The 102,427-nt window shown below is 41.5% G+C and overlaps 1 protein-coding gene and 1 long non-coding RNA gene across 5 annotated transcripts; both read right to left on the reverse strand.

Annotated features, from left to right (window-relative positions):
- Positions 1–7,380: 7,380 nt before the first annotated feature.
- Positions 7,381–90,493, reverse strand: LOC110260955 (uncharacterized). Of its 4 annotated transcripts, none has more exons than XR_014805909.1 (4): positions 90,232–90,493; positions 84,847–86,405; positions 75,392–75,475; positions 42,807–44,533 (listed from the first exon to the last, which is right to left on the reverse strand). It is a non-coding gene; the product is annotated as an uncharacterized LOC110260955 (long non-coding RNA). The 4 variants fall into 4 exon arrangements; XR_014805908.1 differs by lacking the exon at positions 90,232–90,493 and adding an exon at positions 88,218–88,907; XR_014805910.1 differs by lacking the exons at positions 42,807–44,533; positions 90,232–90,493 and adding an exon at positions 7,381–10,264 and having other exon boundaries at positions 84,847–85,910.
- Positions 35,505–35,679, reverse strand: LOC146402294 (large ribosomal subunit protein eL39-like). Its single transcript, XM_084960299.1, has one exon. The coding sequence runs from the start codon at positions 35,658–35,660 to the stop codon at positions 35,505–35,507; it is 156 nt and encodes a 51-aa protein (XP_084816425.1). The 5' UTR covers positions 35,661–35,679.
- Positions 90,494–102,427: the final 11,934 nt, after the last annotated feature.

Below are 102,427 nucleotides of genomic sequence, written 5' to 3' on the forward strand. Positions count from 1 at the left end.
ACATTATCATATGAAAAAGCCACATAAAGAGCCCTGTCTTCCAACTGCAGGGTGAACCCTGCTCCAAGTGATTCTAAATGAAGCGACAAAGTGCAGAAATGGCGAGAGCACTTATTTGACCACAGACCCATTGAAATATCACTTTGATGAATGCAAACACATTTATCATCCGCTCTAGGAGATGTTTCATATCGCTATCCCAGTGAAGGCTGTTTTAGCACTAAGGACTAGAAACCCACATCAAGCTAGCTTAAACAAGAAAGGGAATTTATTGTAAGAATACAGGAATATGTGACAGAAGCCACAGGGGGGCTGGGATTAGGATTGAGAAAACCAACCCAAACCAAGGCACTGATTATTTTGGTTTTCCTCTGGGGTCGTGTGCTCTGTCATCAGCGCTGTTCTCTTTGTCATCCCCTCACTCCCTTGCAGAAGACGGGCTTTCTCTGCTTCTCTCTTCATGTGCCTGCCCAGCAGCCCCCACTTTGGACCCCCTCAGTTGTGGCCACGGCAGAGCTTCCAAATAATATTCCATTTCCAAATTCTGGGAGAGGCAATCTGATCAGTCTAGCTACCCTCGTGTCCTCTCCTGGTCTCCATAGCAGAGGCCATGGGAGAGCATTCATGTTCTTCAAACCTGGCTGCCAGGCTCAAGACTGTAGGCAGGTGTACATAGTTCTCTGAGAAAAGGGGTAGTTGCAGATTCCAGAGGTGCCTACTACAATTTTCTTCAAATTATAAGCCATGTATTTATTTATTCATTCATTCTACAAATATTTATTGAATGCTGACTATGTGCCAGGCACTGGGGATTCAGAAAAGAACAAAGATTCACTGAGACAACAAAACAGACACAGTCCCTGACCTCATGGAATGTTCTAGAATGACCTAAGACGGTCTAAGAAGACAGAAGAAAATAAATAAGTACATAGAGTAAGGAGATTAGAAGGTGATAAGAACTATGAGAGGCTGGGGAAGTATCATTTGAAAGAGTTTGGTCAGGAATGCATCGCTAAGCTGGTACTATTTTTTATGATTTTAATTTTTTCCATTATAGTTGATTTACTGCATTTTTTTCACTTTCTACTGTCCAGCAAAGTGACCTAGTCATATATATATATATATATATGTAGTCATAAGTATATATATATATGTGTAGTCATAAGTATATATATATATGTAGTCATAAGTATATATATATATAGTCATAAGTATATATATATATATATATATATATATATACTTTTTCTCTTATTATCCTCCATCATGTTCTCTCACAAGTGACTAGATATTGTTCCCTGTGCTATACAGCAGGATCTCATTGCTTATCCACTCCAAATGCAAGAGTTTGCATCTACTAACCCCAAACTCCCCACCCATTCCACTCCCTCCCCCTCCCCCTTGGCAACCACAAGTTTGTTCTCCAAGTCCATGAGTTGAGTTTCTTTTCTGTGGAAAGGTTCATTTGTGCCATATATTAGATTCCAAATATAAGTGATGTCATATGGTATTTGTCTTTATCTTTCTGACTTACTCCACTCAGTATGAGAGTCTCTAGTTCTATCCATGTTGCTGCAAATGGCATTATTTTGTTCTTTTTTTATGGCCGAGTAGTATTCCATTGTGTATATATACCACATCTTCTTAATCCATTCATCTGCTGATGGACATTTAGGTTGTTTCCATGTCTTGGCTATTGCAGATAGTGCTGCAATGAATATATGGGTGCATGTGTCTTTTTCAAGGAAAGTTTTGTCCAAATATATGCCCAGGCGTGGGATTGCTGGGTCATATTGGTGGTTCTATATTTAGTTTTCTGAGGAACCTCCATACTGTTTTCCATAGTGGTTGTATCAATTTACATTCCCACCAACAGTGCAGGAGGGTTCCCTTTTCTCCACACCTGCTCCAGCATTTGTTATTTGTGGACTTATTAATGATGGCCATTCTGACAGGTGTGAGGTGGTCTCTCATAGTAGTTTTGATTTGCATTTCTCTAATAATCAGTGATGTTGAAGATTTTTTTTCCTGCGTTTGTTGGTCATCTGTATATCTTCTTTGAAGAAATGTCTATTTGGGTCTTTTGTCCATTTTTTTCCAGTTGGGTTGTTGGATTTTTTTGCTGTTGAGTTGTATAAGTTGTTTTTATATTTTAGAGATTAAGCCCTTGTCAATTGCATTGTTTGAAACTATTTTCTCCCATTCCATAGGTTGTCTTTTTTTTTTTTTTAATGGTTTCTTTTACTGTGCATAAGCTTGTCAGGTTGATTAGGTCCCATTGATTTATTTTTGCTTTTATTTCTATTGCCTTGGGAGACTGACCTAAGAAAACATTTGTAAGGTTGATGTCAGAGAATGTTTTGCCTATGTTCTCTCCTAGGAGCTTGAGGGTGTCTTTTCTTACATTTAAGTCTTTAAGCCATTTTGAGTTTATTTTTTGTGCATGGTGTGAGGTGTGTTCCAGTTTCACTAATTTACATGTGGCTGTCCAGTTTTCCCAGCACCACTTACTGAAAAGATTGTCTTTTTCCCATTCTATATTCTTGCCTCTTTTTTTTTGAAGATTAATTGACCATAAGTGTTTGTGTTTATTTCTGGGTTCTCTATTCTGTTCCATTGGCCCATATGTCTGTTTTGGTACCTGTACCACATTCTTGATTACTGTAGCTTTGTAATATTGCATGAAGACTGGGAGAGTTATACCTCCTGCTTGATTTTTGTTCCTGGGATTGTTTTGGCAATTCTGGGTCTTTTATGTTTCCATATAAATTTTTGGATTTTTTGGTTGTATTTCTGTGAAAAATGTTACGGGTAATTTGATAGGGATTGCAGTGAATCTGTAGATCATTTTGGGTAGTATGGCCATTTTTATGATATTAATTCTTCCAACCCAGGAGCACGGAATATCTTTCCATTTCTTTGAATCCTCTTTAGTTTCATTGATTGATATTTTATAGTTCTCAGTGCTTCACCTCCTTGATCAGCTTTATTCCTATGTATTTAATTTTTTTAGATGTGATTTTCAAAGGTATTGTATTTTTATATTCCTTTTCTAATATTTCATTGTTAGTATACAGAAATACAACCGATTTCTGAATGTTAATCTTGTATCCTGCTGCTTTGCTGAATTCGTTGATCAGTTCAAGTAGTTTTTGTAAGCTGGTGCTATTTGAGCTAAGTCCTGAAGAGAGCAACTGAGGGAATCATGTGACTATTGGATGCTTAATTCTAAGGTTTTTTGTTTTTCATTTGGGGTTTTTTTTTGGTCTCTCAGCATGTGGAAGTTCCAGTGCCATGGATCAAAACTGTGCCAGAACATTGACCATAGCTAAAGCAGAGACAACACTGGGTTCTTAATCCTCAGAGCCACCAGGGAACTCCACTGAGTTTATTTTTTATTAGCCCCTAGCAACTCATAAAATGAAGATTTTTTTTTTTTTTTTTTCTTTTCAGGGCCACACCTACTGCGCATGGAAGTTCCTGGGTTAGGAAGTTGAATCAGAGCTGCAGTTGAGGCCTATGTCACAGCTCATGGCTATGCTGGATCGTTAACCCACCGAGTGAGGCCAGGGATCGAATTCATGGATACTAACAGGGTTCTTAACTCACTGAGCCACAACAGGAACCCCAATTTTTTTTCCTTCAAAGTTTCTTACTGAAGTTTCTTTTTCTAGGAAGTAGGGACTTACCTATTAATTCAACATTATATTTGCCAAATATCACAAGGGTCTGTAATTAGGGATCTTAGTTACAAATCATCAGCTTGTTGTTTGTGTGTGTGTGTGTGTGTGTGTGTGTGTGTGTATTTCAAAAATAAATAATGCAGAATGAAGAACCGGTTGGAGAAAACAAACAAACCAACAAACCAGTGAGCTCCAAGTTTCATCCTCAAAAAAGGGAGCAGTGAAGTTATACAAATCCAGCCAGCCTGGACCTTGAGCTGCGTAGGAATGGCAACGGAGATGGTCAGCCGAGGATCTTGCCCAGTGCGGGGGTAGAAGGGTAGGAAAAGGTGGGTTGGACAGGTTACTCTCTGAGACATTTCCAGCCAAATGTGTCTGGGTAAAAGCCAGTTGTATGTTTTAATAAGTTCTGCTCACTTATTATTCTTTAACAAACCTTGGTGACCTATGGAAGTTCCCAGGCTAGGGGTGAGCCACAATGGGAACTCCCCACCCCCCTTTATCCTTTTGTTCTCAGAAGTTTTAGCCAATCTAGACCAGAAGCCTAGTGCAGCCCAGTCTCCAGACTCAACTGGTTTTTTTTTTTTTTTTTTTTTTTTTCAATTTCTTGGGCCGCTCTTGCAGCATATGGAGGTTCCCAGGCTAGGGGTCTAATCAGAGCTGTAGCCGCCGGCCTATGCCACAGCCACAGCAATGCGAGATCCGAGCCAAGTCTGCAACCTACACCACAGCTCACGGCAACGCCGGATCCTTAACCCACTGAGCAAGGACAGGGATTGAACCACAACCTCATAGTTCCTAGTCGGATTCGTTAACCACTGCGCCACGACGGGAACTCCTCCAGACTCAACTTCTATGTTATTTTTCCCAGCAGACTTTCTTGATACCAGTGTTTGGGACAATGTTCCCATTCTGGGTGCTCATATTTTCTATAGCCCTTCACTCTTCCTGTCCTGTATTGGAACTCAGGCAATACATCTTCTCTATATTCTCTCCCCAGTTACACTGTCAGTTCCTCGAAGTCATGAGAACTGATTTTAAAATTTCTGTACCTTCCAGGAGCTCCTTCCTTTCATGGCTCAGTGGTTAATGAACCTGACTAGGAGCCATGAGGATGCAGGTTCAATCCCTGGCCTTGCTCAGTGGGTTAAGGATCTGGTGTTGCCGTGAGCTGCAGTGTAGGTCACACACATGACTGGGATCCTGCGTTACTGTGGCTGTGGCACAGGCTGACAGCTGCAGCTCTGATTTGACCCCTAGCCTGGGAACCTCCATATGTCACAGGGGCAGCCCTAAAAAGCAATAAAATAAAATAAAAACAAAAATAAAATAAAATAAAATAAAATTACTGTACCTGCTGTAGCACCATCTCAGTGCCAGGCACATAGCAAGTGCTTGAAATGCAAACAAACAAACCAAAAACATGGTCAGAGCTTTCAATCATGGCTGAAGTAGAAACAGATGAGCTTCTTAATAATACTGAATCTATTGATTTCATTGTTTTATTTTCAAGTGTGGATATACGGCATGTTGATATGAATCAAATAGAAGTCTCTGGGGTCATGTTAGGCATGGAATTCTGTGAAGTCAAGTGAATCAATTGCTTGGTTATTCTTAATCATTAGCTGGTTCAGACAAATAACAGAATTGATCATTTTTCCATAAGGCATTTCCACCACATAGACCAGAAATTTCTAATTTTTTACACTCTGCAAAACCCCTATTTCTTAATGCTAATTTTATGATAGTAGTACTTTTGTGTCTAGGGATGGAGAAAATGCACAATAATAGAGCTATGACAAATTCAGTGATGCTTTAAAAATCTTTCATATCTTGTTAGTCATAGCATGATCTACAGTATTTGAAAACCAGCAGAATTTGATTGTGGGAGGCGTAATGTTTATTCTGACAACAGGTAATGCATGTAGTACAAATAGTTTTTCAGTGCTTTTTCCAGTGGCACCACTGATGTAAATATCAATGACTAGCAAATGTCTATCAAGGTTTTGTGCAGCAAAACCAGGAAGGACTAGATTCTATTCTAACACCCTTCAGCTAAATGCATTACCTTTCTTCTCTGTCTTCTCTGGGGAGATTGTGAGATCTTGCCCTCGCAATATTCATGGGACCCCTTCGCTCATGGTTGGACTTACTTTATACAATGAAACAGCTTATGAAGAGTCAGTGTCAAGAAACACATGTCCAGCCAACTACAAATCACTTTATGACAGCTGCGGTGGGGTCTAGTGTTAGTGGCTAACTCCTTAATTGGGTCTTGCTAAAATTCTTGCTCTGACTTGCCTGCCTTTTGTGGATATTATCTGACGTCTATTTTGTCACACAGACCCTCCTCTGTGTATATCATACCAGTCTGCTCCCTTTAGTCTCATTTTAAAGGGCACTTCCTCTTGGAGGCCTTGCCTATTTCCTCTTAGCCTAGTAGATTTCTATTTTTGTAAATCTTTTTTTTTTTTTTTGGTCTTTTTGCCTTTTCTAAGGCTGCTCCCTCAGCATACGGAGGTTCCCAGGCTAGGGGTCGAATTGGAGCTGTAGCTGCTGGCCTATGCCAGAGCCACAGCAACGCTGGTTTGGAGCCGTGTCTGCAACCTACACCACAACTCATGGCAATGCTGGATCCTCAACCCACTGAGCGAGGCCAGGGACCGAACCCGCAACCTCACGGTTCCTAGTCAGATTCGTTAACCACTGCGCCATGACGGGAATGTCTACTTTTGTAAATCTTGACTGTGCTCATATATCCACCATGGGGATGGCATGCCCCAGAGAGTGGAGACTTAATCTCATACATGCTAGTGTCCTTGGTCTAAAAATTGCCCAAAATAGGACTTAAAACATGGGTTTCATCAATGGCATCATTTTGCCTGACACATTTATGTCTGTTCTTATTTGTGGCTGTCCGCATTTGTGCAAATGTTGAAATTTATTCACATCTTCTCTTACGTGTGATCTGAAAAGTGTCCTTTCTCTCTACACTGCTATGCTATTATTTTTCAAGAATGCTTGATATCTGTCCTCTAGAATGTAAGTCCCATGAGGGAACTTACATTTCTGGCTTCTGTGATATTCTTAGCACCTATAACAGTACATAGCAGGCCCCTGATAAATTATTTCTTGCATGAATGAATGACTGACTAATTTAATTGTCTGGAAGAGTGCTGTGATGTGGGTATGATTGGGGAGAAGTAAACTAGGTACCACCAACCACTACCTTTAGTATGTTCCAAGATAAAAATAACAAGACCTACATTCTATTCATGCGTTAGCCTTGCTTTCCAAACTGCCTCCCTTTTCTAAGGGAATCTCTAACTCCTTACATCTGAATCTCCTTAATAACCAATATATTATTTCCCGGACACTGGACTTTCTGTCTTGCTTCAACTTCAGGTTCAGTAGGAGAAACAAATTGAGGCTTGCAGGGACCTGGACAGCAAAAATGGGTATTTACTGCTTCTCGTGTTACCCTCATCAGCCATGTGGATTGTTGAGGAGGATAAATGAAGACATTATAGTTCAGGTTTGATCTCAAACCCCATTTGCATTCCCAAACAAAGAACAAGTCTGTGTTTCACTGTGATTGTATAATAGGAAGTAAAGGACTGTGGCTTATGTTACTTGGAGTTGATTTAAATTTTTATGAACCTGATACCTCTGAAAGGCAATAATCAAAATGAAACCATGGTAATTATTTTCATTTGAAAACATCAGAATGGGACCTCATTACATTCTAGTGAGCGGCTCAAGGGGAAGTATGGGAAGGCAAAGCGTAAACTCCATCTTGAAAATAAATTTCTGAAAATATTCAGCAAAGTCATGGAAGGAAGTGCAAAGCCAGAGGTGACAATTTTCAATCAATATTCCAAATTCTTTTAATTAAGGATGTCTTGGGATTGCAGCCTGTGCTGGGACATACATATGTATCTATAATAAACAAGATGTATTTTGCAGAAATGGATTTGGGTTTTGGCATCGACTTGATAGGGAGATCAAAGCACTTGCTGGCATTATAAGGATTTAGATACATTTGTCATAGGCAGCTGTTATGCTAATCTCATTTATGCAGTTGTCAGCTGATAGGCTCTGATGAGCCAGCTGAGTGGGAAAATCATTCTTCCATCCCTATTGTGATAAGTGTTATTTATTACTGTCAAATGGTATTAATGTTTGATTCAAAGATGGGGAGTGGGCACCATCTACATGAAGTTCATCCATTCATGGTCAACTGCAACAAAAGGAATCGCTGAATTCCAGCCAAACGAACTTCATTTCTGGGTGAAAAAAGAATAATGGATTTAATTTGCATATGTTTTAAAAGGGTAATGAAGTAATATGATGTTTATCTTGGTTGAAGAGTGGTAATTTTCACTGGCGGCACTCCAGCTTCGTTGGAGCCATTGTGAGGCGTTTACTGTTGGGTTGGTGTGGAAGGACTTTTCAAAGCAGCAGGTGCATTGGGGGTGGGGGTGGGGGCAAGATGATTTATTCATTAGGCCAAAAATGAGCAATCTGGACATCTATTTTTTCCTTCATCTTCCTCAGAAACGTATTTATAGCTAAACCCCCTCGCTTCCCCTCTGATGGTGATATCCCCTGATTTTCACATTCCTTTTGTGGCCTTTGACAATTTAATTATGTGAAATCTCTAACCCGTCACTCACATCATTTCTGTTCCCCTTTTGTTATGATCAGATTTGCTGTTTCCACTCCATCTAAACTGCTATCTGCACAGGCCTGGTGTTTTGGAATGGAGCGCTGGTTGCTAGTTAGGGTAAAGCTAGGAGACAGTCGGGAATGGCGACCAACGGCTGAGAGTTTGTTCTTAAGCATTTTGTTAAATTAACTGCTCAGCTGAGCTCTGAGTTGTTAAAAACGATTCCCCTCTGTTTGGAGATTTGCAGAGAGCTGTCCCCCTTCCAATACAGCTGCATTGGTTAATGCCGCTTCGGATTATTTTTCTTGTGTTAAAAATACAGATAACCTAATTATAGCACCTCCCCAGTTCCCAAACGCCTCACTTAATGGCTCATTAGTGCAGTGAGAACACTTTCCAGCGCTTGCTAAATAATATTCTGTTTCTGAGGACTTCGTCTTCTTTTTTCGTATTTGCTCTGAAAAAAAAAAATTGACTCAACATATTTCAGAGCCTTTGAGATTTTGCTGATTGGCTACTTTTCTGCAACAAGCTGGTCACTTTTCAGGATCCAGCCTTTCTCCTCTTTGAGGAGTTGGGAAAAACGGGGCCAGATGCTTTTGTTCAGTGGGAGAGGGTCGGAAGTGTTTCTATAAATCCTTGAACTCAAAGAAAACAGTCTTCCTTCTCACCCAGAAATTAATGTAGCTTTATGGGAATTTAAAATCTTCCATTGTGTGACTCAATCCACCATGTTTCTGAAGAAGCCAACATAATGCCCCGGCACCAAGGCCCTCAAGGAATATTCACTGAATGAATGGACCCTAGGAAGCTTATAGTCTAGCTCAAGGATTGGCCAACTTTTTCTGTATGACATCGGATAGTAAATATCTTAGGCTTTGTGAATCATATGGTCTTTATCACAATTACTCAACGACTGTTGTAGGATGAAAGTAATCTCCGATCATATGTAAGTGAATGGGCATGGTTATGCCCCGAAAAGTCTCTGTTTATGAATACGGAAATTTGAATTTTATATAATTTTCACATGTCATGAATTATTTTGATTTTTTCCCTCCAGCTAATCAAAAATGTGAAATATTGTTCTTAGCTCATGGTCATACAAAAACAGATGGTGGACTGGATTTGATCCATGGGCCACAGCTTGCTGACCCTGGTCTGGTCAGTCTATAGCAGCGCCAAAGCGCTCATTTCTCTGGCCTTATCTTGTATTTCTCTCTCCCTCATTCACTGCCCTCCAATCACTTTGACCTTTTTTCTGTTCTGCAGACTCCCCAAGCTTGTTCTTGCTTCTGTGCCATTTCTTTTTCTGTCTTTCTGCCTGGAACACCCTTTGCCCTTGGATGTTCTCACACCTGATTTCCTTCTCCGTAATATTTCAGCTCAAATATCAAGTCTTCACACAGGCCTTCTCCAATACCCTCATGTCCAGGTGGGCATCCCTCCCCCAGCCGTTGTCTTTTATTTCACTGCATTTTGCATCCTTATACCATCTGAAAGGATTTTATGTGTTTATAAATAAACATATCACTCTTAGAGAATGGAAATTCCTTTAGATAAGGAGCATTTTCTTCATCTTTTAGGATGTGGTTCTTTAGTACCTAGAACAGTGTCCGGCATATGGTAGATGGTCAGTCATGGTTTGTGGACCAAGTGGGGTTGGTGATACAAGTGTACAGGCTGCAGAAGAACATCAAACAGAAGACACGTGCTCTCTTTCTGGTATTTTTCATATTCCTCCCCACAAAATCTCAACAATCAAATAAGGGGGGATATATGCATAGATCACTGTGATATAAAGATACCAAGTCCTGAGGGCCACAGCGGATTCAGTGCAGAGAGAGATCACCTCCAGGTGGATCCAAAGCCGATGGCTCCATGTAGGAGGCAATCTTTGCACTGAGCCTTGAATCTGCAGAAAGGGGTGGGAAAGATCCGTCAGAGGGAGGGTTTCCAGATACAGAGGAAATACTCAGAGGACACTGATTCCTAGGGATTATTTATGCTGATTACATTCAAGTAAGGACTCCATCCTGCTGCAGCAGAGAGATCTGGATGAAAGTCTTTGAAGTCTAATGTTCTTCCGGAACCTCTCACAGAGGAGCTTGTTACTAAGTTGAGTCTCTTCATTAAAGATCTACAACCAACTAGCTGGTTATCTCTGTTAACATTTGGGATAGCTACAGTTGATTGACAGAAAGGTGAAGGGGAGATGGAGTTAAAAAAAAATATCTACAACCATTGCAACAAAAAGACCTTGAGACCTTCTCTTAGCAAGTGGAGTCAATGGATCATGTGAGCAAGGAACAGGTATGACCAATTTTATTCTGCCTGTAATACGTACTGTCTTGAATATCATCTGGCTTTTGCCAGCTACCCTAGCCTCTTCTCCACTGTGCCTATGGGCAGCTTTCATTCCACTTTCCCCAAGGTGCCATACTGTTTGGTACCTTTGCATGGGCCGATCCCTTTCCTTCCCTTATTCCTTCAATGTTTGTGGGGCTAAGGAAGGTAACCTCATGTGTGAGGCAGACTGGGTGGGGTTGGGGACAAACTAGAAGATGCTCACTCTCTCCAAAGATAAAGCTGCTGCCGAATATCAGCCAATTTTTTGTCACACAGGAATATGGACTCTGGGCTGACAAATCTTTTTTTTTTTTTTGAGAAATGGGAAATCTGAATTCTTAAATATTAGCAACTAGTTGAAAATTTTACAATATAGCTGCCCGTGAGGTGTGTGCCTCACTGGTTTGCTTCTTCTAGTCTGAGCGAACGCCTCCTTTTCCTTTGTAATTTTGCTCAAGGGTCACCTCTTTGTGCTTTCATAGTTTGTACTGGCAACAACCAGAGTACTTATCATGTGGACTATAATACTGATTGGACTCCTCAGAGAACCCAACTAGATAATGAGCTCCTAGGAGACGAGGATTAGAAAGCAGCAAGCTTGGTCCACGTTCTTTTGGCTTCTTGTTAGCATTCTGCCATCAGCTATGTTATATCAAACTCACAGTGTCATCCGATATAGATATACGATGTGGTCAAGGAAACATTACAGAATCCCTTTATATGTTCCATGAAAGCATCACTTGAGTTTTAGTTCCAGAAAAGCTTGATGTTTTGAAAGCAACTGGGGTGTGTGTGTGTGTGTGTGTGTGTGTGTGTGTGTACGCTCTTTGCTGTGGCCTACAGGGAGCTCTGCCTCATTTACAATCCACCTCTCTCAATGGAATGTTCACCTGACATATGTTTTCTTTTATCCTAATTTATTCTTTGTTTTATACACTTATATTTCAGGGTTTTTTTTTTTAAGGCAACTCAAAGCCTTTTAAAAAAGTCTCTTGAAGTGTAGTTGATTTACAATGTTGTGATAATTTCTGATGTATAAAACTGATTCAGTTACATATACACACACACATCCATTTTCTTTCCAATTCTTTTCCCACATAGGTTACCACAGAATATTGGGTAGGGTTCTCTGTGCTGTTGTACAGCAGGTCCCTATTAACCAACCATTTCCATATACTACAGTGTGCCTATGCCAATCCCAAATTCCCAGTCCATCACTCCCCCACTCCCATTTATCTCCTTTGGTAACTATAAATTTCTCAAAGTCTGTGAGTCTGTTTCTGTTCTGCGAGTAAGTTCTTTTGTATCTTTTTTTTTTTTTAGATTTCACATATATGCGACATCATATGATGTTTGTCTTTCACTGACTAATTTCATGTAGTACGATACTCTCTAGTTCCATTCATGTTGCTGCAAATGGCATTATTTCATTATTTTTATGGCTGAGAAATAGTCCATTGTGTATATGTACCACATCTTCTTTATCCATTCATTTGCCAATGGACATTTAGGTTGCTTCCATGTCTTGGCTATTGTGAATAGTGCTTCTATGAAAGTTAGGGTGCATATATTTTTGGAGTTATAGTTTCCTCCTGATAGATGCCCAGGAGTGGGATTGCTGGATCATATAGTAGTTCTATTTTTAGTTTTTTGAGGAAACTCCATACTGTCAAAAACTTTTTTCTTAACGTGAAACAGGATATGAGTAAAAACAAATCACACTTAATTTTGTATTTCTCCAGGTTATCCTCTGAGTTACTTACAGAAAATGGGGGAAGGTGAGTATGCAGTGCCTTTTACCTTTTTTATGAGTTCACAGGGACCTGCCAATAACGTTCTATGTATAAATATTTGATGAATATACACTGAATGATGAATAGACAATGAGATATTTGATCATGTCAATCACTTTTCTTTAGATAATCTGTTTAAAGTGCCAAATAAATTAAGGTGGCAAACCACAGTTTTCATTACTGAGAATGAAGATGGGTATTTGAGATCTTAGCTTCTTTGCCATATTCATAATTTCACTGCTAGAACTCCATACCAGAGCAGCTAATGAGAATAAGTTTAAGAAGACTGAAATTGAATCACATTATAACTGACACTTCGAGGATTAATTTTACAACTTGTGATTTTAATTTTGGTGAAAATGTATTTAAAATTATCTCTTGTCACCATCTCTTATTAAACATAATGAAACTTGATGATATTCCAATAACATTAAACTGTTTTGGTAGTCACTGAGGTTAGTCTGAAAAGACTATTCAAGCTAAGAAAATAGTGGGTCGGTTTTGAAAGAAAGTATTTGGGGAGACTTGAGTTGCCTGCTCTTTCATTCAGCTCACACACTACACTTTTGCTCACACTAGTGGGTAATTTAGAAGTTATTCTGTAAGTTAGGAGAACTGGTGTGCCATTAATGGGGGGAAATCAAGGACATTAGCAAAGAAGGAAACAAGAAGAGAGGAGAGATCATGTCACTGTAATTTGGTTTCTATGTTCTGGGCTGATTTTTATCATTAGCAGGCCAAGAGATACTGGATCCCCAAAACCTGGAAAATAAAATTACTATGCAATGAGGTCACTGCATTTCTCTTTTTATTCTTTTTTTGGTCACTTTGTCTTTTCTAGGGCCGCTCCCGTGGCACATGGAGGTTCCCAGCCTAGGGGTCTAATTGGAGCTATAGCTGCCGGCCTACATCACAGCCACCTACACCACAGCTGTGTCTGCCACCTACACCACAGCTCATGGCAATGCTGGATCCTTAACCCACTGAGCAAGGCCAGGGATCAAACCTGCAACCTCATGGTTCCTAGTCAGATTCATTAACCACTGAGCTATGGCGGGAGCTCCGCTTTTCTCTTTTTAGATCATCCTTCTTCCCTCCTTCACTTCCTTCTTTCCTTTTCTTCCTTTTTTTCTTTCTAACTCAGGTCTCACATCCATGGTGTGATCTTCATCTTGAATCAACTTTTTCCTTTGGCCAGAACCAGGAAAAAATTTATTTTGGGATAGAATGAGAGTACACAGTAAAGGTGGAATGATGGCTAGTTTCTCATTTTTCCTAATGGTGGAGTTACAGTTGGCCTGAAAGCTTGCTACATTCCCAACATTTGCTAATTTAGGGACTTGATAGGCTCACTTCATAGATCTTCCTTTATTATTTTTTTTTTTCAAAAAACTGGCAGATTTTTCGTAGCATTCTTTTGACTCTATCATCATTCCATTCTCTGTCCTTAACCTCATTCCCAAGTGTGAATTATGGTAATACAACAAACATGTCTTGAATATCTACTATATATCCGGTGCCTGCTGGGCATGGGAAATTCTGACCAGCATAAGAATCAATATTTGCCATTTGGAGCTCATTGTTTAGTGGGAAAAACAGACAAGTCAACCACTAATTCTAGGATAATCAGAGACGTGTTATAAAAGCCTATGACCTAAATGCCAGAAGAAAGAAGGATTGGAAGGCTTTTCAGAGGTGACATCAAAAAGGGCCTGGAAGGATCTGCAAGGTTCTAGCTGGAGAAAAAGAGACTTCTGATAGAAGAAAAGCCTGTACAAGACCACAGAGACACCCCCCACAGGCAAAGCTAGATATCATGGAAGTAGAGGGAACCAGTGTGGGTGAGTAGAGGAGTCCTGGAAAGTGGAGCCAGGGCTCAGGCTATAGGAAACCTTTGCTATGCTAGGGATCTTCGATTGTATCCTTTGAGTTACGGAGAGCCATGGACATTGTAAATAAGATAAGAGGCATCACCTGTGGTTAAAGAGGATCATAATGGAACAAGAAAAGGTTTAAGGGAAGACTAGTTCAGAAACTATTCACACAATCTAGGTGGGAGATGCTATGGGTCTAAGTAGATAATGGAAGGTATATACATACATATATATATATATATATATATATATATTTTTTTTTTTTTTAGGACAGCACCTACGGCTGTGGCATGAGGAGGTTCCCAGCCGAAGGGGTCAAACTGGAGCTGTAGCTTCCAGCCTATACCACAGCCACAGCTACGCGGGTTCTGAGCTGCATCTGCGACCTACATCACAGTTCACCTCAACGCCGCATCCTTAACCCACTGAGCGAGGCCGGGGATCAAACCTGCGTCCTCGTGGATCCTATTTGAATTTGTTAACCGCTGAATCACCAAGGGAACGTCAGAAGATACGTATTTGAGAGAGGTTTAGGAGGTGGCATAGACACTGGGGACTGATTGGACAAGAAGGGCAAGGTACATAGTTGACTTGAGTGTGACCCTGAAGCCACCTGTTGCCTGATGTGTTCATTTCAAGATGAAATGGACCCGGACGCGGTCTCACAACTCATGTGCCCAGATGTCTCGTGGAAATGAGGTCATGCAGGGAGTGTTCCATGCTCCCCTCATTTATTCTCCTACATTCACTTACTCATTCTTCTAGTCAGCTAACAGATACCAATTGAGAAATAATGTCTAGATGCCAGGTATTCTGCCAGTCATAAGAAATATGCTAAAAATTCAAAAAAATCAATAGCAAAATACTTACAAGCTTTAAATAGTTCAGCTGCACTTCTGTCACTTTCTCCCTGAACCTACTGAGGTAGAAGCTAGAGGTGGATGTCATCTGTCCCCAGCCCTGCTCTAAGAACCCCTTAAAGTATGCAGAGGAAGTATTAAAAATGTAGGTCATGCTTTAAAAAAGTAAATATACAGTTGCCATAAGATCCAACAATCCCGCTCTTGGGCCTATATCTAAAGCAAACTCTAATTTGAAAAGATACATGCACTCCAACATTCAAAGCAGTACTATTTGCAATAGCCAAGACATGGAAGCAACCTCAATGTCCACCCACAGATGACTGGACAAAGAAGATGTGGTGTATAGGCACAGTGCAGTACCACTCGGCCATTAAAAATAGTGAAATAATGCCATTTGTAGCAACATGGGTAGACCCAGAGATTATCATACTAAGTGAAGTACGTCAGACAAAGACAAACATCATATGATATCACTTACACGTGGAATCTAAAAAAGACTACAAATGAACTTATTTACAAAACAGCCACAGACTCACAGACGTAGAAAACAAAGTTATGGTTCCCTAAGGGGAAAGGGGGGGAGGGATAAATTAGGAGCTTAAATTAGGTTAACAGATACACCCTACTATGTATACAATAGATAAACAACAAGGACTTACTGTATAGCACAGGGAAGTAGATTCAGTATTTGTAGTAACGTATAATGGAAAAGAATCTCAAAAAGAATATATATGTGTGTGTGCATGAGTGCACGTGTGTGTGTAACTGAATCACTTTGCTATACACCAGAAACAACATTGTAAACCAACTATACTTTAAAAAAAAAAAAAAAAGGAAATGCAGGTCCCAAAAGGGGCAAGATGATTGGCATGGGTGAGATGAATGCTATCCTAGAAAGAAAATAAATTTTTGGATTTTTTTTTTTTTTTTTTTTTTTTTTTTTTTGTCTTTTCTAGGGCCGCCCTCCTGCATATGGAGGTTGCCAGGCTAGGGGTCCAATCGGAGCTACAGCGGCTGGCCTACACCACAGCAATGTGGGATCCGAACCACGTCTGTGACCTACACCAGAGCTCACAGCAACGCCAGATCCTTAACCCACTGAGCGAGGCCAGAGATCGGGAACCACAACCTCATGGTTCCTAGTTGGATTCGTTAACCACTGAGCTACTATGGGAACTCCCAAATTTTTGGAACTTTCCGAGGTGCCCCTTTTGGCTTCATAAATCTTCCATTCACACATGGGAATTTATATTCCCTTTCTTTTATTTCATCCACCTTCTCATGAGAATTTTGATTTAAATACTTTCTGTAATTTTGGTCCCAGTTATGTGCATCTCTTCTGCCTACACATTTTTCTTAGTACTCTTTCATTTCAGATATCTAGGGTTCTTTAATAAAAATCGTCTGTCTTTTCTTGAAATTGAAAAACGTATTATCTATCAAAACACATCTGCATCATTTTCCGTCTGGTTTTCTTTTCCCTCAGCTTTATTAAGATATAATTGATATATGACACCATATGAGCTTCAGGTGTACAGGGAGATGATTTGATACACAGATATATTGCAAAATATTTCTAATAGTTAACGCATCCTTGACTTCACACAGATACCATTTTGTTGCTATTGTTGTTATGTTGAGTTCACCCTGGTTTTCTTCCAAATATGCCATATACAAGCTTATTCCTTTCTCTGGATAATTTTCTTCCTTCCTCTCTTTTTTATGGTCCATATATTCCTTTCACAGTACCTAATTTGTCTTTGATTTCCTTTTTATTCCTTAAAATTAGTATATTTCTTTCTAAAAGTCAAATATATATACACACATGTGTATATGTATGTATATGTATGTGTATATATATGTGTATATATGTATATATATGTATGTGTATATGTATGTATATGTATGTGTATATGTATGTATATGTGTATACATTACCTTTTTAACATGAAAATTTCACACCAATGTAAAAATAGCCAATTCCATGTATCGGTCATATCATATTAATAATAATCAGTTCATGGCCAATCATACTGCAAAAGACTTCTTTCTTCTCTCCATATTCCTCTTTTTCCTTCTTTCTCACTGCTTTCTGCACTTGAAGAAAGATGAGTCTGCTGGCATCTGCCCATTTTACCATTTATTGATGCTGGACAGCATTGACTTCTTCAGATTTTCAGCTTTGTCACTTCAGTCTCAATAACTGTACCAAGGAGCGTCTGTGCCGCTCCATCCTCGATTGCTTAAACTCGACTCTTTTTCTACATTCTATAATTACGGGATGTTTCCATTTGAACAATGATGTGCTAAATTTATGAGCATTTCCATAAATGAGTTGACTTTAAGACGCCCCCAACTCTACATTATGATTCTAATCAAACATTAATGAATGGGTACAGAAATGAGCTTCTTTGCAAATTGCCAGATTAGATTCGTCCTTGTTTAACTAAAAGCTTTAACTACAAGAAGGGCTTAAAATTCTGAAGATGATAAAGCCTCCTCCATGCCTGACCATGTCTTGGTCAAATTGTGCTTTTGAAAGAGTTTAAGAAATTCTCACTATTTATTGACAGATTAGGTTTCAACAATGGAATAAAGCTTAAATGATTACATAAATCAGTCATGTAAAATAACATTGTTATTAACATCATGTAAAATAATATTGTCACTAACAGTGTTTTAAACTTACTTTCTCCAGTTACAGAAATATACTGACTTGAAAATAAAAATGGTGAGCTGTGATTGATGTATTTTTTATGTGTCTACTCAGGTCCTGCCTTCTTAATTGCGCTCAGTCAATTTCAGTGTGGTTCCTACGACATTTCCATCCTACAGCTGTCAAGCCAAAGAAAGAATTAATATCAATAATCCGGCGATCGGATTTAATCTGTAAGATTCGTCATCATTTAAGCTACAAAGACATAGCCTGAAAAGAAAACCCTCATCAATTTTATTTTCTCACGCGATAGTGGAAGGTGAGTATTCATATATATGTGAAAATCGCACATTCGCATGTATTTTATTGCATGCTTTGTGTTTCTGAAAACAATGTAAACCACTGTGTTAAAAGAAACTCTCTTCTCCCAAATGGCAGATAGTCTACTCTTATTTCATTTCTCACATATCTAGAAGCAGCCTTAGCAGCTACTGATTTTTGTCCTTAGAGGTTTTTGGTTTTGTACTTTTGTTTTAACAAGCATTGATTGATATGCCATTTTCTCAATTACTAAGGCATTGCTAACTTTACTGTATAGCTTGAGAAATAAAAACAGAAAGGGGGAAAGCTGGAACATAGAGATAATAACACACCACAACAATAAAATCTCTATGTCCCATCCTTGTAAATTATTTTTCCTTCTGCTGATTCAGTCATAGCCTGTGTCATTACCATAGTTTAACAGACTGGGAGGCAAGAGAACAGAGAGCTTCAGCACATTCTTGCTGTGACACAGCCACTGCTGCAAAGCCCTGTTGTATCACTTATTTTCTGGTAAGTCACATGGACCAGTAGAGTCAAACTCTTAGGCAGAACATCTGGTTGACTAATGTTTGCCAAAAGATGCTCTTCAAAACATTAATCTGTCAAGATGCCTTTGGAACAAATGGGGCTATTGGTCAAATATGTTTTGGAAAATTGTGTACAGTCTCATTTTGGAGGGCTTCAGTGCAAGTCAGCCTATTACAGGTTTTGAGAAATCCTGGAGTTAGAGAAAACAACTCTGTATAATTTGTCTTTAACTCAATGTATTTCATGGTGGAGCTTTTTTGCACATAACACAATCCACTGAAAATGTGTGGGGGAACTTCTGCTTTAAGCAAATATCCATTTTCAATGATGGGTTAATAAAGTATACATCATAATCCAAAGTGCTCAGGATACAGAATAATGTTCAGGTATAATCTCTGCTTTTAACACTCAGACTTAAAAGCCCAAGAAAGCCAGGTTAAGGGAGACAGAAATCCATCCGTCAATCCATTCACTCATATTTTAAAATAAGCATTTATCGAATACCTACTTTAGCCCAGGTGATGCACAAAATATTGGTCATGTTATGACGAAAAGCCAAGGCTGAGTGAGGTAGGGAAGGCTTTCCAGAGGAAGCAGTGGTTGGGCTGAATCTTAAAGCGTGAAGAGATGAAGGGAGTTGGTTGAGGAAGGAAATTCCAGATAAAAGCAACTGCAATATGCAAAGACATCCACGATTAAGAGCCTGGCAAATTCAGGAGATTCTAGGTGAATACACCCACTGTTTTTCACCATCTCTTGTTTATTTATAATTTTTTTTGGCCACGCCCACAGCAGGCAGACGTTCTCAGGCCAGGGATCGAACGCATACCACAGCAGCAACTTGAGCCACAGCAGTGACCACACTGGATCCTTAACTCCCTGAGCCACCATGGAATTTCTTGTTTATTTATATATTATCTTTCCTAGTGGAACATAAGTTCCATGAGGTAGGAACTTTGTGGTTTTTTGCCATTACATTCCTGGTGCTTAGCAGAGTGTACACCTTATAATAGGGGTCTATTAAATTTTTGTGACATGAACGAGAAGTAGCCTGGTATTGCAGGAACCTACTGTATGCAACTTTTAAAATTTTTATTTAAAAAAATTTTGTTGAAATACAGTTGATTTACAGTGTTGTGTTAATCTCAGGTGTACAGCAAAATGATTCAGCTACATACACATGTAAATATATATTCTTTTTATATTCGTTTCCATTGTAGGTTATTACTAGATGTTGAGTACAGTTCCCCATGCCACACAACGGGTTCTTGTTGGTTATATATTTGATATACAACAGTGAGTATATTTTAACCCCCAAATCCTAATTTATCTCTCCCCCTCTTTTCCCTTTGGTAACTGTAGTTTGTTTTCTATGTCTGTGAGTCTGTTTCTCTTTTGTAAATAAATTCATTTGTATCATTTTTTTTAGGTGCCATATATAAGCAATATCATATGATGTTTGTCTTTCTTTGCCTGGCTTACTTCACTTAGTATGATAATCTCTAAGTCCATCCATGTTGCTGCAAATGGCATTATTTCATTCTTTTTTATGGCTTAGTAATATTCCATTGTACAAATATATCACATATTTTTAATCTATTCATCTGTCAATGGACATTTAGGTTTCTCCACGTCTTGGCTATTATACATAGTGCTGCTATGAATACTGGGGTGCATATATGGTTTTAGGGTTTTTTTGCTGTTTTTAAGGGCTGCACCCATGGCATATGGAAGTTCCCAGGCTAGGGGTCAAATCAGCTACAGCTGCCAGCCAAAGCCACAGCCACAGCAACACCATATCTGAGCCACGTCTGCAAACTATACCACAGCTCATTGCAATGCCAGATCCTTAACCCACTGAGCGAGGCCAGGGATGGAACCCATATCCTTATGGATTCTAGTTGGGTTCGTTACTGCTGAGCCACAACAAGAACTCCCACATATATGTTTTTGAATTAGGTTTTTCTCCAGATACATGGCTAGAAGTGGGGTTGCAGGATCATATGGTAGTTATATTTTTAGTTTTTAAAGGAACCTCCATAACTGTTCTCAGTAGTGGCTGCACCCATTTCCATTCCCAACAGCGGCGTAGGAGAAGAACCTACTGTATTTAATAGCAAGATGGGAAGATGAGGCTAGGATGGTTGGCAAGAGATGGATCATAAGGGGCCTTGTGGGTTACTGTTGGGGCCTTCCTGGTAGGTGAAGATGAACCACTGAAGAGTCATAAGTAGGGAGTGCCTGGATCAGATTTGCATTTTGGAAAGATTACTCTGGTAGGAAAGAGGATGAGGGCTCAGGTTTGACACTGGGGACAGTTAGGAGGCTGTCACAATAATGCAGAAAAGAAGAAATGGGGGTTTGATTAAGGTGGGTGCTGTTGGGCCAAAAGGGACAGTTTGTAATATGAAGAAGGGACTTGGTGACTGAATGGGATGGGGAAGAAGGAAGGGGGAAGGGTCCGAGAGGGTTCCTGTGTTGCTGATTCCGAAAGTTGAAAAGACTGTTCCTATGGACGTCTTCAAACACATTCAAGGTCTAGAGAGACTAGTGCAATAAACCCTCCTATGCTCATCATCTGACACCCATCAACACAGAGCCCTTTGGGTTTCATCAACCCTGACTTCTCTGTCTTACACCCCTCACCTCTACCTGGAGTGTTTTAAAGCAAATACCATATATCCCATCATTTCATCCACAAATACTTCAGCATGTATTTCTAAGAGATGGGAAGTGTCTAAAAACATAAGTATAATATCTTTTGGGGGAGGGTAAGAAAAGATTTACTAACATAGGACACTTGTGAAGGAGACTGGGGGGCAGGCAAGACGGTGCTGCCAGCAAGAAATAAGTGGGCTGCATTTTTTTTTTTTTTCGTCTTTTGTCTTTTTAGGGCCACACCCACAGCACATGGAGGTTCCCAGGCCACAGGTCTAATCGGAGCTATAGCTGCCGGCCTATGCCACAGCCACAGCAACGCCAGATCCGAGGCATGTCTTTGACCTACACCACAGCTCACGGCAACACTGGATCCTTAACCCACTGAGCAAGGCCAGGGATTGAACCCCCAACCTCGTGGTTCCTAGTTGGACTCATTTCCGCTGTGCCACGACGGGAACTCAATGCATTTTTATCATCAAAGGAAAGGTGGGGAGGGGGAGAGGACCGCCTCCTTCCTATTCTTTTATAAAGTTGTTGCAGGACCACGAGAGGATGGTCCCACCCCAGGTCTCTGGCCACCAAGCGAGGGTCCTTGGCTTCTCTTAGGAAAGAATTCAAAAATAAACCAGTAAAGGGAATGCTGGGTTATTGAGAGAGATACACACTCTACAGGCAGAATGCGGTCTGTCTCAAAAGGCTGCAGATATAATAACTGTAACACACCTAAGAAGTTAATGTTCATTTCCTAGTATGATCAAATATTCAGTGTTCAAAATGATCTCGAAATGACCTTCTATAATTGGTTTGCTCAAATTAGGATCTAAACCAAAATCTACACCTTGCGTTGGGTTGAAATGGTTCAAAGCTCTCTTTTGTCTACAACAGTTCCCTTCTTTTGTATTCACTGAAGAAACCAGGTCATTTCTCCTATAGAATTTCCAAGTGTTGCTGTCTGCATCCTGGTGGTACCATTCATCACGCACCTCTAGCCCCTGATCCTGTAAACCGGGAGTTAGATCTTATACTTTTCCACACAGAAGAGGTAATCCCTGAAGACAAAGACTTGTTGGAGGACATGATAAATCCAGTGTTGAGAGTGATTGACTAAATACATATACGTGCAGGTGAGGGTTTTGAGAGATGCTATCAAAACGATGCAGCAGCTGTCCTTGGGGGTGTGTTTGGGTCACCCAGCTTGTATTGCTGCCAATGCTGGTAACCAGATGCTTTTGGAAAGGAAAGAAGAAGACAACGAGAACCCTCTGGATATCTTTTGAAAGTGACTCATTTGGCATACAGTAACCTCGCCCGCGTCTCTATCTTGATCCGATTTTTCAAAAGCTTTCGCCTTTTAACAGGAACGTTTACTTCTTATTTGGAGGGATGTGAGGGAGAGCCATGCCTGTGGGGCCTTGTTTGGGGTTCGTTAACCAAGTGGAATTGTGTTACCCATAATTGAGGGAAGGCTGCTTAAGTCATGAGTTTATCACTGTATAAAACCCCCTGTTTTCTTTCCATCATGTGTCCTCCGAGGGGCACTAACAGCCACCATTGAAGAACCTGCTTAGAAAAATGGAAGCAGTGATTTACCTGTTATGACTGTGGTCTCCATAGAGGCCGTTTAACTGGAAACTTGGGGTGCAGAGTGCAAGCATGCAAGGAAAACTAGGTCTGGTGTTTGTCTATATTTAGTCCTGATATATTGGTTTCGCACTATTTCTCTCTTGAAAGTCAGGAAAACTCTCACCTCACTTAAAGAAACTTTGCATTTACTAAATTATTCTAGAGAACTTATGAAGTGCCAGACGTAGTTCTAAGTATTTCATACATATTAACTCATTTAATTCTCATAATAACACTTTAAAGCAGATTACCATAATTTCCCCCATTTCATAGGTGAAGAAACAGAGGCACAGAGACGTTAAGGAACTTGCCTGAAGTTATACAGCTGATAAATAGCAGAGTAGTATGTGAACTTGGTCTGGCTCTAGTGTTTATCTTCTTAGCCCCTATGATATGTTGCCCACTGGCACTAATAGTCTAAATTAAATGAGCCTAGGACCTAAAAGAAGTCATAGAAGTTTAAGTGTAGTAGTTTAGGGTGTAAGTTTTGGCATCACACACAACAGGGTGAAATCCTGGCTTTGTCATTTAGTGGTGAGTGTATATATATATATATTCATTGTTGTTGTTGTTAACTTCTCTAAACCTCAATTTTCTCACCTGTGAATTTGGGGTTGTATTTCTGATGTTGCAAAGCTGTTGTGAGGATAAAATGGAATGACACATTTAAGGCATGTGATGCAGTTCTTAGACGATAGGAAGCCCTTTAAAATCGTGGCTGTTATTATCATGGCATCCTTCTAAGGAAACTTGAGCACCCTGGGCCCCGTGGACAGAGCCTTACAGGGGACCTCCTTCATTCCGTGGTGCTCCGCTAGACTCGGTAAGAGTACTGGGCTTGTCTGTAGGCTTATTTAGAAGCTGACCTCACGTCTTTACCATTCTGTTAAACACAATAGGGACCACAAACTGAAAAAGGATTATCAGAGCAAACCTAAGCATCTGAAGTTTAGGACATGCTTTCACATACATCATCTCATCAGATATAAATCAGTGGAAAGCTGGCTCATGGAACATACTGGACCTATTTCTTCCCATATCTCTGTTCAGTGATTTCACATTGGTGGGGATTGGTGGCAGGAGAATTTACACCACAGAAATCAGTAAATGGGACAAAATCAATGATCTTGTTTTTGTCTTTGTTTTTTACCACCAGAGGGCTGATTTTTATCAGCATCGCCAGGTACTGCTCCAAGGACTGAGCATGCATTAACTCAATCCTCTCAAGAACCCTATGACATGGCTACTATTATTATGTTCGTTTTCAGGATGGGAAGCTGAGGCACAGAAAAGTGAAGTACACTGCTCCAAATTGTGCCACTAGCAGGTGGAAAAGCCAAGACTCAAACCCAGGAACTCTGCCTGTTGACCCAACCTCTTACAGGTTACTATCTCTCTGAGTCTCTCTCCTATGCTGTCAGAACATGGTTCTATCCCTGGGGAGACGAGAAATAGATACACAATGCAATTACAGAAGAAGGCAACATTAGTTAATGCATTCATTGACGCATGCATTCATTCAACAAATCTTTTTGACTACCTAGTATATGGCAAATTGTCTGGAAGAGACAAAGGATGGTAGGATGAGTCAGTGAGATGGAAAACCTGCGTCCTTGCCCTTTCCCACCCAACTCGGCTGTGAACTTCTTGGAAACACAGACCACGACATAGTTCTCCTCAGGAAGCAACAGAACTTGACACATGATAATTGCTAAACAAATGAATGAAAGAGGCTAATGGGACAAGACCACCTGGCGGGTGTATAAGCCATTTTACATACAATATTCTTCCTTTTAGAACGAAAGAGCCTATTGCACCACGTAGACAAGGCGGTCTCCTTTGAAGTGAGTCTGGTCTTTCTTTGCATGGTGTTTGGTGATTTACTGAAGAGTTGGCTTCTGTGCTACGAGGCCAAAGGCCAGTCTCTATCTCCTGAGATCTCTTTTATCATCTTAGATCATAAGTTGATCCATGAGCGGATATGGACTCTGAGATATTAGGGTCAATGTTCTCTCTGATGAAGATAGATGTCAGGGAGGAAACCCAGGTCAAGCTGTATCACAGGTAAAATGTTTTCAGGCAGAGAGAGGGCTAAGGGGTGAGTGACATGACCGTAAAACTTACCATCTAATTCAAGACATTTTTGAGAGCAAAAGGGATGCTATTAATAACTGCACTGGGACAACGGCCGTGCAACTAGACTCTCTTGGACAAATTGCAATGAACAGTTACCCTATGGAGGGGTCAAATAGGGAAACATGACAAATTAAAGAGGGCACATCATTTGGTAGAAGAAGCTCTAGACAGGCCTAAGACATCAAAGATCTAATCCCAGCTCTGCCTGCTTCCAGCTTGTCACCCTTAGGCCACTTATTTCTTATCTAAGGCATTAAAATAGATCAGAGGTTCTCAACCATTTTCTCCCTAGTGGAATATTTCTTTTCAAATATCTCTTATACAGGAACATTTTGGAAGATCTCCAAGCACTCTTATAACTTGAGTATTGCTGAGTGGTAGGAATAAGATTTATTTTGCCTCCTTATCCTTCTGCTTCTTGATTCTTATTTTATCTTTAGGATGAAACAGATATTTGTAGATGACTCACTATCTGAGCCCTTGAAGAGACCTCAGAATCAACTTTTTCACTTACAAATTAGGAAGTCCAAGAGGGCCTAGCCAGACACACATGGATGGCTTCTCTTGGCCATATTAACATAGGAAATCAGTACATACTTTTAAAAAACCCAGTATTTAAAATATTTGTAATTGTAATGCATGGTCATTGTAGAAAATGTAGAAAAGACAAATAAGCAAAAAATATATATAAATCTACCTTCAAAATTCATGTATAGACTCTAATGATTCTGAGCTATGTATATATATTTCAGGTGTATAAATATATATATATACATATATATATTTGTATTTATGTATATATTTAGACTTTTTTTTTTCCCTATTTCCAGTGATCTTCTCAACCTGCCAACAAGTTTTTACTTTTTCCACCTGGCTACTTGTTCCAGCCTTCCATGTCATCCTTCCACCCTCTCATGGTTTTCTTGAAATTACAGCTGAAGGACATAGTTCATAAGTTGACAATTCTATGAACAGTTGCACTTGAATTCCATCAGAAAAGAATATTTTGGTATAGAGCAGAGCAGAAGGAACTGGGACAGGGATGCTGAGCAAAGTCCAGGTTTCTGACCATCAGCTACAAACCCAGTGAGGGATAAGCTGAGACCAGACATCAAGCAATCAAATGTGGAGAACAGGACCCTGAAGCAGGTAGAGTCTGTTCCACCAAATGCCTTTGCTCAGGAAGAGGAGGGAAGATTATGCGGCGTAGAGAGAGACCAGGCTAGTGTGAAGACAAGACAAAGATGACTTTCAATGTTCCAGGAAGGTCTGGGCCTCAAGGTCCTGAATCTGATTGTTGATGGTCGCATCCACTGTTTCTTCCTAGATCTCCCCACGTCTCAATTTATACCTCTTCCTAAAGCTTTGCTGGAATTGACTAACTGTACCTCGTTAGAGCCTTTGATTTTTTTTTTAAGTGAAAAATACAGCCTCCTAAATTAAATCACAGATATGCTCCTGAAAGCTGCTTTATGTGAGAAGCTTGTGATGGAGAAGAAAATTTACAAAGGGAAAGCAAAAAAGAAAACATGTGTTTCTCAGGGACCATTGCTTTCCAAAGACATTAAAAATCTCATTTCACAAAGGTTCTCTGATCAAAACAATTTCTTGATTAAAAACTCTCCCCCACTTTTTTGTTCATGCTTGAGACATGAGGAAGTTCTGCGGCTAGGGATTGAACCTGCACCACAGGATTGACAATGCTGGTTCCTTAACCCACTGAGCCGCCAGGGAACTCTAATAGAAAACTCTCTTAATTTGCCCTATGGTGTCCACTCTCTGCAGAAATATGCCCCTGGCCCTTTGTGACCCACCAGGGGCTGCCTTTTATTATGCAGATGGGACAGAGCCAGCCTCCACCAGCCAATTCTGGGCACCGTATTTGCATAATGACTCTCCTCCTTAAAAATGGGCAGTTAAACCAAATAGTTCTTGAATTTCTTTTGTGGAATGGTTGCCTCTTTATTTAATGTTGAAAACTGAAGGGAGTTAAGGAAGGATACAGACTAAACAGGCTTTTTAAATACTGCCTCCATAATTATCTGTGGAATTAAACCCACAGAACCCACATTAACTCTCATCAGAAAATGGAATTATGAGAATTCTTATTAACAGCAGCTCCAGACTCAACTCAGAGTATTCACTTGAGTAATTATTATTGGTAAAGGCTGGGATTAATTTTTTTTTAAGCTGGAGAAAATAAATTCTTAGCAATTGCCTGCCTTGGACCCACAGGGAGGAGACCAAGAAATGTGAACTTTTTTTTAGGGAGAAAAAAAATAATTTTGAAATGTAATTTTGCTCTGATTTCTGAGGGAATTCTTATGCAAGGCATTTTGTATGTAAAGGATTATATGTCACCAATGCAAAATGAAATACAAAATAAACCAAAGAGCTATGAATGTCCTAAGTGCAGAAAATAATATATAATTTATGATACTTTAAATCTCATTAAAAACACTAGCTTTTGTAGCTTCCTAGCAACCAATCCTCAGGAGTCTCTCTGTAAAGAGGTTGGCTCTCCCCAAGCTCGGGGTCCAAAGCTTTAATAAATGAAGCCCATATGGTGAGTCTACGAAGGTTCCCTGTATGCAGGCCATTTGTCTGGGTGTTCTCGAAAGCCTCATATGATAGCTTATAATTTGCTAATCCAATATAATAAACATGAAAGCACTTTGTTAAACTAATGTTCAGTGTCTAAATTAAACCAGCCAAGGCAGGAGAGTTAGAGAAAAAGTTGGGAGATCCATATTTGCAGCCTTGATTCTGCCTGGAACATATAAAGGATTTTAAAAGAAGGGACCTTACTTAATCTATTCTTTTTTTAGAGCCCTACTATAACCATTTTTTCATTTCCCATTTATAATGATCATGGTATGTGGAGGCAGTTTCATTGTGCCCCTTTGTTGGATGGAGATACTGAGGCTCAGAAAGTTGTCAAGGAACTAAAGATCTGCAACGTCAGGGCGGGGAGGGTCCCTGCAGGTGCACAAACATGCATCTGAAACTTGTGCTGATCTATGATGAAGCTTTCACCAGGCTGGAGCAAGATGGAAAGAAGGACAAGCTATGAGTTTTTCTAATAAAGCAAAAGAAACAAGCTTTTAGAACAGAGATTATTTGGGAATATTTTCTTTTTCCTTTTCTTAAAACATTAAAGTACAGCCAATTTACCATGTTGTACTAGTTTTAAGTATATAGCAAAGTGATTCAGTTATACACACACACACACACACACACACACACACACACACACATATGTATATTCTCTTTCAAATTCTTTTCCATTATAGGTTATTATAAGATATTGAGTATTGTTCCCTGTGCTACATAGTTAGTTCTTGTGGTTTACTATTTTATATATAGTAGTGTGTATATGATAATCTCAAACTCTTAATTTATCTTTCTCCTTTTTTTTTTAAGGTAAAATGACCTTTATATTATAAAATGATGGAAATAGTAAGTGGCAGTTGCTCTTGGCTTGTCTTTGGTGAAATTAAACCTTGGCAAGCATAGGCTGATCTCCAAAGCATTAAAAAATTTACTGGTTGGCAAAATCTCAGAGTTTATCCCCAAAGCCAAGACAAGAAGGTCTAGGGAACAAGAAAAGAATCCCTGGATATAAAGTGGAGACAGAGCTAGAAAACTAGGAAGAGTTACTTGAGGCAAAGTTTTGGGATGATAGTGTGAAGCTTCCTTTTTTTTTTTTTTTCACTCTTTAAGGCTGTACCTATGGCATATAGATGTCCCCAGGCTAGGGGTCGACTTAGTGCTGCAGCTACCAGCCCACGCCACAGCCACGGCAACTCTGGATCTGAGGCTGCATCTGCAACCTATGCCATGGCTTGCAGCAACACCCGATCCTTAACCCACTGAGCAAGGCCAGGGATCCAACCCTCATCCTCATGGATACTAGTTGAGTTCTTAACCTGCTGAGCAACAGCGGGAACTCCAGCATGAAACTTCTTAAACCACCTGTGCCTGAAGTCAGGCCTGTGGCCAGCGGAGCCCAGAGACGTAGGTCAACTGACTCCAGGTGTGAAGAAGAGATAGGTACCAGGGAGCCTGGACCCAGGTAACACAATCGTAGGGGACATATGTTATTTTTGCCGGCCTAAAAGTCACTCCTTTCAGTAACAGTTCTGATTTTGAGGGGGAAGCCACTCTGCCCACCTCAATCCAGCTCCCCTCCCCCACAATGATTTAGGATGAACATTTGACCCAAATGTGTCCCCTGGTATTTGAGTTGTGTGCTTTTGTTGAACCATTGGAGGAGAAGAGAACTCTCTTTCTGCCAGGTTCGGAGCTCTGAGGATGCTCACTTGAGCAGGTCTGGAATCACCGCATGAAGAACATCTGAGTATTGGTAAAGTCAGCGCAGAGAAAAGCAGAGCGCCGAGAGGGAGAGAGGAAGGGACCACATCCTAGAGCCATCTGCTGGAGCTGGGGAGGGAGTGGGAGTGGGTGGGTGTCAAGCTGTCTACACTTTAGTGCAGCTGAGTCCCCGCCTCCCAGATTTCCAGTTCCTAGAGCTCCTTTCCTCCCCGCTTTGGCTGAAGACCATTTGAGTTTTGTTTTTCAATCAGTTGCAACGGGAAAAGTACTATAGTACTCATCCTTTCATTAGTGTTATACGTCCACTTGATTTTCATGGGAAAATGGGTAAGAGGCCCGAAACGCCAAGGTTCCTCCAAATGTCCAGTGTTTTCTTGGATGCTTTAAAATTGCCTTGAACTTCTCCTGGGTTTTGGTAGACACGATCCCAGATGAAAGGGACATGTTGGCTGACACCCTTAGGTACTAGAGAGAGTCCACGACAAGTGTTTCCTTTCTGTGCTTTGAACCAACGAGGGAAACAGAAGAACAGCTCCCAGAAGGCAGAGCTCTCTCCCCTTTTATCCTATGAAGTTTTGGATGTGTTGTAACTCAGGCAAATCTCTGTTTCACCAACATAGTTTTGAAGCTACTCAACAAGGTCTGTTCAATGAACCAACTGGGCAACTTCTCTCTCTTTTTTTTTAAAGTTTATTGACAGGTTGTTTGCTGAATTGATCAAATGAATCAATGATTTTGGCATCCTGTGGAAACGTCTAAAAGGCAGAAATCAAGGCCTTGTTTAGATTTGCGTTTGGTGGAATCCAGCACTCTTATCTGCGGAGCAACTATGAAGACACTCCCTGGAGGAGAAACATGTCCTAGAACATGCAAAATTTAGGCTGGTAGAGATCAGAAAGTTGTGAATTATTACTAGCACTGTTGTATTAGCTAAGACAGTCTTTATTCATATAGAACCTGGCATTCTCTTATGGCTCAGGGGGTTAAGGATCTGGCATTGTTGCTGCAGTGGCTTGGATTGCTGCTGTGGTGCAGCTTTGATCCTTGGCCAGTGAATTTCCATGTGTTGTGGGCGCAGCCGAAAAATAAAATAAATAAAATAAAATAAAATAAAATAAAATAAAATAAAATAAAATAAAATAAAATAAAAGAGTTCCCATTGTGGCGCAGCAGAAACAAATCCGACTAGGAACCATGAGGTTGTGGGTTTGATCCCTGGCCTCACTCAGTGGGTTAAGGATCTGGTGTTGCCATGAGCTGTGGTGTAGGTTGCAGACATGACTCAGATCTGGCATTGCTGTGGCTCTGGCATAGGCTGGCAGCTGCAGCTCCAGTTAGACCCCTAGCCTGGGAACCTCTATATGCTGCGGGTGTGGCCCTAAAAGGACAAAAGACAAAAATAAATAAAATAAAATAAAATAAAATAAAGCGCTAAACTAAAATAGTAAAATAAAAATAAAATAAAATAGACCTCAATTTGATTTGGCTCAAGTGAAAAAGGAAATTGTTGTAAAAGATACTTGAGTGACTCTCAGAACCTAAAGACAAGTTGTATTTGGGCCTAAGAAACAGTAGAAACCAGCAGCTCAAATATGGGTACAATCTTTCTTTCAAATTGGAGGCAGAGTTGACACAAAACATGACATTAGTTTCAGGTGTACAAAGTAATGATTGGCTATTTGTATACAGTCAACCCTGGTATCCAGTATCTATGGGTTCTACGTCCTCGGATTCAACAAACTGCAAATTAAAATATTCAGGAAAAAAAGTCCAGAAAGTTCCAAAGCACAAAATTTGAATTTGCCACATGCCAGTAACTATTTACATAGCATTTACATGGTATTTACAACTCTTTACATAGCATTTACATTGTATTAGGTATTATAAGTCATCTAGAGTTGATTTTAAATGTACAGGAGGATGTGCGTAGGGTATATGCAAATACTATGCCATTTTATATAAGGGACTTAAGCATCCATGGATTTTGGTATCTGGAACCAATCCCCCACAGATATATAGGGATGACTGTATATTTCAAACTTATCACCCCAGTAAGTCTAGTTAACATCCATCACCATACATAATTATAGAACTTTTTTTTGTCTTGTGATGAGAACTTTTAAGAGTAACTCTCTTAAGAACGTTCAGATTTACAATGCAGTATTATTAACTACAGTCACGATGCTATACGTCATACCCACAGGACTTATTTATTTTTAGCTGGAAGTTTGTACCTTTTGATTCCCTTCACCTGTATTGCCTCTCCACCCACCACCCTGCCTCTGGCAATCCCCACTCTGTTCTCTGTATCTACGAGCTTGGTGTTTTGTTTTGTTTTAGATTCCACCTGTGAGTGAGACCATACAATATTTGTCTTTCTCTATCTGACTTATTCACTTAGCATAATGCCCTCAGGGTTTACCCATGTTGTCACAAATAGCAGGATTTCATTCTTTTTCTTCTTAAATGGTAGTATAGTTGATTTACAATGTTGTGAGGATTTCATTTCTTTTTATGACTGTATAATACTTATTATTCATTCATCCATTGACGGACACTTAGGCTATTTCTATAGCTTGGCTATTGTAAATAATGCTGCACTGAACATAGGAGGGCATCTATCTTTTTGAGATAGTGTTTTTATTTCCTTTAGATAAATACCTAGAAGTGGAATTGCTGGAACATATCATAGTTCTATTTTTAATTTTTTTGAGGAATCTCCATACTGTTTTCCACATTGCTGCACCAATTTATGTTCCCACCAACAATGAATTAGGGTTCCCTTTTTCCCATATCTTTGCCAACACATATTTCCTGTCTTTTTAATAAGAGCCATTCTAATAAACTCAGGTGATATCTCATCATGGTTTTGGCTTGCATGTCCCCGATGATTAGTGACCTTGAGCATCTTTTCATGTACCTGTTGCCCATCTCTGTGTCTTCTTTAGAAAAATGTCTATTCACATCCTCTGCCCACTTTTAAATCATTTTTTTGGTTTGTTTTTTTGCTATTAAGTTGCCTGGGTTCTTCATATACTTTGGATACAAGCCCTTATCGGATATAAGATTTGCAAATATTTTCTTCCATTCAAGAGGTTATTTTCTTCTTCTTCGTTTTCTAGGGCTGCACTCACGGCATATGGAGGTTCCCAGGCTAGGGTCTAATCGGAGCTGTAGCCGCCAGCCTGCACCACAGCCACAGCAATGCAGGATGCAAGCAGTATTTGCGACCTACACCATAGCTCACAGCACTGCCAGGTCCTTAACCCACTGAGCGAGGTCAAGGATTGAACCTGCAACCTCATGGCTCCTAGTCAGATTCATTAACCACTGCGCCACGACGGGGACTCCCAGAAGCTTTTTAGTTTGATGTAGTCCCACTTTGTTTATTTTTGCCTTTGTTGCCTTTGCTTTTGGTGTCAAATAGCTGCGATATTTCTTGTCTCTACTTCTCTCTTTGTGTTGAGTTCCTTCTTTTTCTCTCACAGCAGAGTTTCTCCCACATAAGAGAAAATACACTCACTATTAATTATTGATATGTGCATATTAATAGTTCCAGCCACCCTCCAGGTCTCAAGTCTAAAAGTTAGGTATGGAGATGCCTCAAAAAACTAAAAACAGAAATACCATATGATCTAGTAATTCCAACCCTGGGCATCTATAACTCAAAAAGACACATGCACTCCAATGACCATTGCAACACTATTTACAACAGCCAAGACAGAAGCACCTAAATGTCCATCAACTGATGAATGGATAAAGAAGATGTGGTACGTATACACAATGGAATATTACTCAGCCATAAAAAGAATGAACTAATACCATTTGCAGCAACATGGATGGAACCAGAGCTTATCATACGAAGGGAAGTTAGGCAGATAGTGAAAGACAAACATCATATGATGTCACTTATATATGTGAAATCTAAAAAAAGGATACGTATGAACTTATTTGCAGAATAGAAATAGATTCACAGACTTGGAAAAACTTACAGTTACCAGTTGGTGGGAATGTAAACTGGTACAACCACTATGGAAAACAGTATGGAGCTACCTTAGAAAACTATACATAGAACTACCATATGACCCAGCAATCCCACTCTTGGGCATATATCCAGACAAAACTTTCCTTGAAAATGACACATGCAACCCGCATATTCATTGCAGCTCTATTCACAATAGCCAAGACATGGAAACAACCCAAATGTCCATTGACAGATGATTGGATTAAGAAGATGTGGTATATATACACAATGGAATACTACTCGGCCATAAAAGAAAAACAAAATAATGGCATTTGCAGCAACATAGATGAATCTAGAGACTCTCATACTAAGTGAAGCAAGTCAGAAGAGAAAGAAAAATACCGTATGATATCACTTATATCTGGAATCTAATATATGGCACAAATGAAACTTTCCACAGAAAAGAAAATCATGGACCTGGAGAACAGACTGGTGGTTATCAAGGGGGAAGGGGAGGGAGTGGGATGGATTGGGATGGATTGGGAATTTGGGGTTAATAAATGCAAACTATTGCTTTTGGAATGAATAAGCAATGAGATCCTGCTGTATAGCACTGGGAACTATATCTAGTCACTTATGATGGAGCAGGATAATGTGAGAAAAAAGAATATATACATGTATGTGTAACTGGGTCACCTGCTGTACAGTAGAAAATTGACAGAACACAGTAAACCAGCTATAATGGAAAAATTAAAATCATTTTAAATGAAAAAAAGGCATTGTTATACGACAGTATTTAGGGAAATATAAATAAAAGCATCAAACATCATGGGAAAAAAAAAAAGACTGCTTTGTCTCACCATATTTCTACCCCTGAGATGTGTTATATGGTATTTTTTGGAAGTAAGAACTGGAAGCAGAGACAAAAGCAGTCCTATAAGGAAGACTGTATGAAAGGTGCCAGAGTTATTAAAAACTACAATTTTTCATCCAATAAATACATCTTTGAAATATCTATAAATATGTTTTTCAATGGAATATTTTCATAATTGGATAGTTTTATAAAGTTATTAAAGAGCTTACAAGATGATTGGATTCCTTTTGTGAATTCCCTTAGAAGTGAATAATCAACTATTAATTTACTACATATGTGTTGAGTTTCCCTTAAGAGAAGAAATTCATATGTATTCGAACATCTTCTGTGGCAGGTGACACATACCCACCAAGAGACAATATATATCAAAATTGAAATATTGGGTGAAAGCCAGTCTCAGATTGTTTAACAATGAGGAAATAATTCTGCTTGTATTAAAAAAAAAAAAAAAAACTTAGAAAAGGAAAAAAAAAAAAAGAAAGAAAAGAAAAGCTAACAGTTACCAAAGGGGACAGGTGGGGCAGGGGACGGGTGGACTCGGGGTTTGGGACTGGCACATGCCCACTGAAGTATATGGAATAATTGGCCAACAGGGACCCGCTGTATAGCACAGAGAACTCCACCCAATATTCTGTGATTATGTGGGAAAAGAATCGGAAAGAGAATGGATGTGTGTACACATCTACCTGAATCACTTTGTGGTACAGCAGAAATGATCCCGACCTTGTAAATCAACGCCACGTCAATAAAACTTTAACTAATGAAATAAAAAATAAATTATGATAAAAATAAATAAAGTTTTGGGGGAAGAGCATAGTGAGATGGCAAAAGACTGTATTTTTTTTCCGTTTCAATTTATTTTCCTGCCATGCAAGACATGATTTTTAGGTCTTAGGGGAAGTTTGGGAAACCTAGGGGAGGTCGGTAAACTCCATCAATTTCTTGGGAACCAAGAGAATTTGCAGTATTTGCAAGACTCTGCAAAACTGGATGACACACCAAAGGAAGAGTCCAGAATTTTTTTTTTTTAAGGCCTTCACATATTTATTACTGAGGCAAAGTGCTGCACAGAAACAGCAACATAAAGAGAACCCATTTCCTGATATAGCCAAGAGTGGCTGTGCTGTTTTCAGTGTGATATGGGAGTGACCGCACACCGCATGTGCGGAGGCTCCTTATAGACCCAGCCTGGTTCTTATCCAATGTCTTCTCTTCGTGTTGTATCTGATTTTATTACCAGTTTTTATTTGAATCCATTGGGGGAGGGGACAATTCTGCTTTTGCTTCTTGGCCAGGCATCGCTTGATCCTGAAAGTCTTGTGAGAAGACATGGCGAGGAACTAATTGAACCGCACATGGATAGTGGAGAAGAGAAGAGTTTTTTTCCTTTCTTTCTTTCTTTTTCTTCCCTCCTTCCTTCCTTCCTTCCTTCCTCCCTCCCTCCCTCCCTCCTCCCTTCCTTCCTTTTTTTCCCCCCAGAATTGTTAATCGCTGTCTAGTACCCCCACATCAAACTGCTTAGCACAGGGACAGGAGGCATTTCTGTATCTTCTTGAGCTTGTAAACTCTTGCCACCTCTCACAGGATCCCAGGAATGGTTGTGATTTCATCAGGGCAGATAATCAGGATTATAGGTAAAAGCATTAGGAAGAGCCATCGCCTTGTATCTACAATCACAGCGGGTCATTTAGATGTTTCCATTTTCTTCCTTTTTTTTTTCCCAAGGAAAAAAGCAGAGCCCTCATCCACATCGTGTTGGATTCACATGTGTCAGTGCTCTTAATTCCCTTCAGCTTTCCTACCCGTCTCTCCCAAATTGTGTCTTTTCCACCTATGTTCACATCTGTTTTCAGAAGTGGCTAACCCAAGACGAATAGTATTCTTTTCAAATGAAAGATGAAAGCCAAGTGTAAAACCTCCTACACCCAAGAGGTGGAAACCACATCATGACCTTACATGTGTCTCCTGGGAACCAAGGCAGTGTCACCACCTCCCCCTGGGGCACCCGGTCTGTCACCATGTCTTCCAGGACACTGGAAACTGTTGATTTTTTTTTTTTTTTCCATGTGAACACAGTGGGCGCTTCTGATACAGAAACTGCAGCCGCCTGATCAGGACCGACCAGGTTTTTCTCAAGTCTTGTGTGCCCTTCCTTGTCTCCATGTCTGGCGATTCTAGAAAGTTCCTCTCAGTCTCTCTCCTTTGTTTGTTTCCAAGTCTATTTACCATTTTTTACTGAGGGGTGTTTGCTCTCTGTGCTGTTATGGGGTCCAGAGTGTCTAATTGACAAATTATGTTGCGCTTTTGGTGGCTTTAAGTAATCATTTAAAATAAATAAGATCATAATTATCAGTTTTCATTTACCCATTTATTAAGTAACAATGTTCACACTGAGCAGTTTGATTTTGTGTTATAATAAGGCAATCTCTACATGATGACAGATGGTGTTTCATTTTGCCGACACTGTGCTAAAGTGCTTTGAGTTGTGATGTGTTTGATTTTATTAGAGATCAGATTTAACACATGCATGCTACATAACTGCAATCGCATTCCCATTTCTCATCTGTAGGAGAAAATGAAACTGTGATGAAATGTAATATACTCACCCTCAGGCAGAACTAGTGGGACTGGGAATTGCAACATAATAAATCTAATGGATATTACACTATAGGACCCTAGAAATTTACTGTTATTATGTTCAGGGAAGGAACTCGGTTTTGTAAAACTCACTTTTATTTCACTGGCATCAGTGCAATTTCACATTATTTAACTGTTGGGTCCCAATAGCAGAGATGGTATTTGTGGTGTTGAAAAGGAAACTTGCCCCTCGAGGAACACAGGGGTCCAGGAACCCAGAAGAGGAAGCTTGGGGAGAACAAACAGCCAAAAAGTCGCATTTACTAAATGCAAATTACAACAATGGCCTGTCATTAACAATAGTGTGTTGGGATTGTCAAATTAAGCCTCCTTTAGCCAAGCTGTCAGTGGGGCACCCACTGGAGGAGGACACACCCGTAAAAGCTTTGACTGTGACAATGACCTTTGATATGCTCAGCCCTCCCATGGCCGCCCCCCCCCCCCCCCCGTGTGTGTTTGGGGGGCAGGAATCTGAGTTAATTACACATCTCATTATTGATGTGACTGACGATAGAGCTTTTCCTGATGAGGCCAGTGTCAAGTGAAATTCCAAAGGTGGAGGCAGCTCTCAGTACTCAGATGGCAACAAGGTGAAGCCTGGTGACTCTTCCTTGCTTGCTGAAGTTTGATGAAATGGAATCCAATTTGCTCCTCTTACAACAGCCTCCCAGGCAGTCTCTCTGCCTCTAGCCCCTACCTCCAGTTACTCATGAGAGAATCTTACTCTCCCTCCCCATATTACTCATCCTAAGTGACAGCTTTCACCGTGTTGCTCCATGATCTAAAGCTCAGTGACTCCCTGTTGGTGGCAGTCACACTTCTCCAAGTTCAGCTCTGATATCCCAATTTCTTAAAATTCACCTCTTCTTCCAGTGACGTTTGTCTCTTCATTGTTCTTTAGACACAAGAAGGTCATGAACTTCTTCATTCTGGTGTCGGGTTCTTTGAGGTGCACGTGACAGAAGCCCAACTCAAATTTACTTAGGCAGAAAGGGAACGTTTCTTGACTCATCATACAAGGAAGGCAGGGCTGGTTGGATCCCTGGCACAGGTGGAACTTGGAACCAAAATATTTCTCAGATGGTCCCTCTCAGTCTTGTTGCAGCTCTACCTGGGAAGAGTCACACCTTCTCTTACTGTGGAACTACCTCCTCTTTAGGGTCGGGGATGACAGAGGAAAGGAAGTGAAACTCAGCCAGTCTCCCTGGTTCCAGCTCAAAAATCCCAGGGAAGAATTCTCATTGGCCTGGTTTGTGTCACATGCTTATCTTTGCTATGATGATGGTAGCCAAGCAGTTGAGCCCTGTCACTGGACCTACTTGGTTTAGGATAAGGTCTTCTCACAATAATTCTGGCCATAAGGCCAGTAAGGCCAGAATTATTAGGATAGGGACATGGAGCAGAGCCAGGAAATGAGGGGAACTGCTCTTCTGGGCAGCCTAAATAATCGATGTCCATCACACATACCTGTTTACAAAGCCATCACCTCTTGCTATTCCTATTTCCTTCCTCCACCTGAACTATCTGCCTTATAGAATAAAAGCTCAAGTTTGGAGAAAGAAAGCTAATATTTGAGTGCCTGTAAAATATGGATGCTAGCTAAACGAATCCCCACAATTGCCCTGAAAATCAATACTCTTACCCATATTTCACAGATGAGCTTAGAAAAGTCATTTACCTTGATCAGGTCATTCAACCAGGAAGTGGGTTGACGCAGGTTTGGAAACCAGCTCTTTTGGACTCTGATCATTGTTCTGAGCATGTAGAAGGGATTTAGTTCTTATGAACTATGCTGAAAAAAAAACATTTAAAAGTACTTGTTTTGGGGAGTCTCCTGGTGGTCTGGTGGTTAGGACTTGGTGCCTCCACCCCTGCAGCCCTGGTTCAAGTCCTGCTGCATGCTCTGGCCAAAAATTAAAATTAAAACTAAAAAATGAGGAGTCCTGTTTCCATGTGGCACAACAGGATCAGCAGCATCTCTGCAGCGCTGGGATGCAGGTTCAATCCTCAGCACAGCACAGTGGGTTAAGGATCTGCCATGCTGCCGCTGGGGTGTAGTTGCAACTATGGCCGGGATCTGATCCCTGGCCTAGGAACTTCATGCGCTATTGGGTGGTCCCTCCCCCAAAAAATGTAAAAAAAAAAAAAAGAAAGAACTTGTTTATATGATTCAAAGCACATGGTTGGTTGAAAACATGTGACTTTTCAGTTTCCTCAGTATTATACTTGGTGTTAAGAGGAGGCACATAGGCTGTAAGGCTAATTACTCAATGATATTCTCTGGGGAAAGGACTAGTTCTTGCCCATGTCTCATTCCTTTGTTCAACAAATATTTATGGAACTGCCATATTATTCAGTTAATTACCTTCACATATCATTTTCTTTGTAAGTTGGATTTTATCTTTTTACACCATTTACCTTCATGCACACAGCATCAGCTTCATTTAAACTACTCATCTCACTATTTTCTCACCATGTCTGCCTCCTCACTTTTGCAAGAACAGGTCCTTCTTCTTACATTACCCTCTCCTCCCTTCTGCTGTTTAAAATTTGATTACTCTTCAAGCCTGGATTCAAACTTCATATCCCCTTAAATGCCCCTCCCTACCTTACTCTGCTTATCTTGGAAATGTCCTCACTTCTCTATTACACAGATGACTTGCTCCTATTAAGCCTCTCAAGACAATGTACAATGGTGAGCTTCATAATGTCATGCTTTTCAGGATCCCCATAGCCACTAGCAGAGTGCTGGGTTCATAGCAGGTATTCAATAAATGTTGTTAAGATAAGAAAAACTCATGTTAATATAAAATTACATAGAAAATGTAATGGATTATTGTAAGACTGCATATGATGACTCTGTAAACATTGAAAGAGGTAATATATTGGGCTATTAAGATTATAAACTTTTTTTTTTTTTTTTTTTTTTTAGGGTTGTACCCACGGCATATGGAAATTCCCAGGCTGTGTTGAATCAGGGCTGCAGTTGTGGGCCATGGCCACAGCCACAACCACACCAGATCCAAGCCACTTCTGCAACCTACACTGGGGCTCATGGCAATGCTGGACCCTTAACCCACTGAGTGGGGCCAGGGATCGAACCCAAGTCCTTATCGATATGAGTTGGGTTTGTTACTGCTAAGCCACAACGGGAACTCCAACACTGCAGACTTTTTAGTTAAAGCAGGATTTGAATTCTGGCTCATATAATTGGTGTAGAGTCCCATGCATACCAAGAGACACTCCTACCCCCACCTGCCAAGAAGGGTTAGATTCTTACGGATTGAGGGTTTAGAGCTTGCTTCTGGATGTCTTCCTTGGTTCCAAGAGTTGTTTATCTTTGGGGGGTTATTTGCTTGTTAGAGGTTCTTGTGTAAAGCACAGAAAGACATCAGAGAGGGGAAGGTTACTCACCAAGAGGCAAGGTACCCTTCAACGTACCCTACCAAGAGGCACCTCCTCAGGAGGTGACAAGTTGCCTTTAGACTTGAATGACAAGGAACTAGCCATGTGAAAACCTGGAAGAAGAATGTTTCAGCCAGAGGTAACTGCACGCGAAAAGGTCCTGAGGCAGGTATATGGTTGAGGGACAGAAAGTCACAGCAGCTGGATCCACGTGGGTAAGGGAGAGGCCAGTGGAGGTCAGATCATGCAGGGCTGGTCAAACCATAATAGCAAGTTGGGATTTCATTCTAATGTCAGTAGGAAGCCATTGGAGGGTTTGAAGCAAGGGAGTCATCTGAGAGCCAGTGTCCAAGCTGGCACTCAGTGATCCATGTCCCCTGGTGTTCACATCCTCCCACATGGAATAAAACTGATCTGTAACAGTGTGGAAGGGACAGGTGTGACTTTTGAGGCTAGGCTGTAAAAGACATTGCAGCTTCTGCCTTTCTCTTTCTCTGTCTCTCTTCGCCCACTCTGGAGGAAGCCAGATAACATGCCATGAGGACATTTCAGGAGAGGTCCATGTGGTGAGGACCTGAGGCCTCCAGTCCATAGCCACGGATGTGAGTCACCTCAGAAGTGGATCCTCCAGCCCCAGTCCAGCCTTCAGATGACAGCTGCCCCAGCCAGCCTCCTGACTGCAACTTCACGAGGGACTCAATCAGAACCACTTAGCTAAGCTGCTTTCAAATTCCTGAGCCTCAGAAACTGTGAGACTGTAAATATTTATTTTTCTTTATTTGAAAATGCTACATCCTGGAGTCATTTGTTCTGCAGCTATTGATAATGAATTCAAGTGGTATTATTTGCTTTAAATTTTCCACACTTGGGCAGCTGGCTGGACAAAGAACTTGGGAGGTTCAAGAGTGGAAACAGGACAACACCGAGGTTTTGTAGGTATTCAGGTGAGTGTTGGTGGTGGCTTGAATCAGGAAGGTTCTCACCAGGGATGGTGAGAAATGACCAGCTTCAGGGGAGAGGATAGGACTTGCTGATGGGCTTCTAGTTGAGGCTACCAAGTTCAAGGAGTCATGGGTCACTCCTTTCTTTTCCATCTGGGCAGCTGGGCGGATGGTGGTGCTATTTATTGGAAGGGGAAGAAGCGGTTGCAGAGGATAATCTAGACTCCACTAGACACAAAATAGAGATTGCATTGAATGAGAGAGAGTGAGCAAGACCACTTAACCAGAAGCAGTTTTTTTTTTTTTTTCTTTTTTTTGTCCTGTCACCCACAGGCTACAAATGAGAACTGTCTCTGTTTCAATAAAAACACCTTCAGTCAGTACCCTGGAACAGGCTTCCTTCTCCTCAATTAAGTAGAAGACAATTAAATTAGAGTCCAGCTTCGAGGAGTTCATTATGCCTCATCGAAAATGATAAATGACTCTTGGTGACCTTGTCACCTCGCCAACTTGGTCCCACCTCGTTTTTCAAAGAGCTAATGAAACCGATGGATTTCTCCCTCTTCAGGAGCAGGGCCAACAAAAACAGCACACGCCCAGAAAGGCGAGGAAGATGAGAAGGATGCCGAGAGAAAGAAAGGAGTGAAAACTCACACTTGACATTTTGACAATTGGCCAAATGACTTTGAAGTGCAAAATAAAAATTAAAAAACCCTACTTATTTACATATTGATTTCCTATCTGTTCTATTGCTTTAATCCAACCCTGCTTGGCCCATAATACATAGGGTGTGTGTGTGTGTGTGTGTGTGTGTGTGTGTGTGTGTGTGTGTGTGTCTGCCTGTTGGGGTGGGGGCAGGTCTGCCCTTTTTTCTTTGAAAAGAGAAGGAGAGTGAAGTAAAGGGAAGGGCAAATGATAAGAGGGGATATTCTGGAGTTGACAAAGACATCCATTACCCGAGCCAGCGGCTGCAAAGGGACAAAGCCAGCTCTGAAACCTGGAAGAGGCAGGAGGAAAGGGTTAGGAGACGGCAGAGCTTTGCATGTGTTCTTGAGATCTGGCTCCCCCGAGTTCCAGCTGTGTGGCCTTAAGCTAGTTACTTAACCTCTCTGAGCCTCCGTTTCTTCATTTGTAACACGGGAAGGATCATATTGCACAGACTTGTTAAGATTAAGTGAGGTTAAGCACATCAGACACTTAGCTACTGCCAGGCATGGGGCGAGCGCTCAGGAGGGGTCCAGTGTTTGCTTTTGTTTTATTCCGATTCCCAAGTCAATAGTTTTTCCACTTCATTTTGTCTTATGGTGATGAGCGAACAAATTTTCTAACTATTGAGAAACTCTATTTAAAACACATGATTTAGGCCAGGATTTGGCAAATTTTTTTTTTTAAATATATAAACGGCTGAATAGTATATATTTAAGGCTTGGCAGGCCATGTAGTCTCTGTCAGAACCATTCACTTCTGCTACAGACAATAATAAATAGACATGGCTATGTTTCAATAAAACTTTATTTATAAAAACAGACAGCAGCAAGCTGGATTCCATCTGCTCACCCCAGAGGTAGGAGGTGCAGCTGGGTAACTATAATTTCAGGCTCCCTTGGTATAAGAATACCATTTACATTGCTGACTTCTATTTTTATTGTATCTGCAATTTCCCAAGTATTTGAAGTTACATGTTTCATTCATCTTCACAGACACCCCATAAAGGAGTAATGACAGCTCATGTTTATTGAGTACTTTTTATGTGCTGGGCACTGTGCTAAGCGCTTTGCGGGCATCCTGGGAGGCACTGGATCTGGATGGTTGGGAGTTGAATCCTAGCTGGGTGATTTTGGGCCAGTCACCTAACCTCTCTGTGCCTCTGCTTTCTCATCTGTGAAAGCCTTTCAACTTGTGAGGCTGGCAGAAAAGCATCTGGCAGGAAACACATGCTCCAGAAATGTTATCTAACTCAATGAATCTTCACATTCAACCGTGAGAGAGTCACCATCACCCCCATTTTGGTAAGGAAACGGAGGCGGGGGAAAGGGGAAGGACCTTTCCTGCGATCATCAGGGCATCAGGGAGTTGTTCAGCCAAGGCTGGAACAAGATCCATGTGACTCTAAAGCCTTCGTTCGGTCAGGACTGCACATCTGCCCCTGCCCCAGAGGTGGGTGGGATGGTCATTACCAGCTTTCTCTAGAGGAGGAAACTGAGGACCAGAGAGAAAAAGTGTGTACCTCAGTGTGGGTGCCTGGTAAGCAGGAAGCAAGCCTTGAATTCGAATCTTGGACTCTTGGCCCAGGACTGGTTCGGTGACCAAAACCCTGTGTCCTCTTTCAAGAATCACAGAATGTTCCAGGTCTAAAAATAACCAGGAGCCTGAGCTCTGCGTGAAAGCCAGAGTCTCTCCGTGAATTCAGGGGGAGGCGGAGGGGTGATAGAGGGGGAGGCAGGAGGAGGGGGCATTTAGTATCTGGGGTTGAGAACTGACTTGCTTCAGCGGCTGACACTACCTCCATCGACCTGAGGTTGATGAAGGGAGGTGGCATTCCGATAACAGTCATTGACAATAATCAACACCAAGAAGCATCTCTTGGGTGTTTTGTGTTCCAGGCACTGTGATTGTCATAGTCACTTTATTTAATTCTCCCAGCAAATCTACAAGAAAGGTCCTACATTGTCCTCAGCCTAGGTGTGGGAAAGCTGAAGCCCTGAGAGATACTTTGTCACCCAAAGTGTCACACAGTGAGTACCTGGCAGAGCCAGGATTTGAACCTGCATCAGTCTGACTTCAAAGCTTATGATCTGAAAACTTTTACAAATACTCTTTAGTCCTGTGTCATCCCCCAGGGGCCACAGTCCCACAGAGGTCAGGGGAGCCTGAGCAGCTGTGCTCCTTCTGCTCCCCCTCCCCTCTTCCCCACTCACCCTCCCCCATCCTCTTACAGGTGGGAACCTACCCTGAGTTTGGGTTGTGCATAAGCCTGGACACTCCCTCTGCAGAGGACTCGTGAGTGTCCTCAGGAACCAGGAGCTTAATTTTCTCCCACCTCTGTCCTTGCCTTCCTCAGTTCTTGGTGGATGTCCTTTCTTTCCCAGCTCTTTCTTCCTTTGGAGAAGTCTAGATTCTGCTTTATCTTCTCCTTGGAGAAATTTCTTTCTGAGCTGATGTGCATTTGCACAGCAAGGACCCGTGGAACAAGCCGTGATGGCAACACAGAGGGAGGTCCTCTTTGTGAGCAAACAGAGAAGATACATTAGCTTCTTTGATTTCTTTCCCTTCTCTGTCACACCACACACACGTGCACACACACACACACACACTTTCTTCCTCTTTCGTTTTTTTTTTTTTTTCTTGTCTTTTTGCTATTTCTTTGGGCTGCTCCCGCAGCATGTGGAGGTTCCCAGGCTAGGGGTCTAATCGGAGCTGTAGCCACCAGCCTACGCCAGAGCCACAGCAACGCAGGATCCGAGCCGCGTCTGCAACCTACACCACAGCTCACGGCAACACTGGATCGTCAACCCACTGAGCAAGGGCAGGGACCGAACCCGCAACCTCATGGTTCCTAGTCGGATTCGTTAACCACTGCGCCACGACGGGAACTCCCCCTCTTTCGTTTTTATCGTAGAAGAAACTAAACTCTTAATTTCATTCTTCTCATGGCAACTTCCACCTTAGTAGTCAAATTTTTCTCCAAGTTCCAATTTGGGGCTATCACCTCTGGGTCCTTCCAGGGGCTCCATCTCCATTCTCCCCCATTGATCAGCTTTGGGGTCCTGTCAAAAATCACCAGCACTGCATTCACAGCGTCTGTCACCTAGTTACCTCGATGAGTTCCCTTCAAGCACAATGTGCTTTCAAGGCGGATTTTCATTGCTTTTTGCATCTGTCTTCCTTAGACCACACTGGTGTGGAGTAAAACATAAGCTTTCCAAACAACATTTCTTTGGCTCTAATTATATCTGCCTTATGGGATATCCAACGCCATCATATCATATAGCACATATCATATCATCATATCATAGAAGAAGTGAGATCTAAGAATTTGTTCTCATAGGCATCCTTTCTTACCAGCCTTCTCTTTTTCTGCTATATTTTATTGGTACATTATTGTCTATTCCCATATAAGACCAAATGGCGGCCATGGTGGCAACACCTTCCAGAGTGACCCATGGCTCCTACATCTCTCCACTGGTTGCTCTTCCTGGTGGGAATTGCTGGTACCAAAGCTTTGGATGCTGTTCCTTGATAGTGTACGCCAGAAATTTTTAGAAAATCCTTCGTACTGGCCTTCTCAGTCAAACTTCTTCCCTCCCCTCAAGGTTCCCGATGACCCAAGTGTCCAAAAGAAGTCAGTTTTACAACATCTTCGCCTGTCCCACAGGGGTGGCTTGGCATCAATTTGATTATCTTTGACTTTAAGGGTTTCCTTGGCACAGAGGAACCTGATTCAGTGTATCTCATTTAATGCTCATAACAATGTTAAGAAGAACATCCTGTGATTCCTACCATTAACAGATGAGGAAACTGAGGCTTAGCAAAGAAGAAGGGCTGGCTCGTGGTCATAGAATTGGTGTGTTTGCAATTCAAACCCAATTGTAAACTCCAGGACGGAGATATTATTCTGCGTCCTCTACATGTTCTGTGATGCTCCTCATTTGACTATTTTTCCCCTTAAGAACTATTAAGTGTCTTAGATCACTTGCCCTGATTTTTGGTCCAGAAGTGTGACCACCGAACTGATACTCATTGTTAGTAATTCACAAGGGCTGCCGTGTGCTTCTTCCTGAGGTCCCTGGCCCAGTTTTGAGAACTTTCTTCCCTGATGAGAACTTTCCTGTAATCAAGCTGGTAATTAGGAATGGAGAGTAATTTTCTAGCTGTTTTGGGGTCTATGTCTACAGAAAAGCCCTAGTGTAGAATATCTATTTTTATAGCCAGATTCTAGAAAGAGGTGGTGCTAGCCTGATCTAAAACTCATGCTAGCCTGATCTAAAACTCATGCAGTTTATTTTCTGTCTAAACATCAAAATCATAACCTCTGGCCTTGAGATGCAAAAAAAAAAAAAAAAAAAAATCCTCAGATCCTTTGATTAGTAAAAGAAGTACATTGCTTTCAAATTATATCATTGAGGCAGTTGGTGCTCACCTATAAATTAATACAGTAAAATGTTTATATCTGCAGTAGTCACTAGGGATCCACTGCCCCAAAAGATGTCGTTGCCTAGCTGTTTTAAATACCTTTGCAGTGACTTCCTTTTTAACTCGAAGATAATCAATTTTTCCTGTGACAGGAAGGCAAAATTAAATGCCTAAATTAACCCACATCCCTGGCACTGATGTCTATTTTTAGTGAGATTTCGTTCTTAGGGGGAAAATGTACTGGTTGAGGCTCCCTTGAAGCTGGAAAAGGAGGGGATTGGCTTGGGTTGCTTGAACAACCTTTCTCAAAAATATTCTCGACACCTGCCTGGTGGAATGGGGCTGCTAGCAGAAAGAGGGGGTCATCCTGGGGGAAGATTCAGTACAAAGAAGCTCTTCCGATTCAGAGGTGTCTGGGAGAGGGTTTGGAAAGTCGTGGAAAGCAGATCAGGAAAGGGGTCAGAGCCCAGCCTGTTTCCTTTGGGACTTCATTTCCAGGACATGGACTGGTGGCCCAGGAAACATCCTGCAGGACGGATCCAGCCTGAGCAGAAGGGAGTTCATACATCCAAGGAGAAGATGAAAGCTGTGTTTGATTCTCAAGCATGCCTGTGCTGTTGGCCCAGGTGGCATTATTCATTTAGTGCCTTTCCATACTTCGCAGGAAAAGCACAGCAGGCTTATAATGCTTGAGTTTTTAAACATTCAGAAGGCTGTGATGCTATAAATAAGCTTCCTGTGTCAGAGATTAAATCAACCAAGATGCCTGCCATGCCAACTTTATTTCTGAAACAACGTGTTTTCAACAGAAATCAAAATACTTGTTAATCCTTTCCTTCTGACAGGCTAATACGAGACTTGAAAACCGCAGTGAGAGCTACTGAGAGGACAGTAAGTGGCAGAAGCTGCGTCTGTGTGGCTTATCTGTTGGAGAAGACCGCAGCCATCTCTTGTTTTGGAAGTCTTTTGCTGTAGAATCAGGACTGGGTTAAGCTGTTTTCATCAGCAAAGACTTGCTTGGCTGCTGAAACCAAGCTGTGTCTCTGAGATGACTGATAACAGGGTAGCAAACAATTAGTGAAGCCAACATCCATCCCTCTTTCTTTTGGTAACAACACCCCTAATTTTTCTGAGAAACCATTCTTCTCCCACTCTTAATCCCTGGGGTTCTAGGTGGGTGATGCCATCCTCTAGCTCCGGAGGTGGGACCCGGGCTAACCAATCAGAGCTATTCATCTCCTCGGCCACAGCAGTTCCTTCAGAGGTGGACCGGTGATCGAGGTGGGCCAACTGGAGTAAGTCAAGGAGCTTGGCTGGAATTGGTAGGGAAGAGAAATTCTCTTTTTCCGCTGGAGTTACGACCTTGGAGCGTCATTGCTGCTACCGCATCGCCTGAAATGGGCGCCAACCCAGAAAGAAAGATGGAGAACGATTTCCAATGACCTTGTTTGAGCACCTGCATACAGTCCCACTTGGAATGAGACACACTTCTAGACCTGTTTATGTGAATAAGTTCTATTCTTTTTTGTCATCACTTGGAATTGAAATAGTCCTGATTAATTCAGGGGTGCAGCTGGGTAACTCAGCCAAACTGGTCAATTCAGCCACGAGACGTATTTATGGGTGTAGGACCCTGTTGTTAGACTAGATTTATTTTAACTAAGTGAGAAGGACTGGTTTGGCAGCCAGGGCAGACTCAGCCATAGAACCCCAGTAGGGATAAAGGATGGTTCTGAGAAGCTGGGCATGGAGACGAGTGCTGAGGACTGTGCCATCTGGTGGGAGATTGTTTAGAAGCCCCGCCCCTAGGAAGAAGGAGCCTTCGACCAGGGATCCTAAGACTTCTGGAGTAACTTTAAGGACCTGTTAAGTCTCTATGCCCTTTCCCTAGAGATATTCACCTGTGCTCTTTCCCACGAAGGTTTTTATGTAATTGGGGGTGGCTCTCAGACTCCAGAAACCCAATTAGAGGTCCTGGGGATCCCAGATCACACTTTAAGAACCTGGGCAGATGACTCATCTTCTGTATTTTGTAAGATCTCTTGCAAGTGATAGATATTTGCTCATCAAGGTATTTGAGGACATGTCCCAGGCGCTGGACTTAACATATAGGATTTATATAAATAAATGACAATGACCTGTGGGATAGATGCTATTATTACCCTATTGTACCAATAAGTAATCTGAAATGCCAAAGAGTTAGGTACCTTGCTCAAGGTCATAAAGCTTGTAAGTGAGTGAAATCCAGACACAATCTAGAAGACACAAGGGGCCACATTCTAAATCCCTTCACTGACTTTATAAATTACCCTACTAATGGGTCACAACAATTGACCTAATGCATATCCATTCATAATGATTTGAATTTTTATGTCTAACTCAAATGCATCATCATGCAGTTTAAGCCCATTGCTTCATGGAGGTGATTGGGGTTTCTATTGGTTCAAACCCAAATTAGACAAGTGACTTGTAGTAAATTACTTAGTGTCTGAGACAATTTTTTTTAAATAGAGTTGATGTACAATGTTGTGTTAGTTTCAGGGGTGGAGCAAAGTGATCACAAGATACTGAATATGGTTCCCTGTGCTATACAGTAGGTTCTTGCTGCCTCTTTTGTGTACAGCAGTGTGTGTCTGTGCATCCCAAACTCCTAATTTATTCCCTCTTTCCCCTTGGGTAACCATAAATTAGTTTTCTAGGACTGTGACTGAGACAGTTTCTTTACACAGAGAGTATGGAGAGTATATTTTCATATTTTTTCCATTTTCCTTATTTTTTTAAAAAACATTGGAGAATTACAAAAGGGAAATATGCTTATGAAAAGTGAACTCAGAAATAGAAGGCAGCGAGTAGGTACAGCGTGAAAATTCCCCTCAGTGGCTCCCACCACTGCCATCTGACTCCCCAAAGGTAAGCTGCTTTAAAAGTTAGGTATCTATTTCTCAATCCTTTTCTGTGGATTTAACGTCTTCCTTCAAGAGACGTACAGAGTTTATTTTAAAACAAAACCAGAATCATACACCTTGGCACTTTTCCTTGTCAGTGGTACATACAGACTATACATTTGTTCATACATACATACAGTGTTTTTGATGTGCTATATTTTCATCCACTGATCCGGTCTTTGATCATTCCCTGATGGTGGATACTTCAGGTGCTTCCATTTTCTAAATTATCATTTTAACTCTGCTGCAGAGAATACCTGTGTCTATATATCTTAGCGCACATGCCTGTGTATTTCTATAAAACAAATCCCTGGAAGTAGGGTTGCAGAGTCAAGCGTGTTTCTGTATTTTAAAGTAAATATAAGAAGAAATCATTGGGGGGCATTATTAAAGGGATTCCAGGGATATATCCTAGGGCTTGCCAAGTTTAACTCTTTTCCCTGTGCTTAGGAACATTCGGGCATGGGGACAACGTGCCAGCTTGATTGCTCTGGTTGTCACACTCCCATTGGAGCCTCCTTTATATTCAAGAGCTCATTTGAGTCCCGTCTTCCCTTGAGCAGTCCAGGGCTTATGTGTACTATGGCACATGTGGAGTCAGCTTCCCAAGCTGTGCACATCTCCCCTCTGAACACATGCTGCCCACCTGCAGGCTCAGCTGGAGCTCGGGAGCTGCTGCCCAACCAGGCAGTGACTGGCAGTACCCTCCATGATGCCCACGGCCACAATGTGAAACTTTCTGCAGCCGCGGTCCGCTGAGTGCAAGGTGGGTCCTTAAGAAGCTGCTGAAGACACCAATGCTGGTGGCGTACAGCCTTTGACAAAACTTCATTTATGGGTTCATTCCCTTAACAACTATTTTTTGAGTATTGACTATGAGCCAAGCACGGTGACAGGAGTCAGGGATACAACAGATCACCAGACCCACGTACAGCCCCCTACTCATGATGACTGGTGACATGACCGTGAGTTATGCCCTCTTCTCTCACAGTTTTGGACTTCTGCCTTGGAAACACCTTGAACGAAAGGTGCATTTGAAGAGGCGTTTTAGAAAGCAGATCTAATCAACCTAAGGTGGAGTGAAGATAAACTGTCCTCCAAAAAAAGCAGATTACATTCCACCCTGGGATGGTAAGTCAGAATTAATTCCAGTAATGTTATTTGCTGTGCCTCCATCTCCCGCTTCCTCTCTCCCACTGAGCTGTTTCTTACACCCCTGCCGAGGGTACCACTTGGCCCAGTCTACTCCCAGAACAGCTCATTGGACCAGGATTGAATCCTTGACTCAAGCTCAGCCAATGAGATTCTCTCCCGAGGTGTTGGAGTTGTAGCATCAAGGTTCAGAGCAAGCTTTTGAGGGGCAGCTTAATTGGGAAGAATTTAAAAGGTGAAATCATGCCCCAGCCCGTGTGCAAATGGAACAGAGGAGGTTACAGAGAAAGAGAGAAAGAAACAGGTAGAAGGAGAGAAGCAGTGATGAGAAATGAAATGAAAGAGAGAGAGACCTGGGGAAGGTAACTCTTCTTAGGTCAGAACTCACTCCTGAGATCAAGAACACCTCCTGTTCTTGAACTCCCTGAATCTTCTCCGAATCATTCCAATAAATCTCTGGGTTTTTTTTTTTTAAATCTTCACTTAACCAGATGGTTCCTTCCTCTGATGACCATTTCCCACTCCTGCCCCCCGCGAAGACAATATTTACTCCCTCCTTTGTACTACTGAGAAAAAGGATGATACAGAAGCTTCTTTTTTGTTCTGTTCCTGAAGGCTATACATTCTTAAGATGTATATTCCGTTTGGCTCTATCTGCCATTTCTCTGATGGCCTGATTATTTTGGAAGTGTGCTGAATTCCAGCCTCCGAGACTCCCTAAGGAAGGCTCAGCTTGGAGCATTCGTGAATCCATTTGTTCATCAATTAGGGAGCCCTGGAAGCAGACGCTCAGTGGGTGGGACACTGCGCTTCTCGCTACTGGGGGGCTGGGGGGCGGTGGAGATGGGAGAGGAGAGATGGCCCTGGAGAAGCCTCCCCAGGAAGGTGGCCTCTCCCTGGAGGCTAATGAAGACACAACTTGGACGTGCCAGTTGACACCAGAATTATAATTTTAATCCAAGCCTAGAAGCTCAAAATCACTGAGAGAGCTTCTGGTCACTGGGTAGTGGTGAAGCATGAGGGACAATGACGGGTCTGTCCAGAAAAAATACCTCCTTTCAAGGACTAGGAAAACCCAGAGTGATGAAAGCAAAGTCATATGCTTGCTTCCATGACACATACATAGGCATACACAAGCACACATTAAAACATTATTGTTGGCTCCCTGTGGTATGAATCACGCGCGCGCGCGCGCACGCGCACACACACACACACACACACACACACACACACGCATGCACATCCATTACAGGAAAACCGGATGAACCTGTCCAGAGTGGCTTTTGTGGCTGGGTGAGTTCACAGTGCAGTTCAGTTTCCCCAGGAGAATCTCTGCTAAGATGAATCTCTCTTTTTCCCAGAAGCTTTGAAAGCAATGGAACTTAATAATCTTGATAGAGACATTTGTTGTGAAAGATACGTTATGAGTCATCTTCTCTCCTCTCCCAGCCCCCACTGCCTTGGTCCCTAGGACCCGTCCATTGCTGTTCATACCGGTTGACAAAAACCCCATCCGCTCTCCATGAGGACCCAGCGCAGATGCCTACGCCCCCCGAGTTCCCATCACCTCCAGGTCTCCTTTGTGGGTTTTCTCACTCAAGTGGGCATTTTGCATGCAGTACCGAGGAGCAAGGAACGCAGCCTGGCATTGGGAGCAAATCTGGTTTCTTTCTTTGTCTTCCCTCCCCCACCCCTACCCCCCTTCCTTTAGATAGCTGCTTTCAGCTGTGTATAAATTAAGCACATTCTTGTGCTTTTGCAGGTCACATCTGGGATATTCTGGACATCGCTGGTATAAACTCCGAATTTATGAAACCAGTAATTTGCTGCTCCCAGCTTATAATGCCTGACATTGTCACTGTTTGCTTAGAGTTGTGGTATCTGATGGTCTTAATGTTAAGGTCAATTCTATTGATACTGGACTCGGTGCCCTCATTTCTTTCCCAGTTGCATTTTTTTCCAGGCACACGCAGCGAGGGTAACTAATCTTAATATCTTGTGTTCACAATTCTATTTAGCATGAAATCAGTAACTGACATATTAATTATAATAATCTGTTAAATATACTTTACCTCCATGTTAATTATGGGAGACCATTCTCATTTATTTCTCTGGGTAGCCTATTAATTCAACCCAGATGGTACAGCTTTGTGAGACGGTAACACTGAGCATTTGCAGAATAAATCATGTTGCCAAGATACAGCAGCAAAAACGTTATCACATCTGAATAAGCTTTAGTATGATATAACCAGGAAAGAAAACTTACCTATTACTCACAGACTAGAGCTTACTTAAAAACAGGATCAGTACACCAAATGTTTTTTAAAAAGTTGGGGGTGGGGCATAGAATGTTTTTCTGCAAAAGGGTAGAATCTTTATTTCAGCTCAGTGCCCCATAAATAATTCCAAAACGGGGACATGGAATCCTGACGCAGGGAGTTGATCATAATTTGGGGGAGGGGGGGAAAGGCAGCTGTGCTTTTATTGGACATTCTGATGTCAAGGCTGCCTTCATTTGGGGAAGTGCCGAAACGCCTCTTCCCCCTTCCCTCCATTTCCTTGCTTCCCTTTAATTTCTTCCTGGATAAGAGTAGGCAGAGCTCTGGTTTTTGTCTTTTGGGGGTGGGGGACTCTCTAGTTTGGGGCAGATTTACATTTGTGCAGCTGGTGCATCTCTGAACAGGGATGATCCCTGTTCAGAGGAAGCTTGGGATGGGTCAATGGGACATCAATAGCATCTTTATGGAGAAGATCTAGCCTCACTGGCCAGAGAGTCTTTCCGTTCAGCAATGTGGTTCAATGATCTAATCGGCACGCACTCATTACTTATTTCCAAGAAGAACTGCGCCAGTTCTTGGGAGCCAGTGGAGAACAGGACTCAAGTGGGCTGTCCCTTCACAGAACATAGAATGTGGGGGTTGGGGGGATTAAACAGCCACAATATAGTTGACAAGGGTCATGCTATGGAGACAGTGGCTGTCAGAGCACATAGCAAAGGCCGCCAACTCAGATGTGGGGGTGACTTAGGGAAGGCTTCCCAGGGTAGGGATTTCATCACTTGCCTCTGAAGGGCAAGCCAGCGGTGGTGGGCTGGAGGCCTAAAGAGTGATCCAGGGGAAAGGGAGAGCTTCTACAGATAGTACATCATATAATACATGCACCTGAAGGATCTTGGTGCAAGTGGAACAGAAATTTAGGGAGTAAAGGGGGGTTTATGTAGACTTTTAAGAATTGGAACTAGAGAGGGGCCAGATGAGGGGTCTCTGTACCATACGAAAAAGCTCAGCCCAGAGAACAGAGAGCCATCCAAGGTTTTGAGCCCTAAGCTGCCAGGGTCAGATTTGCATTTTAGGATTTCATTGTGGAATTTGACATTTCATTTCCATTCACCAAGGAGAGTAGTTAGTAGGCTGGAGCTGTTGTTAAAGCAAGAGCGGATGGTGTCCTGGAGCCAAAGAGAGACAGAGCCTTTTTTTTTTTTTTCCCACCCGCTTATCCCTTTCAGCCCTGCCTAAGTCCCCTCTCTTTCTCAGAGCTTTTCCTGGCATCTCCAGCTTTCACCAAGCTCTCCTGCCTTTAAGCTTTAATAGCAACATTTTGCAATTGTTTCATATTTAAGAACAAGCAAAGGCTTTGAGTCTCCACTCCCGGTAACCAGGGACAGATGGATCCTTCCCTACCGCCTTCTAACTTCTCTCTCTCCTGTCTCTCCTCCACGAACATGTGGATCATGGTAATGTTTACATTTGACCACCTCCTAACTTATGATGCCCTTGGCTACTCTGGCTCCATATGTGTTGTGATAAGTGTATTTTGGAATTGCGCCTTGATCATACAGGGTAAAAACAGCAGCCGCATAGCTCCCAGCTCCTCTTCTTCATAATGCTGGCCACAATGTTCTATTGGAGGTTAATTTGATTTGCTTGCTTATTTGTCCTTTTTTCTGCCTCCCCTACTAGACTTTCAGTGCTGTCAGGTTGGGAGACCATGCCTGTTTTCCTCATTGCATTATGAGAATGTAACACAGTGTCTGGTGTAGAATAGTTGTGAAATGGGTAAACATTTCTCTCTTTTTTAACTATTAGAAAGTCATTTATTTATTTATTTGGCCATGGTGTGCATCAGCTTGATGTGGGATCTCAGTTCCCAGACCAAGGGATTGAACCTGGGCCACAGTGGTGAATTCATTGAGTCCTAACCACGAAGCTACCAGGGAACGCCCAAGATAAACATTTCTTGAAGGACTGTATTTTATTTTCCTAAATTGAAGGCCCTTTGACTCTTGGGGGGTGTGCTCGGGTCTCAGAACATATTTCAGCTGTGTGATCCTAAGCTTAGAGGCAGAGATGAAATGGAGGATACAGAAGCGGGAATTATGAGCCAAAAAATGTTATAGTGACCAGAAAATAGCCTCCTGTAGCGATGATTAGAATTTACGTAAATGATCTGGGCACGGAACAAACTTGTCAAGCCCCCTGGAGGGAGATTTACCCAAAGAGTGGGGACCGTGAATTCGGGGAGAAAATTTTCGGCATCCAAATAAAAGCTCTAATAGGCAGATATATTTCAGAAGGATGTAATTTTAGAGTTGGCTTTCCATCTTAGATCTTGTCTTCTTTTGTTTTCTGAGAAACAATCAATCTTTGTTCCCTTCTTCCTTCCCCCCCACCAACCTCCTTTGGTTCATGCCTTCATCCAACAGATGCTTTCTGACTGCGGGGAGCCTTCTAGGCTCTGGATTGTGCTAGAATGTGCCTATTGGAAAAGTGGGCAGGTTGGCCTCGGGATGCTAAGAGAAAAGTACACCTCTGCACGGAGGGCCAGGGGAGAGCTACGGAGGAACGACTTCCAACTGAGAGATGGTGTGTATCCAGGTCTGACCCTCCTCAGCCCCACCCCCCATCCCCACCACCCGCTTCTCTTTCAAAGAGGATATTGAGGGTGGATCGGGGGCTGCCACATCTGCTGAACCCTCTGAAATCACAGCTGAGCCCCACTTGCTGGACTGAACATCAACCAGAATTCCACATCCACGACGTGGTTAAGCGGAACTTCTAGCTGGGGAATATAAAATGGTAAATGGCACAGATAACGTCAGTCTGAGTTACTGTTTTCAGAATGACACAGATGTTAGGATAAGGGAGCATAAATGGAAATTAAAGAGAAACAAATTCAGAACAGATGTCAGGAAGCATTTTTTTTTTTTTCATGCGGAGAATCACAAATGTGTGGAATGGCCTACCAGGCTCGATTGTTAAGGCAAAGACACAGGGGACATTCGAGAACTGATCAGATGGCATCACAGGGGAATTAAGCAGTAAAAGAGGAAATGAGCGTGCATACGGCGGCTGGCTTTCAGCTAATCCCCAGCAATGTCCGTGCTCTTATGTTCCTGGTGCTTACACACTTACCTTGGATAAACACACATAATTCCTCTGCTTTCCGTGCTCACAGATTGCACCGATCTCAAAATAGTGATTTTCACATCATAAAGATGACATTGGCAGAGTGTGGAGGAGAGAGCGAGAGAGGGAGGGAGATCCTTTCTTGCAGTTATGTTTTTGGAAGGAGGGTGTTGCCGTTCATGAATTGTCCATGGAAAATGAATGTTGACAATGTATGATCAATCTAACACCAAAGAACATGGGTAGACCATACCCCAGCCAGCCCTCTGTAATGTCTCCCGGAGCTGGAGTGCGAATTCTCACTAAGTACAGAACCACCAAGGAGTCCACGGGAGAAGCTCTCAAAGGCTTTTGCTGTTTCTGTCCTCTCCCTGTCACCTTGTGCCCCAGCTCATGGCTTCGTGGTGCCGAGGTCCTGTTTACCTATCTATTTAATCTTTTTAAGGGTTGCACCTGCGGCGTATGGAGCTTTCCAGGCTTGGGGTCAAATTGGAACTGTAGCCGCTGGTCACATTGGAGCGACGTCACAGCCACAGCAACGTGAGATCTGAGCCGAGTCTGCGATCTACATCACAGCTTGTGTCAGTGCTGGATCCTCAACCCACTGAGCGAGGCCAGGCATCAAACCTGCGTCCTCATGGATGCTAGTCAGATTTGTTTCCACTGAACCATGATGGGAACTCCCCTAGGTTCTTTTTTAAATGGACATATAATTGATTGACGATGTTGTCTCAGGTTCACCCTAGTCCTTTTAAACATATTATATGTGGGAGAAGAGGAAGTTAAGATGTTGGCAGTTCCGTACTGTAGAGAGTTTGAACTAAGGACGGGGCGAGAGGAAATCTGCAGCTCCGTGGCCACTTGTCTTCCTTTCATTGTGCCTTCAGAGCAGCCCTAGAGAGGCTGTAACCAGGTGCCCCTTTAAAGGAGTATCACTAGGGGGATATAGCTTATGATAATAGGGAAGGAGAAAGAGAAGAGCAATGATTCTATGCCCCAAGGGAAGGTAGTTGAGGATAAAAAGTGGAGTAAAACCTCATTAATCTGGACCCTGCTAATTTAGAATGTATGAATAATTCAGACCCTCTGGCTGGGCTGAAGTTTACCTTTGTACTAGATATGGAAAGAAGGGTTTGCTAAGCAAATTAATAGAGTAAACAAAATTGAGGGTAGGGAATATATAACCTATTTAAGAGAACAAATGTTTTCACATACTTAGTAGAACCATCTGCATAGGAACAATGAAGAGGTCAATTATAAGCAGTGCTGGTCTATTTATTAATCTTGGTCTGCTGGGCACCCACACTTAGCAGAATGTTGTCAGCTTTAGCGGGATGGAATGGAATACACGGAGAGTCCTTAAAAGTTCATATTTATGTTGCCTTTCCTCTCATCGTTTATTTCATTTTGTAAGACTTCAAAGACCTCTTGACAAACCATTCTTGAATCCTGTCTGTACTTTTCATCTTTAAGCCTTTAAATTTAAGCTTTTAACTTTGGGATGAGAAAAGATTAATTTGTAGAACACAGACCCCGGTAGTGTTGGCACCAGGGTAAATACAGGAAGCTTGTTTTGGCAGCTTCGCAGCTGCGTAGCAGGAATGGGGGGCTGTGGGTCTGAAAGTATGGGTTCTTGTCTGCTCTCTGCTAATACCCACTGGACTTGGGCAAACTCTTTATTCTCTTTGGGCCCCAGTTTCCACATGTATAAAATGGGATGAGATGAAAGACATCTAAAGACTCTTCGAAGACAAATATCAAGTGAAATCACTAATATGTGGAATCTAACAGAAATGATACACTAGAGTTTACAAAACAGAAACAGACTCAAAGATGTTGAAATCAAACTTATGTTTTCCAAAGGGGAAATGTGGGAGGGAGGAAGGGATGAGTTAGGGGGTTGGGATGGGTATAGACACACTATTATACACAAAATAGATGCATATCAAGGACCTACTGTATGGCACAGGGAAATCTACCTAATACTGTGTAATAATCTGCATGGGCAAAGAATCTGAAAAGGAACAGATATATGTGTATATATAACAGATTTACTTTGCTGTATGCCTGAAATTAACACAACTTTGTAAGTCAGCGATATTCTATAAAAATTTTTTTAAAAAGGATATCTAAAGACTCTTCCAACTCAACAATTCCATGATCATCCTTTATCTTCTCTAAGACAACTTCTCATCGGTAAAAAAAAAATCTAGTAATTCTCATGTTGTTCTGATAATCCAATGATAGAGCGAATGAAGTGCAGTGTATAGTATAAGCTATGAATAAGAAAAGAGCTAGTCAATTAGGAGAAACTGTTACCATGTCTCTGCTGCTGTCATATCCTAAGAATGAATTCCTCAGGACATCCTGACTTTCTTTTTTCCTTCCTGATCCATGGACTTCTTAATAACATTTTCTCACCAGGTAATATGGGAGTTTTCATCAGCCCTGCCCTGCACTTCTGCCACCCCACCCCCCCAAGCCTGTTTAGCCTGTGGGGCACTGCATCAGATGCAAGGTGCAGGACAAAAAGCATCCTCTTGTTCAGCAGACCGATGAGCCGTGAATTGGAACAATGGAGGAAGGGGGATGTGGTTTCCCTCAGCCAGAGATCTTGTTGCCACTCTCCCTGCCACCCTCGACACCCCCTCACAAGATGTGCCAATTTTAATTCTAATACTGAAGGTAGACACGGAGCAGGCAACTGGCATCGGTTTGACTCTAGACTTCATATCTCTGGTCCCACCTGTCACTAGCTTGTGAAGCAAATGGATCAATTAAATGTTGATGTTATGAACCGTTTCCATGTAAGTGATTCTCAAATAATGCTTCATCAATGAATGTTTAAAGCCGTTGCTGCCTAAACAAACCACCCCCTCACCCTTTTCAGATACAGACTCAGGGACCAAAAGCATATTGGGCTTCCATCTCTGTGTTTGGCTAAAGACAGTTCTCTCCTTACATGTGACTTTGACACATGAAACTCAGCAACAGAATAGTTTCAGAGATTTGCTAAAATCATATGCAAATCCCACTGGTATGTACTATGTACAGATAAAGGGCTCTCTATAGAAAACGGGAAAAGTCTGGGAGAAAAATGGGGTGGGGGTGCCGTGAGTAGCTTTTGTGGGGCAAGGGGTTTTCATCAGAGCCTATGTAGTCCCTACGTCATCTTCTAAAGAGATGGACCCTTCATCGCAGGGGCTGTTTATGAGATCTTTATTTAAATTAACTCATCAGGTTTGGAAAGGCAGCGTCTACGGAATCACGAACTTTGGTTTAAAAAAATGTTTTGGTGAGGTCATTTGACATCCTTGAAAACAAATCCGAATGGATACAGTGTCCTGTGCAATTGCTGTTGTCACATTTGCTGTGTTTCTAACATTTGCCAGCAAGCCTTATTTTATTTCTCTTTTTTTATTGACTGCTTGCTGTGAGCTCCATCCTGTGACAAACGCCCTAAGTTTTGCAGAAAAATACTTAGTCCTCCTACCTTCCCAGCAAGGTGAGGGACAAGGTATAGAGACCAAATGTTGTGAAGTGGTAGATGTGGCCTGCAGATATAACTTCTTGGTACCTAGTATCTTGCCACAAATAAGTAAATATATACAAGAAAAACTAAAATTTGATTTTGTTGCCAAAGTTTAGAAATTGGGATCTTCCACTTGAAAATTAAGAGTTCAGGCTTCTCTTGGAAAATTGCAGAAGACTTAGAAACACAGATCCCACATTCTTTAACGGCAACAACTCGCTGGACCTGAGTGATGGCTGCTTCCTTTCATTGAGAAATGTACTCTTCAGTTCCTCACAGTTCCCACCACTCTTAATCTAGCCTAACTTGCCTTGCTTTGAAGGTCATTGTGCCTTTAAAATCCTTGGAGTAGTAACATAAGACAAACACATAAATGAAAATGTAAGCCAGAATATGATTCCATGATCAAATGAATGGTACAGATAAAGACCATGGGTGGAACGACAAGATAATTAAGGACTCTGTGACCTGGTTACCTGGGAATCCTGGTTTGTCATTAGTTTGGTAGATAGCTTACAAAATGACTAATAATTATAAACTGAAATTTTCAAATGCCTTGAAAAATAAGTGAGAGAAGAATCAATGGTATGCCTATAATAATGAAATTGGACCCTTATGTTACTCCTTATACAAAAATGAACTCAAAATGGATGAAACACTTAAATGAAAGATCTGAAACTATAAAACTATTAGAAGAAAAAATGGGGAAATCTTCTTGACATTGGTCTGGGCAATGATTTTTTTTTTTTGGATATGACCCCAGAAGCAGAGGTGACAAAAAAAAATATATAGACAAATGGAATTACAACAAAGTAAAAATGCTTATGCACAGCAAAGGAAACAGCAGAATGAAGATACAACCTGTAAAGAGGGAGGAAATATTTGTAAATCGTATGTCTGAGATGGGGTTAATATCCAAAGCGTTTAAGGAACTCAAACAACTATATCGTAAAAAACAAATAATCCAGTTAAAAATAGGCAAAAGACATGAATCAGATTTCACAAAGAAAGACATAACAAATGGCCAACAAGTATATGAAAAGTGGTTCAATATCACTAATCAACAGGGAAATGCCAATCAAAACCATGATGAGACATCACTCAGAATGGCTCTTAGAATGGCTCTTCATACCTGTTAGAATGGCTATTAGCAAAAAGACAAAAGTAACAAGCATTGCTGAAGATGTGGAAAAAAGGGAAACCTTGGTATATTGCTGGTGGATAAGTACATTGTTGCAGCCACTGTAGAAAACAGTATGGAGCCCGTCTGAAAAAATTAAAAATAGAACGACCATATGGTCCAGCAATCCCACTTCTGGGTATATATCCAAAGGAAATAAAAAACAGGATATTAAAGAGTTATCTGTACACCCACATTCATTGCACCGTTATTCACAATAATCAAGAGGTGGAGACAACTTAAATATCCATCAATGGATGAATGGATAAGGAAAATGTGGTATATGCATACAACAAATATTATTTCAGTTTTAAAAAGAAGGAAAATTTGCTACGTCTGACAACATGGATGAACCTGGAGGACATTACGCTAAATGAAATAAGCCAGGCACAGAAAGTCAAATACCGCATGTTCTCACTTACATGTGGAATCTGAAAAAGTTGAGCTAACAGAAACAGGGAGTAGAATGGTGGTCACCAGGGGACCACCCTCACAGGGGGTGGAGTGGGGTGGGGAGGAGGGGGATGGGAGATGTTTGTCAAAGGGTACAAAGTTGCAGTTAGGTAGGATGGATACATCTAGAGAGCTAATGCACACAGTGAGAGCTCTGGTTAACAATACTTTACTCAGTACTGGAAATATTCACATTTCAGGAGCTCTCATTACAAAAAATTGCTAACTGTGTTAATTAGCTTGATTGTAGTGTATATATATGTATGTATAGGTACACACATATATACGTATGTATATTAAATCATCATGTTATATACTTTACACACAACTTAAAAAAGGAATGAAGTTCTGATTCGTGCTACAATATGAATGAACCTGGAAAATGTTATGCTAAGTAAAAGAAACCAGACACAAGAGGGCATATATTTTATGATTTTGTTGATATGAAATGTCCAGAATTGGCAAATATACAGAAACAAAAGCCGATTGGTAGTTTTGCCTTGAGTTGGAGGGACTGGGAGGGTCATAGCTAAAGAGTACAGAGTTTTTTGGGAGGGGAGGGTGATGAAAATGTTCTAAAATTTATTATGGTAATAGTTGCACAACTCTATAAATATACTAACTACCATCAAATTGTGCACTTTCAATGGGTGAATTGTATGGTATGTACATTATATCTCCATAAAACTGTTACCAAAAAAAAGAAAGGAAGGAAGGAAGGAAGGAAAAAAGATAGAAAGATAGGGAAAGAAAGAAAGGGAAAGAAAAAGAAATAAAAGATTTTTGGAGAGAAGCATTTATCACAGGCGTTGTTAGAATTGCTGGCACATGGTGATATTTACCAATAAACAAGGTTTGGCCAGTTTTATTGTTGTTTTAAAATCTCTACAATAGTCATGTATTTCTCTAGTGCCTGGCATGTAATGGGTACACAATAAACATTTATTGACTTAATTAATAAAAGATGCAAGTGCCTTGATCAGGGAAATACCTGCTTCCAGGAAAGGAACCTAACCTAGTCTAAGAGAGTAATTGTCCTTTGGCTAGTGACAATTAAGATGTATAAGAGTTTGTTAGGCAAAAGAATAAGGAAAAGTACTTTGATTTGAGGCCAAAAGAGAGAGGATTATTGTTTGCCCAGAAAACATCAGGGGGAGGAAGGACAAAGAAACGAGAAGAGAGGAGGGAGAGAGAGAAGAAGAGATGGAGAAGGAAAGAAGGAAGGAAAGCAGAGGCGAAGAAGAAAGAAGGGGAGGAGAAGAAGGAAGGGGAGGAGAAGAAGGAAGGGGAGGAGAAGGACCAGGAGGAGGAAGCAGCAGTCAGGGCCAGTTTAAAATGTGCTTTGTGGAAGACTTGTTACAAAATTTGGACATTTCCATTAGGAAATTCAGAACAAGGTTTAGGTACATAGAGATTACTGTGGGGTGAGAAGTCAGATTCCCTTTTCGTAGGATCATTTGATTGCAAATTGGAAGATCAGTCAAAGAGAGACAATGCAGGTCATTTGGTAAGTAGTTAAGAGGCCACTGGAGTGATCCAAACAGAGATAACGCTATCCTGGGCACGTCTATCGGCAGTGACCTGACCATGAGATGGTGGCGTCTTTTTCTCAGGATGTAGAATTGATGTGGGGAGAGGGACTGGTAGGAATCAAGGATCGCTCCTAGCTGTCTGGCTCTGGCAACTGGTGGACCGTGGTACCATGGACTAACAAGGAACACAGGAAGAGTTGGTTTGCGGTGTGTTTGAGATTTCTGGGAGACATCAGGTAGGGGCAGCTGGAAGGGTTAGGTGTATACATCTGAACCTGAAGAGCGTGATCTCGGCTGGAGAGTTAGATTTGGGAGTTCTTGTTCACAGGCCTTAAACAGATGGAAGCTGGGATATCAGGTGGAACCAAGCAGGGAGAGTGTGTAGAGTGAGGAGAGAGGGCCAAGACAGGACGGCACAGAACCAAGCCCCATTGGGATGGGTATTCTGCCCTGGGAGGAGTGGGAACACAGAAGGCAAATTTCCTCCCAATTGTTTCTACAGGGAGCCATCCCTAGCATGGACAAGCACTTGGGATTCTTTTTATAATGCGACTTAGATTCACTACCCTATCTGGAGGGATGTGAGAAGTCTCTTCCTGAAGGCTGGCTGTAGTTACATAATCATGTACTCCTTGGAGAAATTACTGTGGGATTCCTTTTGGCCTGGCAAAGACTGCCCGTCCCAAAGAACTCATAGTGAGGGTGGAAGTGGGGGCTTAACATCGGGCCATGGAATTTCCTGGGAGAAAGAGTCATAGTCTAGAAAACCTCATAGACACAAATTCCTTTAAGATGCAATATTACCAGAACCTGCCTGATAGGATAATCCAACATAAGCCAGCACAAAATCACCATGAGGCCAGATCACTTATGGTCTTGGTGTTCTGCTCACAGATATATCCTGCACAAACTGGCTGCAAGATTGGTATGTGATTGTGCAGGACGGGTGTTCAATGTGACACTGTCTCCATGTGGCAAAGATATTGAGGACAGCACTGGGAGACTTATCTGACTCTCCAACACTTCCAAGCCCCTGGATTTTGTGGAGAACAAATAGAAGCCTTTAGAGGAAAATTGGACTGCCTACTAATATAGGCAGATGGTGGATTAAGCAATTATTGGCAAAGGAAAGAAGTTGTTACTGTATTCAAACCCCAAACAGATAAAAGATCACTGAACCTGAACACCCTCAGAAAGACCTGTTTCAGGATCACTTTCTTTCACACTCTACCTCCATCCCAAAATCCCAGTTTTCCTTGCTCTGAAATGGAAATCTGGGAAAGATTTGACTTGGCCAGTGTACACTTGCATATAGCTGGAGATGTGCGATAAACTTTCTTTGCTCTTAAATGCATCTGACAGCATTTTAGAGTATTTTTCTCCCTTGTAGTATGCGATCCTTGAAAATTTTTTAAGTATCATCAGGCTGCATAGGTCTCTATATAGACTACGTTTCTATACACTTTATAGAGGCATAAAACAGTGGGTGGAAAGAGGCTTCTGAGAGACGTGGGTTGCACAGTTTTAGGCAGTGTTTCTCCTCATTATAAATTTCCTTAATCAATTGACAGAACTTTCTAATCTGATTTTTCCCCATTTATCCATGCAATGAAACATAGTCATACAATTCTGAAGTCATTATTATGGGACTACATAGTGGCAAAAGGATGCATAATTAGAAACACACAAGAAGCAATATTAATTCATATTTGTTGAAAAAGTCAGGGATTATTCTTTATAGTATTTTTTTAAAATTGTAAATTTTTTTTTGATTTAGGGGTAATAATTAAGAGAAATGCAATAGTTAAATTTAACATATTTCCTTCTTTCCTTTGGGTACTTGTCATTTGAACATTCTCATTTATTTCTATTAAAATTTGTTAAAGTGGTCCTTAATTGCCTTTGTCAGTAGTTATTATATTCAAGATTCCTATTAGTTTTTAAATGTCCCACTTTATTTCCTTCATTTTTCTCATTAAAGAGACTGGCTCAGAAAAATGAATTCAATTCAGTAGCCCATCCATTGTCGATTCTACTAATAAATTGTATTTTGGTTCTTTAGCACTCTTGAGACACCAATGAGGATCTTGAAAAACCAAGTTTGATTGGAAAAAAGTTATCTTCTATTGCAGTTTCTTAGAGAAGATTGAAAACCTTTAAAAACACAGTTTGTGGTACAAGTAATATAGTAACCTTAGATTAACCTTTATTTATCTACATACTTAGTCCCTGTCTGTTTGGAGTAAAAAATATTTGAAGCAACTTAAAGGAATATAAGAAATAAAATAAAATAGAAAAGAAATTAGAGACTTGAAATATAGATAGACTAGGGGGTAAGGACTGAAGGAAAATTAAAATGAATAAACCATTTTAACATAATACAGTTATTGAAAGTGGACTGGATCAAGGAATTATTTTTCTCTGTCCATAGGACTTTTGGTGAGTACTGGCACAGCAGGAGAACCTGGGGACGGGGTTGGGAAAGGAAAGCAAAAGTACCCACAATCTCACAGTACCTAGAATTAAAAGTTCTAGTAAAGGAAGGGGTCAGTGATGACTATACAATAGTTTCCTATCTTCAAGACAATTGAAATCAGAGGTAGACTAAAACTAACTTAGCTACAATCCAGTCACCACCCATCTTATTCTTGTCTGAGTCAAGGTGATTAGCCTCAACCAATTTCTCTGACAATGGAAAGGTAATATGGACTTACAGTCTCTAATTTATTTTATACGAGTCTCTGTCTTATAATAAAAATATGGCACATGAGAAGGAGCAGGAAAATGTGATCCATAATCAAGAGAAAAAATATCCAATAGAAACAGACCCACTCATATAACTCTTGTACCTTGCAAGTGGGAATGTAAATGGCAATTCTGAAAAACCCCTTGGTACGTTCTTATATAACTAAATATACACTTATTTATCATAAAATCTAGCAATTCCACACCCAGGTTTTTTTTATGGTTTTTTTTTTTTTTTTTGTATCTTTTTGTCTTATAGGGATGCATTGGCAGCATAGGGAGGTTCCCAGGCTAGGGGTCTAATCGGAGCTGTAGCTGCCAGCCTACGCCACAGCCACAGCAATGCCAGATCCTTAACCCACTCACCGAGGTCAGGGATTGAACCTGCATCCTCATGGATACTAGTCAGTTTCGTTAACCACTGAGCCATGATGGGAACTCCAACCCCCAGGTATTTATTCAAGAAAAAAAAATATATGTCTCAAGAGAGATAACAAACATTCATAGAAGCAAAATCTAGAAATAATCCCCATATTCAAATGGTGAAAGGATAAATTCTCCAGGTTAAGGGAAATATTTCCAGCTGGAAGAACAGAACAAGAAGGAAAAAAGCGCTCTTAGAAAGGTACATGTATAAATACATGTGAAAGATTTTTGACTGCTTAGAGAACAACACTGTATTATAGTGTTTATTACATATGAAGTAAAATATAAAACCACAAAACATAAGTGTAGGAGGTGACTCAATGATAAGCTTATCATTTTAAGGTTAAAAACTTGGTGTTGAGCCTCCTGGAAGTCAGAGGAAAAGGGAAATATTAACTGTTTTCTAAATAATTTTTATCCACTGAAAAATCCATTCTTATTTCTTAGGAGAAACAAAATTTCTTGTGAAGCCGAAAATAAAATTTTAATTTGCCATTTATAGAGGGGTCAACTAAATCAAATGGGTAAGACACTCAAAAACATCCCTATGATAAATGAAGTAGTGGGTTTATTTAGCAATTTCTTAAAGCATTTCACAATATAACCCAAGAGTGTACTATCAGGTAGGGAAAGCTCTTCTATTGGTGGGCAGTAAAAAAGTGATTTATCACTCAACTTGAAATGATCATCTAAGTAATCAGAAGATTATTTCTTCCAACCCTTAGTCCCACTTTAGTATCTTGAAAAGACATTCATGAGCATATTTAGAACACATGTAAGTCCTTATATAGAAATAATTACCTTAAATATAAATGATTTAAACATAGCAATTAAAAGGCAGAGATCGACGAAGTGGATTTAAAAAGCCATCTAATAAATGCTGCCTATAAGAAATTCATTTCAAATACTTAATACTAATAAAAATTTGAAACAACCAAAATAAGCAAAACTTGTTCAAGTCAGTAAAAATGGTCCAATGTATTTGCAGAGTAATTTAGGAAGTTACTTATTAAAGGCTAAATTCCAAACAAAACTAAAACTTAAGGACTGGCTAGCATTGAAGTTACTCTTCCTTTCTCAGCAGTTTATAGGTGGTATATGTTTACTAAGTGAATATTTTGGATTAAATTGTGATCTTTTCCAACCTATGTAACTTACAAATTTCAGTAAGTTAGTTCATATGAGCTCTGCAATTGGTCCAGTTCAATAATTAAGACAGGTTTGAAAAGGTTGCATTTTGAACAGAAAGCGAACTTCTTTATTCTCAGGAACATGGTTATCATCAAAATAAGATATAATCTAGAGAAAGAGAAATTATATATTTTTGAGAAGTTATATTTTTGAATAAAAGGAGAGAAAAGCTAAACTTAACCAGAGTTCAGGTCTACTGGTATTGAGTGAAATACTTTCATCCATTTATCACTACTCTACTATAGAAAAAAGGTTTGCATTAATAACTTTTAATGTTTTTACTTCCATTATCTTTTGATGCTGAACACAAATGTTTTAGGCATTGTTTTTCCTATCCCTCTTCCAGAAGTTTTTTTTTGAGCAGTAGCAGAATTTGTTTTATAAAGACATCAGAGAATATTCAATCAATACATTACTTAAGAATAGAAATAGAAGTTTCCATAATTAAGAAGGTGGCCTAATTTTAATACTAAAAACTGATAAAATAGCACAAAATAAGAAAATAAGTCTTGGCTTGGAGTATAGAGACCATAATCCTGAATAATATATTAGCAAATATAATATCTCAGGCCCAAATCAGGGGTAAAGAAAAATCTCTTAGCATGAATTGCTATGTGTATATAATCACTTATGACCTCACGCATGTTGATGAAAAGAATCCTATGAGTTGGGTCGCCAAAACCTTTTTTTTTTTTCATTATAAAAAAATTAAAAAGCCAAAGGCACTTTGGAGATAGATAGTTAGATATTCTGAGTAACAGAATATAATCCTGTCTGCTTATTGCTTTTCTGGTTTTATATTACTGCAGTAAATTATGGGAAAGTTTATGACGGGGTTCTTGATTTACAATTTAAAAAGACATTAGCTTTATTATTTATTAATTCTAACAGATTTCTTCTATAAGCACTCCATAAATATTAACATATCTGATGGATTATAAAGTTCTGATGAAAGTGAAAAAAACATTATGTCTGATGTATGAGGACGATTTGACAACGTTCTTCTTTTATGTTGTTTGTTCTTTACTGTTTTCGATAGTGAAAAGTACAATTAATTAACAGCTCATGTCAGTGGAAGAGAAAGATGTAGTATTTATGCAGTGAGTTTTAGATTCTTCTACCAGGAATAAATAATCACTATTTCTAGAAGTTTATGGTCCTATTTTTTTAAGTTTTCCTAAGTTCTTATTTACTAAAAAGTTTCCTTTAATTTGCTACTAGGGATTACTTCAGCAGAATCAAAGTTTTCATTATTAAACTAGAGAAATGAATAGTGCCACACAGATATAAGGCCTTTTGAAAATGAGGTAGACCTGGGGCTTTATATCTTCAAGAAACTTCCATAATATACAAGTATTAAGTTTATTAATACAATGTGGTTGTGGGCTCTGTGTAGTGTGTGTGTGACAGACACACACACACACACACACGAGTAAAGTGTTTCTGATGCAGAAACTCATGTGACAGGGAATTCTAGTTTCAATACCTTTTAGTAATGAATCTTATTTCTATATTTATTTCAGAAGTCTTAAAATTAAAAAGTCTGCTAGTAGGTTATAATTCTAGACCATGGTGAGTTCCTCTTCAGAGGAGACCACTTCATCTTCAATTTCAACATGCAAATGGAAGATGTAAATAAAAAGAAGTCCATCTGTGTTTTCTCCATGAGCAAGAAGAATGTGGGTAATAAAAGTGTACCGAATATTTTAAAGTATGGCTAATAATTCTCTCGCCATTTATGTGCCTGGCCCTGTGCTAAGAGACTTCAATATATTATTTTGCCTACCATTTACCCCAAACCTGTGGGGTAAATTATTATTATTTCCATTTTTTTTAATATGTGGGGGAATAAAAGCCTGGGAGTAGATCATGAGGAAAACTGAATTGCACATTGAGAAAGTTATTCCTTTTTAAGTCGTTTCATGCCTTGTGATTTCAACAAAGAGACTTCTCAGGAGTTAGTATGTATTTAATACCTAGGTAACATCTGCTGATCAGTTTCTCTCTCAGACTCTATCACTTTCTCACTCTTCAACAAAGACAGAGCAAACCTCTAGAAATCAGTAATTTGTAGCTAAATTGTAACAATGTTGTTTTGCTTTAATTTCATTTTTAATGCATATTTTCTATTTAGGGTCAGAGATACTATTATATATAGTAGTGCCCTAAGTGACCTTTTGGAATTAATTTAAAGATATCAAGTAAATAATTGCAACATTTATGAAGGTAAAAAGCAGAAGACTGAAATTTGGAAATAGCATAGAATGTGCCACTGCTTATTTGTTGACAAAATGTCATGCATACTTAGCATCTGAGGTGCACATTTTCTGGAGATTTTTAAATAAAGTACGTAGCACTGGGATTTGCAATACTCGAAGTCATCAATGGTTTGGAAATTTAATGTCAATTTATAGACCTAAGTTAATTAAACCAACAGGAATACTATGAGCATTTTTTCTTTTAAAAAGAAAGATAAATGTAAAAGAAAGGGGAAAATATTAAAATTTTAGCCCCCTTGATTTAGGCAAGACGATCTGAATTTCGATTTTTTAAACAACTATTTTTTTTTTTTTTTGTCTTTTTTGCCATTTCTTGGGTCGCTCCTGCAGGTTCTCAGGCTAGGGGTCCAATCGGAGCTGTTAGCCACCGGCCTACACCAGAGCCACAGCAACGGAGGATCCCAGCCGCATCTGCAACCTACACCACAGCTCCCGGCAACGCCGGATCCTTAACCCACTGAGCAAGGGCAGGGACCGAACCAGAAACCTCATGGTTCCTAGTCGGATTCGTTAACCACTGAGCCATGACGGGAACTCCTAAACAACTATTTTGATCATTTTTATATGTCAATCGTATAATGTCTTAAATGTGTTACTTCACTTAATTCTTGCAACAGTCGCATAAGATAGGACCATGGTTGTCTCAGTGTTTAAAATATATAGTAAACTGTCACAGATTAGGTAACCTGATCAATGCAATGAACTTCAATTTTTGACTCTTTTACGTAATGCCTAACATTCAGCGTTGTGACACTGAGTGCCCACTGAGCCCTGGACACTGTACAAGGAACTTTGTGGATATTTCTTCAATCCGCCCCCTTTTTAAAAATGTTGTGCCCATTTCTGCTGTACACCAAAGTGACCCAGTCACACATATATACATATAGACACACACATTCCTTTTCTTATATTCTATCATGGTCTATCCCAAGAGACTGGATAGAGTTCCTTGCGCTATACAGTAGGACCTCCTCGTCTATCCATTCTAAATGTACTAGTTTGCATCTACTAATTCCAAACTCCCAGTCCATCCCACTTCCTCCCTGCTCCCAATTTCTTAGAAACCATACAGAGGTAAGGGTTATTAACCCAGTAACAGTGAAGGAAATGGCTCACAGTAGTCAAGCAACTTACCCATGATCATATATGGTTTACAAGTGGTAGAGCTGGGGTTTGATTCTAAGCTTCTTTGATTGCATATAGTTTTCACTTCATTATGCTTTTCTGTTCCTTCTCCTCACCCTCTTTTAATTTCCCAAGAAATCGCATCTTTTTTTTGTATTTACTTTCATACTCACCTTTTCTGGGGCGGCTCATTTCTTCCTTAGATCTAAGTGTCTGTATGGATCATGTACACGCAGCCTGAAGAACTGCCACTAGTCCATGCAATTCTGTGGCTAACAGACTGTCTCAACTTTTATCTGACAGTGTCTTTTTTTTTTTTTTTTTCCCACTGTACAGCAAGGGGGTCAGATTATCCTTACATGTATACATTGCAATTACAGTTTCCCCCCCTCCCTTTCTTCTGTTGCAACATGAGTATCTAGACATAGTTCTCAAGACAGTGTCTTGATTTCACCCTAATTTGTTAAAGATATATTTTTCTGCATATAAAATTCTGGTTTGACAGCATTCTCTTTCAGCACTGAAAATATATTATCCTATTGTCATTTGGCTACCTTTATTTTTTTATAAGAAGTTCTTTTATAAGAAGAATATCATATGATATTTTTTCTCTATGTAATATATCATTTTTCTCTAGCTGGTTCAGGATTTTTACTTTTTATTTCTCATTTTCAGGAGTTCAAGGCTGATATGGCTAAATTATGGTTTCATTTTATTTGTCTCGCGTAGGGTTGGTTGACCTTCTTAAACTTTTTTCCCATTAAATTTGGGAAGATTTTACATCATTATTTAAAAAAACCAATCTTTTGTGTGCCATTCTCAATCACTCCTCTCTTTCTGATACTGTAATGACAATGTGTCCCTTTGGTCACTGTGGTTCTATTACTTTTTCCATTTTTAAAAATATGTATACTTATTAGATAATTGCTATCATCCTGTTATTAATTATCTATTAACTATCTTATTAGATATTCCTATTAGTTTAAAGGTCAGTAACCATTTTTCTGCTTTTTCATTGTCCAGCTCATCCAGTGAATTTTCCATTTCAGAGTGTACTTTTCAAGCGTGGAATCTCCATTTAGTTCTTTTTATAGCTTCTATTTCCCCTTAGGATTTCTCTGTTTACTTAGTAGGACCATATTTTTATTTTCCGTCTTTGAATATATTTACAATGGCTGCTTTAAAGCCCTTCCTTGTTCCAACAGCTTGGTTATCTTAGTGCCTGATGATAGGTTTCTTCTTGATTATAGGCCATATTTTCCTGCTTCCTCACACATCTAATACATTTTTATTGTGTGTCGGCAATGATCTTTCTTTTGGCCCACAACTGCCGCCTGCAAAAGTTCCCTGGCCTGGAGTGGGACATGCCACAGCAGTGAGAATGCCAGATCCTTAACCCACTGAGCTACCAGCGAACACTGAGGCAAAGCTTTATTTTAAGGCATCTGAATTATGATGTTTTCCTTTCAAAAGTGTTGCCATTTTCCCTGGCAAGGATCTTACTGGGTGACCTTGACTACGTACGTCCATGCCACCTTGAGTCTATCTCAATGGCACCTACTTAATGGCATAGTAATTGAAAAGGCAAACTTAGCCTCATCTTAAAGGACCTTTACACAAAGCATTAAGTATGATCATATAAATATGAAGACTCCTCCCCTGCCTTCACAGTACATCTTAATCAAATTTTCTCTCTCTATTCCATGGTGGCTTCTTTAAGAACCTGCAGATTTTATCTCAGTATTAAAATTGGTTAGATGTAAATCGAATATCCATGTAGAAAAAAATGTATTTTGATTTTTACCACACACTATACGAAAATTTTATTTCATATGGATTGTAGATCTATGTATCAGAAGTAACACAATTTTCTAGAGGAAAACAGGAAAAAATATCTGTGATCTCGGAGTAGGCAAAGATTTTTTAAAATAGGACACAAATATGGCTAGTCATAAGGGAAAAATTATTGATAAATGGGAGTAATTTAAAATTGAGATCTTCCATCCATCAAAAGACACAGAGTGAAAAGGCAACCCTCAAAACATTGTATAGATCCACAAAAGTCTCACATCAACAATTTCCTAAAAACTCCTACAGATCAATAGGGACAAGAAAGACAACCTCATAGAAAAATGAGCAAAACACTTGAACAGATAAGTCACCAAAGAGGGTATCTCACTGACCAATAAACATATGAAAAAGTGATACATTTCACTAGTCATCCAGAATACAAAAATGAAGAGTACAGTGCAATACCACTTACGCACCAGCCAGAATGACTAAAATGGAAAAGACGCAAAATTCCAAGAGTCTGTAAACTCATAGAACAATCAGCACGCTGTTAGTGAGGGTGTAAGCAAATAGAGCCACTTTGGAAAACTCTTTCACAAGATCTATTAAAGCCGAATCTACCTATATGCCACAACACAGCCATTCTACTCCTGGGCACGGACTCAAGAGAAATGCATACCTGTGATTGCCAAAGATACGTCCTTAAGTGTATATGGAAGCACAATTTGTAATAGCCACAAAGTGGAAAGTACCCAAATGCCCATCAACAGCAACAGATGTAAATAAATGGTAATAGTCACACAACACTGTGCACTGAGTCTGAATAACATGCAACCAGACAGGACAAGCATGATGATTAAAGACAACACCACGCAAAAGTCCATACTGTATGATCCATTTCTGTAGACTACAAAACAGGCAAAACTAATCTATGATATTGGAATAAAGGTAATGGTTAACCTTGGGGGAGTGACTAGAAACATAGGGCTTTTGTGAGGTTGGTAAGAGTCTGGGTTTTTTTGTTGTTGTTGTTTTTTGTGTTTTTTAATCTGGGTGCTGTATATTTACTATTTGGATAAATTTGTATGTGTCTATATATCCTACCTGTATATCAATGCTATTTCTGTCTTTAACGCACTTAATTTTTTTTAGCTGGCTGGTAGCCGAGCTGGCAATGATCAATCAGTCCCTTTGTTGCTGGCGACTGAATGGAGCTGAATGAGAATTTTACGATTATGATTGCTCTTCTATTTTGAGTGATTGATCCACTTTATATTCTCTACAGCCCCTCTAAGTGCCATTTTAAGGGCCAGAGTGGCTTACTGTGGGTTTGGCATCTGTCCCAGCTTCCCTCTTCGAGTGGAAGGTGTAATCTGAGTTGCTAGCAAACACACCTCAGAAACCAGATTGTTCTTTGGCTAAGACCAGTGAGCCTTAGAGCTGCTCAGCTCTGCACACAGCTTACCAGATGTGCATAGACTCAGATGGCTGTCACGGGGAGGGGACCTGCCCACATTTGCACCCTCTGAAGGTTTTTCAGTCTATGAGGGTCCAAAGCTCCCCTCAAGGACCCAAGAGAAGTCAGCTCTAGCTGCTGGCCCCCCGGGCAGCTGCTGTAAGCTCTGGCATCCTAGTGTTTTCCCTCTGCGTCTGTCACTATCAGGTTGTATGGCTTTGCACTCACCTTATGTTGGGGTGTTGTCTCCACAGCTTTCAAGGCTCAGTTCACATGCTTCCTCCCATAAAGTCTCCCGTGAATAGTCCCCTACATGCAGTCTCATTCTACCTGCTCCCATGGTACTTTGCAGAAACATCCATTCAGTCCTTACTATTATTAGGAGCAAACTGTTGTCTGTGGGTCCCTGTTCCCTCCTAAGCGGTGAGCCTTTTGAGGGTCAACCAGCATCTTTTTGATTTATGGCCTTACAACCTTGGCCTTTACCTCCATGTATGTTTATTGAAAAAAAAATGGAAAGAATTTCATGTAAATGACTTTGCACGATTATTTGCTGAATGTCTGTCCCTCCAACTAGACTGTAAACTCCATGAGGGCAGTGGTTGCTTTTTAGTTCACCACTGTTTCCTTGTGCTAAAAGGGAGCCTAGCGCATGGTAGGCACTCAGTAAATATTTTTTGGGAAAATGAATGAGTCTAAAATGAAGATGTTGCTCTTTGAAGTCTGATCCAGTTTAGAATTATCTAATGAATCGGATTTACTGAATTTAGTTTCTTTTAAAAATAACTATGTGTATATATACACACACAAACCCCCAATATATATGCTCATTTAATGCATATATATGCATCAGCTCAGTAACACACATATAAATAGGTTTATATGGACATTATATAGGACATTATATATTCACCTCTTGAACAAAACAGGGGTTAGGTGTGCCAACCCCCATGCATGCTATCTCTGCCTCAAAAAAAAAAAAAAAAAAAAAAAAAGGATTTGATAAATGACTCACTAAGGGCAGGAAGTTGAAAGAATTTGGGAAGAATCAGGATTCAAACCCTTGTTCTCCTGATTCCGCATATTGTGATTGCTAATCAAACACAAATTTTTCCCCACATTTAGTTAAGATCTGTAAAATGAAAAGCCAAGTACTATATTCACTGAAAAAAAAAAAAAGAAAAAAAAAAACCACGTGTAAGCAGAATCATGCAGTTCAAATCCATGTTGTTCAAGGGGAAACTATATTTGATTGTGTGATTACCGGTTTGATGTCTTTCCTTCATTATAGCGTAAGCATCAGAAGCATAGAACTTGCCTATATTTTTCTTATCTGTCTATCTCCAGCCCCTTGTACAGTATCTGGCACAGAGTAGGTGCTCAATAATGATTTGCCAAATGAATGTGACCAAGTCTTGAAAGAAGAAAGATGGCTTGCTTCTCATTTTGCACTGAGATAGCTTTTCTCAAAATGTAATTTTGCACGTAACTCTATTATCAAATATATTTGGATAGTATCTCTTTCTACACTCCCCTCTTGGATATTTACTGCACAGATTAGTATACTAAAGACTCTGAGAAGTCCTGCAGAGGTCCTCATGAACTTGGCGTCTCTTTAACTCCTTAATTCAATGAACTTTTCATTATCTATTAAAATTCTGAAGAATTAGTACTCCATAAAACACAATTTGGAGAATACTTCCCAAAGTTTACTTAGATTTGCAAGTGACTTACTTTAAGCCTTCTTCCCAGTGCGGCTGGATGGGGTTTCACAGGCTGCACCACGGACAATTCCAGGGGCACCATTCACGATGCAACCTGCAAAGAGTGATACTGATTTTGTACCACATATTCTGTTTCCCAAAGAAATTACCACTCTTTCAATTTACAAAAATTAACAATTTACAAAAAAAATTCATCCTCTTCACAAAAAGAATGTAAATACTTTCTCCATTTCCTCCTTCTACTCTTAGCAGCTTTCTTTGCACAATGTAGAGGTTTCTTTTCGACTTTTATCTTTAAAACCTAATGGTTTCACTCTTTCACGAAAACAAGGATAACCTTAGGCCAAATCATGATGGAGGCAAATAAATTTTTCTTCTTTGCACCTGTCTTTTCTATACCTCTCTTCCACTCCATTGCATGAATCCTTCTATGATAACTTTCTCCTTCCTCCCCAATCAAGAGAAATTTTTGCATCAGCCACTTACACTTTAGTCTGAATTGACTCCTCTCTCCTAGAGGCATTTGTATCTTAAGATATATCTTCCATTGTGAAAGAAAAGCTTCAGACCTAAGTTATTCCAGGTGTTGGTGAGTCAGGAGGAGGCCGTGCTTGGGGAAGTGACCCCCCCCCCCCATCACTTGCCAATCACAGGCTAGCTTCACATATGATTAGAACCAGCTCTGTAGAGAGTATCTTTTTTTTTTTTTTTTTTTTTTCAGTTTTGTTGCCTCTGAGTTTCCTTCCACATATTCCCCTACCTTCAGCCCATGTGCTTGACTAGAACTCCATACCTGGGTCATGGATGCAGCACATCATTAGGCCAGTCCACAAATAAGATTCTTCTGGCCACACTAACTGGTTCAGGAAAGGTGCTTGAGGTAATCAAAGCCAGTGAGACATGATAGGGTTTTTGCTAAGAGTGCTGGGAGAGCCATGGGCCCCTCGCATGAAAGCAGAGAAAATATAGATTTTAGAGCAACTGGTGCCATTTTGCTCCTATGTGGAATCAAGGATGAAGCCACACAGCCAAGACTCAGTGGAAAGAGAGAGAAAATGAGTCCCCATGATTCAATTCCTTCCTCCCTGCTGTTCAGGCAACTCAGCAGGAAAGTTAGAGCAGAATATTGCAAGAGAGAATTTTCCAAATCATAGGTCATAACCCATTAGTGAGTTGTAAAGACAAATTCAGTGGGTCATCAAGAACATTAAAAATATTGAAAAGGACCACTGGGTTGCAATGAAATGTATATGATGTGTTAGGGGCAAAACATGTTTTAAAGCCACTACTAGTCAGTTACACATTTTGGTAATTTCTTCCTGTATATAAAGTAATTATTTTTAAAAAACCCTGAAGGGGTTTAAAAAATACTTTGTAATGATTGGCATTGGTCCTATCTGATGGTTAAAAGGGGAGATAATAAATAATAATATTTTCTATTAAAACAAAAGACAGGAGGAACCAAGCTGTACCTACAGCTGGCCTTACCCCTAGTCTTTTCAATTGGCTTTGCCTAATAATTTCCTCTTTGCTTAAGCAGGTAGGAGTTGGGTTTTCTGTCAGTTGAAACCCAAAGGAATCTAATGAAAACATTAGCCAAAGAGGTGCTCTTACTTTTTTGGGATTTATGCTTCCCTAGCTACCTGACCTAGGGATAAATTCAGTCCACCACTATCAGAAGAATAGAGGAAGAAATAAAATAAAAAACTTGGAGAGGTCTAGCCACCTTGGGAGGGCTCATGCTACATCTAGGGGAGACGTATGGGCAGACTTTTCCTTGAGGTCTAGAAATATGTCAGCTCTGATGTCACTTCTAGGAAGGGTACATCATATTATGCCACTCCCATATCTACCACTGCTTTGGAATTGGGACTCACCACCACGAACACAAACACACACGTTCATATGTTTGAGCAACATATCAGGGAAGGCTGAGAGACGGAAAAGACGCTGCTCACGGGCTTATAAAGCACGTACGTGGCTTGTGCCTGAGTAACTTTAAACCCAGAGAAATGCAGTGTTTTGTCCTGAAATTTGCCCTATAAGGCCTGGCTGCTATTACAGACTCTTATCTATCCACCTGGACCAAGTGGCTGCCCCTCAAACCTCTCCTAGGCAATAGTCACCTGTTAACCTGGTCACTGTGCTAAGGGTTTCCTAAGAGCTTTCTAGGTCTCTGTGTATTTACTCAACTCTCAAGCCCCAAATATTGTGTGGATTCTTGTAGAGGAGGATAGTGCACAGTCTTTTCAGCTCGCAAGCATTATAGGGTTATCTTTCCAAGAGGATGCTAGGTTCAGAAGAACCTATATGCCTGAAAGAAGGGGCTTTCTGGAAGACATAGAAATACACAGAAAACATTTCCTTCTTTCTTGCCTGGGTCAGGGAGAGAAGGGGCTCTTTTTTCCAGGATTCCCCACCAAAGGCTTTAGAACACCAGTTCTTCAAAATGAAGATACCAAGTAAGAAGGAATAAAGGACATTTTGAGATAATTGGTGGGGAGCCAGCCACATCAAATCAGAGTACTCCAAAATCCTCCTCCGAGTCGAGGTAATAACCTGGCAGGGCTTGAACGTGGCAGCTCTGTTTGTTCAGTAGTTGTTTTACTATGTATTTTTATTGGTTATTTTTCCTTCGATCCCCTGTTGATAGAGTCCTGTTCAAGGGTGATGTTTTTGATTTCCTGCCTGGAATTCTAAGTGAATGGAGGCAAGTAGGGAGGGGGAGCAGGTCACTAATAGAGGTTGGGGGATGGGGTGGAGTTTCCCAGGGCCCCGCTGAGCCCAGCCCTGTGTATTCACATCACATTATGCCTCTCCCATACCTAACCGCTGCTTTGGGATCTAGACTCACCACCACGATGTAGCCTATATTGTTTCACAGACTCTGGCCACATGGTTCTATTATTTCCACTTCCTCCTATGCTCCAACCACATCTGGTCTTTTTCCAATTTTTCAGCCATGATGCCTTCCAGGTAAGGGCTTTGCACATGCTGTTCCCTTTGCCTGGGACAGACTAGGTGAGTTTCTCATTATATGGTGAAGAAGAGTCCATTCATGGTGGGGCTGGCTTGTGAGACAGTACAGGGTCTTCATAAGAAAAATGAAAGTATTACTTGAGAAACGTGACACCCTTAGCTGATTTTTCCAGCAGATCTGGAATACTACTGAAGTATACTGTGTGGGCAAGGGTGCACAAAATTTAGAGAGGAGGGACACGGAGCCATCAGCAAACTCATAATCTTTTCTTTTTTTTTTTTAGGTTTTTAAAAAATGATTTTTATTTTTTTTTCCATTATAGCTGGCTTACAGTGTTCCATCAGTTTTCTACTGTATAGCAAACTCATAATCTTGATGACACTAAATTACTGATTTGCAACATCACTAATCAGTAGGGAAGTGTGAATCAAAACCACAATGAGATATCACCTCATACCTGTCAGCATGGCTGTTATCCAAAGGACAAGAAATAACAAGTGTTGGTGAGGGTGTGGAGAAAAGGGAGCCCTCATGTACTACTGGCAGGAATGTAAATTGGTGCAGCCACTATGGAAAATAGTGTGGAGGTTCCTTTAAAAATTAGAAATACAACTACCACATGATATAGAAATTCCACTTCTGGACTCTTATCCAAATAAATAAATAAATAAAAGAACACTAATCTGAAAAGATGTATGCACCCCTATATTCACTGCAGCATTATTTACAATAGCTGAAATATGGAAACAACCAAAGTGTCTATTGATGGGTGGATGAATGGATGAAGAATATATTGTGTATATATATACATACATATGTATTTCACATGTTATATATATATATATATATAATGGAATATTATTCAGCCATAAAAAAGAATGAAATCGTGCCCTTTGTGACCACATGAATGGACCTTGAAAGCATTATGCTAAGTGAAGTAAGTCAGATAAAGACAAAAATTGTATGAGTTCACTCATATGTGAAATCAAAAGCAAAACAAACATAACAAAACAAAACCCATAAAAACAGAGAATAAACTGGTGGTCGTCAGAGGGGAGAGGTGTTAGGGGATGGAAAAAATGGGTGACAGGAATCAAGAGGTACAAATGTCCAGTTTTAAAATAAATAAGTCCTATGATCATAATATACAACATGGTGACTACAGACAATATTATGTAATCACAAATTTGAAGGTTGCTAAGAAAGTAAATCTTAAAAGTTGTCATCACAAGAAAAAATATTTTTATAACTTTTTATGGTGGTGGTAACTAGACTGTATTGTGGTGATCATTTCCTGGCATATTCAAATGTCAAATCATGTTGTACATTTTAAACTAATGAAATGTTGTATGTCAATTTTACTTCAGTTAAAAATAAGTACATAAATTACTGATTTGCACTGTGGTCTATAACTGGAAACATGAGCCTGATAAAAAATGCTACAAAGCAACAATCATCAAAACTGTATGGTACTGGCACAAAGACAGACATATAGATCTGTGGAACAGGATAGAAAGCCCAGAATTCAATCCACGAACCTACAGCCAACTAATCTATGACAAAGGAAGCAAGACTATACAATGGAGAAAGGACAGCTTGATCAATAGGTGGTGCTGGGAAAACCAGACAGCCACATGGAAAAGAATGAAATTAGAACATTCCCTAACACCATACACAAAAATAAACTCAAAATGGATTAAAGACCTAGATATAAGACCAGACACTATAAAACTCTTAGAAGAAAACAGGCCAAACACTCTCTGACATAAACGACAACAAAAATAAATAAATGGGACCTAATCAAACTTAAAAGTTTCTGCACAGCAAAGGAAACCCTAAACAAAATGAAAAGACAACCCACAGAATGGGAAAAAAATCTTTGCAAGTGAATCAACTGACAAGGGATTAATCTCCAAAATTTATGAAGACCTTCTGCAGCTCCATACAGAAAAAACAAAAAAAACCCCATCCAAAAATGGGCAGAAGATCTAAGCAGACAGTTCTCCAAAGAAGACATACGGATGGCCATGAAAAGATGTTCAATATCACTCATTATTAGAGAAATGCAAATCAAAACCACAATGAGGTACCACCTTACACCAGCCAGAATGGCCATCGTCAAAAAGTCTACAAACAGTAAGTGCTGGAGAGGGTGTGGAGAAAAAGGAACCCTTCTACACTGTTGGTGGGATTGTAAATTGGTGCAACCACTGTGGAAAAGAGGATGGAGATGCCTCAGAAAACTAAATATAGAACTACCATTTGATCCAGCAATCCCACTCCTGGGCATGTATCCAGAGAAAACCATGACTCGCAAAGACACATGTACTCTGATGTTCACTGCAGCACTATTTGCAATAGCCAAGACATGGAAATAACCTAAATGTCCATCAACAGAGGAGTGGATCAAGAAGATATTGTACATATACACAATGGAATATTACTCAGCCATTAAAATGAACGAAATAATGGCATTTTTAGCAATATGGATGGACCTAGAAATTATCATGCCAAGTGAAGTCAGCCATACAATGAGACACCAACATCAAATACTTTCACTGACATGCGGAATCTGAAAAAAGGACAGACTGAATTTCTTTGCAGAACAGATGCTGACTCACAGACATTGAAAAACTTATGGTCTCCAGAGGAGACAGTCTGGGGGGGTGGGGGGGTGGGGGGATGTTCTTGGGTTATGGGATGGAAATCCTGTGAAATTGGATTGTTATGATCATTATACAGCTACAGATGTGATAAATTCATTTGAATAATAAAAAAATGAAATATCTGTTAAAATAAAAAAACAACAAAACAAAAAAAAAAGAGTTGGGCAAACTTTGATTAATAATACCTTACATTTATTAAGTGCTCATCCCATTATCTCTTTTCCAATGTGAGGACGATTAATAATAATAATAATAATAACATCTATCTAGCACTTACTATATTCCAGGCACTATCTAAACTTTTCTTTTTACAGCTGTACCTATGGCATATGGGAGTTCCTGGGCTAGGGGTCAAATCATGCCACAGCCACAGCAACACTGGATCAGAGCTACCCCTCAGTTTGCGGCAAGACCAGATCCTTAACTCACTCAGCGAGGCCAGGGATCGAACCTGGATCCTCACAGACACTGTGTCAGGTTCTTAAGCCTCACAGACACTGTGTCGCTTGAGCCACAGTGGGAACTCCTAAACTCTTTACATGTATTACATTGTATTCACAATGATCTCATGAGGTAGACAGTACTATTACCATGACTTAACTACTGAGGATAATAAGTCACAGAGAGATTAAAATGTGTGCCCAAGGTCACACAGCTTGTATGTAGTGGGGCTGGGATTCCAACCTGAGGGCATAGTCCTTGGACTTCACCACCACAGACCACCCCGTACACTGCCTTGCAGGGCAGGGGAGAAATCGCACCTAAGGCATTGGTTAGAGTCGTCAGATTGTGCCCTTTAGCATCTCTGGAAGTCTTCAATCTGTAACTACTGGTTACATATTTCCTTGGGGAAGATTTTCCCTGAAATAGCATTTTCCTGCCAACATGAAGGTGGTTAAAGGGTAATCTGGGGTCAGGAGGTCAGGACCAAAGTAACTGGTGGCAGAATTTTCAGAAGTCAATATTATCATCAGGTCAACAGCAGGAATCAGTCCAGCACCTGTCCTTCTTAGGTTCCAACGTATCACAAATGTCCCACCCTCAGGGATATTGCTAGGGAATTCCTCTCCCCGTTTAGATTACTCTGAACTGACTCTGAAAGAACCAATGAATTAAGTGCAAGTAGTTCCAAGTAGCTCATTTGGGAGGTGCTGAGGATATAAGCAGGGCAATTGACAAGTGACACAGGGAAGGGAAGGCAGTCAATAAAAGATGTATTATTGGATCAGCTACCAGAGTAAGTGGCTAGAGCTCAGCCCCAGAAGGAACACACGACCTCAGAATTATCCCACCCAAGGGTGAGGAAGCTGGGACAGTTACACCCCAACCCTCAAGAACTCAGTTGAGGGTTTCTTCTGGCTTGCAATTCTCTAGCGCTTCTGGTCTGCTCTGCAAGGCAGTGCAGCCTTCAACAGATCTGGAAGGACCCAGAGGACATTTTGCTAAGTGCAATATTCCAGACCCAGACAGACAGATACTGCACAATCTCACTTACAAGGAGAATCTAAAAAAGTTGAACTCATGAAAGCAGAGAGCTGAATGGTGGTTTCCAGGTTTGGGAAGGGGGAGAGGAAAATGGGGAGACAGTGGTCAAAGGGCCCAGACTTTCAGACATAAAATAAGTTCTGGGGCTGCAACGTACAGCATGGTGATTACAGTTAAGCCACGGTATTGTAGGATTTCCCTTGTGGTTCAGTGGGTTATTGTCACTGCTATGGCTCTGGTTACTGCAGTGGCATGATTTCCACCCCTGGCCTAGGAACTTCTGCATGCCATGGGCACAGTCAAAAACAGAAAGAATACTGGAGTTCCCATTCGTTCATTAATGACCCTCAGATCCATGAGGATGCAGGTTCGATCCCTGGCCTTGCTTAGTGGGTTAAGGATCCAGCGTTGCCGTGAGCTGTGCTGTAGGTCACAGACTCGGCTCAGATCTGGCGTTGCTGTGGCTCTGGCGTAGGCCGGCGGCTGCAGCTCAGATTCGACCCCTCGCCTGGGAACCTCCGTACGCCACGGGTGCGGCCGTAAAAAGACAAGAGGAAAGATGGAGTTCCCGTTGTGGCGCAGTGGTTAAGGAATCTGACTAGGAACCATGAGGCTGCAGGTTTGATCCCTGGCCTTGCTCAGTGGGTTAACGATCCGGCGTTGCCGTGAGCTGTGGTGTAGGTTGCAGATGAGGCTTGGATCCCGTGTTTCTGTGGCTGTGGTGTAGGCCGGCAGCTACAGCTCCGATTGGACCCCTAGCCTGGGAACCTCCACATGCTGTGGGTGCGGCCCAAGAAAATGGCAAAAAGGCAAAAAAAAAAAAAAAAAAGAAGAAGAAGAAAGAAAGAATACTGTATTGCACATTCTCTAAAGGGAGTAGATTATTCTGTGTTCTCACCCCCACCACACACACTCACACACTCACAAATACACCTACGTGAGGTGACAGACGAGTTAATTATCTTGATTGTGATCCTCACTTCACAAGGTATATGTATTTCCAACCATCACCTTGTACACCTTAAATATGCACAATTTTTATGTGTGGATTCTACCTCGACAAAGCTGGGGAAAGTCAGTTTTCAGGCAGACACAGGCTCCGGCAGCTACGAGCAGCCAGGAAACAGTGGTGGGCAGGCGGGGCGCTGCCAGTGCCTATGGTACCCCGGTTATGGCTGAGGACAAGCAGTTATGAGAGATGTGGAGATGGTCAGACCTGGGTTTTCAATCCAGCTTCCAGCACCTACGCTGTGACCTTGGATGAGTGATTTCATTTCTCCAAACATGAGGTCTCTCTTTTACACCACGGAGACTAAAATAATGATGCAACTTCTCACTAAAAAAATGCAACTTCTTATTATTTTGTGATTATTATCGTCGTTACCTAATGTGACACGTCCAAGCAGAGGGAAAGGGCCTTGGGAAGAAAGTGCCAGTCTCTGAGATGCTTAGAGCAACTCAACGCTTGCCAAACAATTTAGAGCTGTCAAAAGCACTCGGATGGCGTGAGGCTTCTACGAGCATTTTCTTCCTTTCCCTCCCCCAAAAGGTCAAACATATGCTTCAAGTGGGACATTTCCTTCAATCACTTTCAAAATAACAATTTGCCAGAACATTTTTATTAACCTTGAAACTTGTCCAATCTGCAGAGGAATAATAGGCTACAGTGATACGGATGATAATAAAGTCCCAAACAAACCTGGCCAACAAGTGACACATGGACTCTCTCTTTGCACATAATTACTTTTTTTTTTTAATGCTGCATGTGATCAGCACACAGAGCTGGTCCTCTCTGGGGGAGCATTCACTTGGAAAACTGCCAAAGGAGGACGCCCTGCTTTGCTTTAATAAAGAGGTAAGGGCTGAGTTCCCGTTGTGGCTCAGTAGGTTAGGAACCTACCTGACTAGTGTCTGGGAGGTTGTAGGTTCCATCCCTGGCCTCGCTCAGTGGGTTAAGGATCCAGCGTTGCGGCGAGCTGTGGTGTGGGTCGCAGATGCGGTTTGGATCCTGCGTTGCTGTGGCTGTGGCCGTGACCAGCAACTGGCAGCTCCACTTCGACCCTTAGCTTGAAAGCTTCCATATGCCGCAGGTGCGGCCCTGAAAAGCCAAAAGAAAAAGAGGTGACCGCTATAGAACTTCCCTGCATAAGCCTTGGCTCTTGGCTTAGAAGCCATCAGGTGTGCAGAGCCTGTGCTAGGGAGGTGGGTCCGGCAGCCATAGGTCCAGATTGGAACCCACGGTGGGGGAATTCCACAGGTGAGAGTCCATATCCTCACCTGATCAGCTGTGAGAGGAGGGTTGTGTGGGGCTGGGTCCCCTGGGAACAGACTTACCTACAGAAGGTTCCTGGGGCACCTTCTCCAGAGACGTTCCAGGAGGACCGTGGCAAGAGGCGGGCAAAGGGAGAAGCTGGTCCTTGATGTGGTTACAACGGAGACCTCGGCCCCCCTGGGGAGCACAGGAGTTGGGGTAGCCCTTCAAAGGTGTCCCAAATTGAGGCAGGGCAGCAGAAGCCAATTTTTTAAAAAATATATTTGAAAAAAATATTGTCATTATGAAGGTGCAGTTGCCAAAGTGGGAGGATGGCGCTTACTTAACAGCTTTTAGCTTGATTTATAGCTTGTAAATATCCAGACACACGGTACGTGGGCTTCTATTTGCAGTCCTGCCCCGTGCCCTGCGCGGGAAGGAGGCAGCCTGGAAGAAGGTGTTCGTTCAGCTGCAGAGCTTCGACTCCACATAGGTGGATACAGTGTGGAGTTAGCACAGGTAAGGGAGCACAGTCCTGTCATGTCTGGCTTTGTGACTCTGTCTACCAGAGGTAGCCACTGCTGTTATTACGCTTCTTTGGGCCATTGTGGATCTGAGAGCTTTCTTTCCTTGTTCAAGGTCGTGCGGTGGGTAAGATGTAGAGCCCAGGACGGAAACTAGACCACCGAACCCAGGGCCTATACACTCCATGGTTCTTTGTGCAAGGCCAAGCCGGCATCTGGTCCGTGCCACAGGTGACACAGATGACATAGAAGCCCACCTCTCCTCTCGTTGCTGAAATTCTCTTTGAATGTTAGGGCCTGTGCAAATGTCACCTCCGGCATGACTCTTTCTCTGGTTTTCCTCTGCCGCATTTCTTTCTTCACTTTGCTTGTCTTTCTCAGACATAAACTTATATACCCTGATTAATATTTAAATTGGTTTTCTGGGTATCTTCTCTCCAGGCCTAGAATATAAGTTCCCGGGTGCCAGCGTTCACTGTATTCATTTCTGTGTCCCTTTATGTTAGTTTTCCCTTGCTATGCAGGAGAGTCCCAGGAACTTAGCCGCTTAAAACAACACAGAGTGACGATTTCACAGTTTCTGTAGAAGTCCGGCCTTGGGGTCCTCTTGGAAGCCCACTGGTGGTTGGCTGAATTTGTTTCTTGGCTGATATAGGCTCCGGTCCCATTGTCCTGATCGTTGTCAGCTGGGCGCTGCTCTCAGCTTTGCGTCAGCCCCCACCCCATGAATGTTTGTTTTCTTCCAGGCCAGCTGCAGCCCATCTCCCCTGCCTGCAACACCCTGAAGAACACTCTTATTTTCAAGCATCACACGACTAGCTCGGACCCACCCAGTGTCATCTTCCTCTGGCAACAGAAGAACAATCACAGGTATGATATGGGATGTGATCATATTCACAGTTTCAACACAGGGTCCAAGGGCAGGGGATTATACAAAGGTGGGGGTCACGGGGTCATCTTAGACTTCTCCCGCTATCCTCTTCTCTCATCTAAAATGTATCCTGTGAAAGTTTGCAAGGCAGTGACTGATTCCTCACTGAGTCACTGTTTCATTTTCCTAGTTCATTGCACTTGAAGCAGAAGCACAGCAGCACTCCGGCTGCCTGCCTTCTTTCCCTCTGGGAGACAAAAGAAGAAACTTACATCAAAGAAGGCAGAAATAATTTTGGTCCCTCCTATTCTTCGAATCCAGTAGTTCCAAAAATAAATATATCACCCAGGGAATACAAGATGATGCTAAGGGGTGTATGAGCATAGTCATAAGTAATATGGAAGCAAATGATGAGAAATGCATTCCTTTTTCAATTCTTTTCCAATACCTCTTATTACACTCAGGAGAACGTCTCAGTTTTCTGCCAACATGTGCTTAACACCTCCTACGCTTGCAAATCTCCCTTTTTAAAAAGGAGGCTCAGGCTCAGAGACTTAAAGGTGCAACCGTATCCACCTAGCACTGGACAACATTTTTCTTTGCATCATGCCAATTTTTACATCCCTTTAATTATGGCAAACGATATCACTGCTGATAAAAGATTTCCTTATTAATGGAGTTCCCGTCGTGGCTCAGGGGTTAAAGAGCCCGACTAGTATCCATGAGGACTTGTGTTCAATCCCTGGCCTCCCTCAGTGGGTTAAGGTTCCAGTGTTGCCGTGAGCTGTGGTGTAGGTCACAGACACCGCTCAGATCTGGTGCTGCTGTGGCTGTGGCATAGGCTGGCAGCTGTAGTTTGGATTCAATCCCTAGCCTCCTGGGAACCTCCATATGCTGCAGGCATGTCCCTAAAAAGACACACACACACAAAAATTTCCTTATTAAGATTTTTTAAAAGAAAAAAGTAATAAATGAAGTTATTATATAATGAGTGTACTGGTGCTTCACAGATGTGGCAAAAGTTATCAATGTAGGATGTGAATGATGGCAGTTGGAGAAACAGTGCTCTAACCTGGGGGTTGAATGGGCTGCAGCATCTGGGCTGGGGCGGAACCTGCAGGGGAGACGTAAAGGGGGCTCAATTGCTGACACATTGGAAACAGAGAGGGAGGGGCTGGAGAACAGCCCGGGCCGTGGGAGCCTGGCTTCTTGTCCTGTGTTGGCCATTTCCCAGCTGTGCGCCTCGGAGCATCCTCTTCCTTTTCTGGACTTGCAAGATCTCCACTGCAAAGCGTTTGGACCTGATCACCTCTAGTGTTCCTTTCTACCCTGACTTTTTATGATCCTGTGAATGAGGCAGGCATTATAAAGTCTCAGTAATTTTGAGCCACATTTTAATATGTTGCTGTGGAAAAAAAAAATCTCTCCATAGCTGATCATTGACAACGGGGCTTCTCAACTGTTGCATTACTGACATTTGAGACACCATAATATCCTGTCGTGGGGATTGTCCTATGCTTTGTAGGATGACTAGCAGTCCCTAAGCTCTATCCACTAGGTGCCAGTAACAATTTCCCAGTATAATAACCAAGAATATTTCCAGACACTGCCACATATCCTCTCGGGGGGCAAAATCGCCCTGGTTGGGAATCACTGATTTAGGAAAAATTCATCAGTTTTGGTGTGGTCTACGTTCCTTTGGTTCTAACAGCAGAAGGTGACTCAAACTTTCCAGTGGTATTTCTGGGGTGCCTATTGCCTTCCATGGAGAAATAGGAGACACTAGGCCACTGGATTAATCGATTGGTGTATTGACTAATTCTCTCACTAATCATTAACTGAACATAATCATACTGATCATCCGGCATGCAATGGTAAACGAGAACTTTTAAGGACTTTCAACTGGCCATCCTTGATTCACTCATCATTTTTGGCAAACCGTATTAATTAAGCGATTACTTGCATGCCTGTTCTTCATCCAACAAACAGTTCTTGTGTGTGTGGTGTTTGTTAGCCCTAGGCTGAAGCACAGAATCAGTGAGAAAGACAGATGGGCTACCTCTCCTTCAGGAAGTTCCAGCATGCAAGGCACTTGCTCTGCTAGATATTGCTGGGCACTCGAAGGTGACCATGATGAATGAATATGAATATGATGAATGAAGGCCACCTCAAGTATGCTCAGTTTAGTGAGGATGAGGAGGCACACACCCAGTGGAGTCTATTAGAAAACAAGAAGTGGGAGAGGTTCCCTGTGGCTGGGACGATTATACCTTCACGTAGGCATTTGAGCTGATAAGTAAAAACAGCAAAAATGGGCATTACCATGTACCCATTTTAGAGATGGGAAAATTTCAGAAGGCTGAGGACATTGCCCGAGGTCATGTAACTAGTGGAGTGCTGTGGATGGAGGGAAGATGGAGAAGGAACTTGCATCCACGTATGGATGTCTAGCAACAAAGCCCCAGGGACTAGTCTACTTTCCCAGGCTGATACTAAAGAGTGGTGGGAGAGTTCTCAGAGGGAGACAGATAGAAGCTAAAGAAGAGCAAGGGAACAAGAGTAGCAAAGCATTTGCAGAGCATCATCTGTACAAAGGCTGTGTAACAGTAAATGAATGACCTTTTCTCATCCCAGGACCCTTGGCTCCCCCAAGAATCCATTCCCAGTGGGAAAGAGATGCCACAGCTGAGATAGAGAATATGGTGGCTACAGCAGGAAAGCTGAGCATGGTTTGAGAAAAACAAGCAGTGGCCAGATTCAAAGTGAGCTGCACCTTTGTTGTTCAGACCTTTGAATCTTTATAGGATGAGTCATCAGAGAATGGCTCCCTCTTAAGGAAACTTAAAGGAGCCTCTTCTTCTTTTTAAAATTAGAGTATAGCTGATTTACAGTGTTGTGTCAATTTCTGCTGTACAGCATAGTGACCCAGTCACACACACACATATACATATATACATTCTTTTTCTCATATTATCTTCCATCATGTTCTATCTCAAGAGACTGGATATATATCGGAGTTCCCGCCATGGCGCAGCGGAAATGAATCCAACTAGGAACCATGAAGTTGTGGGTTTGATCCCTGGCCTTGCTCAGTGGGTTAGGGGTCTGGCATTGGTGGTGTAGGTCACAGACGCGGCTCAGATCCTGTGTTGCTGTGGCCGTGGCATAGGCCGATGGCTACAGCTTTGATTTGACCCCCAGCCAGGGAACCTCCATATGCCTCGAGTGTGGCCCTAAAAAAAAAAGAAAGAAAGAAAAAGAGAGACTGGATATAGTTTCTCGTGCTATATAATAGAACCTCATTGCTTATCCATTCTATTTACAGATAATAGAGTTGTAGCCTCTCTTCCTTCTGGTGTCTGCCCCCTTTGTGGCTGAAGTGGGTAGGGGGCCTGCAGTAGGCTTCCTGATGGGAGGGGCTGATGCCTGCCCACTGGTAGGTGGAGCTGATTCTAATCCCTCTGGTGGGTGGGGCTTAGTCTGGGATGCGATTAGAGGCAGCTGTGGCCTGAGGGGTCTCTAGGCAGCCTGTTTACTGAAGGGCAGGGCTGTGATCCCACCTGGATTGGTGTTTGCCCTGGGGCTTCTCAGCACTGACTGACAGGTGGGGCCAGACTTTCCCAAAATGGCCCCCTCCAGAGAAAGGCACCGCTGCTGTATATTCCCCAGAGCTTTGCTTTCAATGTCCGTCCCTCACAACAAGCCACGTTCACCCCTGTTTTCCCAGGATGTCCTCCAAGAACTGCAGTCAGGTTTGACCCAGATTCCTATGGAGACTCTGCTTTGCCCTGGGACCCAGTGCACGTGAAAGCCTGTGTGCGCCTTTTAAGAATGGGGTCTCCGTTTCCCCCAATCCCGGGGAGCTCCTTCGCACAAGCCCTGCTGGCCTTCAATGCCAGACGCTCCAGGGGTTCTTTCTCCCAGCGCCAGACCCCCACACGTGGGAGTTTGATGTGGGGCACAGAGCTTTCCCTCCTGTAGGTGAGTCTCTGTGAACCAGTTAGTTTCCAGTCTGTGAGGCTTCCCACCCGGGAGGTATGGGGTTGTTTATGTCACGAAATCACCCCTCCTACCTCTTGATGTGGCCTCCTCATTTTCTTCTGGAGTAGGATATCTTATTTAAGGTTTCCAGTCCATTTGGGTGAAGAGTGCTCAGCCTTTAGTCGTGGATTTTGTTGTTTTTAGGAGAGAGGTTGAGCTCCAGTGCTTCTAGGGTGCCATCTTAATCCCACCTCTCACCTGCTTACCTATTCCAAATGTACCAGTTTGCATCTACCAACCCCAAAGAAGCCTCTTCTCATTCTAGCTTTCAGTCTTGGTTTTCTGCTTCAATGTGCTTGCAGGACAAACCCCGACCTTAAAGACATCCCCCGTTACTGGAGACAACAATCTCTGCAGGTTCTTTACTAGTTTCACTACTGAGCAAACTATGCTACCGCAGAGAGCATTTTACTCGTTCAACTAAGGAATAGGGGAATAATTTCAGTATGTGCTGTACGTACCGTCAGCATGTGTTCCTGTCACATGCGTTTATCTCTCTTTGCTGCCTCCTCCCTCTGTGATCTGTGATTTGTTCATAAATAATACACAATCTGAGAGCAAATACAGGAATTTCATCTTGTTGCATCAAAAGAATTTCTGTTGGAGTTGGGAATTTTTTTTTTTTTTTTTTGCTAATGGTATTTAAATATATCTGGAAAAACTAGTTGTGTCTAGCAAAAATGCCTTAATGTGGAAAAAAAATTATCCACATTAGAATATTGGTCTTGAAAATATAAGATGGAATGTTTATTTAGAATAGATGATTATGATGATTTTAGCTGCATTTGTAATATCTTATTGATCTTTGAGAATTAAACCTTTAGGAAACCCACTGTATTTACCCTGATGGGCTGCAAATCACAATATGTACCAAGGCTGATGCATATTTCTTTTGGGAAAAAAGTGATCAAAGTGAGCATGTCTGTGTCTCCACCAGATTTTAGGTTTCCTGAAGTCAGGGAGAGGGGCTTTGTATCTGTCCTAGCATCAGGCACAGGAACTTGCATAATGGAGTGCTGGAGCTGACTTGCTCTGGTTTAGGCACGCTTTGGCAATTTTGCAAGTCACTTGTAAAACCCAGGGTGGCTTGAAATTGGCCATAGTGGAAATCTTTGCTCCACAGAAACTGACCAACAACAAATCAGGGTTTTGTTTTGTTGACTGCTAGTTTTCCAGGAAATGTTTGCTTGTCTAGAATGTGGGAGCCTCTATTTTGAGAAAATAACCACAACAAATCCTAAACTAATGCTTTATGATTGAGTTGGAACTTCTTCTTTTGCTGACTGGGCCATCTCTCCCTGCAATAGTGTTATTCCACAATATGCATGAAGAGACCGGGTAGAACGTATCCTAATTTTCCAAGCACAGACCCTTGTCTTATAGGCTATGTCTACCATAAAGAAGGCCTTTCCAACTTTATTGTGTGTTACACTCTTTCCATACTGCCTTCTTTCAATTAATGCTCTGACACTGAAAGCATAGTAATTAATACTCTGATTTCCGTCTTGGGACCCCACAGTGCACAAGGCACTTTGCCAGGGACTAAGGGACACTCAACATGACGAGGACCTAGTTCATGCTGTCTGATATTGCTCTTCTGGGAGAAGGAACAGGAGACTATAATTGATGGAGAATCTGGACTGGCCATTCTGTCCTGTTACTGTGATGTGTGGAGCTAATATCCATAGGAAGCAACAGGTCAGAGCCAGGGTCTCCCACTCAGCTAGAGCTAGAACAAAAACATGGCATAAGGTGTAACATAGTCCAGGAAGCTGTGAATCAAGAAAAGTCAGTGTAAGTCAATGTGGGGATGATGGGACGCTGAGTCTGGATATTCTAGACGTGAAGACTGAGCAGCAGGATAATTCTGGCATTGACCTGTGCGTGTGGTAATTTCTATGTTTCCAATCTGGTGACTGTGGCATGGGGTGCTGAGTCCATGGGAAGAGATGTCAGGGGCACCTGTGATCTCCCAGAGCTTGCAGATGACTTGAAGTGTCCTTAAACCCCCAGGAAAAGGGAGTTCATGATGAAGTCAGAAGAAATAAGTGTTAAGTAAGTGTCAAGGACTGAAGTTTAGCACGTCTCTGGATGCAAGGTTGATTACGGAATGTCTTCAAGGATGAAGTAGTATTTTACATTTAGAATAGATAAGCAATGATGTCCTACCGTATAGCGCAGGGAACGACATCCAGTCTCTTGGGGTAGAACATGATGGAAGATAATATGAGAAAAAGAATGTATATATATGTTTGACTGGGTCACTTTGCTGTGCAGTAGAAATTGCACAACATTGTACATAAACTATACTTTAATAAAAAAAAAATCAAGAAGGATTTTAAGGAAGAGGGAATTCCCTGGTGGTTCACTGGGTTAAGGATCCGGGGTTGTCACTGCTGTGGCATGAGTTCAATGCCTGGCCTGGGAACCTCTGCATACCTTGGGTGTGGCCAAAAAAAAAAAAAAAAAAAGAGAGAGAGAGAGAATTTGAGAATTTCAGGGGGAAAACAGCAGAGCCTTAAACAGAGAGTGAGGACTCCTGACACATGTCACATACCTATGAAGCCAGGTTTGCATTTGTTTCTCCAATTTGCCTAATGACAAGAATTGCCTTGGGAAAGGATATCGATTTTTACAGGTTGTTTAGCATCTCCCCCTTATAATCCAATACAGGGGATTGGGGGTGGAGCCCTGGCATCTGTATTTTAATTGGGGAAATTGCAGTGTGCTCTGTATCCTGGCTTTCTTGGGAGGAACTGCTCTGTGCTGAGCACTGTGTGTTTGTCTGGGGAAAGGGAGCGGGGACAGCAGGTGTTGGGAGGGAAGTCAAGTGTATGTGTTAGGCAGGTCCCCATCTTCCAGACTTGCTCCCGCCGACATCTCCAATGCCAGGGACAGGCTCCTTTATTCCCCAGAATTGGAACTGCCTGAATTTTAAAGCACTGCACGATTTATTCAGACGAAGTCTTTCAAGAAGGAGTGGGAGCTAGGCTGCAGGATTCTAATCTTGAATATTCAGGGAAAGCAGCATGTCCTATTCAACACGGCTGATCAATAATGAGTGCATTCACACTCTAAATGTGTGCATTATGTACAGATACAAAATATACAATGCCCCCAAAACGGGGAAAGACATTTCTGATTGAATTTTTTTGTTTGGGTTTATAAAAATAACTTGTGGTGCATCAATTACTCTCCATTTCCATGGATACAGGCAATACTTTATTATGTAACTCTACAGCTGTGCCGGTTTTTAATATAAAAACCCAGATTTTTTCATCTATTCCTCTTTCATAGTTACTGAACTGAGATAATAACATCTTTTACCTATGAATGTATTCAATTCCTTTTTTTTTTCCCCCACCATCCTGCAAACTCTTATTGATTAGAATTTCATTTTGTGGCTTTTGTAATAAAATCTCCAGTAAATGTTACCATTGCAGGCAGTGGAAGGGCGGAGCGGGAAAGAAGGTCATTCTTTATGAATATTGTGTGTAAATACGTATGTAGAAAGGATGCAGTGTGTGTGTGCCTTTCTTCCAGCTCCAACAAGTGAATGCCTGGACATTGTAGTGGCTTCCCACTTGTTCTAGGGCAGTTTGCACATAATTGTTTATGAAATCTTGAGAAAATAATTCCTCTACTTTTTTTTTTTAAAGACCCCACCATCCTCTTCTCTGAGAACAAAACTCTTATCTCTGTACTTCTATAATTTGTAATTCAGCATCCCTGTTTCAACTGCCTGGTGATGTTTATAGTTGATGAATATCACGTAGTTCTTTCCAGATGTCCCTGCACAGAAATGGCCTCCCATCGTCCCACGGGGTTGAGTAGTGAGATAGGGAGGGGGACGGAAGTGATGATGGGGAATGAAGACCCAGGACGCCCTGAAAAGGGAGGAGTTTAGGCGAATGGAGCTGGATGGGATGTGAGGAGCTGCGGGGAAGACTCCGTCCCTGCAGACCATCGGCATTTGGAATCCTTCCGCTAGCAATGCGGGAATTTTTTATATACAGCGTTCACTTAGGGCACCGTAATGGGGTTGAAGGAGCTAACAACTCCCTTCACTTCTATGTGAAGCGTTGCCTAGATGTGAGTGTGTGCATTTTGGAGGAAAGGAGCTGTGAGAAGTAGATGTGGCGGTGGCCACCTGGCTTAAAACAGTTCTTGGAGCGGTCACTCCCTCTTTGGATGACAGAGCCCTCCAAGAAAGTGGGGCGTAGTCAGGCCATCCTTCACCATTCTGGTTACAGTGATTGACCATGAGGTGGGCATCTGACCCGAGCCAGGCCAATTAGAGTCTTTCCCTGGGGGTTTTCCAGCTCCACTGGGAGGAACGATTGCCCTCTCCTCTCTCCGTGCTGGTGTGAGGATTCAGCCCTGATCTCCACCATGTGGCAAAAATCCGTCTACAATAGGAGGGAATCATTAAGTGATTGATTAATTCACAAGGCCACCATGGAACAGAAAAGAATGACGAGATATCATAAGATACTCAGTGTTGGCTCTTTACTCACACTTCTGTAGTCTTCTTTCCCAGGAGGAGACAAATGCACAAGAATTTTAGTGCCATGGCTTTTCTTTTCAGGGAGCCTCAGGGTCTCAGTTGCCCCCCATCCATCAAACGGGTCATCAGAGGTTCACCCCTACCTCTTTCACTGAGGTGTTGTGAGGACACAATGAGCCTTTTTAAAAATTTTTCAAATTTTATTTTATTTTATTAAAGCAAAGTTTATTTACAATGTTGTGTCAATTTCTGCTATACAGCAAAGAGACCTAGTTATACATATGCATCCTTTCTTTCTCCCATACTCTCTTCCATCATGGTCTATTCCAAGAGATTGGATAGCATTCCCTGTGCTGTGCAGTAGGGTCTCATTGCTTATCCATTCCACATGTAAGAGTTTGCATCTACTAACCCCAAACTCCCTGTCCATCTCACTCCCTCCCCTGTCCCCCTTGGCAACCACAAGTCTGTTCTCTATGTCTCTGAGTCTCTTTCTGTTCTGTAGACAGCTTCATTTGAGCCATATTTTAGATTCCACATATAAATGATATCATACGGTATTTGTTTTTCTCTTTCTGACTTAGTATGAGAATCTCTAGTTGCATCCATGTTGCTGCAAATGCCCCAATGAGACTTTTAAAATTACGTGTTGTTTGTATACTCCTGGGAGTTATAGCAGGATCTATGCTGACATGTCTTGGTCTGAGGCGGCAAACATGCACGAACGAGGTTAATGCTCTCTTTCTCTGCCTGTGGCAGACATCACCAATTGATTCTAGCACGCTTTCTGGCTCAACTTCCTCGTGACCTTACAGTCTTTTTCAATACAGTTCTCCGTGCAGCCTCCACCTCTGAGCAGAGTTGGCATATAGAATAAAACCCATCTGTGGTCTTCGATCTGGGTTCTTGAATGGCTGGTATTAGGGTTGCAGCCTGGGGATCAATTTCCCAACTAATCATGGGGTAGGGATAAAGATATAATGATATGCTGCCACCATTGTGAAAAGGACAAAATGGTATAACTGTGAGGAAAACATAAACAGGAATTTGGGGGTGAGAAGAAAGAGATAGTCATTTAAATGTCTTTGTTATCATTAATAACAGAAAACAGGAAGGTTAGCTAAAAATCACTCTAATTACTTCCCCTTCCAGCCGCCCAGGCTGTGAGCCTAGAACTGAACAGTTTGACAAGTCAAAACAGGACATAGTGTAAATCAGTATTACTTCTTGCTTCTGGGAATTTAAGAATGTGAGACTATAAGAACAACCTGATGTCAGGGGACATAAAACGATTAAAAAAATTCACCGAAAAATACTTTTTGAGTGGTTGCGGGTAGAGCATTTGTATGCCTATTGGTATGTTTCCCAGAAGTGAGCGACCACATGCAAAACCCTAGCTCTGTCAACAACTAATCAGTGGACAGAGGTGGCCTCTAAGGGCCTGAAGCGTCGGTGATGATAAGTCACAGACCCACAGCAACTGCATTCCCTCAGGCTCTCCCCAGCTTGCCAGTGGCTTTGCAGGACACGCTGGACCGAGATCACGGCCTCATTTCCACAGTGGCTTTTGGGCTCCGTACCTGCGAGGTGTCTACACACAAGGGTCCACACCCCGAACCAGGCTACGGTTGGCTGAGTTAGAGCCGGATTCCTCATCCGAGCTGAGCCAATAGGATGTTCTTTGCCCACTTTTATTTTTTATTTATTTATTTTTGCTTTTTGGGGCCACACCCTCAGCATATGGAGGTTCCCAGGCCAAGGGGCGAATCAGAGCTACAGCTGCTGGCCCAAGCCACAGCCACCATGACACCAGATCTGAGCCACACCTGAGACCTACAACACAGCTCATGGCAACACCAGATCCCCAACCCCCTGAGGGAAGCCAGGGATCAAACCTGCACTCTTGTGGATATCAGTCGGATTTGTTTCTGCTGTGCCACAAGGGAACTCCCATTTTACCCACTTTTAGAATTAAGTGACCAGGTCTCTAGTAAGTACCACTGGACCTAGGAGGCCATTTGGATGCGGAGGATAAGAATTCAAGGCAATCGGGATGGGCTGTGGCGGGCAGAGCGCAGAAGCCTTTTGGAGGAGGGTGTGGTGAAGGCTTTGGCTCTGCATTCTGAAACTACAGCCCTTGTCACTCCAGCTAGCTTAACTGGGCTTCGGATCTTTGTCAAATACTCTGTCCTGACCCAAACCGCTCCCTCAAATCTGGAGTGCTTACCTCTGGGTGCACAAGCCAGTATTTAGGCAGCAGGAGAGATGATTTTCTGTGGCGCGCGGCTACAGACTTTTAAAACATCGCCATCGATTTCAGTCGCAAGAAGGAAATTCCCTTTCAGCCCGGTTGATTATCTCAGTTTGGTGCTTGTCTTTAACACCTCAGACTTGCTAATTTCCTAGTTCAACAAAGAGAAGCTAGGGCTTAGGCGAAGAGCCTTCAGCAATCAACGTGATCTTGGTAGAATTTAACAATATTAACTTGCATGTAGTTGTAGGTAGCCTTCCGTTATGGAAGGGGATCTTAGTTTTCCTCATTCCAACCCACGGAAGCTGTGAGAGATATTAGACGAATCACAGTTGTTTAAAGCCAGGAAGTTTAGGGGTGGTTTGTTACACAGCCACAGATAATGGGAACAGAATCCATGCCAGATGATTCAATAGAGGACAATTAACACAGAGAACTGGTTAGAAAAATGTTGGAAGAACTCAAAGGGCTGGGAAGGGATGGTGCAGCCACCCAGCATTAGCGATGGCAGGAAGTCGCTTCTGCTCATCGGGCTATGGGCACCAAGAGGGTAGGAGACGTTACGGGTGGCAGGAGCCTGGGCCACCTGGCTGGAGCCGGAGCCATGGTGGAAAGGTCTGGTGGGAGATGGAAATGTATCTCCTGCCAAAGCCAGAGTCCAGATGGGGTGGGGGCAATATAAATATTTTAGCTTTTTCCTTCCCCCTTCATTCAATCTCCCCTTGAGCTTCTCATGAGACTCTTACCAGAATCCGGTTGCCATGGAAGCATGAGCACCATCATTTGCAGCGGTCAGTGCCCTGGGATACAGAAGAGGGCAGGGCAGAGGGGCCAACAGACTCAGAGATTTCAAAACCATACTTATGGCTACCAAAGGGGAAACGTTGGAGAGAAGGATGGATTAGGATTGGCATATACACACTGCTATATACAAAATCCACCAGGAACAAGGGCCTACTACTGTATAGCATGGGGAAAACTATGATAGATTCTGTGATGGCCTGTATGGGAAAAGAATTGGAAAAAGAATGGATGTGTATGTATGGTTGAGGCACTTTGCTGACCACCTGAAACTAATGCAATATTCTAAGTTACCTATAGGCCAAGAAATAATTATTTTTTTAAAAAATAGCAAATGGAGCAAGTACCCAGCACTCAGGGTCAAGTGACACAAACCAAGGGAAATGACTGTGGCTGCATGGCTCAGAATGGAATTAAGGCACGTGGATTGTCACAGACCGCCCTTTAACCATTCTTATGCCACCAGATCTATAGCTATCCCTGATTCATTAAATATGACTTAATCCTTTCCACATTTGTACTAGTAACAGTCAGAACCCTGGCATATCCCCCTTTGTGGCTCAGTCAGTTAACAACCCAACTAGTATCCACGAGGATGCGGGTTCGATCCCTCGCCTTGCTCAGTGGGTTAAGGATCTGGCATTGCCTTGCCATGAGCTTCGGCATAGGTTGCATATGCGGCTCCAATCCCTCAGGCTGACAGCTGCAGCTCCGATTCCACCCCTAGCCTGGGAATTTCCATATGCTGCAGGTGGGGCCCTAAAAGGAAAAAAAAACAAAAACAAACAAACAAACAAAAAAACAGAACCCTTCTCAGTTGCAGGTGGCTCACTTTTCTGAAATGTCCAGGGTGAAAAGGCTTCAGGCACAGATGGATGCAGAAGTTCAACTACATCATCAGGTGAATGTTCACGTCAACGCTGCTCCTCTGTCTTTATTCCCAGGCAGCTGCTTTTCATGTCGGGCAGCCTGACTACCAGCAGCTTTAGCCTTGCATCCATTGGCCGAGCAGCCCTAGTGAAAACTCAATGCCTCTTTTGCAATGATGGTTCTGGCCCAAGTTCGTGAGTTGAGTTTCGTTGGCCTGTCTTGACCGCAAGGGCCAGGAAAGTGGGATATTCTGGGTTGTGTTCATCAGTGTGCCCGTTCATGGAGGCAGAGAACCAAGTGAAATGAGGCGGGGGTCGGCCTCTCCTGAATGAAGACAGTTTGCTTAAAGAAAATTGTGGTACTTGTCCTTGAAACTGGGGGGTGCTGGGCAGGTGCAAACAATTGATGCAGCCTCGAACCCCTCCTGCACTTCTATTCTCTGCCTTCTTCCTGTTTCCCTGCATCCCTACCAGTCAGGCAAATGTTATACCTCATTCATCTCTATATCCCAACAAGATCTGACCTGGTACCAGAGACCAAGTAAGTGCACAGCAGATGCAGAGTTGAATTGAGGTGTAAGTACTTGCATTACGCATTTATTTCTAGAGCACAAGGGGTGTTTTCCATACCCTGAGCAAGGAGCAGACTAGATTCTTGTATTTTCTGGAGGGCGGAGGGGTGATAAGCAGAAGAGAAGGCAGCAGTGCTGGCCCAAATGCAGCCCTACTCGCATCCTGGAAACTTCTCCCTGCTGCCAGGTCCCTTGGGGCCTCTGGCCAACCCAGCTGAGCGCTCATCTCCATTTGCTACAAATTAAAAAACCAGCCTTTTCCTTTCAGTTGGCCTGAGGCACAATTTTTCCCTTCCAATTTGAATTGCATATAAGTACCATTTCTTCCCGGTGAATGTCTAAGGACAATCTGACACTTCAGTTGTTTTTCCTCCCCTTTCCGATTTAAAAGAGAAAACACATTTTAGAGCCCTGACTGCTATCCTAGCCCCCTTTTAAAAAGTACTGTTGGCATCCCACCGCAAAACCAAAGTTCTTCAATTACTCCATACAAATTAACTTCAGATTGGTCTTTGCCCAGGGCCACCACGGAAGCCCAGCCTCCTTTAGTCATCGGCCTCCAAACAATTCTCCCACTAAACAGAGCCGTTATGGGGCCTGTTTATAACAGCACCATTAAAAATGAAGAGCTGTCAAGAATGCCTTATAATGATGTTGGAAACTGTATTCAGAAAGATTTTTTTTTTAATGACTGGGTGGTTTTTAAAAAGGCAATGAAACACTTTTAAGGAACTATAATGTAATAAATCAATCATAGTCCCTCTGACTTGACGACACTGTCTTCGCATTTATTGCAGCGTATGCAAAACCACACTTAATTCTTTCCTCCCTCCCCCACCCCCTGCAAAACTTTAGAAGGCATCAAAGTAGAGCATATTTATATCTGAAGGTATCTATATTTGCTTTGAGTAGCATTTACTACATCCAAGCGTCCAAGTATTTATTGGAACATGGGCTCTTTTAAATTTTACGTTCAATGCTTCCTCTTTTGAGGGGATGGCATGGCTTAGCGTTCTTTGATTGTAGGCAACAGAAGCTGACTTTGACTCACTGAAGAAGAGGAAATTTATTACCCATCCATCCAGGAACACTTAGGTTGTTTCCAACTCTTTTTTTTTTTTTTTCCTTCTCCATTTTACTGAGAAATAATTGACATACCTCACCGTAGAAGTTTAAGCACAGCATGATGGTTTGATTTACATAGCGTGTGTAATGATTATCATAACAGGTTCAGCTAACATCCATCATCTCATATGGGTACATGGTAAAGAAAAGGAAGAAGAAAAGAGAAAAAAAGAAAAAAGGAATTTATCCTGTGATGAGAACACTAAGGATTTACTTTCTCAACACCTTTCCTGTGTACCGTAACAGCCGTGTTAACTGCAGTCATCATGTTGGGTCTTCATATCCTAGTACCTCTTTCACTTCTAGGTGGAAATTTATACCTTTCAACCACATTCCTCCAATTCTCCCTTCCTGCACCCTTCACACCCAGTAGCCCCATGTTTTACCTCTTTATCTATGAGGTCTTTTGTTCTTTTAGATTCCACATATGCGGCTTATTGCACTTAGCATGATGCCTTCATGATCCATCCATGTTGTTGCACATAGTAGGATTTCCTCACTTTTTAAATACTGAATAATGTTTGGTTGTATAAACAGATACGACTTCTTTATCCATTGACCCATCCGTGAGCACTTAGTTTCTGGGTCGTGGTGATGGTAAATAATGCTGCTCTGAACACGAGGGTGCAGACAATTTTTTTGGACTTCGTATTTTCCAGAAATGGAATGCCTGCATCATACGGGAGTTCTATTTTTAATTTTTTGAGGAATCACCATGCTGTTTTCAATACCAATTTAAAATCCCATCAACAGTTCACAAAAGTTTTCCTTTTTTCTCTGCAGCCACACCAGCATTTGTTATTGCTTATCTTTTTGCTGATAGCCATTCTAACAGACATGTGGTGATATCTCACTGTGGTTTTAATTTGTATTTCCTTAATGATTAGTGATGTTGAACATCTTTTCACATACCTGTTGGCCTTTCAAATATCTTTAGAAAAATGTCTGTTCAGGTCCTTTGTCGGTTTTTTTAAAAATTGTGTTGTTCTTTTGCTGAGTTGCATAAGTGCTTTATGTATTTTGGATATTAATCCTTTTATCCAGATAAGGGGTTGCAAATATTTTTTTCCTATTGCACGGGTTATCTTTTCATTTGCTGATGGTTTCTTTTGCTGTACAAAATCCTTTTGGTGTGCATAGTCCCAGTTGTTTATTTTTGACTTTGTCACTTGTGTTTTAGGTGTCATATCCAAAAAATCATTTCCAAGGTCCACATCAGAGAGCCTTATTCCTATGTTTTCTTCTGAGAGTTTCATGGCTTCAGGTCTGACATTTAAATCTTTCGTCTATTTTTAGTTAGTTCTTGTGAAAAGTGTAAGGCAGGCGTCTAATTTAGTGACCTTTTCTGGTTTGGGTTTCAGGATAATGTTAGCCTTGTAAAATAAGCTTGGAGTGTTCCTTTTTGAATTTTTGGAAGATTTTGGGAAGGATTGATGTTAATTCTTTAACTATTGGGTAAAATTCACCAGTGAAAGCATCTGGTCCTGGGCTTTTCTTCACTGGGAGATTTTTAATACCAGTGTAATCTACTTTTTTTTTTTTTTTTTTTTTTTTTTTTTTTTTTTTTTTACTTTTTAGGACTGCATCCTCGGCATATGGAGGTTCCCAGGCTAGGGGTCAAATCGGAGCTACAGCTGCTGGTCTACCCCACAGCCACAGCAATGCAGGATCCAAGCAGCATCTGCAACTTACACCACAGCTCACAGCAATGCCAGATCCTTAACCCACTGAGCAAGGCCAGGGATCGAACCCGCAACCTCATGGATACTAGTCAGGTTTGTTAACCACTGAGCCATGAAGGGAACTCCCCATCCTTCCTTCTTGTAGCTCTGCATTTTCAATTCGTGGCCCCCAAACTCACTCTGTGGGTCGTCTATATTTCAGGGGAAAAGAGTGTGGAAGATTGCCCCTGCCCTCCTCTTATTTTTAAAAGGAGTCTTTTTTTTTTTTTTTAATTTTATGGCTGCACCTGTGGCATATGGAAGTTTCCCGGCCAGGGATTGAATCCAAGTCACAGTTTTGACATACGCCAGATCCTTTTTTGCCCACTGCACAGGGCAGGGGATGGAACCTGCACCTCTGCAGCAACCTGAGCTGCTGCTG

This window comes from Sus scrofa, chromosome 6 (assembly GCF_054392235.1).
Source record: "Sus scrofa isolate SSC_HxYL_T2T_F1_AM1 chromosome 6, Sscrofa_HxYL_maternal_Yorkshire_Landrace_v2.0, whole genome shotgun sequence".
NCBI lineage: Eukaryota > Metazoa > Chordata > Mammalia > Artiodactyla > Suidae > Sus > Sus scrofa.

What these genes read in the sequence shown, in the direction of transcription:
- LOC146402294 (XM_084960299.1), bottom strand. Translation starts at nt 35,660, where the DNA reads ATGTCTTCTCACAAGACTTTCAGGATCAAGCGATGCCTGGCCAAGAAG.